Source organism: Muscardinus avellanarius, assembly GCF_963383645.1.
Source record: "Muscardinus avellanarius genome assembly, chromosome: X".
NCBI lineage: Eukaryota > Metazoa > Chordata > Mammalia > Rodentia > Gliridae > Muscardinus > Muscardinus avellanarius.
In genome coordinates, this window is record NC_137792.1 from 64546167 (window position 1) to 64690345 (window position 144179).

Here is a 144179-nt window from a genome sequence, read left to right on the forward strand (position 1 = left end):
TCAAAGTACAAACAACTGATTAGACTACATGGGGAATAGAATCCTGCTCCGAGAAGATGATCACTCCAAAAATGAACGCATAGTTTCTAATTTAGAAAAAAAAATCCAATAGCAGGAATCTGACATTGAAGAAATATGGGCCCATTTTAAGAGAGATAACCTAAGAATAATTGGAATAGAGGAGGGAAAAGAAGGTGAAACCAAAGGGATCAACAATCTCTTCAAGGAAGTAATAGCAGAAAATTTTCCAAACATAGAGCAAGAGGTCAATACACAGGTCCAGGAAACTTATAGAACTCACTTTAGATAGGATTGGAGAAGAGGATCCCCACGCCATATAATTGTCAAAATGACCAATGTGGAAGCCAAGCAGAGAATCTTAAAGGCAACAAAAACAAAGGGCCAAGTGACATTCAGAGGCAAACCAATTAGAATCACTTCAGACTTCCCAAACCAAGTCATGAGAGCTAGAAGGGCTTGGAGTAACATATTCCAAACTCTGAAAGAAAACAACTTCCAGCCAAAAATTTCCTACCCAGCAAAACTTTCTATCAAATTAGATGGAGAAATAAGAAGCTTCCATGACAAACAGAAACTGAAGGAATTTATGTCTTCAAAACCAGTGCTAGAGAAAATACTCAAAGAGTTTAACTACAAAGAAGAAATAGGTAACACACACCAGAACCAGAGAAACAAGATTTTCCACCCAACAGACAACTAAGATTGGTTATCTGTGGAGATTCATTATTTATGTTAGTTTTTACCTATCTCTCAATTGTATTGTTTGCCTTTATTGTTGTTAATTTTTAGGATTTCTAGTTGGAATATTAATATACCATTAGATATAGCATTTGGAAATATTTTATCCCATTCTATCAGTAACTTTTAACTCTGTTTACATTGTCTTTGGATATACAATATTTTTTTTGTTATTTAGGGAGTTTATTTACCCTTTTGTTGCCTGTGCCATTGAAATTATATCCAAGAAATCACTGCCAAATTCAATGTTGTGAGGTTTTATAACCCATATTTTCTTCTAAAAGTTTATAGTATTAAGATATATAATTAGGTCTTTCATCTATTTTGAGTTAATATTTGTATATGTGTTAGGTAAGGGTCCAATTCTATTCTTTTTCATGTAATTATTATTTTTCAACAATATTTAGTTAAAAGATTATTATTTCCTCCACCAAATGTTTGTGGAAACCTTGTCAAAAATAACTTGACAATATATGGAAGAATTTATCTCTAGGCTTTTATTTAACTCAAATGGTTTATATATCTGCCTTTAGAACAGTACTACACTGTTTCAATTATTGTAGCTTCATATGGTTTGAAATCAGAAAATATACATCTTCTAGCTTTGTTCTTCTTCGAGATTGTTTTGGGTATCTAGAGTCCATATTCCATATCAGGATAGATTTTTTCTAAAAAATAAATAAATAAATGTATGATAGTTTCACATAAAAAAAAAGAAAAAATATTCTCTGGTAAGAAAGATAGCAAAAAGAAATATTGAAATGTTATCTTTATGTCATCAAAAGCTTGGTATCAGACAAATGTAAATGTTATGTGAGATTATCAACGTTAATAATGGATAAATCTCTATAAAACTAGATGTCAACCACTAAGCCAAGCATGGGAAGGAGGGATGGGGAGGGAACGGGGTGGGGATCGGTTAGGGGCTAACTGGGCGATGTGTGCATGTATGTCTACAAAAGTATTTTTCTTTATACCATTATGATGTATGAATACAGTGCAACAATAAAAAATAAATTTAAAAAAATCTCTTTAGAGTCAAGGCATTTCCAGTGAATGAACCGGATAAGCTGCAAAAATGTCCTGGAAAATATAGATAATTTTTTATCATTTAAGCAATAATGTAGACAAACAGTGTCAGATTTAAGAAAGGATAATACTTGAAGCTAAAATTCTAGGTTCAAGTCCTTGCTCCTCATGTGCTAGGTTTGTCATCAATGGCAGTCAAGTCTCTGCTCCTAACATAAATAAGATTTAATAATATAACAAAAATGATTCCAAAAATATAATTAAGATTCTCCCAATGAACTAGAGGTATTGATTCCAACACCTGTCTTATCATTCAGAAAATATAATTGTAAAAATCTACCTACCAGATGGATTGTAAAGAATTATACACTCATTAGCCAGGCACCTATAATAACAGTACTTGGAAGGCTGACAGAAAGATTGCAGCTTTGAGGCCAGCATGTAGTAACATAGCAATACACTGTTTCAAAACAGAATAAAAAATAAAGCTGAGGTGTAGCTCAGCAGTAGAATATCCCTGTGTTTAAGCCCCAGTATCAAGAGGAAAACAAAAAAAAAAATATCATATGCTTATAAAAGAGGTCATGATGTGTAATTGTTGAAATTTGTTTATTTTTTTTAAATGTTTTGGGAATAGTAGAATAGTTTTACTTACTTACTTACAGCCATGGGCTGTTTTCTCCCAAAGAATCATCATGCAAATGAAAATTATATATTGAAATCTGAAGTAGAACTTAAGAAAGAAACAGGAAACTCAGCGGAATAGAAATAAGATTGATTTTCAATCAGCACTTGCTTTTTCTCCAGAGATGGCTAAGGCTATATTACTACTTTTCAAAAGTCTCCTGGGAGAAAAATATGTGGAAATTTTTCTGGTTAATCAAAATAGGAGCTTCCAAATCTAGGAGAAAAAAGAAAATTGGAAGTATTTCAAGATGAAGCTAATTGGGCTGCCTGAGTAGACAAAAGTGTAAGTTGAAAGAGGAAGCATCTTTACAATAAGCACAATGTGATTGTGGCTGGCCTTCTGTTATATTAATTATGCTTTTCTGACATATCAGGTGCACTGTCTTTTAAAAAATCTTCTGAAATATGCTTTATTTTTTCTGTTCCATAATGAAAATTGCACACTTTCATTATTAATTCATTTTATTCTCACTGAAAATAAGAGTTAAAAATGCAAGCATAGTGACTGATGGTTCAAAACAGAGAGCAAAATTTTCTTCTTTGTTTCAGCAAATCAAGACTACATTACCAAACAAGTGAGAAAACATATATCCATCTCATTGGCAATAATAGCACATAGACCCAAAGTCCTGCCTTATCAGAAGGATATTCACTTTATATATAAGTTTTTTTAATCTTTTGCATCTTTATTTGAGGTGAGCTATTTTGAATTGACTTAAGTTCAATTCAAATTTGAAATTTAAGCAAGAGATTTACCCTGAGAACTGAGCTTCTATATTATCTCTTACTTATAGATTATCAACTAGATAATATCATACTTTCTAGAGCCTCTTAACATTTTTAACTTAAATCCAGTGAAGTAGTCAACAACAGAAGATACTACTGGTGTAAAAGACTAGTTGCACTAAAATTTATGATGATAGGTCAGATATGTCCACTACTTATCTCAGTTGTATTAATTATTACTTATCAAGAACAATTAAGCTCATTTTTCACTGGACTTTCTTCATATGGTGGGTATTCTTCATTTAGCACTTGCCATTTGCCTAAACCAAAGAACAACATTGCAATAACATATTTCTGAATAAATGAAATCAAAATGATATGGTATAAACTATGACTGAAATGCAGAATCTCCGTTTTAATATAAAGGCAAATAATGTTTTAAAATATAAAAATAGCTGTGCATATTTTTGTTCCTTGAAAATATAGAGAATGGATTTAGTTTATCCTCACAGTGGTTTGTCCAAACATTTATTTGGTATATGTTTAGTGATGATCTTACATGTTTTCATGCAACCACCACAAGTGTTTAAAAAACAAGTTATGTTTTCTGTGTTTACACAGTGTTTTTCACTAGTGCATTGCAATTATGCATTACAGTGAAGTTCAGTGTGATATAATTATGCCTCACAGCTCTTGGTATATTTCCCTCTGAACTCCCCCCTCCTCTCTTCCCACACAAGTTAGTGAGATTTGTAGTAGCCTTCACATATTGCCATAGTATTATTTGAACTGTGTTCTTCTTCAATAATCCTTCTTCCTCTCTCTTAGACCCTTCCATGACCCCTTCAACTACTTTGCAGATCTCTCTCTGAATTAAATCCACTATGTTTCTTTTGTATATCTAGAAATAAAGACTTTTTAAAAAATGATTCTTATATTTTTATTTATCTCATTCAAAGATATGCTCTTTTTCAGTGAGAATTTCAAATCATTTTGATTTTTGGTGGTACTATTTTTGGTGGTACTATGTATAGTGCTAAAAAGAAATCAAAGTTTCAAAGATATATCTGTTTCCAGCTTCACCTATCCCTGTTTGACCCTTTTGATTGTCTTAAATAACATTAAAAAATATCTTTTGTTCCTCTATTTCTCTGTTAGAGACTACTAAAGTTTTCAATGTACGATCTCCAACCTTGTCCTTTCTGTAGTATCACTCTCAACTCATGCTTCTATATTGTTCTCTCAGAAATATACTTCTTTCTTATGTTCCAGACTCATTTCAATCAGCCTTCTGTGAAGATTAGAAATTTTACCTAGGCAGAAAAAGAGAGGTGGCTTCTGGATTAATGAAAATAATATATGACTGCAAAGTCAAAAATATATGAAGTGATAAGAACAAGGCCAAATGATTTTCTGAAGCTAGTAGTAAATAGCAGAAATGATTCAGAAACTAAACTCGGGTAATCAAATATTAGAAGGAATTTCTACTACTTTATTTGCAAAAGTCAAAGAACTGTGTCTGTATTTTTTGTGCCCAGTTTTGGGAATGATAGAAAGTTCTGTGGGTATGAAGTAATTCTTTATAAATACATATTATTAAGTATTATGGGTTTCATAAGTTATTTTTTGTGGTACTGGGGATAAAACCCAGGGGCCTTTCTACCTCCAGACTATACTTCCAGCCCTATATTATACTTTATTTGGAAACAAGGTCTCACTAAGTTACTGAGAGCCTCACTAAGTAGCTAAGGCTGGCTTCAAACCTGTGTCATCCTCCTGTCTCAACCTCCCAAGTGCTGGGATTACAAGTGTGCGCCACCACACCCAGATTTTCATAATTTTAGTACTTGCCAAAATAAATTTACAAACACACACACACACACACACACACACACACACACACACAAACAATTATATATAATTACAGACTTCTTATAGTGGCATGAAATATTTTAGTGTAAAACAACATGAATGAAATGTCATGTACTCATGTTCACTAAGATTTTTATATGCAGTTATTTATTCAGTCTTCATAAGCTTCATGTGGCATAAATACTATGAATATTGCCCTCATTTTACTGATAAAAATATAAAAGGCACATAGATAGTAGTTAATAGAGGGAATAATAGAACTTTGATATTATCTGGCAGGAAAATCTACATAATCAATATACTCTATCATAAGTAAATTTATTAAAATTATGAAAAATAATCCAATAAATTTTTATAAAGCTATGAAATAATGTGACAATGACAAACACTTATTGATCATTTTCTTAGTGCCAAACAAAACAAATTACATGTGGTTTGCCACATGTAAATATTGTTGTATCTACACATCTGATCATGATAGTGACTCTATTAGAGAGGAGCTATTATTTTGCCCATTTGACAGATCCTAAAACTAATACATAGAGAAGTTGTGCAGGGTTATGCCATTATGACAATGGCCTTTTAAAAACATTTTCAAATTATACATAAGGGCATTATAATTAAAATAAAAAATTATCACTGTATTAACATAATTGTATGTTAATACTTATTTATATATTATAGAAATATAATATTGGTTTGATATTAGAAATTAATTTATAAAATATGTTGCACAAATAGGACAATGGAGACAAATATAATTATATTGATAAATAATAAAAGTCATCTTGGCTGGTTCAATAGTTTGGAAATTGTAAATTGTGGGACTATGAACATAGATATGCGTGCATTAGTTTGGTACTTTATGTACACAATGGAATTTTCCTCAGCCATAAAAAAGAACAGATTTATGTCATTTACAGGAAAATGGATATAACTGGAGAACATTATGCTAAGTGAAATTAGTGAGTCACAAAAAGTAAGAAATAGGATGCTCTCCTTAATTTCCTAAAGCTAAGGAGAAAATGGGTCATAGGAGGAATTCTAGATGAAGAAGAAGAATCTACAGATTAGCAAATAAAGTGACCTAGTAATGTACATGATATACATTCAAAAACATATCAGAGTCAATAACTAAGTCAAACAGGAGGAGAGAATGGAGACAAAATTGGCAAAGGGCTAATTGGGTGATGTGTGCATATATGTCTCTACCATATTGTACCCCATTAAGATGTATGACCATAATGCACCAATTAAAATTCTAAAAATAAAGGCATTAAACATTTTATAAAACTAAGAGTAGAGTAAGGTGACTGAAAAAAATAATCATTTTAAAAGACTACATTTGTCTTTTAAACAATAATCAGAGTACCTGCAATGTTGAAATACTAGACACATCTTTATTCAAACTGGAAATAAAACAAGAACACATAATAGAGCTATGTTAGTCCAATTTCCATTGTTTTAATAAAATACTTCAGGTTGAGTATTTTATTTTATAAAGAAGTACATTTAGTTTGCAATTTGGGAAGCTGAGAGTCAAGATCTGATATTGTATTCAGGTTAGCCTCTGGTAAGGACCTTATAGTGGGTGGCATCACATTGGCAGGAGGAAGAACAGCCACAGGATGAGACAGGAAGCCATAGAATGGGCAGAAGCCACTATTACTCTTTTATTGCAATTGCAGAATTAACCAGAGTTCAAAATAAAGCATGCCAATCATGTCCATGAGCAGTGCTGCTGATAACCTTGCACTAAAGTACATACTTTCTAAAGATTCCATCACCTTCCAACATTTTCACCCTGAGGACAAAGATTTTAGTGCTTGAATACTGAGGAGATACATTAAAATATATCAAAGCATGAAAAGAACTAAACTTATTTGGTGTCACTCAGCAAATTAAAGCAAACATATACATAAAATAAATGTAAACTGAGTGTGGTGGCACATACCTATAATCCCTGTACTTGGAAGGTTGAGACAGAAGAATCAGTCTCAACAATTTAGCAAGACTTTCAGCAACTTAGTGAGATTCTGTTTCAAAATAAAAAGTGCTTGGATGTATCTTGGGGGTAGTATGCCCTTGGGTTCAATTTCCAGTACCACAATAAAAAAATGTAATTGTCAGATACCTGTGGGAATATTGTTGTTATTGTTGTTATTAATATTTTTGTAATTAATTAATAATTACCAACAAAAAATTTAAAAAGCCAAAGAATTCTTGATAAAGCATGAGAAATAAGAAATAAACTTTCCACCAAAGCAGCAGTTCTCACACTAGTCTCTAAACCTGAAGCATCAGCATCACCTGAGGTCTATTTGAATGCAAATCCATGGAATCCACCCACATCCATTGATTCAGAGACTCTGAGGTTGAGGCTCAAACATTTGTGTTGTGAGAAAACCAACATATAATTCCTACTCATAGTAATTTCTTCAGAAATACTGATTTTAGAAAATAAAAATAAAGAAAAGTTTTTTCTTCATATAAACAATTAAAAATAGAATGGAAATTATTGCATTCTCAAAGACATAGCAAAGCCAGATTTAACCAAAAGAAAATATAAAGTTTTCAGGCAGCCAAATTCAATTTGAATTTCAAATCAACAATAAATAAATTTATTTTAGTGTATATCCCAAATAAGTATTGCATGAAAAATAAATTATTTTTTGCATTTTTGTAATTCGCATTGAACTAGATACCTTTCATTTTATCTGCCAACCCAAGAAGTAAGAGTAAAAATAATATTTTCATAGTAAACATAACAAGAAATATGTAAGGCCTATCTAAAGAAAACTGTAAACTTTACCCAAGGAAATAAAAATACGCGTATTTGGTCATTATTATGTACTGGGAGATGTTTGAACTATTTTAAATTTTATGTTCAAGCTGGGTACGTTTGTAATCTCAGCATTTGAGAGGCTGACACACAAGGATCATGATTCATGGACAACCTCAGATACTACTTAGTGAGGCCCTTTGCAACTCAGTGAGACCCTGTTTTAAAATAAAGAATTAAATAGGGCTGTGGGTATAGCTTGGAGATAGAATGCCCCTGGGTTCTATCTCTACTGCTGAAAAAAAATTCATTTTCAAACTACATTTACCAACTATTTAATCCCTTGGACAATACTAGAAATTGTGTACAACGTTATAGTTTAGGTTATTTAGTCATAGAGTATTAAAATACCATACAAAAACTAGAGTGTGTTTTAGTACAATTCCCAGTAGTCTGTAGAGTCTGTATTTTCATCTGAATCCTCATAAGCATAATCTTTATTGTCCACATTTCTATCAGTATTCTGATCCATTGAGCCCTCACCAGAATCATTTGTTAAGCCCTGCTTAAAACATTAATAGGCTTAATCTTGTCAAGTCTTCCAAATTTTTCCAAATTCCTTGTGCAAATTAATTTCAAAGACTTCTCCACATCACCTCAAGCTCACAGCAATTGTCCTATTTCTTGCTATCAGCTTTCTGTATCAGGCAGTTTTCCACTAGTATAACAAAATCCCTGAGATAATATACTAATGAAGAGAAAAATATTTATTTTGGTTTACAATTTTGACGGTTTCAGTTCATACCCAGTTGTTTTCATGGCTTTGGACCTGTGGCAAATAATATATCTTGGTGGGTGAACCTGATACAAGAAGCTTGTTGACTTCATATAAAAGTATGAAAGAGAAAGAGAGGAAGGAGTGGGTTTCCATTATCCCCTTCAAGGGTGTATCCACAATGACCTAAATTCTTAGTAGGTCCCACCTCTTACAGGCTCCACCACATTCCAATAGTATTACAAGCTAGAGACTGGCTTTAACATATGACATTTCAAAAGAGGGGAGACAATGTAATTTCCTTTTCTGAAGGAAGCTACCCTGTACACTCCAAGAAGCTCCAAGCTAGAATTGCCACATTCCACATAATAACGTTTGCTGGTAATCTTCTGTCAACCCTTCTCCCTTATCAGGGAGCTCCCTTGGTCAGAGAGCCCTGGTCATATTTGCGAGTGTGCTCTGTCTTTCTGTGCTGCTCTCCCATGCCATGTCTAACAGGGTATCTTCCTCTTCCAGACATTAATATATCCATATATACTTGTTTATTCCTAGTTATGTTATTTTTTCTCTTTCTTTCTTTCTTTCTTTCTTTCTTTCTTTCTTTCTTTCTTTCTTTCTTTCTTCCTTTCTTTCTTTTTTATTTTTCTGTACCAGGGATGGAACCCAGGGGCATACTACCTCCAAGTTATACCCCCAGCTCTATTTTTATTTTTTTATGCTTTATTCTGAAACAAGGTATCACAGAGTTGAAAAGGGCCTAAGTAGCTGAGGCTGTACACAAACCATGATACTCCTGTCTCAGCCTCACAAATGCTGGGGTTACGACCATGTGCCAGCATGTCCGGCTTTGTTCTTTGTGGAGGAGGTGAGTATCAGTTACCTCTATTTAGCCATCTTGAACCTTCTTCCAGGATACTGATTTTAACAGACTTTTCTTTCTCTGAGTGTGTTACCAAATCTCAAATTGACTCTAAGTCCCAAATATTTTTCTTAGCTTCTACTAAATGAATCAGCTGTTGTACAAACATGTGATAGTTGTTTTCTCATTGATAACTTCCATTAATGGTATGAGATGAGACCTCTAATAAGTCATGTTATAGATGAAAAACAAACGAACAAAAAACAGTCTATTTTTTATGTGTATGTATGTATGTGTGTAGTACTATGGATTGAATCCAGAGGCTGTCCCTAAATTATACCCTCAACCCGATTCCGTTTCTTGTTTTTAAAGCAGAGCTTCACTACATTGCTGAGAGTTGCTACTTACTGAGGTTATCTTTGAAGCTTTGATACTCCTGTCTTAGTCTTCCAATTATTGGGATTAGAGATATACCCCATCACACCCAAGTAAAGCATAGTCTTAAGGTGGTCAAATAAATTGTCTAAGTTGTGAGTGACCTAATTGTGATTAAAAACCCAATCTGGTCCTCAGTCTAATTACATTTGGCTCTCAAAACTACATTATCACCACCTCTGGACCAACTCTTATTTTTGTCAGCTGGATAGAAAGGAGAAAAGAAACTGAGGCTGAGATATTATATCGAATTAGTTGTCAAGCACCCTAAAATTAAAGATGAGATTTTTCATTTTTTTGTAAATTTTTATTGGTGCATTGTAGTCATATATCTCAATGGGATTAAAAAAAAAAAAAAAAAAACTTGTGGAGATATACAGGCACACATCACCCAATCAACCCCTACCAAATCCCTAACCCCTTCCCTCTCCCTCCCTCCCACTCATGCTTGGCTTCCTAATTGACTTGCAGAGATCTAATTGAATTGCTGAGATCTCCAGAAGATCAAGTCAGAAATGTAACTGTAGAAATAATACAGGACTTCTGAAAAGAATTTAGAGAGCATCTGAAAGAAATAAAGGTTGCAATCATTGAAGTAAAGGCATCAATTCAAACTAAAAACAATTGATTATACCATATGGAGAATGAAATATAGCTCCTATAGAATGATCACTCCAAAAACAAACGCATAGTTTAAAACTTAGAAAAAAACATTCGACACAAGGAATTGGACATTGAAGATATATGGACCCATATTAAAAGAACTAAACTAAGTATAATTGGCATAGAGGAGGGAAAATAAGATAAAACTGAAGGGATCAATAATCTTTTCCAAGGAGTAATGGCAGAAAAATGTCCAAACATAGAGCATAGAGTAAGAGGTCAGTGCAAAGGTACAGGAAATTTATAGAATCCCCTCTATTTTTAATTATTTTATTTATTTTTAATAAATTTTTATTAGTGCATTGTAGTCATACATCTCAATGGGAAAAACCTTGTGGAGAAATACATGCACACATCACCCAATTATCCCCTACCCAATCTCTAACCCCTTCCTTCCCCCTTTTACCTACCCATGCTTGGCTTCCTGATTGATTTTGATATGTTTAAGTATATCATGTGGTTTAAAAAGATTCCCTTATCCTCACTCTTATCTCCTCAGTTATGTCACTTCATTGGTCCTCTATATGGTCCCTTCTTCATCTAGAGTTGCTCCTGTCACCCATTTCTCCCTAATATTTTGCACATTAAGAAAAGCATCTGATTTCTTATTTTTTGTGACATTTCACTGTAATTGCCATAATTTTGTTCTCTCTTTATAGCTGAGCAAAATTCCATTGTGTACATATCCCATAGTTTTCAAATCCACTCATTTGTTGAAGGACATCTTGGCTGATTCCACAGTTTGACAATAATGAACTGTGCAGCTATGAACATGGTTGTTCATGCATTAGTTCGGTATTTTGGTTTTCATTTTTTTGGTAGATACCCAGGGGTGGTATTGTTTGATCATATGGTAATTTCATTTTTTCTTCTCCTGAGGATATTCTATACTGTTTTTCAAAGTGGTTGCACCAACTTGCAATCCTACCAACAATGTATTAGAGTTTCTATTGCTCCACACTTATACTGACTTACTGAAGTCCTGAAAGCCAGAAGGTGAGTAACACTGACAGGGTGATCCACTCACAACCATTTTTTTTAAAATAGAGGTCACTTGGGTCTGGAAATGTGCTGAGAGATTAGGTGAGGCAGCTGTACCTTCTATTGCTTCCTGTCCACACAGTTGAAGAAACCCGTTGGACTTTTGCTGTGAAGCAGGCTCCAGTTCCAGGCCTGCCTCACAATAGGCTCTGGCCTGGCCTCGCTGGCTCCAGACTCGACCTCACCACCTGGTAGGCCCTGGTTCCTGTCACTGTGAACATGATGTTTACAGAGAAAACAGCACATGTCATTTAGAGGTGAGAGCCCAATTACCTAGCAGCAATGGATTTTATCTCCCCACTGAAAGCAGAGGCTCACAGCCTCACCATGGAGCATGGGATCCGCTGCTCCAAGCACACCCTTACCTGCAGCACAGCGCAGAGGAGCGCAATGACCATGAGCTGAGGTCTCCTGGGACACCCGGTGCAGCAAATTGGCCCAGCAATATGGGTGGGGCTCTCTCTGACTTGCCCTGGACATTTTTCTTATATAACATGTTGTCCAGAATTCCTGTACATGTGTGGAAAGAGCAGTCTACTTTTGGGAGAATGTTTCCACAATTCAAGTTGGATTGGCTTGGATCTGTCTGCCTCTCCAGAATACTGGCCGCTACCGCTAATGCCATCTATCCATACTTTGTGTGCATGTTTCACAGAGAGCTATTAGATCTTTACCTATAGTAAACATAGTAAATATCTGGCAGAGATACTAAGACTTGGTCCTCAAATGAACACGAAAGTAGTTACAGCTGCCTCATTCTCAAGGAGGTGTTATGGAGCTGGAGGTAATTGAAAGGTTTATTTTACCTGTGTTTCTCTTCCTGCTCCCAACTCTTAGTCATAAAACTAGATTCTCAATCTGGAGAATCTTGTATTTCAAACTCTATCTTTCCTACCAAGTGCCAAGGCCACTTAGAAAAGAAAGAATTATGGGTGGCTGGCACCACACAGGGCATTTATATTTGAGGAATAATGCCTTTTCTATCAGATCCTTTGTTAAGGAGGAGTAAAAACACAGGTTTTGTAGCAACTAAGAAAACTTTCCATACAGTCATATAACCTCCTAGATATCATTTGAAGGATCTTCCAGAGATGGTGAGGTAAAGTGACATTCAACTCCTTTTGAATCTACCTAAGTCAGGGCTACAATGCAACTGTCCTCTGAGGAATGACATAATCTGGTAAGAAGAGATTTATTGAGACATAGAAACTGCTGTAATTACAGCAATAACTTTGTCAAGACATTTGGGAAATGAGTACATATTTGCAAAAACACAATAATAGAAAGTTCACGAAAACAATCACCAAAGGATCTTGCAGTAGTGGTCATCATAAACCTGGTGAGATTATTTTGTAGCTTATTTTAATAATGGAAGGAGGAGGTGGGCTGGATTGGTGGAATACAGTGAAATTAGAATATGCAAAAGCCCATATGCAGGAATGACTAAATTGTGTTGTAGATAGTTCCACTCAGAGGAAACCTATTAAGGATTAGAATATAGAGAGTTTTCACAGATTTTATAAATTGTGAAATAAAATTTAAAAATTTTTTTTAATTTGAAACAAGAAAAATGTGTATGTGTAAGAGGTGACAAAGGTTTACTTACAAGGAGCTCAAGCAAAATGAATAAGTGAGAATAAAAATGCCTTCCTGAAAATGCAGCAAGAAACCTGGGCTGATCAGTGTAAAAGATGTGAAGTAGAGAAAATGACAAGAGAGACACTATCGCATGCATTGATAGGATGGAATCTGACCAAAAAAAGTTATCTTGGAATACACAAGTGACTAATAAATATAATAGGATAGAAAATAGGAGCCATTAAAGATTTTTAAAAATGAAAATGTGATGATAGCTGCTTGGATTGAAGAGTGAAAAGCCTCAGGGTATTGTTGTCTCTTACATATATGTTTGTCTGTGTATGGGATATAGTATGATACTTTTATGCATGGATATTTTAATCTAATGATCATATCAGGAGAATTAGTATATTCATCAACTAAAATACTCATCATTTCTTTGTGGTAAAAGCATTTTAATTCCTCTTTTCTGGCCATAGTATGAGTAAAGAGTGTTTTGGAGAGATTAGTCAGTGGGTTCAGAGTTACAATTAAAAGGATTAAGCGTGTGACACAGTAGGTTGACTATAGTATGCAATAATGTAATACATATTTTAAAATTCTTAAGCAATAATGTAAATGTGTTTATCAGCCATGATGTTTCTTTTTAAGAGTATTTTATTGGTAAATAATAATTATACATAATAGTAGTATTCTTTGTAATTCAATTGTATCTGCGCATAGCAAAAATTAGTCTAATTTATTCCCTCTGACTTCCCTCTTCTTTCCTCGCTCCTTCTTCCTAATCCCCCATCCTCTACACTACTGGTATTTCTTCTACTTTTATGATCCATATCTTGCTTTATTTTATCTCATTTGCTTCCATGTATGAGATAAAAATACATCTCTGACTTTCAAAGTCTGGGTCATTTAATTTAGCATGATGTTCTCCAGTTCCATACATTTTTCTGCAACTGACAGTTTTGTTCTTTAGTGTCTGAGTCAAATTACATTGTGTGGATATATCACATGTTTTTATCCATTTATCTGTGGATAGCCATCTAGGTTGCTTCTATAGCTTAGCTATTGTGAATTGCGATATTTGAACATGATTACAAATGTGTCACTACAGAATTCTAAATTTCGTCTTTGGATGTAACACTGAGGAGTAACACTTTTAAATAGTTTCTTCAGATTGTAAACTTAAAAAGTATAAGGTTATCCTGTCACCACTGGACCTTATTTGTAAGCATCTCTCTATAAAGCATTAGGCCTCTTTAAAAAAATATAAGACTATAGTTGAAATAATCTGTGCAATATTTTAGCGATACAAACAAGAATGACATGGACAGAATATGAAAATTAGAAGGCAAAGACTTAACAACTTTATTGTACTATGTGACATGGTAATTTATCTCTGTGATTAAACTTGAATAACCAAGTTCAGAGCTATCAACATTGGATGAAGTTTAGATAAAAAATACAATAAATTGCTCTTACCATATACTTCTCTATCCCAGCTTCCATGGAGTCAGTGTACTTTTAAACATTACTTTCCTTTTAAAGCAACAAAAAGTATCATCTTTTTGTATCATAGATAATGAAGAACAACTTACCAATCTCTGGAGTGAATACAGATGTGTAACAACAGAGCCAAGGGACATGGACTAGATTAGCAAAGTCATTGAGTCCAGAATGGGCATCAGTGGGTAATGTACTCCATGACTTGTCCTTAGATTAACTTAGAAGAGCCAAGCATGGATTTCAGTATGTAAGATTCATCAGAATATGCACATTGATAATAAAGCCAATGTTTTTTCTTCCTGTTTACAATTCTAAGAACAGAAGAAAGTGTGTCAGCGTCATCCAGTCACTTTCAAGCATGACAATTTGCTAAGAGCACTCAAAGGACTCAGAAGAACACAGAAAAATAGGACAAAGGGAAATTGGGCCCAAAGTTCATGAAAAACAAGGCACAACTTGAGATATCCTCTGGAAAAGCACTGAATTTCAATGGTCTATCTTCTTTACCCAATATCTCCAGAGAGGATAGAATGCAAAAATGGACAAAGATTTAGGGCCTGAAAGGGAAGACACAATTTTCTGTCCTTTCTATTTTCAAAAATGTTCTCATCTGTTACAACCTCTCTCTATATATACTGTCTCGCCTTGTCTGAACAATTATATACTCTGAGTTCCTTCCAATACTATCTCTGTTATTCCTAATTCTGATATTCTGTAACACTTTAGTATCCTAATATTTTTTCATATGTTGTCATTAGTTGTGTTTGTAAACATTTTCCTTATTTTCCAAGAAGTTCATGTCTTATTCTTCTGATTTACACACATATAACATGTCAGATACTCTACATAGCATTTTGCAAACACATACTAATAATCACTAGGACCCTCATGGAGTACTGTTCACTACTCTGGTGTAACAGAGTGCCAAAAATGGCATCACCCCAAATTAAAACAATATAAACTCACTTGCTTACAGTTATGAAAGTCAGAAGTCTGAAATGGATCTTATTGCGTGTGAATAAGTGTATCAACTGGACTCCATTCTTTCCTGGCAGCTCTAGGGAATAATCCTTTTTTTTTTTTTCTTTTCCAGGATCTAAAAATTTCTCACATTACTTAGTGGTGCCTTTCTCCACCTCTGTATTTTTCTGAACACAGCCAGGAAAGACAAACCACTTAAAAGAACTAGGGCAGGACTTCCGGGAAGATGGCGACCGAGAAATGGACCAATCTCCATTACCACAAAATCAGCGTCTTTCATAGCCAGAAAACACCATCACCAGAGAAACAAAAAAATCACCAGGCTTCAGAGAGAAAGCGGACTGAGAACAGAGCTCAGAGCCACAGAGGAGATACACTGACCTCATTCCCAAGGACGTGGCAGCAGCGCCATACTGCCGGCAGCAGCGGCGAATTCGCCTGACGGCCACAGCAAGCCGAGGTGAGCCTCTGCAGAACAACCAGGCGGGATTTCTCGCCGCAGGTAAAATCTAAAGCTCCCAGTGGCTGAGCTCAGCACATGCTGCAGGGATACAGAGTGGAAATCAAAACCAAGAAGAAATACACCAGTCTCATGGCCAAGGGCGTAGCAGCGGCGCCATATTGCCACCGGCAGCAGCAGCAGTGAATTCACCGAATCCAGTACAGCTACATCTGCCTACTCAAGAACAGTGAGTCAAATTGCGGGCCATAGAGGAGAAATCCCAGTACTGTACTCACTGGGACTTGACCATAGGAGAACGTGCAACCTGGCACCCCCCACAGTCTAAAGCAGCCTCTATTGACTCTCTGGGTTGGAGACTCTGTGATACAACCCAGTAAAGGAGTAGTGGGGTCTGAGATACTACTGACTCGAGATCCAGAACACCTTAAGTGAAGTCATAGTGACCCAAGGGAAGAACCCAGAGAAGGCACAAACTTCCGAAATCATGGGAAAGAGGAATAATACTGGAGGAATGAATGCCCACAACCCCACATCATCAGAACCCAATAAAACAGAAAATCAGAGATTTCTAGAAGATCAAATCAGGAAAAGAACTGTAGAAATAATAGAGGTGCTTCGAAAAGAAGTCAGAGAGAGCCAAAAAGAGATAAAGGATGCAATTAATGAAGTAAAGGCCTCAATACAAAACACAAACAACCAATTAGACCACATGGAGAACAGAATCTCGCTCTTAGAAGATGATCATTCCAAAAATGAACGCACAGTTTCTAATCTAGGAAAAAATATCCGACAGCAGGAATCTGATATTGAAGAAATATGGGCCCATTTTAAGAGAGCTAACCTAAGAATAATTGGAATAGAGGAGGGAAAAGAAAGTGAAACCAAAGGGATCAACAATCTCTTCAAGGAAGTAATATCAGAAAATTTTCCAAACATAGAGCAAGAGGTTGATACACAGGTCCAGGAAACTTATAGAACTCCTTTTAGACAGGATCGGAGTAGAGGATCCCCACGCCACATAATTGTCAAAATGACCAATGTGGAAGCCAAGCAGAGAATCTTAAAGGCAACAAAAACAAAGGGCCAAGTGACATTCAGAGGCAAACCAATTAGAATCACTTCAGACTTCCCAAACCAAGTCATGAGAGCCAGAAGGGCTTGGAGTAACATATTCCAAACTCTGAAAGAAAACAACTTCCAGCCAAAAATTTTCTACCCAGCAAAACTTTCTATCAAATTAGATGGGGAAATAAGAAACTTCCACGACAAACAGAAACTGAAGGAATTTATGTCTTCAAAACCAGCGCTAGAGAAAATACTCAAAGAGATTAACTACAAAGAAGAAATAGGTAACACACACCAGAACCAGAGAAACAAGATTTTCTATCCAACAGACAACTAAGATTGGTTATCTGTGGAGATTCATTATTTATGTTAGTCTTTTACCTATCTCTAAATTGTATTGTTTTCTTTTATTGTTGCTAATTTTTAGGATTTCTAGTTGGAATATTAATATACCTTCAGATATAGCATTTGGAAATATTTTATCCCATTCTATCAGTAACTTTTAACTCTGTTTACATTGTCTTTGGATATACAATATTTTTTTTTAGGGAGTTTGTATACTCTTCTGTTGCCTGTGCCATTGAAATCATATCCAAGAAATCACTGCCAATTTCAATGTTGTGAGGTTTTATGACCCAGATTTTCTTCTAAAAGTTTATAGTATTAAGATTTATATTTAGGTCTTTTAATAATTTTGAGTTAATATTTGTATATGTGTTAATTAAGGGTCAAATTTTATTCTTTTTCATGTAATTATTATTTTTCAACAATATTTAGTAAAAGATTATTATTTTCTCCACCAAATTTTTGTGGATACCTTGTCAAAAATAACTTGACAATATATGGAAGAATTTAGCTCTAGGCTAAATTTAACTCCAATGGTTTATATATCTGCCTTTAGAATAGTACTACACTGTTTTAATTATTGTAGCTTTATATGGTTTGAAATCAGAAAATATATATCTTCTAGCTTTGTTCTTTTTCAAGATCGTTTTGGTATCTAGAGTCCATATTTCATATTAGGATAGATTTTTTCTGAAAAATAAATATATAAATATATGATAGTTTCACCTAAAATTATTAAAAAAATATTCTCTGGTAAGAAAGAAAGTAAAACGAAATATTGAAATGTTATCTTTAAGTCATCAAAAGCTTGGTATCAGTCAAATGAAACTGTTATGTGAGATTATCAATTTTAATTTTGGATAAGTTCCTATAATACTAGATGTCAACCACTAAGCCAAGCATGGTAGGGTGGAATGGGGAGAGGAAGGGATGGGGATCAGGTGGGAGCTGATTGGGCGATATGTGCATGTATGTCTACAAAAGTTTGTATCCCACTATGATGTATGAATACAGTGCACCAATAAAAAAAAGGTTATAAATCAGGGCCTGGTTTACTAAGCTGGGCCAACATATACCTAAATAAAGGAATAAAGAAATAAAAAAAAAAGAACTAGGGTATTAATTTGGGCCCATTCAAATCATTAGTCTAGTCTCTGGATCTTGTAATGCCCTTAATTTAATCATACCTGCAATGCCTCATCTGCCATGTAAAGTGTTGTAATCATAACCAGTTAGAAATGAAAATATATGAGGAAACAATAAACTCTGCCTGCCCACTATCATTCTTTCCTATTTCCAGCTCTTCTTGCAGTCATAAAACTTATTTTAATTTCTATAAAACTGGTTACTCTAGAATAATCCATAGGATTTGGACTGAGTTCAGCACCAGCTACATTTACTAATTTGGGTAACTAAATTTTCTTAATTCCCAGGTTCATCTATAAAATACTATATTATATGCAGAATAGTACTTCCTTCCAATACCCTAATGATGCCCTGATCTTTAAAGCTTATGAATGGTAAAATCTATAAGGATATAAATGCCCCCAGCAGGGGAAAAAACAGAAATGTAATGGTTTAGGCTCTGTGCTTCTTGAAGTTCTTAGATAATATTCTCAGTTCTCTTGGTCTTGAACACTGCCCTAATACCCTTGTTAGAACCTTGAAGTTGAAGAGAGAAGTCTGGAAAATCCTTGCCTAATAAAGTATTTTTAAATTTTATGTATTATTCTTCACTGTATCTCTCTACTTATTATTCTTCAGGGCCCTTTTACCAGCCAAAATACAAGCTTTTGAGTGTCTTCCTCATAAAAGCTGCAATTAGAATATTTATGTATTTCAGGGCAATAAAGTAATAACAGCATTCATATCTGGAAAACATAATATTTGCCTAATGAAGCCTTGCCTTGCAATCCCTGGGAAGCCTTCTTTGTGTCTTGACAGTTACATTCCGCAGAGGTCAGTCATCATTATAAATTTAAAGTGATTTTTACAAGAACTCAATTAAGAACAAACTCAAAAGAAGTTAGTGCACATGTAATGCATGTATTTACTTGGTTATACAAGAAGCATAACAATAATTAGTGAGGTGTAACTTCGAAAATTTTGGTATTGAATTATTGGTAGCAGCTCAAGCAGCTGAACAAATGTATATAGAAGTTGATTGTGAACTATTTATTTTGAAAATGCACCACAAAACTCCATTTTCATTTTTCATGTAGGGCTTAAATTGTGTAGATTCTTACATCCAAAATATATTCAATAACTTTAACTGAATACCCATGTCGAAACACAGTAGAAGAATTGGTGGAAAAAATGTAGTAAAGTATAGGTTATGAATTTGTTATGTACCTGCACTTGGAGAAATATATTTTCAAAGTAAGTATCTTTTTAAAAGATCTGATTTTCTCATTGTTTCCCATTATAAAATCAATGAAGTATTCAACAAGGAAAAAAAAACAATAAGCAAATTATTTTTTGGTTGTTTTTTAAAATAGTTTTAATTTTAAAAAAGGCAATGTCTTCCCCTCACCCTTCACTTCACTTTTTCTTTTTACAGTATTTTCCGACTTGGCATTACTGCAGTAAAATTTTTTACCATCTCCTCAACCCATTAGCACTTCCACAAAAAAGAGAATAAAGTCCAAAGCAGGCAGTGTTGTATTTTTATTAGCAAGGATAGAAGAAATGTAAATAGTTGATTAGCTAAGTGATTTACTAAAATCAGATGTGTAAATTTTATTTAATCATTGTTCATGTCATTTAAAGAAAAAAACTCTGCAAGATAACATAATACTTTCCATATATAAGAAATTTTATAAAAATTCTTAAATCATTTATCTGCATCTCATTATTTCATATTTTAACTTAATTAATTATATATAATACAGCACTCTCTGTGCAAGAAAGCTGATTTACATTTTTTTAAATATAAAAGCAGAAAAAAATCAAGGGGTTTTCCCTAATATCAATGGCTTGCTGCTTCTTCTTTTTATCTTACCATAGTGATGAAATAAAATGCAGTAGGAGAAGTTAAGATGAAAGAGTCTAACTCTCTATAAAACTAACCCATAAATGAGGATTTGTAATATAAGAAAGACTTTTGGGAACACTTTGTCTCCTAAAGTCTGCCAAAGGGAAATGAAACTTTTGAATATGTGTCCAGCACTTTTCAATTTATAGAAGTATTTTGCTTTGGATAACAACATCTTTTAGAGATTTCGAGAAAATGAAGAGAAGACTCCTGAACCCCTCCTCATTATATGATGCAGTTGTCTCTTATATTTGATTTCTTCTATCCAGGTAGAATAGACTATCATTACATTTGAGAAATAGTTCCCATTTTTACTTTAATATTTTCATGAAGAAGAATCTATAAATAATGTGGTTTCCAGTGGAAGGAGTTGGCAAGTAATCAATATATGTTTTTCCAGATAAATTAGTACATTAGTCTGGGCCCTGGGATAAAAAGTGTAAGTATAGATATGTGTGTGTGTGTATGTGTGTGTGTGTGTGTGTGTGTGTGTGTGTGTGTGTGTGTATGCATATTCATATATATACATATAGATATATATTCATGATTTCTATATTCAATGAACTAAGCTTATGGTGTGGAAATAGACAAGCACAAGTAGTTTTTTAAATAAAGCTAATGCTTTGATAAAGACCTAGAGTAAACTGCCACGGCCTACTTTCCTTGATGTCTGCGTGTGCCTCCATGCATGACTGAGTAGCATCTCAAGGAGAAGCCCCGAGGGAGCATTGCCTCTGGCCAAAGTACTCCCCCACTCTTAGATATTCTTTCATAACTATTATTCTTTTGGTAATGATTCTTTTAACTTTCCACACGAATTGCTCCTGTGATGTAAGATCAGGACTGTGGGAGAAACTGAGTCCGTGGAAAAATTTCTAGTAATTTGTCTAAGCCTCTAAACGCCCTCGGCTTTGCTCAAATGGTAATAAAATCTAGTCAGAATTCAGATACTGTGGAAGCATTACAGCTACCACAATTACAAATGCAGAATTCCTCCCTATCTTTGACCTTCATTATAATTGTTACAATAAAGCTGAGGGCTAGGAGGAATCTTCAGGGCGACACCACCTAGTTAAAATAGTTATGACAAAACAAAAGACATATAATAAAAACTTTATGTTGTTTTTTGGGCCCTGTCTACTAAAATATATTTTAAGTGTTTAATAGGTTGAAGCGTTCAGATAGCAGATGATATTGCAGACAAAATCCAGCAGACATTCATCGAAATCATCACAAATGTACACTGATTTCCCTACGCCAACTACATGTATGAAAGCTGGAATCTCCAACTTCGTCCCCATTTAGTTCAAAGGAGGTTGTTAGATAGAGAAGGACATTGGACTAAGCTCTAGGAATAAAAGGTTCCAAAACGGTTAGAGAAAACTCTTAAAAACTGAATTCTTCAAGTGATTTTGGGTATGACTTTTGTTCCTCTGGAATTTGCCCACTAAAAGCCTCTGCAGCTGCAAGTCCAAGGCAAGGCCAAAGGGGCTGATTTGAAGCACAAGACTCACCTGAAGGGTCAAGTAACTGATTTCAATCACAAAGACCTGTGATGTCACAGGCCTTACTTTTGTCTTGTTTAGGGTTGGTGATTTACATGTATATCTCACTATTGTATTTTGGGTGTTTGCACTTTTCTACTAGGGAATCACGGGGAAATAGGAAAATATAAAAAATCTTGTGTCTAGAATAAAGTGGTCAATTGCACAAGAGGCTTTTGTCCACATCAATCAATTCAGATTTTTTTTTTTCCTGGAGAGGAATTTCCACATTAAGCACTGTGAACAGGAACTTAAAGGAATTTATTTCATAAAAGGGAAAAATATCGCTGCAGATAAGTGGCTGCAGAACTACAAGCGAACCTTTGTCCACCTTTCTGAGATAAATCAGTCCTGAAGGGACTCAGTGGCCATATTCAGTGCTGGATTTATTATTCCTGATTGAGCCAGTCTGTCGCAGTAAACACCTTAGGAGCACAGAAGAGGAATATATATTCTTAGTTTAGACTGAAAGGGAGGTAGTTTCTACATAAACTAAAGTAAAGATTGTTAAGGTGTATTGAAACCTGATATCTTCTCTAGAAACATCTAATTATAATCTTCCTTAGTAAATGGTTGATGGAAATAATTGTAAAAATGAAACTGAGGATATTAATTATATTACTGTTGCTCTTAGTTTACTCCTAAATGTTAATGTTATCAAACCAAACAGGTGTGCCATGTGTATGTTGTGGTTGTTTTGCTTGATGCATGCATATTTTCTGTATTTGTTAGCTCATTGGCTCCAACGTATTTTCTTATCAAATAATGATGATTTTATTAATATATTAACATATACTGATTATTTCACTCATTGGTAAGTTGACCCATACAACTTTATAGCCAAAAACATAGAGGACTGGCTGATTTACACTAACATTATTTTTCTTTTAGTGCTTGTGTTTCTATGACTATATCCTTTGGCTCATGCCTTACAATTCTCCCAACTCATCAGACACTTTTCAGTATTCTTCTCTAGTTCCTTATTTTCTCAAGTGCTGAAAGTTCAAATGCCCCAGAGCTCAGTACTTAATTCTCTTTTCTTTGTTATTTATACTCACAACCATGTAATTTCAGATCCATAGATTCAGCTACCCTTTCTTTCTTCCTGCCTTCCAAATTTGACCTCTATTTTGAACTCTATACTAATAAGCCTACTTGACATTTCTCCTATCCCAAACTGAACTCTCATAACTCCCATTCTTTTTTCAGAACTGCTTCTTCACCTCAGCAAATGAAATCATCCTTTGCCCAGATACTCAGGAAAAATATGTCTACACCCTTAAATTTTTTCCTTACCAGCAGAATCATCATGAGCATAAGCAAATCCTATCATGTTTACCACAAAAGTATGTCCCAAATTACATGATGTTAGCAAAGACTAAAAATTTATTAAAAATTATCATTTCTATAACTACTTCTTTTTTGTACCTCACTGATGGGAGCAAACAAATGGTTTGCCTTAGCTACTGTAATATTCTAAACTGGGCATTTTATAAATGTTAAATCAGTTTTCACTGTCAAGCAATTATAGGCTTTAAAGATAGTATAATTATATGAGTTATTTTGGTTTCTGTTTGAAAGAAACCCAGTATTCATCAATGTGTTATAGACAAATTATGCTATAACCATGCAATGGAACTGGTGTTCCAGTTAATGATGCAAGCAACATCATTTATAAATCTCCTATGCTTACTTATTTTTATGTGGATCATATTGAAAATGACATACATTCAGACTGTTTGGTGCATTCCCCTTAATTATCCTTTCCTCCCTCATAACAATGAGTGTCCAGGTTAACCATGCTACTTTCATACTTTTACACATATTTACCTATGTGAATTTGTTTCTGGGTCTTCTACTTTGCTCCATTGGTCTATGTATATGTTTTTGTGCCAGTACCATGCTGTTTTTATTAAAATGGCTTTGTAGTATAGTTTAAATTCAGGTATTGTAATTCCTCCTGCATGTTTTCTTTGCTGAGAACTACTTTGGCTATTCTGGGCTTTATGTTGTTCCAAATGAACATAAGAACTGATTTTTCTATGTCCTTGAGGAATGATCTTGGTAATTTAATGGGCATTGTATTGAATCTGTAGATCACTTTTGGAAGGATGGCCAATTTGCTGATATTTTTTTCTGCCTACCCATGGCCATGGCAGACCTTTCCATCTTCCAAGATCTTCTTTGATTTCTTTTTTTCAATATTTTATAATTTTCTTTGTAGAAATCTTTTACCTCCTTGGTTAAGTTTATTCCTAAGAATTTTATTTTTTTGTGGGAGTTCCTGAGTGGAAGTGTTTTCTGAATTTCTTTTTCAATGGATTTATGGTTGGTGTACAGAAAACGCTTCTGATTTTTTAAGATTAATTTTGTATCCAGACACTTTGATGAATTTGTTGATCAGTTTTATAAGTCCTTTGGTTGAGTTTGTTGGGTCTTCTTGTATTAGTATCATGTCATCTGCAAATACTATAAGTTTAAGTTCTTCTTTTCCTATTTTTACTCTGATTTCCTTTTCTTGCCTCATTGTTCTGGCTAGGGTCTCAAGAACTATATTGAAGAGAAGTGGTGATAATGGACATCCTTGTATTGTTCCTGGTTTTAGGGGGAATTCTTGAAGTTTTTCCCCATTTAATATAATGTCGGTTGTGGGCTTATTGTAGATTGCCTTTATGATGTAGAGATATGTTCCTTCTATTCCAATTATCTGCAGTGCTTTTATCATAAATGGATGTTGGATTTTATAAAATGCTTTTTCAGCATGTATTGAAATGATTATGTGATTTTTGTCTTAGGTTCTGTTTATATGATGAATTACATGAATTAATTTTTTCTAAGTTGAATCAGCCTTGCATCCCTGGGATGAACCCTATCTGGTCATGATGTATGATTTTCTTTACGTGTTTTTTAATGCGTGTTGCTAGTATTTTATTTATCAGTTTTGGATCCAAATTCATCAAAGATATAGGCCTGTAGTTCTCTTTCCTTGAACTGTCTTTATTTGGTTTTGGTATTAATATGATGTTGGCTTCATAGAATGTATTTTGAAGAGTTCTGTATTTTTCTATTTCATGAAATATGTTGAGGAGTAGTGGCATTAGATCTTCTATAAAGGTTTTATAGAATTCACTTGGGAAACCATCTGTTCCTGGGCTTTTCTTTGATGGTAGGCTCTTTGTTGCTGTTTCAAATCTCTTTGATTGTTACTTCTTGATTTAAATGTTTTAAATCTTCTTGACTCGGTATAGGAGGGTTTTATTTATCTAGAAAGTTGTTAATTTCCTCCAGATTTTCCATTTTGTTGGAGTATAGTTTTTCAAAGTAGTTTCTTACAATTCTCTGAATGTCTACACTGTTAGTAGTAATACCTCCTTTTTCATCTCTTAGCTTCATAATTTGGGGTGATTCTCACTTTACTTAGTTAGGTTGGCTAGTGATTTGTCATTCTTGTTAATTTTTTCAAGAAACCAGCTTTGCTTTTGTTGATTTTTTGTATTGTTTTTTATTCTTTATTTTGATAATTTCTGCTCTGATTTTAATAAACCAGCTGGACTAAAACTGGTCACTTCAGCTCCTTTGCTTTTTCTCCCTGGAGTCTGGTTCTGTGAAGTAAGATGGCATCATCATGGCATCCGCTGTCACTGTGTGCCAATTTCTTTTCTGCTTCTCTCATTGTTCTAGTATTATTTTTTTCCTTTCTTTTGTACTTAGAGCTTTTATTTCACTATTGACAATATTTTCTGTCTCTGTAAGGCATTATTTTTGACACTATGGAGATCGAGTGTCATTAGTACTTGTAGAAGCTGCTTTACTTGGTCGCCATTTTTCCCTCCTGACTCCTGCCCATTTCTTGATTGGGTTATTTTGCTAGTGTAGAGTCTTTTGAGCTCTTTGTATATTCTGGTTAATAGCCCTCTCTCAGAGTGGTGGCTGGTAAATAACTTCTCCTTTTATGTAGGCTTTTTCTTTATGTTCTTGATGGTTTCCTTTAATAAGCAGAAATTTTTTAGTTTGATTCCATCCCACTTGATAATTCTTGCTTTAATTTGCTGTGCTTTGGAAGTCTTGTTGAGAAAGTTACTGCCTGTGCCTATATGTAGGGGGTGTTGAGCCTATTCCCTCTTCTAATAACTTCACAGTCTCTGGTCTAATTTCTAAGTCTTTGATCCATCTTGAGTTGATTTCTGTGCATGGTGAGAGGTAAGGACTTAGTTCTATCTGTCAATAAATGGAGAGCCAATTCTCCCAGCACCATTTGTAGAAAAAGCTGTTTTATCTTCTGAGTATAAGTTTGGTTCCTTTGTCAAAGATCAATTAACTATAGGTGTATGGGTTTTTTTCTGTATCTTCTATTCTCTTCCACTTGTCAATATGCCTGTTGTTGTGCCAATGCCATGCTTTTTTTTTGTACTACTATTGATCTATAGTATAATTTGAAGTCAGAAGTTGTGATGCCTATTGCATGGTTCTTATTACTGATAATTGTTTTGGCTACTTTGGGTCCTTTCTTTCTGCATATAAATCCCATGACAGATTTTTCTAGGTCCATGAAGAATGTCATTGGTGTTTTGATAGGAATTGTATTGAATCCCTAGATCACTTTGCGTAGAATGGCTATTTTGATGATATTTATTCTGCCTATCCAGGAGCAAGGGAAATCTTTCCATCTTCTAAGGTCTTCTTCAATTTCTTTAATGTTTTATAGTTTTCATTGTAGAGGTCTTTTACATCTTTTGTTAGGTGCCAGGAGAGACTTGTATGATGTGATTCAGACCTTGGAAGAAAACAACTTCCAACCAAAACAGCTATATCCACCAACTTTATTCAAAATTCATGGAGAAATTAAAATCTTTCAAGATAAGCAGAATTTCAAAAAATCCATGAATATAAAGCCAACACTAGAGAAAATACTTAAAGAAGTAAATCATAAAGAAGAAAAAAGAAACAAATTTCAGAATCAAAGAGGAGATGAAGTTGATTGGGGGGGGCATCTAAGGAAAAGAAGAAATAACATTATACCAAACAGAAGACAGAACACAAAATGACAGGAAACAAAAAATCATATTTTAATAATAACTCTGAATGTCACCAATCAAAATATATAGACTGGCAATGTGGATTAAAAAACATAATCCAAATATACACTGTTTACAAGAAACTCATGTTGCAAACAAGGACATTTAGAAACTCAAAGTGAAAGGATGGAAAAATATATCATGCTAATGGAAACCAAAAACGTGCATGAGTAGCAATGTTGATACCCAACAAAATAGACTTTAAGGTAAACATATCAGAAGAGACAAAGTAGGACACTTACATTTATTAAAATGAACAATTCACCAAGAAGATATAATGATAGTAAATATTTATGCCTCAAATGTGGGTGTACCCACATTTGTCAAATAAAACCTTCACGACATCCGATCTCAAATAGACCCAAATACAATAATATTGGGAGATTTCAATACACCTCTCATGCTAGTAGATTGATCTTCAAGGCAAAGATGAGTAAAGACTTCAGAACTAAATAAAAATATAAAACAAATGAACTTAATAGACATATACAAAATATTTCAACCAGGAACAGCAAATGAGTTCTTAAAATGGAAAGATGTCCAAGATATTGAAAATAAGAAGACTAAGGCAGTAAAAGTCTAATGTATAGAGGCATCATCTATATATTTGCCAAATTGAAGACAAGCACATGGCTAGAGAGCAACCTAGAGAATCAAGTAGGAAACCCTAAACCATTAAATGTAGGGGGGATTTAGTGTCATTTATATTTACCTACTCTAAAATTTATTTTTATCTCTTATTTCTCTTTTCTCATCACGCTCATCTGTTCACTGTTTCCCCATATGGTCTTTCAGACTTAGATCATTATCCTCAGCCCCTGCATTTTATTTTTTACATCAAATTTCTAAGAATAAGGAAGAGATAGATTCAGGATTTTCCTGTATTGGAATTAATTTTTTTCTGTTGTAGTAGGTCACATCATTGTTCAACATTTGGCTATGTTTCTATCTCTGATCTGATTAGCTGTACCAGAATGTACTCAGAAAATGCAGAGCAGGGCTTTGTATCTAGGATTGCCTTCAGCCAAAATTGAACTGAGTGTTTTCCTTTAAATGCTAAGGCTCAAATGAAATCTAGACATAATACAAAATCATGGCAGTCCCAAAGATTAAGGTAGTGAAACAACAAAGAAGAGAGGGACAATATGGGGAAGTTGTTTTTCAAATTCTTAGCATAGATGTTGTTTTCTCAACAGAGCAAAAACAAAACAAACCGAATAATAATATGTATTTGTATTTGTAAATTATACATCAATACAATAATTATTTGTAATTATACATCAATAATGCTAGAAATACATATGTAGAGAGAGAGAAATAGAAAAATTATTTACTGATATATCTCAGGTATTAAAATACATGTCTTGTTTTCTTCTTTTCTTCCTTCTTTCATTCCTTCCCTCACTCAATTTTTAATAAGTGGCAGCTTTCTCTTGGGTAGTTTTAATAACAAAATACTGGCCCATATGAGAGTAATTAAAAATTTTATTCCCCAAGATCAAAATCCTACTTGCTTTCTAAAACTCAGCTCACTTAACTAGCTTCTGACTCATTAAGAATGATCTACATGCTCTGTAAATGATTTTTTCATATTACTTACTTTCTTCTAATATAAAATATGAAGGATAGCTCACTTACAGAAAAGAAGAAAGACTAATTAAATCATATAGCAATGCTTTGAAGAAGAAAATGGCTGCTAAGTGTTAAAGTTCTAGATAAGGATCCAACAGTTGTGGGGATGAAAAATGATGTGATACTGTGCCAGGAACTGAAGGCACACCATAGTGTTTTAAATTTATAAAAGATATTTGCCTAATTTTCAAATGACACAATTAAAAGCTTGATAGCCTTGAATTTTCAATGAAGTACTACGCTATTATCAAGTATATGACACTTAACATAAATATTGAAATAAATAAATTCAGAATAAATACATGATTTAAGTGGAAAAATGAATGAAGCAAGGATCCCATTATTGTGTTTATTCCAGTGTTCAGAATGAGGGTGAGGTCATTATTTTCTACTTTTCCACCACATGAGTTAGGAGTATTAGAATAAAGGATTTTGGGGAAGATTCTACTATATCAAAGATTCTCCTAGGATATGAAAAATTAGATAAGATGAAGGCTGAAATACTGGAAACACTTATTCAGCAAAACAATACATATTTTATAAATGATATATATTCTGACAAGCAATGAAAAAAATAGGCTGAGGAGTGATATGGTGTAGATTGTTTGCAAATTTATTTGTTTGTTTGCTTACTGTTTACATATTTATCTTAGCCAGCATTAAATTTTATCCCCCAAATAAAGATATATTGAAGCCCTATTTCCCAGTACCTTGGAATGTGACCTTATAAAGACATAGTACTTTGCAAACGATTGATCTAGTTTATATTCGGTTTTCCTATTACAATATGGCAGTGTTCTTATCAAAAGTGAAATTTAGACATTGAAGCAGAAATATACACACAGGAAGCACATCATGCGAACATGAAAGCAAAAATGAGGACAAAACCTCAAGCCAATGAGTACCAAATATTGATAGCCAACCATGAGAAGCTATGGGACAAATAAGGAAGAAATTATCCTTTAGAGTCCTCATAAGGAATCAACCCTTGCTAACACCTTGATTTCAGATGTCTAGTCTTGCAACCTTGGACACAATACATTTTTCTTGTTTTAAGCCATCCCTTTATTTAAGATGCCCTGGGAAAATATTAGGCTAAATATAATAAAATACACAACTAAATATATGTCCATTCTTTTTGTTTTTCTTTCAATTTAATCTGTGCTTACTAGCTTCATGATATAGGAAAAATTTTAACTCTGCTGCTATAGTACAAAATATATCACAGATAATAAATAATGACTGCATTGCTGAATTCCAATAGAACTTTATGGACACTGAAATTTAATTTTATGTAATTTTCAAGTGTATTTAATACTCTTTTTTACATTTTAAACTCTTAAACTTGTAGATTGAATTTGGCTTGTGAGCTATATTTTGCCAACCTCCAGCATAGGAGAAAAGATATAGTATTTATTAGCCAGATATATCCAGATATACTACTTCATCACTTTTTAACTTTTTAATTATTTTATGTATTCTTTATTGGTCTTTGGTTGCTATCCTTGAGAAATAAAAATAGATATGATTTCATTAAGGGACAAATAACAAAGATAAATTATTCCTTAGCAGAACTGGCTTCTGAATTCTTAATTGGTGCATTCTCACATAGCCTTGAATTTAGAAGGGTTCAGGATTTTATACTTTATTTGTGTATTGTAATTATGCATCATAGTAAGAATTCAAGCCCAGTATTGTATCTAATGCTGTACTGTCACTAACTTGAAATTCTTTCTATATTTTTATTTTATACTGGGACCTATGAATTATGTAGATTATTCTGACTCCTAGTATAGATTTAAAACTTCAAAGGAAAAGCTATTTTCATAACTATGCATTATAGTATTATAAAATATAAATTTAAAAATAATCTCTATTTTTGGTTAACGAAGAGCCATGGTTGTTCTGGAAGAGAATAAGAATATTCCTGCCTAGAAAAAAAATTACTGATTACTAGAAAGACTGATATTTTTTAAACAGAAGAGCAGATTGACATTGGAAATAAAGAATAGTACAGTTATTCTGTGTCTCAGGCAAATTAGTAAAAAAAAAAGAGAGAAGGCTTTGGAAACAGTCAATTTATGTGAGGGACCTAGCCACTCTCTTACAATGATGATTTGTGCTATGAAATAACTTTGGAAGCTTGCTGGCTTTGCAGAGATTTGTGAACAGAATGTTAAACAAATCCTTGCAGTTGGGTCGTGTGGCAATCTTTATTTTGAGCAATGACATCAGAACATTTATACAAGCATTTGTTTAAAGAGAAATGCAAAAAGAGGTGCAGTGCAGTGGCTGCTGAACAGTGTAAATCTTACATTGGAAGCTAAATCTAGGACTCTAAGGCTTTCTTGCCAACAGAGCAAAGAGTCTGATTTACTGTTTGTTTCTCTGCCCATTGTATGTGAACAAATTGGAAAACTCAGAGTTTCAAACAGATTAGATGGTCAGCCACTTTTATTTCATTTTTCAGAATTGTTGCTTAGGTAGAGTCAAGCAGTAGGAGAGTCATAAATAAAGCCACAACACATTTTCTTTTAGATCTGAGAGAACACTTTTATAGTTTTCCAGAATGTTTATAGTTATGCCAAATAGCATCTCGAAATCTGTAGCCAGATATAAAGAGTTCCAATTCCAACCTTATAAGCTAAATCCAATTATTCTTAGATACTGAGAGCTTTGAATCAGGCTTATGCAGCAGGCAGTAATGGGTGGCTATTCTCAAAGGTTCTACACTTTAAACAGTCTGCCAATGCTATTATCTTCTCTGGGGACTGGATTTAGCTATTAGTTTGATGTATCTTGTTCAAAAATAAACAAATCATTTAAAAATAAAATATAGCATTTACCAAGAAGTATGTATATGTGATATATATATATATATATATATATATATATATATATAGTGTGTGTGTGTGTGTGTGTGTGTGTGTGTGTGTGTGTGTTGGTCCTCACCTTGAGCAGTTTGCCACCTTTAGTTTTCTAGGTGTCTGGGCTGCCCCTGAGCCACTTCTTCATTTTATTTTTATTAATTCTGGCTGGATTTTTTATCTCCTTGTATCTTTACCAATTCATTGTTAAGTAACCCAGAACGTACATCTTTATATACTTAACTAAAAATGTCGATTCAAAAGTACAAACCATATTAGGCATCAAGTTCAGGAATTCCTGCTTTGTTCTTTCTTGGCCTCTTGAAATTTTGTATTGATACACTTTGTTGATCATTAGCACATCCAGTATGCATTTCTCAGAGATAAGAAGAAAAGGTGAATATCATACTACTCAGTTTGGTTTCTTATTAGTAGCTCTGGCTATAGACTTGGTGGAGAAAATTTTGCAACTAATGGTTAAAATGAGAAAAAATCATCCGTGCTATTCCTGTTCCTAAATCTGAATAGGCAAATATTTGCTAATTTTGTCTTTGCTGAATGGTTTTTTGGAGGGGTTAAATAGTTTGCAAAAAGAGGTGAGAGAGAGAGAGAGAGAGAGAGAGAGAGAGAGAGAGAGAGAGAGAGATCTGCCTTAGATTTCTGCCTTAGATTGTGCCTCTAGTAAAACATTCATCATATATATTTAAATGAACTGGTAAATAAATTATATATATATATATATACATACATACAGAGAGAGAGAGAGAGAGAGAGAGACGGAGAGAGAGAGAATGTGCAGAGATGGCTGCAGTAGCGGCCAGTATTTGGGAGAGGCAGACAGATCCAATCCAGTCCACATTGAACTTGTGAAGAAATCTTCCTGAAAGTGAATTGATCCTACCCAACATTATCAAAAATTCTGGACAACATACTATTTAAGAAAAGTGTTCAAGGCAGATCAATGGTAGCCTGCATCGCTAGGCTGGGCTCTCCATTTTGTGCATCCCATGAGGCCTTGTTGCTCATGACTGCCATGTTCCTCTACACAGCAATGGGGACCATGGTGAGCTTGGAGAAGCAGATCCAAATCTCTGTGGTGAAGCTGTGGACCTCCACCTTTGGAGGGGAGACAAAATTTATTGCTTCTAGGTATTTCGGCTCCCAGCTTTTGCAAAAGACACATACAGTTTTCTTCTACTACAAAAAAAGTTATGGAAGAATAAATAGGAACCTTTGGAGATGCCCTGTCCTCAGTGACTGGGAATGGACCCGGCTGCAAAGTGAGGCCAGAATCAGGGCCAGTGAGGCCAGAACAGAGCCTGCCAAGCCAAAACGTTGGGGCCCGAGGATGCAAGGCCAAGACTGGGGTCTGCCAAGTGGCAAGACCAGTTTCGGTGCCTATGAGGCCGGTGCGAGGTCAGGACCTGGGCCTGCCAAGAGGCAAGGACAGTGACAGGACCTGCAAGGCCAATGCCAGGGCCTGCTGAATGGCAAGGCCACGGCTGGGACCTGCTGCACAGCAAAGGGCCAGAAGGTCCCTGCAACCGTGCAGTCAGGAAACACTTGAAGCTGCCGTTGCCTCACCCCATCTCTCAGCAGATTCTTGATTCAAGTGACCTCTATTAAAAACTGGGTGTGAGTGGATCATCTTGTCAAAGTCACTCACCTTCTGGCAGTCAGGATCTCAGCAAATGGACATCAGTGTAGAAAATAAAAGAAGGACTTTCAAGGAAGATATAAACTGTAATGGATTGGATGTGGAAAAGTAAAAACCCTAATATATTAATGGTGGGATTGCAAATCGATGCAACCACTTTGAAAAACAGTATGGCAGATTCTCAGAAGAATGAAAAGGAACTTACCATATGATCCAGTAAAACCACTTATGGGTAATCTACGTAAAAGTATAAAAACCAACCTATAAAACCAATGCACAAGTATCTATCTTCATAGCTGTACAAGTCATCATTCCCAATTATAGAAAGAGCAATGATGTCCATCAACAGATGAGTGGATTAAAATCTATGGGACATGTACAAAATGGAGAGAATCAACCCAAATTATGAAGATAAGAGATGAAAAAGGAGATATCAAGACTGAGATTGTAGAAATGCAGAAGATTATCAAAAAACTTTGATAAATATATGCCAATAAAATGGAAAATCTGGGGGAAATTGACAACTTTCTAGATAAACACAACCTTTCTAAACTGAGACAAGAAAATAGAGAAAATTTAAACCAACCAATAGCAATGAAAGAATTTGAAACAGCAATAAAATATTACCATCAGAGAAAACTCCAGGACTAGATGGTTTCTCAAGTGATTTTTATAAAACCTTTATAGAAGAGCTAATCCCAATACTCCTCAATCTATTTCATAAAATAGGAAAATAATTGCCAGGTGTGGTGGCACACACTTGTAATCCCTGCACTTGGGAGGTAGAGACAGTAGAACTGCACAGGTTCAAAGCCAGTCTCACTGTCTTAAGAGCCCCTATTCCAAATAAATAAAATATGTCTGATAGTGTAGCCCAGAGGTAGAAGGGTTTCCAGGAACCCCAGTACCAGCAAAAAAAAAAAAAAAAAAAAAAGAAAGAAAGAAAGAAAGAAATAGAAAAGAAAAAAAAGAAAAAGAAAAAAGAATGGGACTCACCCAAATACATTCTATGAAGCCAATATCATATTAATACCAACCAAATAAAAACAGTTCAAGGAAGAAAAACTACAGGCTTATATCTTTGATGAACTTTGATAAAAAACTGCTAAAATATATTAGCAACATGCATTCAAAACCACATCAAGAAAATCATATACCATGACCAGGCAGGGTTCATCCCAGGGATGCAAGGCTGGTTCAACATATGAAAATTAATCCATGTAATTCATTATATGAACAGATCAGAGACAAAAATTACATGATAATTTTAAAAGATGCTGAAAAAGAATTGATAAATTCCAACATCCATTTATGATAAAAGAACTGCAGAGAATTGAAGTAGAAGAAAAATATCTCAATATCATACAGGCAATCTATAATAAGCACACAGCCAACATCATATTTAATGGGGAAAAATTAAAAAATTCCCCCCAAAATAGGAACAAGGACGTCCATTATCACCACTTCTCTTCAATATAGTACTTAGACTCTATCCAGAGCAATAAGGCAAGAAAGGGAAATAAAATGATTTAAAATAGGAAAAGAAGAATTCAAACTTTCACTATTTGCAGATGACATGATACTATACTTAGAAGACCAAAAAAAAAAAAAACCCTCAACCAAAAGTCTTATAGAACTGATCAACAAATTCATCAAATTGTCTGGATACAAAATTAATCTTCAAAAATCAGAAGCTTTTTTGTACAAAAATCATAAATCCACTGAAAAAGAAATTCAGAAAATACTTACACTCAGAATTTCCAAAAAAAATTAAATACCTAGGAATAAACTTAAGCAAGGAGGTAAAATAACTCTACAAAAAAAATGATAAACCACTAAAAAAAGAAATCAAAGAAGATATTAGAAGATGGAAATATCTTCCATATTCATGCATTGGCAGAATATATATCATCAAATGACCATACCTCAAAAAGTTATTTATAGATTCAAAGCAAGGCCTATTAAATTACCAAGATCATTTCTCACAGACATAGAAAAATCAGTCCTTAAGTTCATTTGGAACAACAAAATACCCAGAATAGCCAAAGTAGTTCTCAAAAACAAAAACAATGTAGAAGGAATCACAATACCTGACTTTAAACTATACTACAATGCCATTGTAATAAAAAAGCAAGGTACTAGCACAAAAACAGATATATAGACCAATGGAGCAGAATACAAGTCCCAGAAACAAATCCGCACACTTACACCCAATTGATTTTTGACAAAGGGGCCAAAAACATACACAGGAAATAAGATAGCCTATTCAACAAACAGTGTTTGCAAAACTGGTTAATCATATCATAATCAGAAAAAGTGAAATCAATCACACTTTCTAATCCTGCACAAGAGTCAATTAAAAATGAATCAAAGACTTGGAAATTAGACCAAAGAACTTTAGGCTCCTTGAAGAAGGCATAGGTCCAAACACTGCAAAACATAGGTACAGATAAAGACGTTCTCATCAAGCCCCCAAAGGCACAAGAAACTAAAAGATGAGTCAATACATGGGACTGCATGAAACTAAAGAGTTTCTGTATAGTAAAGCATACTGTCAAGAACCTCAATCAAGAGCCAACAGATTGAGCGATTTTTGCCACCTATTCCTTTGAGAGAGAACTAACATCCAGAATATACAGAGAACTTAAGAAACTCAACAATAAGGAAAAAATAACCCAATCAAAAAATGGGACAACACGCAATGTCCTAACTTATGGATAAAAGGCATTGAAGAAGTAGAGGAACAGACCAAGAATATTTGTAATATCTTCAGAGAATTTTCCAAACATTGACAGGCAGAGACTTGGGCATACATGTACAGGATACATACAGAACACTGTTGAAACAAGATTTAAAAAAGGCCTTCCCACACCACGTAATAATCAAAATAATCAATGTAAAGGCTAAGAAATGTAAATTAAAAGCAGTGAAAACAAAAGAACAGGTGGCATACAGGGACAAAACAATAAAAATCATGCCAGACTTTACAACTCAAATCATGAATGCCAGGAGAGACTGGTATAATATAATCTAGACTCTAGAAGAAAACAACTTCCAACCAAAAGTTCTATATACAGCAAGGTTAATATAGAAAATTGATGGATAAATAAAATTGTTTAAAGATAAGCAGCATTTCAAAAAATTATGAATAAAAAGCCAACACTAGAGAAAATACTTTAAAAATATAAATCATAAAAAGAAGCAAAGTTTAGAACCAGAAAAGAGATGAAGTTGATCAGTGGGGCAACTAAGCAAATTAGAAATAATATTATATCAAACAAAAAATAGAACAAAATGGCAGAAAACAAAAATAATATTTCAGTAATAACCCTGAATGTGAAAGGACTTAACTCACCAGTTAAAAAACAAAAATTGGTAATGTGGATTAAGAAACATTATCTAAATATATGCTGCTTGCAAAAAACTCACTTTACAGCCAAAGAAATTCATAGGCTGAAAGGAGACAAAAATGGGCAGGGGTAGTAATGCTGATATCCAACAAAACATATTTTAAGCTAAAACTCATCAGAAGAAGCAAAGAAGGGCACTTTTTTATTAAAAGGAACAATTTGCCAAGAATATATAATGATGGTAAATGTTTTTCCCCCAAATGTAGGTGCACTCACATTTGAAAAGCAAATCCTTCAGGATATCAGATCTCAAATAGACCAAAATTCAATAATATTGAGAGATTTCAACACACCACTCATGTCACTACATCAATCTTCAAGGCAAAAGATAAGTAAAGACTTTTCAGAATTAAAGAAAACGATAAAACAAATGGATTTAATGGTCATATACAGAATATCTCAACAAGATACAGCAGAATACACATTTTGCTAAGCAGCCCAAGGAACATTATTCAAAATAGAAAGAAAAGACCCAGAATAGACAAAGCAATTCACAGTAATAAGAACCATTCAGGAGGCATCAAAATCCCTGACTTCAAATTATACTACAGAGCAATAGTAGTAAAAACAGCATGATAGTGGCACAACAACAGGCATACAACCAATGGAACAGAATAGAAGATACAGAAACAATTCCAGATGCTTATAATCAATGGATTTTTGACAAAGGAGCCTAATTCATATGCTGAAGAAAGTATAGCCTTTTCAACAAATGGAACTGTGAAAATTGGCTATCCATTTGTAGAAAGATAGAACTAAATCCTTACCTCTCCCCTTGCACAGGAATCAACTCAAGATGGATCAAAGACAGGGAAATTAGATCAGATATTGTGAAGTTATTAGAGGGCGGCATAGACTCAACACTTCAACATGTAGGCACAGGAAGTAACTTTTTCAGCAAGACCTCCAAAGCCCAGAAATTTAAAGCAAAATTAACAAGTGGGAGAGCATCAAACTAAGAAGTTTCTGCTCATCAAAGAAAACCACCAAGAACATAAAGAGAAAGCCTACCAAATGGGAGAAGTTCTTTACCAGCCATCACTGATAGAGGAATAATATTCAGACTATGCAAAGAGTTCAAAACACTCTAAACTAGCAAAACAAAAAAACCAAATAAAGAAATGGGCAAATGAATTGAATAGACACTTCACAAAAGCAAAGATACAAATGACCAATAGATACATAAAAAAATTTCAATATCATCTGCCCTCAGGGAGATGCAAATATAAACTACAATGAGATTCCATCTAACCCAGATCAGAGTGACAAGCATAAAGAAGTCAAATAACAAATGCTGGTGAAGATGCAGGGAAAGAACTCTTTTACACTGTTGGTGGGAGTGCAAACTACTTCAACCTCTATGGAAATCATTGTGGAGATCCCTTAGAAAACTGGGAATGGATCTACCTTATGATACAACTATACCACTCCTGGTATCTTTCCAAAGGGTTCCCAATTCAGAGAACTACAGTAACATATGCATACCCATATTCATAACAGCACAATTTGTAATAGCCAAAATATTAAACCAATCCAGTTCTCCATCAACAGATAAAAGTATTGAAAAATTATAGGAAATGCATACAATGGAATTCTACTCAGCAATAAAGAACAAAATAATGTCATTTGTAAGAAGATGGAAAGGCCTGGAGAACATTATGTTCAGTGAGATCAGCCAAGCACAGAAAGAGTAGGGGCATATATTTTCTCTAATATGCCTAAACTAGGGAGTATTAGGGATACCAGAGGGACTTCAGATAATGAAGGTGAAACCTCAGCAAAGATAGAAAAGAAAGGTAGGACAGGAAGAAGAAGACTGAGGCTGATTAAATGAAGGAGCTACATTCAAATATGTGTATAAGTGTGAATGTAGCAAGGTCAACCTAGACACTCATTTTTCAGAACAAGGAAAGGGAAGCAGTGGGGAGGGCACCAAACATTGTGTGAATGTATGCCATTTCCAATATTACCCACATTAAAAAAGAGAAAATAAAAAGAAAGTATCATTTCATCTGCTGTGTAAAGGAGAGGATGTAAAGCCAGGTGTGCTGGTGCATGCATATAATCCTATATTTGGGAGACTGAGACAGGAAAATAACATGCTTGAGAACAATCTCAGCAAGTAGTGAGATTCTCATCACTCTAGCAAGACCCTGCACCAAAATAAATATAAAATAGGGCAGGAAATATAGCTTGGAGATAGAATTCTCTGAGACTTAATTCTCTGTACGACAAAAAAATAAAAATATATAAGGGGAAGTAAGAATTGAAGTTGAGGGGCCAGGAAAGGGGCTGTTGAAATAAACCAGATTAGAGATAATATTTACAACTTTGACCAAAGTGGCTGTGGCACAAATGGTGACAAATGTCAGGATTTGAAATAAAATTTAGGGTAGGATTTAAGAAATTAGATAAGTCAAGGAAAACTCTTGGATTATGGCCTAAACAACCATATGACGGACATGTAACTTAAATCTCTGAACTTGTTTCTTCATCTGTGAAATGAGGATTACCACCACTACCCCTTAGAGTCATTATTGTTTGTATATTCAACTAATATTAGTTGAAATACTCTTGCATGCAAGGCATTTTGTTCTTCCTTTACTTTTTTTTTTCTACCAATAGGCATTATCTTCATTCTAGATATAAGGAAAGTAATCCCTTTCCAAGGTTTGATATCTCATAGCAAGTCATCAGTAGATGACTCAGCTCTTTTTGCTTCAAAATCATGTCATTTATGTGGTGAACTGAAACTTAGAGTCATGATTCTACCTTAAGCACCTGCATTGTTACAATAGGAACCCTAGTAAAAAGTAAAATTTTTCAAATATTATAGAAAGAAATGGGCTCATTGTTTCTCTTCTAATTTCCACTCTTTCTAGGAGATGATATAGGAGAAAGCCATTCTTGAACTGTGTCCAGGGAACTACCTGGCTTGATATAGTTCATTTGTTTTTATTTTTACTAGTCATAGTAGTAGTAGTAATAGACGATGCTAGATATTAAATCCAAATACATTATACCTTTTAGATACATCCTCAGAACTTTTATTTTTATTTTTTATTTTGATATAGAATCTAAATTGATGAGGCTGACCTAAGTCCTGCAATTATTATATCTCAGTCTACCAATTACATGAGCCACCACATCCTAATTTATTTTATCCTGAATGTTACTTGAGGTGCTAAGTATCTACTTCCTAGAATTACTGTTGCACCTGTAGGAGACCACAACAATTATGAAAAATATATTTTAAATGTGAGGACAACAAACATGCTAAAAATCAAGTAATGTAAAATGTCAAAAAATGTAATTCAGAGGTTTCTCTAAGTATAAACCTTGATGTGGAATTTACAGAAAAAAAAATGTCTGGTAATGTTCAATCAAAAAATTGATCTTCATTTTCAGAGAAGAAGCTTATATTTAGATTTTAAGTTACCCAACCATTTTTCTAGAAATGTATTATAAAATATTTTAGGGCTTTCAGTCTTTTACTATTATTCTAGCTTTTAGAAGATTAAGGGAGATGCTGATAATCTGCACAAGAACCTGATACTACATAAACCTAGGAGAGTACAGAAACTCTTTATGACCACATGTTCCTATGGAAATTATTCACACCATCCTAGTAAACAATCCATATTTTCTTTTTACTGATATCATTCATTGGCAGAGTCTTCCCTTGGTAATATGGTCTTTTGCCTCCCATGAACATTTTAGTTTGCATGTATGTCTGTGTCCTGTTTACTTTCTGTTCTGCTGTGCACTAGTGTGACTGAAGATATAGCTAAGAGTATTTAATAGGTTGTTATTGGCCAAGAATTTTGTTCATTGATTCTGGGTATCAGCATCTGATTTCCTTGTCAGTAAAAGACTATAGATTGTCTGATTCACCTGTTTGATGCACTGAAGAAAAATGAAAGACAAGTAAAATAAAGGGATATCTATTCTTAGAGTAACAGTTTTCAAACTAGTGTTAAAGCTGCCTAAGTCAAGATGTTAAATCCATTAGAACATTTGTTGAAGGTAGCAATTTGTGCTTTTTTTTGTTATCTTTTTTGGGACAATATACTCTTTAGAATGAAGACAACTGATCATTTCAGTGCTGAAATACTTCACAGCAGAAGATTCAACAAGATTGCCTTCTTATTACATTGTGACATTTTTTCTTCTAAAAAGTAAATATTATTATTTAAAAGTCTATTTAGCTGCAGTTTGGAGTTGTGTTAAAGAAACATCCCATATTTAAGTTAAGCCAGTCTTTACAAATTGAATTTTAACTAAAACACCATGAAAATTGGTACAATAAGACATCAAAAAGTCTTTGATAATGGAAAAAAGTTTAATGAAAAATAAAATTTACAAAACAGATGGGTTATATAATGAATTTATATGTTATTTATTATGATCATTGCTAAGAGAAAATTTATATTCCTTAAAACCTTACAAATGTTTTCTGGGATAGGGACTACCTAGTTATATGATGAATTATTAAGTGATTCCAACTTTTGAGTTTGTGCAAATACTTGGCATTTTTATTGTTGTAAAATTTGCCTTAGTTTCTCTGCAGTACCTTTCTAGCTTTCCAACCATTACAAGCCAAAATATTGAGGAAGAAAAAAATCTATGAGTGTCCCAATGACCTCAATAATTCTGTTATGAAGCTTATATCTCATTTCAACATCCCTCAATATAAAGATAAGGAACTGAGGATCAGAGAAGGATGAATTCAGTATGCCACTTTATTCTTATTCCCAACCCTATATAGATCAAATATCTTAGTCTTTCTTGGCCATATCTAGTACACATAAGATAATCAATTGATAGTATTTGTGTTCTTCTAGGATGTGGAAGAGGCAAAAATTCCAATAGTGATATGACAGAGTAATAGTAGAGAAAAAAGCATTTTAAAAATCAGATAATGTAATAATAATTTGCCTAATAGCATTGCCTTATACCATAAATAAAATAGAAAAATATTTTTAAGAATACAATAGTAATAGATATTATTTCTAAAATGTGTAATTAAGTAGGGTACAAAATTATTGAATGATTAAACAATATCAGAAGTTGTATAATTTTAGGCCATGCCCCACAAATGAATCCAAAATTGACTGAAAAATCATTAAGCAAGGCTTAATTGTCATCTCAGCTACTGGTCTTTTCTAAGTAAAAGTAAAATATTTAAAAAATAAAACAATATTTTAAATTCATTAATTAACCCTCATCTTAAAAAGACTGTCCCAATTCTGTAAAGCATTATTTTGCTAGTTTGCCTATTTTTAATACTCCCATAAATCCTATAACATGAATAACCTAAGGACTTGAAATTACATTTCACAAAATAAAAGCACACATAATAAACATATATAACATTTTATTTTAATAGCCTTTGAGAAAAGCAAACTGAAATAAAATAACAATGATAATATTGAAGTAACAGTTTATATCAGTGCACTAAAAATAAAGTGATATTAACTCAGACTCTAGTAGTTACTGCAGAATTGGGTCACTCAGATTTTATTGGTGGGCAGGGAAAATTAATACACCATTTGAGAAACTAATTTGGTGATACATCAAGAACTACACAAAACTTTTATTTGTCCAATAAATTATGGCACTGAAAATCTGTCACAAGAATAATTGAACTGAAAGAACCTATATATTTTAAGGCAATGATACTTAGATAAGGACAGGTTTGCCCTCAGGAGATACTTGACAACATCTGAAAATGTTTTTGTTTGTTACAACTTGACTGTGATTCCTGCTTCTAGTGAATAGAAACTAAGGATGTTGCTAAATATCCCAGAGTGCACAAGACAACTTCTCACAGCAAATAATTGTCAACTCTATTTAAGAAAGCAACAATGTAAAAATAATGTGTAAATAAAATCTTAGATACCCATCTCCCCACAAGGACAGAGATGTTTATGAATGTCAAAGTGCATCAATCCATCCAATAAGATATTATATAGCAAAAACAGGGTCATAGGAGGAATTGAAGATAAGGAAGAAGGAACAATAGATGAGCAAATAAGGTGACCTGACTGAGGGTGTTGGGAAAGAGAAAGGAAAATTTTCTAAAGCACATGAAATAGATTTATAAGGTTATAAGAGCCAATCAGTAAGCCAAACATGAGAAGGAGAGAGGAGGAAATAGAGAGGTGGTAATTGGGGAAGGGTTAAATAAGTGATGTGTGCATGTTATGTATCTACCATCTTGTACTCCATTAAGATGTAGGACTACAATGAATGAATAAAACCGCTTAAAAAAAAGGAAAGACAAAAATGTTAGGGTGTTTTAAATAACTTTAAAACAGAAAATAGAATAGGAAAAATTCCTTAATATGTATGATGTACATTCATAAAGATATCAAAGTGAATCAGTAAGCCAAACTTGAAAAGAAGGGAGGGGGGATGGAATGGGTTGGGAATTGGGGAAGGGCTAAATAAGTAATGTATGCATGCATGTCTCTACCAACTTATAACCCATTAAGATGTAGGACTACAATGCAGCAATAAAAAATTAAAAAATAATCTATCAATTAGTGGAGCAGATTGAACATGAATGGGTATGGAGTAAGAACTAAAAGCTCGTTTTTATATTTTAGACTGGCTAAGAAAAAAAGTCAGTTCTTTATTCATATAATATTATAGATTTTCCCTGGGTGGGGAAAGGGCATCAGACATCTATTCAGGACAAATTCATTAATAACATTTTCTTGCTTATCTTTTATCTTATTAATATGTCTGCTTGAAACAACTGCCAATCAATTGAAGAGTCAATGTACCACATCAAGAAAGACACCTCACAATTCTTTGTAAAAATTTCTGACATAAAATTTATCATCTTGAATTGAAAACTGAAAGAAGCTCACCTCCTTCAGTCTGTTCAAAGTACTAATTAGCAATACCCCCTCCTAAGAAGAATTTAGGGCACTCAATTTCTTATCATCTAGGTCTATATATTTAAAAGTAAAAACACTAAAATTAAAAACTGTTTAGAATAGTGTATGTGTTAGAAAAAATATATGTATAAATTTCCTGTTGTCCTCCCACCAAGCCCCCCCAAATCCTCATCCTCCAAGTCCTTGAGATTAGAATTAGCAATTTTGTATACATTCATAGCATTATTTCTACTATTGCATTCTTTATAATGTCTTTTCCCCTTTCCCTTCCCTAATCATCCTCAGTCATTCCCCCTGAGTCTGTGTTCATCTATCTGGTGTTGCTGTTATTGCCAAATATCTTTCTAGCTTCTATATTTAAGAGATAACATACCTCTACCCATTTTTTGAGAGTGGCTATACTAAGAATATAATATTCTCGAGTTTCATCTATTTTCCTGAAAATGGCATGTTTTTGTCTTCATTTCTGAGTAAAATTCCATTGTGTATATGTACCAATTTTGTGATTCATTAATCTCTGGATGAACACAGGCTGGTTCCATAATTTGGATAGTGTAAATTGTGCTGCTATGGACATGGTCATTCACATGTGAATATAATATTCTGATTTTGTTTCTATTGGAAAGATGACCAGAAGTACTATCACTGGGCCATATGGTAATTCAATTTTTGATCTTTTGAAAAACTCTGCACTGATTTCTAAAGTGGTTTTTAAGTTTACAGTCCCACTAGCAATATAATAGGGTTCCAATTTTACAAAATTCTCACCAGAATTTATTACTGGTTGTGTTCTTGATGACTGCCAACCTAACTGAAGTGAAATGCAATCTCAGTGTAGTTTTTTTTTTTTTTTTTTTTCGGGTCTGGGGATAAAACCCAGAGGCATTTGACCTATGAGCTACACACCCTGCCCATTTTTTAATTCTTTATTTTGAAATTGGGTCTCACTGAGTTGCAGAGGACCTCATTAAGTAGCTGAGGCTGTCCTCAAACTGCAATCCTCCGGTCTCAGCCACTCAAATGCTGGGATTATAAGCGTGTGCCACCATGCCCAGCTCTGTGTAGTTTTAATATGCATTTCCCACATTGGTAAAGATGATGAACACTGTTTTATATATTTATTGGCCATTTGAATTTCTTCTTTTGAAAAGTATCTATTCTGTGTAGTTGCCCATTCTTTAATTGGATTAAAGTCAACTCCAGATGGTTAAAAAAAACCTAGAAATTAAACTAGAAACACTGAAATTGCAAGATAGTAAAGTACCAACACTCCAACATATAGCTATAGGTAGAAACTTCCTCAATAAGACCCCCAAAGCTCAATAAATTAAAATAAGAATTAATAAATGGAATAGAATTATATTAAAAATCTTCTCTGTAGCAAAGAAAACCATCAAGATCCTACAGAAAACATGCAGAATGGGAGATCTCTACCTACCTAGCTGACAAAGGTCTAATATCCAGAATATACAAAGTGCTGCTTCTTTAAATTCTTAAATTGAGCATGGGCATTGGAAAAATGTGGATGTACAGAGTAATTGCCTCAATGTTTCCATATCCTAATTCCTGATCCTCAAATGTGTTGTTACATGTCAAGAAATAAATAAGGTTATAAATCCCAGTCTGTATCTTAATCCACTGAACTTGAAATAAGGAGCTTATATGCATGGCCTAATGTGATCATAGATGAATTTATATGTGGAAAGGGAGACAGAGAGCATATAAAAGATGTAATGGAAGCAAAGGTCCAAGCAATATGATTTCTGGCATTGAAGATAGAAGCGGTCCATGACCCAAGGAATTTTGGCACTGTCAACAAGCTAGATAAGGCAAGGCAATTGGAATTCTCTGTAGAGTCTCCAAAAACAAACAGAACTTTCTGCACCTAATTTTATCCCTCTGAAATCTGTGTTGACCTCCAGAACTATAAAAAATAAATTTGTTGTTTTTAAGACACTAAAATTTTCATAATTTGCTAAGGAACCAATAAGAAACAAACACAAATACTATTTTGTAACTATATGTAAATTTGAATTGCCCATCCCATGTATGTATGTATGTATGTGTGTGCGTGTGTGTGTGTGCATACATGTAGGTGAAGTTTTATCTTCTTTTTCTCATGAAGCACCATAATCTGGGAAAATGTCACCAAGCTGAATAATTTATTTCCCAGTGGCATTTTGCTTGCCCCAGAAGTAAGTGATTTCTCTGGCCTTTTTAATACCCCAAAAACAGAACAAATAAGAATCAACATTTTGAAACTCTCCAATTTGATATAGTGAATTGTATCACTATTTATTTGAAGTCACTTTTGTTTCTCACTTTCTCTCTAGCTTCCATGTTAGAAAAAAGATGTATCCTTTGAGACTGGTTAATTTTATTTAGCAAAATATTCTCTAGTTCTATTTTTTCTACAAATAACATATTTTTGGGAGGTCTGGGGATGGAACCCAGGGACATTTGACCTCCAATCTACACCCCCTGCCCTATTTTTTATTCTTTATTTTGAAACCGGGTCTCACTGAGTTGCAGACGGCCTCACTAAGTAGCTGAGGCTGTCTGCGAACTGAGATCCTCCACATCTCAGCCTCCCGAATGCTGGGATTACAAGCGTGTGCCACCACACCTGGCTCAAATAACATAATTTTATCCTTCTTCCTGACTAAATAAATTTATTTTGTGTGTACATGCCAGTTTCATAATCTTATACCATTAGAATAGTAAAAGGGGATTTGAGGAGGAAGGTGGAGAAGAGAAAATGGAGAATTGACGATGGAAATACTATGAATAATGCTATGCACATACATGAAGCTATTAATACCAATCCAAATAATATGTACAGGAATCCAGAAGAAAACACACAAGGTGATAGGTGTATGTATGTATCTATTACTCTGAACCTTATTATGATCACAATGCACCAATAAAAGTATATTTTTAATAGCTGTGTACTTGGGAAGCTGAAACAGGAGGATCACAGGTTCAATAACAGCCTCAACAACATAGTAAGACTCTTAGTAACCTGGTAATACTCTGTTTTCAAATACACTTATAAAAGAAAAAGCCGGACGTGGTGGCGCAAGCTTGTAATTCCCACGCTTGGGAGGCTGAGACAGGAGGATCACACAGGTTCGAAACCAGCTTCAGCTACTTAGTGAGGCTCTCTTCAACTTAGTGATACCCTGTTTTCAAATAAAATATAAAAAATAGGTCTGGGAGTATAGTTCAGAGGTAGAAAGCCTCTGGGTTTCATCCCCAAGTACAACAACAACAACAACAACAACAACAACAACAACAACAACAGTTTTAAAAAAGGGTTGGGAGTATATTTTAAGTCGGGCATGGTGGTGCACGCTTGTAATTCCCACGCTTGGGAGGCTGAGACAGGAGGATCGCACAGATTTGAAGCCAGCCTCAGCTACTTAGTGAGGTTCTCAGCAACTTAGTGAGGCCCTGTTTCCAAATAAAATATAAAATAGGTCTGGGAGTATAGCCCAGAGGTAGGAAATCTCTAGGTTCTACCCCCAGTACCACCAAAAAATAAAATAAAATAAAAATAAAATAAAAATAAAATAAAATAAAAAGGCTGGGGGTATAGCTTGGAGGTATAATGTAATTGAGTTCAACTCACTTTAACACACAGACACACAATGCAGGATAAGAAAAGTAAATTAATAAACATTAAAAAAAAAAGAGAGAGGTTGGACGTGGTGGCTCACACTTGTAATCTCCGTACATGGAAGGCGGAGACAGGATGATTGCACAGGTTCTAAGCCAGCCGCACTGGCTTAAGAGACCCTGTTTCAAAAAAAAAATAAATAAATAAATATATATATATATATATATATATATATATATATATATATATATATATATATATATAGTCCTGGAAGGTAGAAGGGCTTCCAGGAACCCCAGTGCCACGAAGAAAAAATAGGAAAAAAGGAAAAAGAGCAACTGGTTTGATAGCCAAATTTAAGGACTTGTTTAATTTTGTAATGAAGAATTAAAGGATAAAATTACAGTGTGAATGGAAAATAAATTTTGCATTAAAATGATATATCTGCATTATAATTCTAGCATGAATATTTTGAGTGACCAAAAGCAAATTATTTCAGCTTTCTTGATAAAAATCATGCTGTTTCTTAATAAAAAGTAACTCAATTACTAAAACTTTTTTATGGTATAATCATATTTAATTTTAATAATATATAAAAGGGTGTTCTTCAAAGTAAAACGAGCTTATAGTATGATTCCCTATACACTCTTTCTCAATGTTCATGAAGAACATAGTGAGGATAATATATATAAATATAAATTTTACCAGAGTTTCATAACATTAAACCATTCAGTAGCTTTCTGTCACCTATTTCACCAAGTTTTCAAACTTTTTCATCTTAAGACCCTTTCACACTTTCTTTTTTATTTTTTATTGGTGCATTGTATTAATACATCATGATGGGATAAACTTGTGTAGATATACGTGCACACATTTCCTAGTTAGCCCTTACCCAATCCCCATCCCATTCCCTTCCCATCCCTCCTTCACATGTTTGGCTTAGTGGTTGACATCTATATGTTTGTTTAAGTACATCATGTGCCTTAGAGAGTTTCTTTATTCCTCTCTCCCATCCCCTCACTTAGGTTGCCTTATTTGCTCCTCTATAGGGTCTGCTCTCTTCCTAGAGTTTCTCTTATGACCCATTTCTCCTTAGCTTTCACATATTAGGGAAAGCATCCGATTTCTTACTTTTTATGACTGACTAATCTCACTTAGCATAATGTCCTCCAGTTCCATCCATTTCCCTAAAAATGATGTAATTGTGTTTTTTATGGCTGAGTAAAATTTCATTGTGTAAATATCTCATAGTTTTGTAAAACATTCATCTGTTGATAGACATCTTGGCTGGTTTCATAATTTGTCAATAGTGAATTTCAATAATTATTAAGTATCCAAAACAGTTTTGTCTATGTGGATTGTATCTGTCAATATTTACTAAATTGAGCAGGCATGGTGGCACACACTTGTAATCCCCGCACTTGGGAGGCTGAGACAGGAGGATCACACAGGTTTGAAGCTAGTCTCAGCTACTTAGTGAGGCTCTCAGCAACTTAGTGAGACCCTGTTTCCGAAGAAAGTATAAAATAGGTCTGGGAGTATAGCCTGGAGATAGAAAGCCTCTGGGTTCCACCCCCAGTACCACCAAAACATTATATAATATATATAAAATTGTTAAATAAAGATAACAATAGTAAACCAATTTCAAAAAATATTAAATGCATTTTACTAAAATAACTATATTTACCAAAATAAAGAAAAACAAATGAGAAGAGTGAGACTATTTTAAATTTTTCTACAAATTACTATAATTTCTGGCTTAATAGAGGAGAGCTGGAGTCTAATATCTACTACTACATTCAGTCTCTTTTCAATATTTATCCTTTGGTTGAGGTAAAGAAAAAATTCCAGCCTCCTACATAGTAGTAAGAAAAAGGAATATTTTATTAGTATCTTCAGATAATTTTATTCTTCTTCTTATATATTACACCAAAACTAGACAAATAGTTTCTGAAAGGCTAGATATAATGTAGAATCTGACATTTTATTAGCAAACTTTTGGTATCCTGTTATATTAAAATGTTATTTGCATGTATGAATGTATCACTATGAATCTCACTCTCATGTGTGGTGAGGAAGAAGGGTACACAAAGGAGATGTTGGCAAAAAAAAATAGACCAACTTATGTTGTATGCATATGTAAATATACCACTATACATCTCATTATGATGATAATTACAATGCAACAATAAAAACTTAATGTTAAAAGAGTAAATCATGGACAGTGCAAAAAAATTTCCATATGCCACCAATTGATATTCACATGCACTCTGAATCATTTACAGGGAAATGGATGGAATGGCATGACATTATTCTAAATGAGATTAGTTAGTCACAAAATAAAAGAAATTGGATGCTCTTCCTAATACACAAAAGCTAGGAAGAAAATGGATTATAGGAGGAACTCTAGACAAAAAAATATTTTCTATAGATGAGCAAATATGAGGACCTAACTGAAGGGATGGGAGAAAGGAAGTGGGAAATTCTCTAATACACATAATGTAGTTTAAGAAACATGTCAGTATCAATCACCAAGCCAAACATGAGAAGGAAGGAGGGGGAGGAAATGGGTGGGAACTGGTTAAGGGCCAAATGGCTGATGTTTGCATATATGTCTCTGCCATCTGGCATCTCATTAATATGTATGAATACAATGCATCAATAAAAATTTTTAAAAATAAATAAAATCAACTCAAAATGTTCTGTCTTATACTTGAGTGGATGTTACCCATGAATACTGTTCTCAAAATAAGAATTGGGAACTTTGAAAATGTTTATTCATTAAGTTATGCAGATTTTTCCAGATGTTGGCACATTTTATTATAAGCATCAATAATTTGCATTTGTTAATAGCCTCAACAAATTTATTAGAAAAATATTTAAAATTTGGGAAGTTGTCAAGCTCTCTGTGTTAGATATAAGTTTTCTAAAATTTTAATTTTTACTAAATGTTGAATTTGATCATTTGCAACAAATACTGACAGTTGTTTTACTTGAAGTGATAGACGCACTTCTTTCATTTTTAAGAAAAGATCTGGAAACTTTCTTTCTGAATATCCAGTTTGCCTGTCAGCTATTTTTGAAGCAAAACAATATTTTATGGTAAAAGCAGCTTTTTCAGCTCACAACCCAAACAAACTCATAAGTGTCTTTTTTGAGAGATAACCATCATACTTCAGTTCACAGAAAAGTGATTTATTTGTACTTCCCGGTTCATCACACAGAATGTTAAAAAGATTTGGTCTGGGTTGAGGCAGAATCAAATTAATAATTTTTACTTATTGATAACATCCCTATGTTAAAATGGAATTTCCTTAAACTGCAAGTTCCTGACAGTAGAAAATACAGGATGATCATATGTTTCATAGTACCCTTTGACACTTCAGTGCTATTGTTGATTTGTGATACAGGGGAAGTTTTACTCAAGATTCTTCTTGCACCATAGAATCAGCATAAATGCTAACAGTCAGAAAGGCAAATGTTTGTGTATTAATGTCTGTATAATAAAGGCAAATGTCTATGTATTAATTTGGAAGTATTTATGCCTTGCACATCCCCTGAAGGTATCTTGAGCAATCATCTGTATGTGAGGACCATATTGAGAAATATTATTCTATTAGATAAATTCCAAATTCCTAAGAAGGTCATGCACAGATTTCCAAATTTGATTTTCAACTTTATCTCCAATTTCATTTCTTACCATCTATTACTCATTGCACTTTGTATACACTGCAGAACTGAATCTAGTCCTGAATATATTATACTCATTCCTGTGTATCTACTTTCTATAATATTTTTCATGCAACTTGATGCACTGTGATACATAATACTGTTCTTGCCCTTCTAACTCCAGTTCTAGTCATCTTTTGAGATGTGACATGGATGTCAGTTTCTCCAAAGTGTCCTTTTCAAACTTTACCCACTTAGTTTTTTCTTTTCTGTGCTACCTAGGACCTTTTGAATATCTCCATCAGTCACATATTTATTTTACAATTATCTTTCTGTATCATTCTTCCTCTTCCCCCAGAATGTAAGAGCTTTCTTTGCTTTTGTTGCATGCAGATGGCTGTTCCCTCATATTGTTGCCTGAATGGGCTTTCAATAAACAAAAAATGGATGCAGTAATCAATGTAAACATATTCAACAAGACGAGCTTGGGGAAAAATGAACACCCCCAATTAAATCGTGTTTTTATTTAAATTTTACCATCTGCATCACAAGTGGATATCCGATGTAACACAGCATTCAACTAAGCAACAAAACAATAGTTTCCATTTATTCAACAAATATATCAACTGTCTCCTTTTTTCTTGTATTTATACCTCTTGCTGTAGGAGATTAGAGTCACTGATTAAAACATGATAATGTGTTTCCATGGCTGAAAGTAAATTGGATTCAGAGTCAAATAACTTTTTTTGCCTTTTTTTATTAATTTATTTTTTTAATTGGTGCATTGTAGTCATATATCAATCACAATGGAGTACAAGACTTGAGAGGATATACAAGCACACATCATCCAATTAGCCCTCCTCCAGCCCCCATCCCCTCCCCCTCCCTCCATCCCACGCTTCTTTGGTGATTTACTTTGATACATTTGTTTATGTACCTCCTGCGTTTTAAAGAGGCTCCATCCTCCAGTATTACATACCTTCTGATTGGTCACATTAGTTGCTTCACTATAGGGCCCTTTCTATAGCTCAACCTCTTCCTGTTGCCCTTTTCCTCCTAGTTATTGCTGATTAAGAGAAGCATCTGATTTATATTTTCTGCGATATTTCTCTGTGCATGCTGCGTTGCAAGTACCAATCCCACTCTTGTTGGTCCCAGTAGTGGCCTGGCTACTCAGTGGACTGATCCAGACCTCGCTGGCTCAAGCAGTGGCCTTGCCTCATGGGAGGCCCCAGTTCTGGTCTCGCTGGCCCCTGCACCGGTCTAACCCCTAAGCTGGCTTTGATCCCGGCCTTGGAGGCCGCAGGGGTGAACTTGCCTCACGACAGGCTCCGATGCTGGCCATTCGCCCCTGCACTGGCCTAACCCCTTGGCAGGATTCCAATCCCGACCTCGGAGGCCCCAGCACCAGCCTAGCCTCACGGCAGGCTCCAATGTCGGCCTCGTTGGCCCCAGCACCGGCCTAACCCCTCGGCAGGTTCAGTTCCCGGGTTAGGAGGCCCCAGAACTGGCCATGTCTCATGGCAGGCTCTGATGCCGGCCTCGCTGGCCTCAGCACCGGTCTAGCACTTCGGCAGGTTGTTATCCTGGCCTCGGTTCCCCATTACCGGCCTTGCCTCATGGCAGGCTCTGATGCCAGTCTTGCTGGCCCCAGCACTGGCCTAACCCCTCAGCAGGCTCTTATCCCGGAATCGGAGGTCCTAGTACCGGCCTTGCCTCACAGCAGGGTCTGATGCGGGCCTCGCTGGCCCCAGCACCGGCCTAACCCCTCGGCAGGCTCTTATCCTGGCCTCAGAGGCCCCAGTACCGGCCTTGCCTCAAGGCAGGCTTCAATCCCGGCCTCGGAGGCTTCAGCACCAGCCTTGCCTCATGGCAGGCTCCAGTGCCGGCCTCGCTGGCCCCAGCATCGGCCTCAACCCTCAGCAGGCTCCAATCCCGGCCTCGGAGGCCCCAGCACTGGCCTTGCCTCATGGCAGGCTCCGGTGCCGGCCTCGCTGGTCCCAGCACCGGCCTAACACCTCAGCAGGCTCCAATCCTGGCCTCGGAGGCCCCAGCACCAGCCATGCCTCATGGCAGGCTCCGATGCCAGCCTTGCTGGCCCCAGCACCGGCCTAACCCCTCGGCAGGCTCTTATCCTGGCCTCTAAGGCCCCAGTACCGGCCTTGCCTTATGGTGGGCTCCGATGCCGGCCTTGCTGGCCCCAGTACAAGCCTAACCCCTTGGCCGGCTCCGATACTGGCCTCGGAGGTCCCAGCACAGGCCATGCCTCACGGCAGGCTGCGATGCCGGCCTCACTGGCTCCAGCACTGGCCTAACCCCTCAGCAGGCTCTTATCCTGGCCTCGGAGGCCCCAGTATCGGCCTTGCCTCATGGCAGGATCCGATGCCGGCCTCGCTGGCCCCAGCACCGGCCTAACCCCTCGGCAGGTTCCAATCCCAGCCTCAGAAGCCCCAGTACTGGCCTTGCCTCACAGCAAGCTCCGATGTCGGCCACTGGCCCCGGCGCCTGCCTAACCCCTCAGCAGGTTCCGATCTTAGTCTCTGTGGTTATTATTTCGAAGGTTCCATGTGTATTGTATCAGATCTCTGCCTCCCCTGAGTATTGGCCACTGGCATTGCCACTGCCTCCACCATTTCAAATCCTTCCCAGGCTCTTTTTCCACTCTGAATGTTGTCCAGTGTTCCTAAGCATGCGTGATGGTAGCATTCGACATTTGGTGTAATTTCTCCAAAAAAATAAAGTTGGTAAGATCCGGTTTCTGCTTCTCCTGAATACAAGTCTCCACCACCATCGCGGAGAACTCTTTCAACACCGCATTTCTCCTTGGTCTCCGCTAAACTCTCTCCTTACAGGTGTTGTCTGAGATTCTTAACAATATAGAGAAATAGCAGTCCTCTTTCACAGGGAATGGAAGCCAGGGGCATTTGATCTCCAAGATACACCCCCTGCCCTATTTTGTATTTTTATTGTGAAACAAGGTCTCAAAAAGTTGCAGAGGACCTCACTAAGTAGCTGAGGCTGTCTACAAACAGCAACCCTCTGGTCTCAGCCTCCTGAATGCTATGATTACAAATGTGTGCCACCACATCCAACTCAAACTTAGTAATTTAATGGGTATTACATTGAATCTGTAGATCAATTTTGAAAGTGTGGCCATTTTGATGATATTTATTCTGCCTATCCATGACCATGAAATATCTATCCATCTTCTAATACCTGACTTTAAACTACACTACAATAATATAGTAATAAAAACAGCATGGTACTGGCACAAAAATAGATACATAGACGAAGGGAACAGAATAGAAGGCTCAGAAACAAATCCTCACACATACAGCCAATTGATATTTGACAAAGGGCTCAGAAATATACTCTGGAAAATATGTAGCCTTTTCTGGTGTTCGCAAAACTGTTTAACCATGTGCAGAAAAATGAAAATAAAAACTAATTTATCACCCTACAGAATAGTGAATCCAAGATGGATCACAGACTTGGAAATTAGACCAGAGACCTTGAGGCTGTTTGAAGAGGGTAACATATAGGCACTTCCTGAACAAAACTCCAAAAGCTCAAGAAACTAAAACGTTAATCAATACCTGAGATTACATTAAAATGAAGAGCTTCTGTACACCAAAAAACCTCAACCGAGATCCAATGAAATGGGAGAATATGTTTTTTCTACCTACTCCTCTAATAACTAATATCTAAAATATAAAGAGAACTGAAGAAATTCAGCACTAAGAAAACAAATCACCCACAACTGGTCTGGGTGGTGTACACTTGTAACCCCAGCACTTGGAAGGCTGAGACAGGAGGATTGCACAGGTTCAAAGCCAGCCTCAGGTATTTAGTGAGGCTCTCAGCAACTTATTGCAACCCTGTTTCCAAAAAAAAAGTATATAATAGGCATGAGAGTATAGCCAGGAGATATAAAAGACCCTAGTTTCTACTCCCAGTACCACACACACAAAAAAGAAAATAACCCAGTCAAAAATTGTGCAAGTAAACTAAATGTATACTTCACAAAAGAAGAAATTCAAATGGCCAATAAATGCATAAAAATGTCAACATCATTAGCAATCAGAGAGATGCAAATCAAAACTATCTTGAGATTTCACCTAACTCCAACTAGAATGGCAATCATTCAAAACACAAACAACAAATGCTGGCAAAGATGTGGAGAAATTGAAATTCTAATACATTGTTGGTAGGATTGCAAATTAGTGCAACCACTTTGAAAAACAATATGGAGGAGCCTCAGAAGAATGGGAACAAGTTTACCAAATGATCAAGCAATATCATTTCTTGGTATCTACCCAAAAGAATGGAAACCAAACTACCAACTAATGCATGTGCATCTATATTTATAGTCGCTGCATTCACAATTTCCAAATATGGAACAAGCCAAGATGTTCATCAACAGATGAATGGATTACAAAACAATAGGATATGTACACAATGTAGTTTTACTCAGCCATAAAGAAGAACAAAATTATATCCTTTGAGAAAAAAAATTTATGGAAAATTATGCTAAGTGAGATTTGTCAGTCACAAAAAAGTATGAATCAAATATTCTCTCTACTATGGAGAAGCTAGTGAGAAAATGAGTCAGAGGAGGATCTCTAGATGAAGAAGAAGATAGTATAGATGATCAAATAAGTTTCTCTAACTGAGGGGAATGGAGGTGGGAAGAGGAAGTTTCCTACTGTAAATGATGTATATTAACAAAGAAATCAATGTCAATCACTAAGTCAAGTATGAGAAGGATGGAGGGGTGAGTGAAGGGATTAGAATTGGGTAAGGGCAAACTGGGTGATGCATGTACATATGCCTCTACCATCTTGTATTCCATTAAGATGTACAAACACAATGTACCATAAAAATAAATCATCTCCTGGACCTATTTTTTGTGCTCTATAGTGAAATTTATATGCTAGAGTTTATCTTTTTGAAATACTCATTAATGCTTATTAAATACTTAGAAAATTTTAATAGATGAAATCCCTAACAAAACACTAAAATCCAAGCCTATTCTGATGCAAAGAAGAATTTTCTCCCAATTGTTTCTTTTCTAAGAGAATAAAAAATGACATGTGTATTTCATTTAGCACTCAAAAGACCAGAGCTAACTTGTTTTTTTCCCCTAAGGAGACTTGTCTCATTCTTAGTTTAATTCAGGAAAGCGCTCTAACCAGAGAGTTCATGTCCTCCATAATTCACATATAAAAACCTTCCCCTCAAAATGTGAGTTTTAAGGGTGAAGACAATTGAGGGATGATTAGGTCATGAATTGGATTAGTGTCTCCATATGAAAAACAGTAGAGAGCTTGTTTTCCTCACCTGCCATAGAAGAATACATTCAAAATCTACCAACTATGAATTAGAAAATTGGCCCTCACCAGATACTGAATCTGTATGAAACAGGAACCATCATCTCCATCATGTAGCTAAGGAAAATAAGCCTCAGATGTCTTAAAATTTTTCCAAGGTCACACAAAAATATTAAATGAAAGACTGAATATCAAAAAAGTTATTTGAGATGGGGCCCGGGTCGCGGGACTGTGGGCCCCGGGCCGAACTCCGAGTAGCACGACAGACCCCTAGAGAAACCAGGCCCAGTAAGACGCTGGGTTCTGGGAGGGGGTCGCGCCCGGGGCACGCCAGATGGGGCCCGGGTCGCGGGACTCTGGGCCCCGGGCCAAACTGCTAGTAGCACGCCAGACCCCTGGAGAAACCGGGTCCAGTAAGATGCTGGGTTCTAGGCAGGGATCTCGCTGGTGCCCGGGTCACGGGACCCTGGGCCCCAGGCCGAACTGCGCGTAGCACGTCAGACCCTGGAGAAACCGGGCCCAGTAAGACGCTGGATTCTGGGCGGGGGTCGCGCACGGTGCTCACCAGCCGGGGCCCGGGTCACGGGACCCTGGGCCCCGGGCCGAACTTCGTGTAGCACGCCAGATCCCTGGAGAAACTGGGCCCAGTAAGACGCTGGGTTCTGGGCGGGGGTCTTGCGGGGCGCACACCAGCCGGGGCCTGGGTCTCGGGACCCTGGGCCCCAGGCCGAACTTCATGTAGCATGCCAGACCCCTGGAGAAACCGGGCCCAGTAAGACTCTGGGTTCTGGGCTCAGGTCGCATGTGGGGCACGGCAGCCGGGGCCTGGGTCGCGGGACTCTGCGCCCCGGGCCGAACTGCGAGTAGCACGCCAGACCCCTTGAGAAACCTGGCCCAGAACAGAAAAAAGATAAAGAAAAATATCAGAGAGGAAGTAAGAAAGCTGTTATGGATGCCAGGACACTGGAGATGCAGACAAAACTTATCTAAATGCACTGGAACTTATGGAAAACTTTGCCGTGAAAGAGGATTGCTATTTCTCTATAATGTTAAGAATCTCAGACATCACCTGTAAGGAGAGAGTTTAGCGGAGACCAAGGAGAAATGCAGTGTTGAAAGAGTTCTCCGCGATGGTGGTGGAGACTTGTATTCAGGAGAAGCAGAAACCGGATCCTACCAACTTTATTTTTTTGGAGAAATTACACCAAATGTCGAATGCTACCATCACGCATGCTTAGGAACACTGGACAACATTCAGAGTGGAAAAAGAGCCTGGGAAGGATTTGAAATGGTGGAGGCAGTGGCAATGCCAGTGGCCAATACTCAGGGGAGGCAGAGATCTGATACAATACACATGGAACCTTCGAAATAATAACCACAGAGACTAAGATCGGAACCTGCTGAGGGGTTAGGCGCGCGCCGGGGCCAGTGGCCGACATCGGAGCTTGCTGTGAGGCAAGGCCAGTACTGGGGCTTCTGAGGCCGGGATTGGAACCTGCCGAGGGGTTAGGCCGGTGCTGGGGCCAGCGAGGCCGGCATCGGATCCTGCCATGAGGCAAGGCCGATACTGGGGCCTCCGAGGCCAGGATAAGAGCCTGCTGAGGGGTTAGGCCAGTGCTGGAGCCAGTGAGGCCGGCATCGCAGCCTGCCGTGAGGCATGGCCTGTGCTGGGACCTCCGAGGCCAGTATCGGAGCCGGCCAAGGGGTTAGGCTTGTACTGGGGCCAGCAAGGCCGGCATCGGAGCCCACCATAAGGCAAGGCCGGTACTGGGGCCTTAGAGGCCAGGATAAGAGCCTGCCGAGGGGTTAGGCCAGTGCTGGGGCCAGCAAGGCTGGCATCGGAGCCTGCCGTGAGGCATGGCTGGTGCTGGGGCCTCCGAGGCCAGGATTGGAGCCTGCTGAGGTGTTAGGCCGGTGCTGGGACCAGCGAGGCCGGCACCGGAGCCTGCCATGAGGCAAGGCCAGTGCTGGGGCCTCTGAGGCCGGGATTGGAGCCTGCTGTTCTTTAAGTCTGTGGTGTCTTTACTAACCTTTTGTCTAGAAGATTGTTCTAGCAGTGTGAGAGGTTTGATGAAGTCTTCCAGTATTTTTGTATTGGAATCTATGTGTAATTTAATGTCACAAAGTGTTTATTTTATGAAAGTGGCTGCACCTATACATAGGGTCTAAATATGTACTACTATTATTTCTTCTTGCTGTATTGTTTCTTTTATCAGTAAAGAATGACCTTTTCTCTTCTAATAAGCTCAGGTTTGAAGTCTAATTTTTCTGATACAAAATTGCTACTCCTGCTTGTCTTTGAGTTCTATTGACATGGACCACATTATTCCAACCCTTTGTCTTTAGTTAGTGAGTATCTTTATTGTAAAGTGGGTTTCTTAGAGGGTGCATATAGGGATTCTGGTTTTTCATATTTTTTTGGCAACTTATGTCTTTTTATTGCAGAGTTTACTGCATTTATATTTTGTATGATTATTAAGAGATACATTTTAATTTCTAACCTTTTTCATTTTAATTTTAATGAAATTATTGTTTCAATTTTTATTGTTTGAATTGTTTGTCTGTTATTTGTTTTTAGTACTTATTTCTTAAGTATATTTTCTAGTTATGGTTTAGAAGAAATAAATTATTTTAGCTTTTGTTTGTTATGGAATATTTTTATTTCCCCAGTGAATTTGAATCCTAGTTTTGCTGGGTAGAAAATTTTGAACTGCAAGTTTTTTTTTTTTCTTTCAGAATTTGTATTATTTTGCTCTAGGCCCTCCCGGCTTTCATGATTTAGTTTGGGAAATCTGAAGTAATTGTAATTGCTTTGGCTTTGAATATCACTTGGTCTTTTGCTTTTTTTTTTTTTTTTGTCTTTAAGATTCTCTGCCAGTTTCTATTTTAGTCAGGTTGAGTATAATGTATTCTTGTGTAAAGGGGGTTTTATGAGTTTGTTGTATCTGTTTATTGATATTTTGTCTATGTTTGGAAGTTTTCTAATATTAAATCTTTGAAAATATTGCTGATCCCTTTGGTTTCACCTTATATTCACTTTTCATACCTATTATTCTTAGGTTAGCTCTTTTAAGATGGGTCCATATCTCTGTGATGTTCAATTTCTGCTGTCAATATTTTTTCTAAATTATATACTATATGTTTATATTTGAATTGATCATCTTCTAAGAGTGAGATTCTATTTTCCATTTGGTCTAATATATTGTTTAAAGTTTGTATTGATGCCTTCATTTAAATGAGTTCATCCTTCAATTTCTTCAAAACTTCTTTATATTTTCTGTTCAGGGTATCAAATTTTGTTTATTGATTTTTTTATTTCTTTAAGGTTCTCTCTAATTTTTTTTCAAAATTCCTGTATCGTTTCTACTATTAAATATCTGATTTGTCCTTCCAGTGATCTCTGAAATTCTGTATTTTTAGTTTCTTTATAGTGGGGTTGTGGAAGCTGATTGCTTCCTTGCTATAACTCCTCATGATGTAAGGTTTCCTAATTTTTTTTTTATTTCTTTCTCTTGCTCTGTAGGTTTCAGGTGATATATAAAAAGGCAAGTTTTGTTGTATTCAGTAGTGAAGGTTGAGTGAAGAGGAATATGATGAAATAGTTAATGAAGGAATGGGTAAAATAAAATAATCTGTGAAGGGAGAGAAGCAGCAATTATGAACCCGGCTGACACTTGATCTCCATTACCTCACAAACAGCACTCTATAAAATCCAAAAAAAGTAAAATCAGTAGAGGAATAAAAATCACAAATACAAGGGACAGAGAAAAAGAAGATAAGAAGACCAACCATAGAAGACAAAATAAATCCATCCACCTTGCAGCAGTGGGCACCACACCGGCACAGTCTTGCCTCACAGCACTACACTCCAGACACAAAAAGAAAAACAAGGATCTGAAGTGAGCAACTGCAAATCAATGGGTTGTAATTCACCAGTTCTTCCTGTGCAAAGACCTGCTACAATTCCCAGTGACCTAGCTCACCACACCTGATAGAGGAGAGCTCAACACCAAAAAAGATACCTGATAGCCTTGTGGTCTAGAGCACTGTGTTGGCACCATCATGCCAATGGCAGCAGAGCTCATTATGCCTGCCAAAGATCCAGACTAATGTGCACCAAAACCATAAGTGAAACTGTGGTCCCTGAAGGAGAACATACAGTGTTGTTCTCCTAGGGACTTGTGCAGCCTTGATAAACTCCTTGGGTCTGAGATTTTATAGTTCAAACCAATGAAGTAGTGGTGGCAGAGATTACCACACTTTCCAGAGATTCAGAGTGGTGCTCAATAACACCTTAAGTCAAGTAATGGTTCCCGCAGAAAAATACCCAGCAGGGCGCACCCAGGGACTTGCACAGCCACGATATACTCCCTGGGTCTGAGACTTTCCAATACTACCTGGAGAAAGTGGGAATGGGGTCTGCTGTTGGACATAACAGAGGCTCAGGCAGACTCAGGTTCCAATCAGTGGAAAGTTTGGGGTAAGAACTATGCTTTACACTAGACCCAACGAGTAGGATCACTGGGATAACTAAAGACCTCCTAATTGTGGTGAATGGGGAGAAGTCATACAAGCCCATATCTAGCTGTGGAGAACAAAGACTACTACATTGAGGTAAGTCTCAGAGGCATATGCCACAAATGAAGGCAGGGAGAGACCAATATAGAAGCTAAGGAGAGAATTTTAAAGGCAATAAAAACAAAAGACCAAGTGACATTCAGAGGGAAACCAATTAGAATTACTCCAGACTTCCCAAAGTCATAAAAGACAGGATGGCCTGGAGTAACATATTCCAAACTCTAAAAAAAAAAAAACAACTTGCAGCCAAAAAATTGCCTATCCAGAAAAACCATCTCTCAAATTAGGTACAGAGATAAAAATCTTCCACAAAAAACAGAAGCTGAAGGAGTTTATATCACAAAACCAGTACTAGAGAAAATACTCAAAGAGATGAACTACAAAGAAGAAATAACACACCCCAGAACCAGAGAAACAAGAATTTCCATCCAGCAGACAACTAAGCAAAGAACAAACAGTATTTAAAACAGAAGTAAAATCTTGACATATTAGGAATTAAAAATCATCTCTCAATAATCATACTGAATGTAAATGGCCTCAACTTCCCAATAAAAAACACATAAAGTGGCAAAATGGATTAAAATCCAGAACCCATCTATCTGGTGCTTGCAAGAAATGTACCTTACAAGTAAAATTAGTAAAAATCTAGAGGTAAAGAACTGGAGCAAGGTAACCTATGCCAATGGAACTCAAAGACAAGCAGGAATAGCAACTATAATATCAGATAAGTTATACTTCAAGCCCAAACTTATTAGAAGAGACAAAGAAGGTCACTTTTTATTGGTAAAAGAAACAAGCAAGAGGAAAAAACGATAATCAATATTCATGCCCCAAACAAAGTAAGCTACTTTCATAAAAAAAAACTCTTTGTGACATTAAGTCACATATAAATCCCAATATAATAATACTGGGGGACTTCAACACCATTCTCCCTCAATTACTCTGATCTTCTAGACAAAAGGTCAGTAAAGATGCCTCAGACCTAAAGAATACCATTAATCAAATGGACCTGTTAGATACATATAGAATATTTCACCCAACTATAGCAGAGTTTATATTTTTCTCAGCTGCTCAATAAACCTTCTCCAAAATAGATCACATTCTGTGAAAAAAGTGAGCACTAGCAAATTAAAAAAATTGACATACTTCCATATGTCTTGTCAGACCATAATGAAATGAAAATAGAAATAAACTATAAGAAGACTCAGAAAAACCACATAAAAATGTAGAGACTGAACACCACACTTCTAAATGAATAATGGGTCACAGAAGAAGTAAGGGAAAAGTCAAGACATTTCTAAAAACAAACAGAAATAGAGAAACAAATTATCAAAATCTCTGGGACAGTTTAAAGGGAGTATTAAGAGGAAAAATTATAGAACTGAGTGCTCACGTAAGAAAAACTGAAAATCACCAAATAAATAACATAATGACAAACCTCAAAGATATTGAAAAACAGGAACAATCTAAACCTAAAGCCAGTAGAAGAGAGGAAATTATTAAAATCAGGACAGAAATCAATGAAATAGAGATTACAAAAGGAGTACAAAATAAAGAAAAACCTGAAAGCTGGTTTCTCAAAAAGCTACATAGATAAACCACTAGCCACCTTAACTGAAAAAAGTGAGAATCAACCTAAGTTACAAAGATAAATGATGAAAAAAGAGATATCACTACTGACAATGTAGAAATCCAGAGGATTATTAGAAACTACTTTGAAAAACTCTACTTCAATAAAAAGGAAAATCTGGAGAAAATTGACAACTTTCTAGTGAGAACCTGTTTCCAAATAAAGTATAAAATAAATCTGGGAGTAGAGCCCAGATGTAAAATGCCCCTGTGTTCTACCCCCAGTAACACACACAAAAAAAATTTATTAATAGTTTGGTTTAATACTGCAAGAAAAATCAATAAAATAATAAATATTAGTGACTTGTGCATGATTGTTGCTAAAAAAAAAACTTTGTCATATAGGGGAAGACATGTTAAATAATGTGAATACTAAATTATGTTGCTTTTCCTGTCATTTTTCTGTGGGGAACTTAACAGAAATTCTAGAACTATACACTGTCATTTCTAATGCACTCCTTAAATGTCTTAACTCCTTTCTCATTTTCATCATGTGGATCTTAGTCCTTTTTGCAATCTAGTATTTTCCCATAAGTTAAATTTATCTAGTCATCACTGCATTTCTCAGAGCTCTCTGCATTTATTTAGAACTGATCACCTTGTATTGACATTTGTGACATATGAGGAAGCCAATATTTCAAAGGAAGAGAATGCTGGCTCATTTCTTATGTATTTCTCACTACATACAGAAACAGTGTTGGCATTCTGATGGTTGGTGTCTTCTTGTGTTTCACTTATTTTTTCTTTTCTGGCTATATCTAGTATTTTATTTTTCATCACAGCTTTATGTTATTTTCATATCAGTTATAGATCTTTCTTCTGTTTTTTTGTGATACTGGGATTTGAATCTATGGACATTTTACCTCCATGATACACTCTCAGCCATTCCTCATTTATTTTTATGTGGAAGCAGGTTCTCACTGGGTTGATGATTTTCTCACTACTTGATAAGACTGTTTTCAAACTTATAATCCTCTTGTCTCAGCCTTCTATCTATTGATATTTCAAGTATTTACCACCATATTTGGCTTAAATCTTTTTTTTTTCTTAGAGAAAAATTTTAATAAAACTAAATATTCCCTTTAGAGCTGGGTGTGGTGGTGCATACTTGTAATTTCCACATTTGGGAGGCTGAGACAAAGGGATTGTGGTTCATGGACAGCCTCAGGTATTTAGTGAGGCCCTTTGCAGTGAAACACTTTCAAAATAAATAATAAAAAATGAGGCTGGGGCTGTAGCTCAAAGGTAAAATGCCCCTGGGTTCCAACCCTGGTGCCTAAAAAACAGAACAAATTAAAATAAATATTCTCCTTAGTATTCTTATATCTTCCCTTTATTTTTCCAAAAGCAGACTTTACCATGAAGAATTTGTTGTAAGTATTCTAATGGCATGCATTTTTTTTACATATTTATACATGGAGTTATATCTTCTACCAATAATGCCCAGTGTGTAAAACTATGTATAGTCTCCTCTGAATAAGACAAATAACCTAACATACTTAAAACACTCAATTCTACTTCCCAACTTTCTATTATTTTTCATTTATATCTCTGTATATATATATATATATATATATATATATATATATATATATATTCTGCATTTTAGCACAAAATAGCTATTATATGTTATTAGCTGTTATATGTTACAATTAACAGTAATTGTTAATATGTAACCATCTTATTTTTGTGTTACTCTACCTTACATTCTGCATTTTCCTCAGACTGAAATACTTTCTCCTGTTCTTTCTGTCTCAAATTTTTTTTCTACTCTTCTCCATTAGAGATGGGCCTCCTGCTGGGAATTTTATTGTCCTCTCCATCACAGCTCATTCTCTTATCCTGTGAGTCAGGTTTTTTTTTTTTTTTTTTTTTTTTTGACTGCTGGTAATATAGTTTCCTGTTTTCTATATCCAGTGAGATACATGTTTACAGCCTTACAATACGATTATACTTTTCTTTGGCATTTTTTATGATACTATGCTGATATGAAGGTAGTCAGGATGGTGAGTTTGCATATTTCTGCACCTAGAGTCTAAGAAGTTGCATCCACTACTCCATCACTGATTTGTGGAGATGTGATGTATCTTGTTTTTAAAGACTTATCTGGCTTTATTTATCCATCATTGTTATATTTAGAGACAAGTGGGGCTTTTGTTGAATGTATTAGATAAAGTCACCTTGAATAAAAGTTTTTGGAAGAGTATTTAGCCTCTTCCAAAAAGATCAGTATAGTCAGAAAATGTGTTACTCAAAATTATAGTCACCTGCATTGAGCCCCTTTATAACATCATAAACACTATTGAAAAGTGAAATCATGTTTAAATTTGTTTTTCTAAAGCTAATCGACTATAAGTTAATGATATGATACTATTAGAAAATTAATCCCACTTAAAACTTTCCAAAAACATTGTTTTATTAGAGTCACCTATTTTTAACCCAAAATTCTAACTTTTAAGGAGTGACAGATATTGTGTTCACAATACTCAGCATGTAGCTGAAAAGAACATAATTAGAGAAAAGATAAACAGCACTTGAAAAATTATACTTTGGAAGTTTGTTTGTTTCCAATTCCCAAGGTGCTGTAATAACCTGTAGTCAATTTAAGTTTTATAAGTTTGTTTTCTTTTGTCTCTAAATTTTTAATAGGATTAAATGCCATAAAATATACAACTCTTGCCAACTTAACACCATGTATTACTACAGACTGTAGACAAGGAAATAACTGACCACCTAAGACACTGACTAAAGTAAGTTAGGGTAGTAAAGCTACAATATCACATAAAAGCAAAGTCATAAAATATATTTATAATGTTCAAGGTAGAAAAGTTTGAATGAGATGGGACATACAAAAAAATATGGTTGAAGTTTCAGCCTTACTTTAAATTCTGGATATTGTTTTGGGAAAGTCAACATGCTCCTTTGACCCATATTCATAAAGGAATGATAGTGAAAGTCACTCCAAAAGTTTTGAATGAGAAATGCAGAATATGACTAAAGCTCCTGGAACAGTGAACATTCAGTTACACAGAGAGTCAAAATGGTTCCAGAAAGATTTTAGTTTCCAGCACATATGTCAGTGTCTCCTAAATAGTAGAGGACTAAAAAAATCATTAAGAAACAAGTGAAACTATAAGATATTATCACCACTTCATTAATGTGTGCCAGATCAAGTACTCAAATCTAGGTTTCTTGTCTCCTAGACTAGTAAGTTGTATATAAAACCATTGAGCTATATTTGTTGCTCTGAAATTTAGACAGCTACTGAATGTGAGATTGAGTTTTGAATCATTTACACAAACTATATATATATATTTTTTTTCCCAACACTGGCTATTTAGTCCAGGGCCTTATGCATACTAGGCAAGTTCTCTACCACTGAGATACTCCTGACAAAGGTATGCATACTATGCAAGTTCTCTACCACTGAGATACTCCTGACAGAGGAAAAAAATCCTTATTAGACTGAAAGAGGGAACCTAAGTGAAAGAGATGGGAGGGGATAAGCAGATTTATTTCACAAGAGAAACACTTCAATGGTGGTGATGTACATGTACAAACTTATCACTGTTTCCAACATGGAAAGGTAGGGGGAAAGAAAGAGGAAGTGGGGTGGCACCTGGGGGAGAGTTCCATGACTGCTGTATGCATATATACATTTATGATGTATGTCAGAGCAAGAGGGAGAGAGAGAGAGAGAGAGAGAGAGAGAGAGAGAGAGAGAGAGAGAGAGAGAGATTTTATCTGTCCAATTGAGACAGTTAGCAGCTATTTTTTCTAAGCATAAAGGCAGAGGGTGGAGTATGAAATTACTTCATCAATATCATGAACAAATTTTCTTTATAAATACTTAGTGATATACAGTATAAATAGAGTAGGAATGCCCATCAGTTCTAAGATCTGAAGTGTATTAGAAAGCTTTATACACATGTGTATAAAAAATTGAGCATTATTTACTTAGCACAGATATCCTACATATGTGCCTGTGACCTGGTATACCACTTCTTTGTCTGTGGTTTATGATCATGTCTCCAGTAAGCCTGCAGAAACACAGACTGGACCCAGAGAATAAAATAAAGAAAAGAAGCCTGGTTGGATTCTCATGGTTTCTGTCTCAACTACTATTTCTTGTAGAGTTTTTATACTCTCCATCATCTTTTGTGGTTCTCCATATTGAAAGATTTGGTAGGATGTATTTTTTATTGTATAATAAATAACACTTCTGTTTGAGATCTTTTCTCTGTCTTTCATGTTTTGGGGTCTGGTTCATCAATCATAAATATTTTTAGTCTTTACTTTTCTGATAAATCTTAATTCACATTATAAACATTTTTTTCTGAACCCCAGAACCATAAAATAAAAAGAACAAAAATTCTTAAGGCTGATGTCTCTACCATAAAATCTAAAAAGACACACTTAAACATAAATTATTAAAGAGATAGCTTATTATACAACTATAAAGGAGAAAATGGAGGGATAAAGAAAAATAAACTAGAACAAGTAATACAATGTATATGGAATGCTCTCCCAAAATATCTCTATAAACCCATCCCCTACCTTCAATAATTATCAGTATACTGCTTTATTTAATTTATAAATCTGTGGACTCTATGTACTCTACCTGATTATGTTTTTGTTATTTTCTATGTAAAATTTACATATATTAAAATGTACACATGTAACTGAAAATTTATTTCAACTGGTTACAATTATGTATATGCACATTTCATACTGTACATAAAATGTTCATCTCATCCAAACTGTCATATGTCCTTTTCTAATCAATTCACTCAAGATAAACTACATAGCCAGGTGTGGTGGCCCACACTTGTAATCCCAGCATTCGGGAGGCTGAGACCTGAGGATCACGGTTCGTGGACAGCCTCAGCTAATTAGTAAGGCCCTCTAAAACTCAGTGAGACCCGGTTTCATAATAAAGAATATTTTTTTTTTAAAAAGGGCAGGGGGGTTTGCTCGGAGGTTGAATGCCCCTGAGTTCAATCCCGAGACCTGAAAAAAAAAAAAAAAGATAAACTACATCTTTGAATCTTTTGTCTGAGAATGTACTTTCTTCTTCTAGTATTTTGAATAATTTTATTTACTTTTTTTGTAGTTAGACTTTTCCACTTACTATTACAAATTTGATATTCATTCATGTTGTTGGTGGAAAGAGTAGTCCGTTGCTCTTTATTGTTAAGTTCTATTCTATTATATTCATATTTATGCATTGTTTATTCATTCTCTGTTAATAAATATTTGAATTGTTTTTCAGTTTGTGGCTACTGTTAATAAAATTCAATATTTTTTTTCAAAAATTTCTGCTCAATATTTTTATTTCTCCTAAACATAGTAAAATTTCTAAACACATAAGCAAAACATTTTCTTAAGTGGTTTAATAATTTTACATTCCCACTAACACTGTAAAAACTTTTTAATTATTCTACAATCTTGGCAGTATTAGGTACTGATATATTTCAAATTCAGATCATTCTACTAAGGACATAGTAGTACTTTGTAATTGTCATTGCTGTAATCTGAGAGCATATACTTAAAATATAAGGAATAAAACTTGGAAACTAAATTGAAATATTTTTGAGGAAGGATTGAAGGTTTACAATCCCATTAGTGATTTCAATATATATACTGAAAACTTGTTATACTACTAATGATATTGAGCAGTTTTTCATCTGCTTATCTAATATTTTCATATCATCATTTATGTAGTACCTTTTTAAAATATTTTGCTTATACACCTAGTTTTTTTTACTTTAATTGAGTGTTTATTTTTTATTATTTTATTGATTCATTTTTAGACATATATCTTGTCTACACGATGGTAGAACCATACATGCACACATTACTCATTTATCTCTTATTTATTTAGTTTTTAGGTTTTTACACATAATCTAAATACAGGATCTTTGTCAATTTTGATTTATGAATATTTTCTCCCAGTCTGTGGCCTGTCCTTTTATTTTCATCATATCTTGTTGGCTAGAAGTTTTAAATTTTGAAAGGATCAATTAATATTTTTTCTTTCCTGTGCTTATAGATTTATTTAATCATTATCACAACTCTGTTATTTACAGCATGAATACATTTCTGTATTTTTTGTTCTGAAAACTTTATAAGGTTAGTTTTTACTATTCAATATAGAACCATATGGGATTAATTGTGCCATATGGTGGGCATCAAGTATGAATTTCTAAAGCATAGATATAAAGTGTTATTTTAGTATCATTTATTAAAATTGCTTTTCTTTCTGTGTCAAATTGTTTTAATGTCCTGCCCAAAATCAACATACATGTGGGCCTATTTCCTTTCTCTGTGTTCTATTGCATTGCATTTACAGCATTGCATATTATAATTCTTATCTTGAAATGTACACATGTAACATATAGATTAAGACTTAAATTTCAATATCGAAGTTCTATCATTTTATTGTATGGATAATTAAATCTAGAATCATTCTAACTCCAACTATAGTCTTAGCTTTTTATTATATTTTATTTTAAAAAAGAGTCTTGGTAGGCTTTTGAGAATCTTAATAATTTGCTGAAGCTGGTATAGAACCTATGATACTCCTGTCTCAGCATCCTAAGTAGTGGAACTGCAGGCATGCACCATTATTTTTGGATAATTTCCTAGGTTTGTTGTTTTAAATATATTTTTGAATATTATTGTGAATTTTACAATATTTTCAGTTCAATTTTTGAAAAAGAACTGATGAGAATACAATCTAAGTGTTGTTTCTGAGTTTAGGATAAATGTATAAATCATCATTGATTTTGGTGTTAGTTTTTTATGCATGGTCTTTATCTGATTGAGGTAATTCTATTTTGTTTTTTTGTATCCTATATGTATAATTAATATATGTTAACAAACTTAAGTACTAAAAATAAAGTACTACCCTTGCTTTCCCAACCCCAGAAGCATCCCCAGCCCCCAGTCGTTACTATTTCACTTTCAGGTTGACATATGACATATATTATGTAATATATGTATGTGTAAACTACATTTAATTTATCATTTCATGGATATATGGGCCCTTTCCCCTATTTCACAATTATGAATAGTGCTTTTATAAATATTCGCATCCAAATCTTTTTTTTTTTTTTTTGTGACACTGGGGTTCCTGGAAGCCCTTGTACCTCTGGGTTACACTCCCAGACCTATTTCTTTTTACATTTTTATTTGGAAACAGGGTCTCTTAAGCCAGCATGGCTGGCTTCAAACCTGTGTGATCCTCCTGTCTCTGCCTCCCAAGCACGGGGATTATAAGCATGCGCCACCACGCCCGGCTCCACATCCAAATTTTTATGTGGATATGTTTTAAATTTTCTTCAGCATGTGCCTAGGAAAGAATTGCTAAGTTGCATGAGAACTTTGTTATTTAGCATATGGTAGATTGTTACCTAAAGAAGCTGCATTATTTTATGTTCCCATTAACATTGTATGAAACTTTCAATGACTCTATATCTTTGCAAACACTTATTATTATCTATATATTAACTTTTAACCATAATTTGTAAAGTGAAATCTATTATTGTTTTACTTTGCATTTATCTATTAATGCTGCTTGTGAGAGTACTATGAGGACCAGCCCCCTCCCCTATTGAATTAAGATATTAGGATACGAAATTAAGTTAGAGTAAACTTGCAAGTTCTTGCTTCTGTAAACCTGCTTGCTCATTGCCTACTTGTTTTGATGTTAGGAGTTGTTTTTGAAGTTTAAAATGTTTTTGAAGTGTTTTGTGTAAAAATATTTTTCTTGGAAGTAAGTTCCTGCCTGTCACACCCTTATCTATAAGAAAACACCTGGCTTTTACAGCCATGCCGGAAGGTCCACTTAGTGACCAGGCATGTACCTTGTACAAGGGAGATAACTGCTCTTTGGAAGGCTGTAACATAGGGAATTGACTTTTAAATCTATTTGCTGTGATCCATATGTGTAATGTGCTTTCTTTAAAATCATTGGCTGTACCTGTTTACTTTTTTATTCTACTGTCTGTATCCTACCTTTTGGTGGGCTATGATGTATGTTAACGCCCCTTCTGGGGCTATAAATGTAAAGCCTAAAATGTGCCAGGGGTCTTGCTCTGACCACTTGTCTGCATGCATGTGAAGGAGGCTTGATTCTGGCATGCCAGTTCCTGCTGCGCTGCAATAAACTGCCTGTGATTTGCATCCTCTGGTGAGTTCTCTGTTATTTGGGGTGGGGGCATCTCTCGGACCCTAACACTGCTGAGTATCTTTTCATATGTTTCTTACTCACTTATGTACATTCTTGGTAGAAATGTGTAAATAATTTCCCAACATTTTAATTAGATCTTTGTCTAAATAAAAGTTATTTTTTTCTATTTTTGACATTAAAACCTTATCTAATATAATATTAGAATTTTCTTCTGGGTGTGATGGCTCACATAATCCTTGCATTCTGGAGGCTAAGACCAAAGGATCATGGTTAGCAGACAGCCTCAGCCTCAGTTGCAGAGGCTCTCTGCAACTTAGTGAGACCCTGTTTCAAAGTAAAGAATAAAGAAACAGGCAGGGGGTGTATCTTGGAGGCAGATTGCCCCTGAGTTCCATCCTCAGACCTGCAAAAACAATTTCTCAAATTTTATGAATTCTTAAATTTTTGATACTATATTTTTATTTTTGAATGTGCATTGTAGTCATACATCTTAATGGAATACAAGATGGTAGACGTATACATGCATACATCACTCATCTAGCCCTTACCCAATTCTCACCCCAATCCCTCTCCTCTCTCCTTCTTATGTTTGTATTAGTGATTGACTTTGATATGTTTGTAAGTGTAAATCATATACATTAGAAAATTTCCCTCTTCCCTTCCTAATCCCCCCAGTTAAGTCGTCTTAATTGCTTATTTATGTTTTTTTTCCCCCCCTCTGGACCAGAGTTACTCCTATGATCCATTTTCTCCCTACCTTCCACATATTAGGGAGACCATTCAATTTTTTTTTTTACTTTTTGTAACTGACTGGTCTCACTTAGCATAATGTTCTCCAGTTTCACCCATTTTTCCATAAATAATGTAATTTTGTTATTTTTATGTCTGAGTCAAATTTCATTGTGTACATATCAAATAGTTCTGTAATCCATCTGTTGATAAACATTTTGGCTGGTTCTGAAGTTTAAAAATTGTAAATCATGTGGCTATGAACATAGTAATCATGCATTCATTTGTTAATTTGATTTCCCTTCTTTGGGTATAAACGCAGAAATTGTATTGCTGGATCATCGGTATGTTCATTCCTATTCTTCTGAGGATCTTTGATATTGTTTTCCAAAGTAGTTGCACTAATTTGCAATCCCACCATCAAAAAGTCATAGTAGAAAAAACTGCATGGTGCTGATTCAAAAACAGACAAATAGACCAATGAAGAAGAATAGAAGGCTCAGAAAAAATCTGTATGCTTAAGGCAGACTTATTTTTTTACAAATGTGCCAAAAACAAACATTGGAAAAAAGATAGATGCTTAATCAAATGATTTTGGCAAAACTATTTAATCATATGAAAAATAAAATGGAAATGAACCTCACTTTCTTATCCTGCATAAGATTCAATTGAAAATGAATCAAAGACTTGAATTTAGATCAGAGACCTGTATCTCCTTGAAGAAGGCATAGGTCCAACATTTAAGTACAAAGGCACAAGTAAAAACTTTTAAATAAAACCTGAGTCACAGAAAATGAAAGGCGGATCAATACATGAAACTGAAATAAACTGAAGAGTTTCTGTACAGCAAATAAAACTATCAAGAACCTAAACTGGTAACCAACAGAATGGAATAAAAATCGCCAACTATTTCTTTGATAGAGAACTAATATCTAAAATATACAGAGAACCCAAGAACTTCACAGATAAGAAAACAAATAACCCAAATCAAAAAATGGACATAATGGTGCATGCCTGTGATCATAATTCTTTTTTTTTTTAATTTTGGTGGTACTGGGGTTCCTGGAAGCCCTTCTGCCTCTGGGCTACACTCCCAGACCTGTTTTATATCTTTATTTGGAAACAGGGTCTCTTAAGCTTAGAACCTTCCCGATCCTTCTGTCTCCATCCCCCAAGTGTGGGGATTACAAGCATGTGCCACCACATCTGGCTAATCATTATTCTTGAGAGGCTGAGATGAAAGGATGGCAGATTTGAGGATAGGTTCAGCAAGTAGTGAGACTTTCATCAACCTGGTATGACCCTGTTTCAAAATAAGAAATAAAATTAGGCTTGGGTTGTACCTCTATTGTAGGAGGCATTTTGTTTCAACCCCTAGGACACCCCCACACACAGATTGGCACGTGAACTAAATAGACACTTCATAAAAGGAGAAATTTAAATGACCAATAAATGTATAAAAATGTTCAATATCATTAGCAATCAGAGAGCAGCAAATCAAAACTACCTTGAGATGTCACCTAAATCCAACTAGAATTATACTAGTTTTAATTCACCAAAGTTTAATTTTTCTGAAGTCTACTTTATTTGTATCATCATCATGGGTCACAAATGCTTGTTTCTTTTTTGCATATCTAGTAATTACTATGATGTCCTAGACATTTTGGTTTATATATCATAAAAATTGGAGATCTGTTATATATTTTAGTGTAGTTACTGAGGGTTGAACCCAGGGTCATTCAACGGCTAAGCTACACCCTAAGCCTCATTTTATTTTATTACGGGGTCCCACTAGTTTGATGAGAAACTCACCACATGCTGATGCTGTTCCTAAATCTGCAATCCTCTTGTCTCATACTCCAAAGTACTGAGATTACAAGCATATGCCATCCTACAGTACTTTGTTGTCTTCTTTTGAAAGAATGTTGCTTTTCATTGTTGTTGTTTTTGTTGTTGTTGTTGCCTATTCAGGCAGTTGAATTGCTGACTGAAAAGTTGCATCTTCCTGGACATTAATTTTATAGTTTGTTTAGGTTAGAATGTGAAAATAGAAGTTTTTAACCAAGCCATTTTTATGTTCTCAAACTCCAAGCTTTATCAATGTTACAGAAAACTTATGGGTTTTGTTTTGTTTTGCTTATGTTGCCAACAACAGATTTGTGAGGTTCTTGAAGCTTTCCCTATGCATACACAGTTTAGGGTACAAATAAGTATTTGAGACAATGGTCAGTTTGGCTTCCTTTCTTATGACCTATCCCTCCATTATTTCTATTAATTTTCTCAGTTTACATGATTTATTTGCTGACATTTCAAGCCAGTCATATGATAGCTTTTTGTTTATGAATCTTCTATGCAGACTGAAGAATGCCATAATGGAAAAAGTCCCAGAATCCTTAATTTTACTCAGTGCACCCTCCTTTTATCGAAGTTTGAATCTCCTCCAGTATTTCTCTGCTTTTGGTCTTACTCTAGTGACTTAATGTCATACTATTCTTAAATATTTGTCAAACATTTAAGTATTCTCTTCTGAAACAAGCTATAATGGCATTACCAGAAACAGAATTGCAGATACATATGTTTAAATGAAAATTTAAACCTATGTCCTGTGAAACTTTCATTTAAAAAGCTTACCTGAACTTAGTTTTATTATCATGATGTGTAATATACTAGGAGCAATGTGAACAATCATTATAAAATGTGTAAATTTATTTTGGCAGGATGGTTTCAAAAAGTTAATTAGACATATACATCAGACAGAATTATTATAAAAATATAATAAGTTCAATTAAGCATCTAAATTATACATTTAATAGTTCTAAATTGTACAAATTGAATTGCATATATTTTCATTTGAAAAATGTGTAATGTAGGATAAATATTTCACTTATGTGTAGTCTCAACTCTATTGTTTTGCTATAGAAATGGCAATGCATTCATTTATCAATGTATATTTGCTGAACCTGCAATATATGGAAATTTTAAACTTTCCTGTCTCAAATCCTCAGTGCTGAAATTTAGGAAGTTCTTTATTTATTCAAAAGGCACATCACATGGAGGCCTAGGGTTGGCATATGTTTTGATTGTTCAGGGAGCTACTGCTCAGAAGATTGAGGTTCTTACTTTGGTTTTATTCATTTGATAAATTCTATGTAACTCACTATCCTTAATTTTTCTCTTTGATATTCAAATCAGAGTAGGATCAAAATTTTTACTTTCCTGAGGACAGAGATATAAAAAGCATAAACCTTATATAAAATCTTTACTGCCACTTAACCATTAATGTAATCTTTAAATTCATTTTTGCCTTCAAATTTAATTATACTTTATAGATAACGGACACATATACTCACTTACACTTTTTAGGAGTAAGGTCTCATCTCAAGGGTAAAGTTACACTTGTTCCAACTATTTCATAAATAATTACAGTATTACTTATGTAATAGTTTAAATTTAGAATGCCCCCATAGCTTCTATGAAAACAAGGTAGAAACATTAGAAGAAGGGCTTGGTTGCCAATTAGGATTCCTCAGGGCATAACTTTGGGTATGATATAAAATATCTTTTTCCTTGATTGCTCTTTCTGCTTCTGGTCTCCATGATGTGAGAGCAGAGCCATACTCTCTTCCTCCCTCCACTTCCCATAACAATGACCTGAGATCTACAAACTCTGGCCTCACATGGGCTAAACCCAGAATCTCCAAAAACCTGGGAACAACAACAACAACAAAAAAAAAACTTTCTCTAAGTTATGTGCTTAGTCATTTTGGATTATAACAGTAAAAATGTTTGCTGAAATAACATATCAAGTTTTTATTTTAATTGTTTTAAAAATAGAAATGGAAGCAGAGCATGGTGGAACATGTCTGTAATCCCAATATTTGGGAGACTGAGACAGGAGAATCATATGCTCAAAGCCAGCCTCAGAAACTTAGCAAGGCCCTCTACAACTATATGAGACCTTGTTTCCAAATAAAAATAAAATAAATTTTCCTGGGGGTGAAGGTCAGAGTTAGAATACCCTTGTGTTCATTTCTCAGCACCCCCCAAAATAGAAATCTGAAGATGATTCCATTGTGTATTAATATATATTTATTGCTGTTACTGAATTGCCTGTGCTCTGGCATCTTCTTCAAGGAGATGTAGAATATTTGAAATAGCAAATATCCCCTTCTCAAATTCAAAATGCAAAAGTAAATAAATAAAACTACATGGTCTTGCAGGCAAATTCTAAGCTCCTACATTCATAAAGGGTATCCTTAATGTTATTCTCAGACCCATTTTATTACAGTTAAAAGCCACATCTCTTCCCTCGTACTTTGATTTGATTGTAAGTTATGTTTCCACATCTAAGGTCAGCCACAACTTCTTCAATGCAGTGAGTTATTTTTTTCAATCAATGTTCATTTTCACTTTAGTCACTTCAGATAATTTGGTTAAACATGTTGTTCATTTTAGCCAGGTGTGGTGGCACATGCTTGTAACCCCAGCATTTGGGAGGCTGAGACAAGAGGGTTTGGGTTTGCGAACAGCCTCAGCTACTGAGTAAGGCCCTTTGCAACTCAGTGAGACACTGTTTCAAAATTAAAAAAAAAATAGGGCTGGGTGTGTAGCTCAGAGGTAGAATGCCCCTGGGTTCCCTCCCCAGTACTGCAAAAAAAATTAAATTAAAAAATGTTGTTTATTTCTCACTCATTATTTATTTTCCTTGATAAACAGAAAGCTTTGGAACTCAGTTTTAGTTTATGTAGTATAAAAGTAAGCTATTTTTTGATATGCCATTTTAATCATCAGTTCACTAATTTATGGATATTTTGGTTGCTTCTAGAGTTTGACAATTACAAATAATGGTTGTGAACTTTTCTGTACATGTTTATGTTTTAACGTATGTTTTGAACTTAGAATTTAAATTTCTAACTACTAATATGTTGTAATAGTTTAGAATGTCCCCTAAATAGAGTTAATGTGTTACTGTTCTGATTTAATATGATTAACTAATGATGAATTTAATATCATCAGAACATAAATTTAGTATAATGGATATACTGGATGATAGCTATACAGGTGAGCTTTTGCTGGAGGATGTAGGTTCCTATGACTGTGGCCATAGGTACTATGCTTATGTCTTTGAATTTCCTTGCTTGCTTGCCTGCTCTCTTGCTTCTCTGCCTCCCACCATCATACCCTGAAATCTACTGATGTCTCTTTAACTTCAATTGAATCCTTGAAATTTCCAGGATTCTCTATATATTGTATAGACAGTTGTTTTGATTTATAGAAGGGATAATACAGATTGAAATGTGTGATAACTATGCTGAATGCTAAAAAAACTGAAAATTTTATTTTCAAAGTGGCTACACCATTTTATATTCCCACTGGCAAGGTATAATAGTTCTAAATTCTTTACATATTTCCCAACACTTATTGCTGCTTTTTATTATAGCCATCTTATTGGGAATGAAGTTATATGACATTATGGCTTTGATTTGAATTTTTCTGTCTAATTGTATAGAGTATTTCTTTATAATTTCATTGGATATTTGATTATATAATCAAATATAGAAAATTGTTTATTCATATATTTTGCCCAATTTATAAATTGAGTTATTCATCTTTTTCTTATTGAGACATAATGGCTTTGTATGTCTGGATACTGAACTCTTGAGATAAATTATTTCCATATGCTTTATTTATTGTTTAGTTTTTCATTTCTTGGTAATGTTCTTTATCTTAAAATATTTTCATATAATGAACAATGAGAATTTTCTTTCTCTACCTACTTATACTGTTGTAGCAAAATATTAAAAAAAATCAGTGCATAATGCAAGGCCATAGAATTATAAATTATTTTATAAATATTTTATAATTTAAGCTTTATCACTTAAGAATTTTTTTTTCTATTTTAAGCAAGTTTAAGTATGCACATAGAGTGTGGTATTGGTACTTTCATTCTATAGAGTGTATATTTCTCTCAACACCATTTTCTTTCATCAATCTTTGTACCTTATAAATAAATGATGGACCATTAAGTCATGTATTATTTCTGGAATCTCAATTGTTTTATTGATTTGTATAATTGCTTTTATATATGGTTAATGTTATTTATTATTGCAACCTTGTAGTTTATTTTTACATCGATAAGTGTAATTCTTACTTTTCTCATTTGTCAAAATTGTTTTGCTCATTCAGGCTCACTTGCATTTCCTCATAAATATGAGGATAATACATAAAATTCTGAAAAATTTCTAGCGACCATTTTGATAGAGTTTGCATGGAATAGTTTGCATTTTGATAGAGGTTGCATTAAATTTGTAGATATTTGGAAGCATTATCATTTAAACAATATTGATTTTTTCCAATCTATAAGTATTTGATACCTTGCAATATGTTTATGAATTCTTTTCAACTCTTTAAAAGTAATTACCTTTTATGGTTTTCCATAAAGAACCATGCATGACTTTCACTAAATTTGCTCATAATTTTTTTATTATTTTAGTTGTTTTGGGAAACAAATTGTCTTTTATTAATATTTAGTTTTTCATTTTATTTTATATCAAAACCACTTTCTTAGATTATTATTTGTTTACAAAACTCACTCTTTTTTAGTTACTACTTAAACTTCCATCATTCATATGCCTATATTTATACCGTATTCAAGTTGTTTTATTAATTTTATATTTGTAATATATATTGCTAGTTAATAAAATAAAATCAATTTATTAATAACTGTATAAAATTTTAACCTGTTTTTCATTCTAGTATAAATTTGATAGGTTATTATAAAATTTTTAAATAAAATTTTATGTAATTTATGAATGAAAAGTTTTGCTTCTTTCCAGTCTAGATACCTCTGATTTTTTTCTTTCCCTAATTGTCCTATCTAGAACATTTAATACAGTGTTCAGTAGAACTGATGACAATGGACATTATTCTGTGTTTTTCAAAGTTGGGGGAAATATTCAGTTATTTATCATTAGGCTTCTTAATTTTAGGATTTTAGACATGCCTTTTGTCATGCTAAAATTTTTCCTTCTATTTCTACTCTGTTTAGATTTTTTAATAATAAATAATATATTGAATTTAATCAAATATATTATACAATAATTAAGATTATTTTGTGCTTTTAAATGTATTTTCCTCCCCCTAAAACAAGTTTTCTTCTAATATTTATACCAAGGACATCATAAATATTGTGGGGTCCCTTGGGTAATATTGTGAAAACTTCCTTCAGATCTCTGACATGTCTTATTTTCCCCTAACAAGAACTGTATTACCACTCTTCTAATGATCTGAAGATAACTGTATTGGTCTAAGAACACTGTCTCTCTGAGACTTCAGATAATAAAGGCAGAGGGAGGATTTCCTTGCATGACATCAATGTATGGTTCCTACAAGGTGTTGCTATTGTGAGTGGATCTCTGCGATATGTTATCTATCTGTGATGAGTGTCAGTGTCTAGTGCACTGGAGACCTAAGGGTAAAGCCAATTCATGGGACACAGGGGATGCAGGTTTCATGTACACTGAATGTTTTATTGAAAGAGCAATCAGACTTTTATAGAGAAAGCTTCTATGGGATCTATAGACAAATTAACTATTTTAGACATTACAAGGTTATCTTAAAGCAACAATGGATGTGTGTGAATAAAGCCAAAGGACGAGTCTCAAAGCAAATTTTTGTTTTACAATTAGAAGCAAAGAACACCTGTGACTGCTCATAACATCTCAAGCTGTTTATCATACCAATAAGTTTTCTGAGAGATGTCTATGCTGGGAAGGACATTTAGAGAGAGGGCCGGAGCTGCTTCTGACCTTGAAGGCAACTTGGCAAGACTCATAGCTCACTGATTAGAGGAAGTATGCTTGCCTCCCAGCCTGGCATTCCAAGCTGCTTCTCAGGAGCCAGAGTTGCTTCATTAAACCTTCAAGCAAGAGCCTGCATCTCAGTCCTCTCACATATTCCCTCCTTTTTTTATTTTTTGAAAAAGAAGAGCAGTCCATAGCATATTCGAATGTTGGCTATAAGTTTTAAGAATGAGCAAATATATGAGAACAAAGACCAAAACTATTCCTACAATAACTACTCTAGTTCTAATACTAGTGTGAGTAAAAGATTGTAACATGCCTTTAGGGTCTAAGCCATTTATCTGCTAAAATGGTAGCAATGTCAGAAGCATCAGAGGATGGAAATTGTTTAGCAAAACTATCATATATCTGATATTTTAACATTTCAATGTCCTTTTTGACAGAATTGTTTTCATATAAATACGAACTAATCTTATTCCATAATTTTCTTTCCCAACCATAATACAATTTGTTTTCATACAGTTATTTCATTTTGTAAACGAACATCAACATTAGCCTGTTGTGCCCACAATTTATGAGAATCTTTATGCCAATCTTCTATAAGTTGTTTTGTCTGAATGGATTGATGACGGGCAGTTCCTGAAACTGATGCAAAGTGGCTACTGTAATTAGACTGAGAATTGTAGCTATTACAACTCCTAAAAAGCATTTTGTTCTTTTTAGTAACTTAGAGAAAAACTCATAACACTTGATCAAAAGGATTTTGGGACCAACTTCTTTCTAGCCTTACAGGCAACCAAATATGTTTGTTGTTGTAAAATCATTATAAATGCAGTTTGATCATTAAAACTTATAGAATTATTAAAGCAACTAAATAGCTGACAAGTAACACAGGTAACTCCATTAGTAAAATCAAAATTTTCAACCAGAAAAACATAAGAGGAATACATGTAGTAGCATTATATGTACAGAATAAAGAAAATTATAAGTAGCTGAAAAGGAGTAAGTGCCATAAAAAGAAACATTATATAGTCCAACAGGTTTGAGAGTGGCAGGAATCTTCCAAATATGACTTTGAATTGTTGATAATATTTATGTCAGGGCCAGGCGATTATCAGCTACTCCACTGTCTCCCCAGGCCATCAGATGAGGTCCCGAGATGGTCTCATTCTTGGGTTGAATCATCCTAGTAATATTAAATCACAGGCAGTAATATCCCATTCTGAACATGTGTTTATAAGTTGTCCAAAAGGGTCCCAATTAATCTATGTAACATTTAACCCTGTTTTTTGTATAAGTTTTTAAAATTTTCCCAAGCAATTTTTCCTCACAAATGGGGTATATTTTAAATTAATATTAGAAAAATATTGATATTTGGGTAATGAAATATCAATATTATCAGTTATATTAGCCCAATTTATTTATAGAAACTTAATAATTCTTGGCACGTTTCTGAAAGTCAGCAAAATTCTTAATAAAACAGTCTATTGGGGTTGAGGGAGAAGATGATCCTTGTCCCATTTTTGACACAGGCAACACGAACCAAGGAAGCAAAAGAAGACAAAATTAACATACAAACCAGACACACACAAAAAAAAACAGACAAAATTTTAGAACCACTCTAGCCGGCGTCCTGGCAGAGGGCATGGACTGGGAAGTTCGCGGCGTCCTGCCTTCCTCAAGTCCCCAGAAGGAACGTTCCCCAAAACAAATACCAAGTTGACAGGCCTGTCTTACCTAATGAGATCGATCCTTAGTGCACAAAGTGACTTTTTGAATGGCTGAAGGCAAATTTTTAATTTGGAGAGACCTCTACTGATCAGTCCCCTTTGGAACCCGGGACGGGGACCACGGGAGGTCTCTTGGTGAGAAATCTCGCTGGGGCCTCCAAATCTTGTGGGACACATCCACGAGAGAGTCACCACGAGCCAATATTAAGTTTATAGAGAGTTTATTATAGACTTGAGTCCGGTCTCTCAGCTCAACAGAAACAGCTGTGAAATCCTCAGAATGACATTACAAGTTAAACATCTATTACCAGGAAGCCAATGGTAACTGGCTTAGCCTGAAGAAAACAAAGTGTGTTAATCTTTAATAACAATTTTGAAATTTCCAACAAACTAAAACCTTTAAAAATTTAAGCCACATGAACTAATATGCAATAAGAATAAACTTTTATACATAGGACAAACAACCAAAGATTAAGTTTATGTTAGCCTTGCTAAGTGAGACAAAGCATACTCTCTATGATTATTTAAATGTCTGAAACCCTGCCCTGAAGTTAAAAAAAATCATTTCCTGTTCTTGGAGTCCCTGCTTTCATGGCTATGCCTTTGCTTTCTCAACTCTTGCTAGGGCTGGACTCCGGCAATGGCTGTCAATGGCAATTCAGGATCATCCCCAGGGCCATCATATCTTCTTTGTACTCCCATCCTTGTCACCTGGTCAGGGTTTGATTTTCCTCCCTGGTGTCCAAAGTTGGCGACCATCCTGAAAAGAGACAAGAATATACCCTTTCCCAGAGACTAACAGCTCCGCTTGTTTCCAAGTCTCATCCACTTGATCTTTTGCTCATACAGGGGTTGGCTGTGTCATGGCTTTATCTGGGGAAAACTGTTTTTCTGCTCTGGACAAAATGTCTTCCTGTGGTAAATTTAGGAAATTTAATACAAATAATGCTCGATGTAAAATCATATGAGGGCTTTTGTAATTGTGTAAAATAATCTCCCTATTTCACCTTTTTAATTTTTTTAATTTGAAGCTTTAATACCCTGGCCCCGCTCAATAATGGCCTGTCCTTGTGGATTATATTCAATACCTGTAATGTGATCAATAGAATATTCTTTATAAAATTGTTGAAAAGCATGAGATTTATATGCAGGGCCATTATCTGTTTTTAGTTGTGAAGGCAAACCCATAACAGAGAATACTTCTATTAAATGTGTAATAACCTGTTTTGTTTTTCTCCTTTAAGATCAGCTGCCCATATAAATGAGGAATAGGTATCAACAGTGCCATGAACATAGGCTTCTGAGCCAGAATCAGGTATATGGGTCACATACATTTGCCATAACTCATTTTGAGATAGTCCTTTATGATTTGTTCCTGATGTTCCCAATCCGAGATGTAGGGCATTTATATGTAATTTAACACGTTCTTCTTCTGCTGAAGCGAAACAAACAAGTTTATTAACTTTTTGGGTTTTAATAGTTAAATACCTAGGAAGTCTAGTATGAGAACAAAGATGAGTAATGAATACACAGCCTTGTCTATTTCTAAGCAATTGTTGAATTTTTGTAAATAGTGAAAAAATGTTATTTTTAGTATTTTTGATAACAGCAGTGAGAATTGATTGTACTATTCCAACTACATAAGCAGAATCTGCAACTATATTTATATCTTGAGGATAATCTTGTAATACTCTTAAAACTGCAAAAAGTTTATTTTGTTGAACTGAATTGAAAGAGGTTGCTTTAACCCAATATTTACTGCCTATCCAATAGGCACTTTTAGTTTTAGACCCATCTGTAAAAATTGTAGGAGCCTTACTTAATGGCTTGGTTGCTATAATATCAGAAACAACAAACTGTTGTTTTATGAAACAATCCCATAATTTTTCTTTAGGCAAAGAATATTTTATATCTCCTGAAAATCCAGCCAAAGCTATTTGCATCTCATCTACTATATTAATTAAAAAAGTCTACTTGTTTGTTATAAAGAAAACATATATATGAACAATCATAACCACTAAGAGTTACAGCACGCTGTCTGCCTGTTTGAATGAGCATGGCAATCATCTGAGGATAAGTAGTAATAGTACTGCTAAATGAGTGTTTAGTATAAAGCCATTCTAAAGGTTCCATTTTTTAGCTAAAAAAGCAGTAGGATACATAAAGGAAAACATTAGTATTAATTCAATAGGCTCATTTTCATAAGCTCGAGACAGAAAAGCATGTTTAATTCACTCCTCTACTATTTGTAATTTCTTTTTTGCCTCCTCAGTTAGCATATGGGGGTTGTTTATATTAGAATCACCTTGGAGAATAGAAAACAAATTATGTATTTGTTATGTAGGAATTTCTAAATTAGGCCTCATCCAATTAATATCTCCAAGAAGTTTTTGAAAGTCATTTAATGTTTTTAAATGGTCTCGTCTTAGTGATATTTTTTGTGGACGCATTCGAGTCCTATCTATTACATACCCTAAGTAGTTTATAACTTGTTGCTTTGCGATTTTTTCAGGAGCTATTAAAAGACTAAAAGGTGCAAAATGAGCTGGTAATATTTGTAGGATTTGTTTTAACTCTATGTTATCTTGGCCAGCAAACAATATACCATATATATATATATATATATATATATATATATATATATATATATATATATATGTGTGTGTGTGTGTGTGTGTGTGTGTGTGTGTGTGTGTTATAATGTCGTGTAGCTCCATTTAGTAATTCTTTGACATAATGAGAATGTGGCCCATATAACGTTACTGCCTTTTTTTTAAGCGACCCATTAAATCCACGTCTAGTTCCTCGTATCAAAAACAAACATATCATCATCCTCTGTAGAATCACTAAAATCACTGTCTAAATTTATACTTTTAGATCCTAAATCTATAGAATGTAGAGTTTTTTATTTCCTATGTTTTACTGGAAAAGCAGTTAATGGAGGTGCAGTAGGCTGTATGGTTTTTACTTTCATTTTTGTATCGCACTGTTGCCCTTCCTTTTTTAACTGTAATTTTTGTATTTGAGCTTTTAGCATGTTTAATTCTTCTTTAAAATCAATTCCATTATTTGAGGTTTCCTTTTTAGTCATAATAGCCTCAGGAGTGTCATATTCATTGTTGCAGGGGATAGGTTGGGGGGGGGGAGGTGTGTGGTGTGAAATAATCCCCCCACCACCCCCAGACACACAGAGACAAACAGAAAAACCGTGGATTCTTGTCCTAAGCTAAGAATAAGTATTCATTGCTTGGACAGCTGCTGCAGATTTAAAGAAGTTTATTAAAAAGATAGAAATATAGAGATAGTTAAAGCCCTGTGCTGGAGCAGACACAGGGGGGCAATTCGAACGAAAATGCCAACAAATTCCAGTTTCCTGAATTTTTATATTGTCTAAGTCCAGCAGGTCCCTTTGATTTTTGGAGATCATGTTACACCTTATCGCCAGCCCCGGCTCTGCTTCTGTTATCTCTCCAGCCGAATTTATGGCCTGAGAGGGAGGCATCTCTGTCTCCAGACACAGGCTTTTACCTTTCGTCTTCTCCCCCAAACTGTGTTAAATTGTTCTTAGGAATGCAAGGACATGTTAGCTTAACCCTGGCTTTCTTAGTAAAGAAGACATATTTTAAGATTGGACATCTTTCCCAGTATTGACACATTAATACTTTTTAAACTCTCTTCCCAATACCAGTACATTCATGAATACTCTTATCATGATCCCTTAAAATATCTCTTTTAACTTCTTCCTCTATCTATAACTTTTGTACAGATGGAGTAGCCTCCTTTTTCCAATGATATATTTTTCTCTCTTCTAACATAACTTTGAACAAAGCATATACCAAAGACCAAATAGATAAAAATTGAACAGGTATATGTTCCCCTTGCCTAACGGCCTTTTCTATATTAACTTTATTTCTCTCCCAGGTTTCTATGTTTAGTGTTCCTTCTTCTGGAAACTATGGGTTATAATTTTCTATTACTTCTTTACACATTTCAAGATCAGAAGTAGAAACTGGAGCTCCATAAGATTTAAGAAGTTGTTGTAAGATAGAAACATAAGAAGTAGATTTAGCTTGTCCCATCACCCTGTAATAGTACTTACTTACCTCCAGCTTTCCTGAAACACCCTTTTCTTAGGTCTCTGTTCGAAGGTGCCACCTGTCAGTGTCTAGTGCACTGGAGACCTAAGGGTATAGCTGATTCACAGGACACAGGGGATGCAGGTTTCATGTACACTGCATGTTTTATTGAAAGAGCAATCAGACTTTTATAGAGAAAGCTTCTATGGGATCTATAGACAAATTAACTATTTTAGACATTACAAGGTTATCTTAAAGCAACAATGGATGTGTGTGAGTAAAGCCAAAGGACGAGTCTCAAAGCAAATTTTTGTTTTACAATTAGAAGCAAAGAACACCTGTGACTGCTCATAACATCTCAAGCTGTTTATCATACCAATAAGTTTTCTGAGAGATGTCTATGCTGGGAAGGACATTTAGAGAGAGGGCCGGAGCTGCTTCTGACCTTGAAGGCAACTCGGCAAGACTGATTAGAGGAAGTATGCTTGCCTCCCAGCCTGGCATTCCAAGCTGCTTCTCAGGAGCCGGAGTTGCTTCATTAACTCTTCAAGCAGGAGCCTGCATCTCAGTCCTCTCACAATGAGAAATGATGAAACATCCCATTGTTCCTTGTGTGGATCTTCACCTGCTATTTGTCGGGTCCTGAGACTCCTCCCTTCACTCATTCAAATACATAGGCCTCAGAAGATGCCTCAATTTTCTCAAACTCTCAAAATATAAATCAAGATGCACCACATCCAATGACACTAAATGGAGTCATTGTCTGGAATGAGAACAGGGTTATAGCAGGTCAAGGGCAAACTTCAGAGGGCAGAAGTTTTGCTCAGTTCCTCTGCAGAGTCCCATTTTGAGGTCTATGATTGCTAATTTTTTTTAAAAATGTATAAACTTTCAGGTGAGAAACTAAAAAGTAAATTGAATCTAGAAAAAGAACAATGAATACAGTATCGATAAGAGTTAAAATAAATGGAATTAAAATTAGAATTACTATGTGGCTCAGTTTTATCAGCCACAAGCTTCCTCATCTCTACCACAAGGTAAGTTACCACCAAGTCTTTCTCATTTATCTTAAATCTCCACAAGAAGAAACAGCTTCTGCCCAGGCAGCAAACTTCATAACATAGCACTACACATGCCTTTCCCATTCCACAATTTCTAACTTCTAAAAAATTGATAGAATTTTCTATTTCTTACTATTCCAGCCCACAACTTCAGGTAAGTACCTTGACATTTTTCTTTGTTTTGTTTCCATATTTTGAAAATCTCCATATGTATTCAATAAATACTTCCTGAATAAAAATACAATGAAAAAAGAATAAAGTAACCAAAGTACGAGAAGATAACATATGCTGATTCAATATCTGGCATCTGATTTCTTCCTAGGCCTTTCATCTCCATGAAAGAATATTAAAACATTACAAACATGCTGCTGAATTTAGAATTTCCATGGAAAACTACCACTGAGAAGGTTTTTATGAAAATCTCATCTCTAGGCTAATACAGCTTCTTGGATACAGGAATGCTGTCAACAGCATGCCATATGATGATTCTTTTTTTGCAACCTACACATCCTGTTAGCAAGGAAGAATGCCATCTTCATGGGTTATTCATTCATCCAGCATGTCTGCACATTGTTCCAGTCTTCTCTCTCATCATTGTCTGGTGAAAATGCAGGCCAGCCACATGAAAATTACCCTTTAGGTATTTTAGAATCCAAGGGAGATAGCCTGAGGTGAGGATACCATTTCTATCATTCTTCAAGGCATGTACACCCCAGGCCATACCTTCTCTAATTCCCCCTCCTTGAGCCACACACATCCTTTGTATGTCAAATGCTGTTTCTTGTTGTCTCAACTGAGGGTCCAATGGGGCGCGAGTTTGCTCGCGGTCGATGGTCTCAGTAAAGGTGGGGAAGGATAGAGTGATTTTCTACAGATTCTTATCTGTAGTGGTTCTTTCCTAGGAAAATAATCCTATGATCGGCGCTTTTAAAAAGAACCTGACATGGATCGATGCTTCTTGTGCAATCGAACACTTTATTTTGGACACATGATTTTTTATATATTCCCCTCTCCCAGTGAATTTCTAGTAAAAAGAAGTGCAAAACACCCAAGGTACAAAAGAGAGATACACATGCAAATTACCAACCCTGAACAAGACAAAAGTAAGGCCTGGGATATTCCAGGTCTTTGTGATTGAAATCAGTCCCATTATCTCAGGTGGGCCTTGTGCTCCAGAGCCAAGGCCCTTTTGGCCTTGCAGCTGCAGAGGCTTCTATTTGGCTAAAAGTCACACCCAAAATCCCTTGAAGAATTTAGTTTTTAAGATCACTCGAAGAATCCAGTTTTTAAGAGTTTTCTTTAACCCTTTCGGAGCTCTCATTCCTAGGGCTTAGTCCAATGTCCTCCTTTATATATAATGGGGGACGTAGTCCGAGATTCCAGCTTTCATATAGTTATCGTAAGGTAAATCCGTGTTCCTTTATGATGATTTAAGGAATTTCGATGAATGTCTGCTGGATTTTGTCTGCAATACTATCCGCTGTCTGAAAAGTTAAACAAACTCATGACACAGTTTAGCAGGTAAACACCAAAAAATAACATGAAGTCTTTAGATTTAGTTGTCAGATATATTTCTCTAGCAGCTGAGCATTTTCCTTCTTTTAATAATCCATATTCCTATCACTAACCCTCTGCAACTTTCTTTTCTTTTCTGATTACCCTAATTCTCTCTTTCCCATTCGGGCCAATTTTAGGATAAGCTCTTCTTCATACAAAAATACTTTCTCATTCTCACCATATTCTCTTTCTTTCACCTTTACACATCTATTTTATCTGTCCTTTGTTTTGACATAGCTATTTTTAAACAGGTGGTGTCACTGTATTGAAGGTCGAAGGTGGACTGGAATGCTGCTTCTAATTACCATTTGAACAAGGCTCATCTAATTACCATTTGAGCAAGGCTGAAAGTTTACTGGAAGGACATGGATTCAATTTTCACTCGCAGTCCTGATCTTTTTTCCACCGGAGCAATTTCATGTGGAAAGTTAAAAGAATCATTACTAAAAGAATAATAGTTATGAAAGAATATCTAAGAGTGGAGGAGTTTTTTGGCCAGAGACGATGCCCTCTCTCGGGGCTAATTGCCGATGACTACATGGATTCTCACACATGTAGATGCTGAGATGGAGTGGGCAGCAAAGTCTTGGCAACTCACCCCATTTCTTCCCATGGCCACAGCCTCTGTGGGGGAGGTACATCATAGAGATGAATGATATCATCACCAGCAGGCATTAAGACAACTCCAGGACTGGAACACTGGCCAGTGTTTCCTGGTCCAATAGAGTGGTCAAGAGATGTGTCCTACCCAGAATGATGTGAGAGACCCAGCTGTGATATTCCTGGAAGAATTTGGGGTTAGGTGTGAAGGAAAGACATGGTATCTGGAATGCTATAGTACACTCTTTCAACAAGCCTGCCTGCTCAGTCCACATTGAAGCTTCTGGGTCACACCAATGATTCTGGCATTACCAAAACCTATTCATATGAGGTGTTCTAGAATATCATTATAGCCTCCATTCAACATCTGATTTTCCCAGCCAAGTCCCACAAAAGAAATTCTAGTTTTCTTAGGCCACAAACTGCCTCATATGAAATAATTTATATCTTGTTACTCCAAGTTGTGTTCTCATCACTTTGTCCCTTCATTATACTTGTTCATGTCTCAGGGGACATTTTGCCATCTCATTTATCACCCTTATTAGTGCTTCTAGGCTTTAGTATTCTTTTTTTTTTTTTAACAATTTTTTTTTATTGAACATAAATAGTATACATTTACACTATATTTGGTGCCCTCTCCCCCCCGCCCCCGTTTTCTCCCCCCCCCACCAATGGTTGGCCAGGTTAACCATGTCTTATTCATAATTTTACACATGTTCAGGTGAAGATGCTCCTTAATCAAGATCGGCCTTTCTCCTCTCCTATCTTTCCATTAAAACTTAGCTAGTATTTCCCCTCTAATATCTGGGGTCCTACTGGTATCCTTTGTGTTTTCTAGTTTGGGCATATTAGAGGAAACATGTGTATCTTCTCCTTCTGTGCTTGGCTGATCTCACTTAACATGATGCTTTCCAGGGCTTTCCATCTTCTTGCAAATGATAAAATTTTGTTCTTCTTTATGGCTGAATATAATTCCATTGTGTGTATTTCCCTCAGTTTTGCTATCCATTCATCTGTTGATGGTGATCTGGGTTGGATCCATATTTTGGCTATTACAAATTGTGCTGCTATGAACATAGGTATGCATATGTTGCTGTATTTCTCTGAATTCAACTAAAAAGTTTCTTCTCATCAAAGGAAACTATCAATAACCTAAAGAGGAAGCCTACAGAATGGGAAAGGATCTTTACCAGCCACCATTCTGATAGGGGGCTAATATCCAGAGTATACAAAGAGCTCAAAAGGCTCTACACCAACAAAACAAACAACCCAATCAAGAAATGGGCAAATGAACTAAATAGACACTTCACAAAAGAAGAGATACAAAGGGCTAATAGATACATGAAAAGATGTTCTTCATCACTGGCCATCAGGGAGGTGCAAATCAAAACTACACTGAGATTCCATCTAACCCCAGTGAGAGTAGCAAGCATAAAGAAATCAAACAACAACAAATGCTGGCGAGGATGTGGGGAAAGAGGAACTCTTTTACACTGTTGGTGGGAGTGCAAACTAGTTCAGCCACTATGGAGATCTGTGTGGAGATTCCTAAGAAAGGTGGGAATAGATCCACCATATGATCCAGCTATACCACTCCTGGGTATCTTTCCAAAAGGGTTGAATTCAGAGGCTTTAGTATTCTATAGGTAGGAGTGTTTTGTGTTTATCCTGGATACCCACTAACAACATAGGACCCTAAAGAGTACATGCTCAATTCATATCTAGAAAATAGAGTCAGTGAGAAGGGGCTTTCATTTATTAAGAGCTTTTAAAATGTCTCCTACTTTCTTGAGTAAATCAAGCAAATCCAGGCTTAAATTTTTAATTTTCCAGAACAACAGACTGAAAGTGATTAGTGAACCCAAGTATAAAATATCCTTTATATTTTTGCTGTATTATTGATTCCCTCTATGTTACTTCTAAGAACTTTTATATTTCTGAATAAATTCTTATTTCAATGTTATTTTTGTTAGAGCAGAATACACAAAAATATAGGATTTGTTTTGAAAATTTACCAAAACTCTTAAGTATTAAAAATGAAAAACTTCAAAAGTATGTGACTAATGTCAATAGAATCTTAGATTTTCTTTCTTTTCTTTCTTTTTTTTTGTTGCAGTTCTAGGAGTGGAACCCAGGGACATTCACCTCTGAGCTACACCCCCTGCCCTATTTTTTATTCTTTTTATTTCAAAACCAGGTCTCACTGAGTTGCAGAGGGCCTCACTAAGTAGCTGAGGCTGTCTGTGAACTATTATTTTCCAGTCTCAGCCTCCCAAATGCTGGGATTACAAGCGTGTGCCACCATGCCTGGCTTAGAATCTAAGATTTCCATAGTAATTAGGTCTTCTATTAAAATATTTTAATACTACAATAATATTCTACTCCAGTTTTCTCATATAAAACATAAACACAAATCTGTCACTAGCTGTGTTCTCTTCAGCCTAACACTAGCCCTCTGCTTAGCATTGAAACTGCACTCTTCAAAAACAGAGTGAGGGCCAGGCATGGTGGTGCACGATTGTAATCTCCGCACTTGGGATGCAGAGACAGGAGGATCGCGCAGGTTCGAAGCCAGCCTTTCTGGCTTAAGAGACCCTGTTTCCAAATAAAATTATAAAAAATAGGTCTGGGAATGTAGCCCAGAGGTAGAAGGGCTCCCAGGAACTCCAGTACCACAAAAAAAAAAGAAAAGAAAAGAGTGAGGAATCTGTCTCATTCTTGACTTGTGAAAAGAGAAGCCATTGATCACTGCTGTGTAAATGCTCAAGGCAGTGATACTATGGACAATTTCTGGCTTGGGCTGTCTCTCCCTCACCTTTCAAAGCCTCCTCATACCAGCCAAATTTTTGGTGAAGGTCACTTTCTTTGACTTTCACCAAAATTTTTTAGAACTTTCATCTTGGTGATTTCAGTATGGGCTCTTGGACCCCACAGGAATTCGTAGCATAAAGGATCACTTTTGGGACTCTGGCAGTACTCCAGGTAATTTTTCTGAACCAGATCTCTGGTAATGAACTTTCTGTGGTTCTCATAGGTGAACTGTTCTATCCCATTATGCAATCCCATCATATTCAGAAAATTTCAGAGAGGCACAGTTCCCCTCTATGAATATCACACCCAGAATAACTATCAGAAATCCAGGTTTAGGCATGATGTGGTTGTCACTCAGTATCTCATCATAGGTGAGATCCAGTGAGTTAACAATGACATAAGACTGGTTGGCAGGGCCTCCTTACTTTATGTCAAAGCCAAAAATCCCTTCCAAGTACTTGGAAAGTTTCTTGAAGATGATGGAGAATCGGTCTGGTTCTTGTACTTTTTGGTGAGGTGACACCCTTGAGAATTTTCATATATGTGATGGGGTCTTTCCATCGATACTTAAGGATCAATACATACACCAAGTCAGACATCATGTCATCTAGTGGGTCTCTGAGAAAAGATTCATTGTCTGCTGAAGAAAATAAATGAACTCCCTGAACCCCCTCCTTTTCTAAACTCCCCTCCTCTTCTTGTATACTGGTATTTTTATCTACCATGCCCCGTAAATTGAGGGAGAAGCAGAAGCTCTGACTCTGTGGAGAGGTCTGGGGAGTACTCAGTATTCTAATAGAATCCTAGTCCTTCTCTAGGGTTTGTGAAATCAGAGAATAGGAAAAGAATGGGCAGAAGGAGGAGAAAAAGAAGGGGGGGAAGGGTAAAAAACAAATGAAGGAAGGGAAGGAGAAGTTTAACGAAGCAGACAAATGGAATGTGTCTTTCCTTCCTTCTCCCCCTCTTCTTTTGTAGGTATGGGAACCTGAGCAAATACCAAGTCCTGTGTTCTCAGCTGGGTCCTAGAAGTCTTGCACAAGGGAGAGTCATATATACTTTGGATAACAAGGCATGATAAAACCCATAATTCCATTACTTGTGAGGCTGAGACATGAGGATAGTAGGTTCAAAATCAGCCTCAGAAACTTCAGAAGACTCTCAGCAGTCTTTTGAGATCCTATTTGAACACAAAAATATGAAGATGGCTAAAGGGGTAGCTTGGAGGTACAACATTCCTGGGTTCAATCCCAATACCAAAAATCTCACCTATGATGACTCTGACAAAGGCTAAATTGAAGGCACTCTTTAGCAAATGTCCTAGGGCATCAAAGTCTTCCTTTGTCTTTGTGCAAGTTGGTCTGTGTCATAGGAAACTGTAGGAGAATAGGAGAAAGTTCTCAAAAGTAGAGCCTGCTAGCAAAGCACAAGGCTCTGGGATTGAATGCTACAGAGTTTCCTCTGACTTGGAAGCATAAAGTTCTTTGGTATGCACTCAGGATGTGCACCTCACCTGGACTCCTGGCACTGCCTGTGCTTCCTCTATCCTGTGAGCCAAGAGGACTGTTTCATACCAAAATTTTTACCCCAGTTTATAGAGTGGCTGCTACAGTTATTGAGGCAGGACCTTACAGTGGAAAATGTAAGCACTGCCCATAATTTCAAGGGTGGGAGGAGCAGTTAGGCCAAGATTTCCATTTTCCTGAGATCTCAAAGAACGGAAAAATATGTGCCTTCTTGGACTTCTTCAGGTTTAACTGCAAAATACGGTTTCTCTAAGTTTCCTCTGCAGCAAAGGAAGGGCCAGTCACATTTTTTTAAATCAAGGTTTACTTTTTAATGCCTTGCTGATCCTGGGTTATTTCCTACTGCTGACCTGAGGCTATACTCCACAGAGTATCAACAATCATAGTCTAGGCTTCCAGAATGAAAGCAGAGTGAGGCTGCATTCTATGACCATCCATCCTTCTCAAGATGTTTATTTTTATTCCCATCAGGGTGTGATAGTTCTATTATTAATTGTGAGTCCCTAGGGATAAGACTTCCAGCTCCAGAAAATCCATAAAGAAGAAATATGGGTTTGGATGCTTAACATCCCTGTCTGGCCTTTAGCTGAATTGTAGGGGCAAAATAAGGCTGGTCAGTTTTTTTATGATTACTAACGAATTTTTTGAGATGTCACCATTTGTTCTTGTTCTTAGCAGTTTAGAAAAACAACAAGAAATACACTGCCACAAGCTTAAGAAAGGTTTTATTATTACAATGGTAGAAAGAAGGGACTGAAAAATCAAAGAACTACACTAAAGGAATGCAGTGGAATGCCTTGAAAGTAAGACACTGAGGTTTCTGAACACAAAATATTTTTATAATAATTATCTCTTTTTTTTCTATTCTGCTTACCCAGTAATCCTCTTTTCTCACCTAAAGCATTGTGTAGTCCCACCAGTTCTTTCTGCTGTGTAAGACTTTTATCTTAGCTTTCTTTGTTACCCTCACAGGAACAGAAAGGTCTGACATCACAGATCAAAATGTGTTACTTGGTTAGCAAGGTCAGGAGGCTATCTGGTATATGCCTTCTTTGTTTTTTGGTTTCATTGTTATCCTTAAAATTTAAAGCATGTGTTGTCCACCTGTATTCTTGGTGAGTTTTCAGCTTTTCCTTATCTCTGTTGGATAGATGTTATTATGTTGAAAACTTGTTTTATAATGAAGAAAGGAGAGACACAAAATTATAGTCTTTTAAATTATAGAGATTTTGGCTATACATTTTTCTTTTGCAGGTTTGGTGATGGATCCCAGGGCATTCTACCTCTGAGCTACATACCCTGCCCTATTTTTCATTCCTTATTTTGAAACCTGGTATCACTGAGTTGCAGAGGGCCTCACTTAGTAGCTGAGGCTGTCCACGAACCGTGATTCTCTGATCTCAGCCTTTCAAATGCTGGGTTTACAAGCATCCACCACCACGCTGGGCTTGGGCTATAAATATTTTGTTATTAGTAATTAATATTGAGTTTTGTGTTATTAATATTAATATTGAGTTAGCATAGCTTGCTTTTTAATATTTTAACTTTAGTTTAAACTATTGTGAGAATCTGTGTAATTATTTTTCTAAGTGTAAGTATTTGTGTTATAACATTCAGTGTTCAGCTGAGCTAACAAGCCAACTTTTATTTATTTTTTTCCTTTTAACAATTTTTATTGAATATAAATAGTATACATTAAAACTATATTTGGTGCCCTCTCCCCTGCCCCCATTTTCCCTTCCCCTCTCCCACCAATGGTTGTCCAGGTTAACCATGTCATATTCATAATTTTACACATGTTCAGATGTAGACCTTCATTAATCAAGATAAGCCTTCCTCCTCTCCTATCTTTCCATTCAAACTTTGCTGATATTTCCCCTCCATTATCTGGAGTTTCACTGGTATCCTCTGTGTTTCCTAGTTTGGGCATATTAGAGGAAACATATGTACCTTCTCCTTCTGTGCTTGGCTGATCTCACTTAACATAATGTTCTCCAGGGCTTTCCATCTTCTTGCAAATGATATAATTTTGTTCTTCTTTATGGCTGAATAGAATTCCATTGTGTGTACTTCCAAAAGTTTTGCTATCCTTTCATTTGTTGATGGAGATCTGGGTTGGTTCCATACTTTGGCTATTATAAATTGTGCTGCAATGAACATAGGTATGCATATGTTGCTGTATTTCTCTGAATTCAACCCTTTTGGAAAGATACCCAGGAGTGTTTAGAGCTGGATCATATGATGGATCTATTCCCACCTTTCTTAGGAATCTCCACACAGATCTCCATAGTGGTTGAACTAGTTTGCATTCCCACCAACAGTGTAAAAGAGTTCCTCTTTCCCCACATCCTCGCCAGCATTTGTTGTTATTTGATTTCTTTATGCTTGCCACTCTGACTGGGGTTAGATGGAATCTCAGTGTAGTTTTGATTTGCACCTCCCTGATGGCCAGTGATGAAGAACATCTTTTCATGTATCTATTGGCCCTTTGTATCTCTTCTTTTGTGAAGTATCTATTTAGCTCATTTGCCCATTTCTTGATTGGGTTGTTTGTTTTGCTAGTGTAGAGTCTTTTGAGCTCTTTGTATATTCTGGATATTAGCACCCTATCAGAATGGTGGCTGGTAAAGATCCTTTCCCATTCTGTAGGCTTCCTCTTCCAGTTATTGATAATTTCCTTTGATGAGAAGAAACGTTTTAGTTTGATGCTATCCCACTTGTTTATTCTTGCTTTAATTTCCTGAGCTTTGGAGGTTTTGTTGAAAAAGTTACTGCCTGTGCCAATATGTTGTAGTGTTGAACCTTTGCTCTCCTCTACTAACTTCACAGTCTCAGGTCTAATTTCTAAGTCTTTGATCCATCTTGAGTTTCTTCCTGTGTTTGGTGAGATATAGGGGTTTAGATTCATCTTTATACAAATGGATAGCCAGTTTTCCCAGCACCACTTAACAAGCCAACTTTTAGCTTTCCAAGATCAAACCTGGCTGTAGCTTAGAGACAGAGAAAATAATTTTATTGTTCTTCCTAAGTATAAAATCACATTCTAAATAGCAATTGATAAAACCCTTATTAACAATCAATACAGGCTTAATCCCCATCACTACCCATGAACTCTGAATGGGCCTAGAAACCCCCTTCCTTGTTGCTATCATTGGCCAGGCACCCTGATATAAAGGTTTATTCTCCTCAGATTCCCAAAATAGAGGACAGGAATGCTACATCTAGCCTCTTCTGCCTGGGGTGTATGAGAGCTCTAGAATGGTTAGGTAGATAGTTATTAGCAGATAGGATAGATAAGAATTGGGCCTGAAGTAGAGGCATCAAAAGCCCCACACACACAAATGGGAAGTGGCAGAGACAAGGCAGACTCACTACAATACATGCAGAATACTAAAGTGTGGTAAAAAGAGAGAGAGAGAGAGAGAGAGAGAGAGAGAGAGAGAGAGAGAGAGAGAGAGAGAGTAACCTTTCCAAATGCCTATGCATTAGACAGAAATGTTTCCATGCTTAGAAAATGTAACATGTGAAAGACTCCAGGCTGCTCTTTTACTCCAGAGAATGGACCTCTCCAGATCCTCCCTCTAGAGTGTAAAGCCTTTGTCTAATACCATTTTTTATCCTGAAAAATGGCTTGGCTCATTCCAGATGCTTTTCTCTAGAACATAACAGTCTCCCCTCCCCTTCACCATGACCTTTCTCACAGGTTACCATCACTTTTCTGAATAAAATTCTCATATTACCCATTTGTGAGTGTCTGTATGTATGAACATTTCTATGAAGAGTAGAAACAATTGAGATGCTGTGGAATAACGAATATTGGAAAAAAATCTTTTATCCATTGACAGATGGAGCAGGGTAAGGATAGAACTTTATCTGCTGTTAAAACTTCCTCAGTATCCTCAAATTGAAGTTTAGCCCAACATGATATTCTACTCTCTCTGGCTCACCTCCTTACTATTTCTGAAATTAAACTCAAAGAACAACATACTGCAGACTCTATCTGGTAATATACCCAGAAATTTGGTTAGAATCCTATATGAATCACATTTCTAGCAAGCTACCATCCTCACTGAGGTTCCTAGTAACATCTATCTGTTTTCTGTTTTTAGGTTTTTACCTTTTTTATAATTTCAAATAAATCACATTATACAATACTGTCTTCAAAATGGCTGTATATTTATTTCAACCAGCAACAAATGAGAATATATTACTTTTTAAATTTTAATTTATGCATTGTTTCATACATCTTAATGAAGTACAAGATGTTGGAGACATACATGCACACATCACCAATTAGCTTTTACCCATTTTCTCCCCCTCCCTTCTTCTCCTGTTTTGCTAAGTGATTGACATTTATATGTTTGTTAATGTACATCATAAACATTAGAGAATTTTCCTCTTCCTCCCTCCAATCCCCTCAATTAGGTTACTGTACTTGCTCATCTATAGTATCTACTTCTTCATTTCGAGTTCCTCCTATAACTCAATTTCTCCCTAGCTTTCGCATATTAGGGAGAGCATCTGATTTCTTATTTTTTGTGACAGACTTATCTCACTTAGCTTAATGTTCTTCAGTTCCATCCATTTCCCTGTAAATTACATAACTGTGTTTTTCTTTATTGCTGAGTAAAACTCCATTGTGTATATATCTGATAGCATTTTAATCCATTAATCTGTTGATGGACATCTTGGATGGTTCCATAGTTTGGCAATAGTCAATTGTGTAGCTATGAACATAGATATGCATGCATAAGTTTGGTAATTTGGTTTCCATTCTTTTGGGTAGATACTCAGAAGTGGAATTGCTGAATCTTATGGTAAATTTGTTCCCACGCTTCTGAAAATTTTACATGCTCTTTTCCAAAGTGGTTGCAAAAATTTGCAATCCCACCAACAATGTATCTGAGTTCCCACTCCTCCAAATCCTTGCCAGCATTTGTTGTTGTTTGCGTTTTGAATGATTGCAGTTCGAGTCAGAGTTAGGTAAAATCTCAGATTAGTTTTGATTTGTATCTCTCTGATTGCTAAAGATGTTGAGCAATTTTCATTCATCTATTGGCCATCTTAATTTCTTCTGTAGTTCAGTATCTATTTTTTTACTTGCCCATTTTATGATTTGTTTATTTGTTTTCTTGGTGCTGAGTTTCTTGAGTTCTCTGTATAGTCTAGATATTAGTCCTCGATCAAAGGAGTAGGTGGCAAAAATCTTCTTCCATTCTGTTGGCTCTCAGTTGAGGTTTTTTGATAGTTTCCTTAGATGTACAGAAGCTCTTCCATTTCATTCAATCCCATTTACTGATCTGTCTTTTAGTTTCTTGTGCCTTTGGGGTTTTGTTAAGAAATTTTTACCTGTGCCTATTTGTTGCAATGTTGGACCTATGCCATCTTCAAAGAGCCTCAAAGTCTCTGGTCTAATTTCTAATCCTTGATCCATCTTAATTGACTCTTGTGCAGGGTGAGAAAGTAGGGTTTATTCCCATTTTTCTGCATATGGTTAATCAGTTTTGATTAACCATATGCATAAATAACCATTTATTGAAGAGGCTATCTTTTTTTCACTATACATTTTTGGTCCCTTTATTGAGGTATGTTCCTTCTATTCAGATTATCTGCAGTGCTTTTAGCAAAAATGGATCTTGGATTTTGTCAAATGTGTTTTCAGGATCTATATAAATTATTATATAATTTTTGTCTTTGGTTGAGTTTATATAATGAATTACATGAATTGAGTTTTGTATGTCGAAACAATCTTAGATCCCAGAGGTGAACCGTACATCGTCATGGTGTATGATTTTCTTGATGTAGTTTTGAATGCGTGTTGCTAGTGTTTTATTTAGCAGTTTTGCATCTAAGTTCACCAATTATATAAGCCCATAGTTTCTTTTTTTTCCCTTGAGATGTCTTTATTTGCTTTCAGTATTAATGTGATGTTGGCTTCATATAATGTATTTGGGAGAGTCCCGTTTCTTTCTATTTCATAAAATAAGTAGGAGTATTTGGATTAGCTCTTCTATAAAGGTTTTAAAAAATTCAATTGGGAATCATTGCTGCTTCGATCTCTTTGATCGCTATTGGTTGGTTTACATTTTTTATATAATTTTACTTAATTTAGGTTGGCTGTATTTATCTAGGAAGATGTCATTTTCTCCAAATTTGTTGAAGTATAGTTTTTTAAAGTAGCTTCTGATAATCCTCTAAATTTCTCCACTTTTGGTGGTCATTTTGTTTTTCATCTCTTATTTTTATAATTTTATTTGATTTGTTTTTAAGTTGGCTAGTGGTATAAATAGCTTGTTTTTTTTAGAAATCAATTCTTGGTTTTGTTGATTTTCTATATATTTTTTTAATTTTCTACCTCATTGATTTCTGCTCTGATTTTAATAATTTATGTCTTTTACAGAAATTGTAATTAGACTATTCCTGATTTTGAAGAGTTTTGAGGTATGTTATTAGGTTATTCATTTAGTGGTTTTATGTTATTTTTATGTGGTCACTCAGTGTTATAAATTTTCCTCTTAATACTGCCTTCAAGGTGTCCTAAATGGTTGTAAATGGTGTATCTATATTTTTGTTTCTAGAAACTAAATGAGAGATAAAAATCACCAGGCTTCCATAAGAAAACCAATGGATAGGAAGTGATGGAGAGGAGGTTGTTGCTATTTGCCTGCTTGTATTTTGCTAGAGTAGGAGAGAAAATAAAGTTTTACAGATTGCTTATTATATATAGCCACCTTCATAAAAATTTCCCCTCATTTCAATTAAGGTGAAATAAAATGAGCTTCCTGTTATCTTAACTCATAAACATGCATGTATTTGAGCAAATCATTGGATTGTTAAATTTCATAAACTGTTTTTAGCCTGGGACAGGACTGAGTCTTCATTTGCTGAAGAATCATTAGGTAATCTATCATACTTGTGAATGCGGATTCTTTATCTTAAAAGAATAAGTTGAATATATTTTGACATTAATGATGACAAGAAGCTGGAAAGTGATTTTTATTTTTTTTCTATTAAGGAATAGTTTCATAAAATATTCAATGTATACAATTTCCTGAAAAATATGAAATATTTAAATATACAAAGTATAGCTATTACTCAAAATTTATAATTAGTACTCTTCCTAGAATTAATTCATGAAAAGTAATACTGTTTCCATTCACAAAAGTCTCTAAGTATTAATTCTTTCATTGACTATACACTAATTTAATATATATATATATATATATATATATATATATATATATATGTTTGTGTGTGTGTGTGTGTGTGTGTGTGTGTATAATGTTAAAAACCTATGGTTTTAGGTGTTTCTAGGTGTTCAAGATACATTCATTAAAAAAACTCCTGGGGGGAAGGTTGACAGATAAACTAAAAATAATTATTTTTAGACTTCGTTTAATTCTCCAAAATCCATGTAATTGGGAACACTTTGGAGTATTATTGTTTTTTTATTCTCTTATTTGTGACTTTAATACTTTTATATAAACATTTTTTTTTAAATAGAACTACAAGATACATTGAGAGAAAAGGCAGATAGCACATTCAAGTTATTCACTGATAATATCAATGTGGTTCTCAAACCTCAGAGACACCATCTGGATCAATAAGGGTATCACTCAATATTCAGCAGAGTACTCTAGAGAGGCTCAATTTCAGATTGTGGTATAGTTGAACATTGGACCTGGCTATTGGTCCATATTTTATGAGATGTATTCCTGTGGCCTTGTGATCTTTGAAGACTGATGAATCCATTTTTCTTATTTGGCTTTTTTTATTCAGAAATTAGAAGAGGAAAAAATGAAACCCCAGTGGTATATATACTATGATACTATGTAATGGAACACATCTTTGTGGAGGAGTTGAGTTAGCTAAAGAGAGTTCAACAGGACCAAAAGTTAGGCAAATTTATTGGAACATAATTTAGAAATATGTGTATTATGAAAACAGAGAGAAAGAAAAAGTGACAGAGTTGAGAGTGGGGGTTGGTTCCAGGTAGGATGTTAAGAAAGGCTTCTCTGAATACATGACATTAAATAAGACACTTGATGGAAGTAGAGAGGAGTGTCCTACGCATTTTAGAAGAAGAGTATTTTAGGCAGAGAAAACAGCAAAAACAAAAACCTGAGGCAGCAACAAGCCTAATCATCTGAGAAGCTGTTCAGTCTATGATTAAAATAGGAAAAGGGGGCACTGCCAAGGATTTAAGAGGTGGACAAAAACCAGAAGAAGCAGGATCTAGTAGGATGTGAAAGTGTAGACTGTATTCCATCTAGTAGTGGAAAGTGCTAAGATCCTCAGAAAGGGAAACGAAGAGATTCCTAATACTTTTCACTAGATCATGTTGTATAAGCATTACTATAAAATCACTTGGCACCAAAATTTGAAGTCAGGGCTTTCTTTCTCTGAGCTACATTCCAAGCTCTTTAACTTTATTTAATTTTTTTATTGCTGCATTGTAGTCATACATCTTAATGGAGTGCGAAATGGTGGAGGCATACATGCACACTTCACCCAATAAGCCCTTACTCAATTTACTCCACATTTTCACTCCTCCCTTCTTCTAATGTTTGCTTAAAGATTGACTTCTATATGATTGCTAACGTACATTATGAACATTAGAAAATTTCCCTCTTCTTCCCTTCCATTCCCTCAGTTAGATCACCTTATTTGCTCATCTATGGTTTCTCCTTCTTTGTCTAGAGTACCTCCTATGACCCATTTTCTCCTTACATTCCACAGGGAGAGCATCCAATTAATCTCACTTAGCATAATGTTCTCTGGTTCCATCAATTTTTTGTAAATGACATAATTTTGTATTACTTTATGGCTGAGTAAAATTTCATTGTGTATATATCCCATAGTATGTAATCCATTCTTCTGTTGATGGAAATCTTGGCTGGTTCCATAGTTTGTGAATTGTGCATCTATGAACATAGATACACATACATTAGTTAGGTATTTTGGTTTTCATTGTTTTGGATAGATACCCAGAAGTGGTATTGCTAGATTATAAAGATCTGAAAATTAAACCAAACACTTGAATCTCCTTGAAGAGAGCATGGGTCCAACACTCCAACACATAGGCACAGGTAAAAAACATTCTCAACAAAGCCCCAAAGGCACAAGAGACTAAAAGATGGATCAATATGTGGAATTGCATAAAACTGAAGAGCTTCTGTATGGCAAAGAAAACTATCAAGAACCTCAACTGAGAGCCAACAGAATGGGAGATTTTTACCATCTACTCCTTTGATAGAGTACTAATACCTAGACTATACAGAGAACTTAAGAAACACAGCACTAAGAAAATACATAACCCAATCAAAAAATGGGCAAGTGAGCTAAATAGACACTTCACAAAAAGAAATTCAAATGTCCAATATATGCATGAAAATACTCAACATCATTGACAATCAGAGAGATGCAAATCAAAATTACCCTGAGATTTTACCTAACTTCAACTAGAATGGCAATCATTCAAAACACAAACAACAACAACAAATCATGGTGAGGATGTGGAGAAGTGAAAACTAATACATTGTTGGTGGGACTGCAAATTAGTACAACCACTTTGAAAAACTGTATGAAGGATTCTCAGAAGAATGGGAACAAACTTATCATATGATACAGCAATACCACTTCTGGGTCTCTACTAAAAAGAATGGAAATCAAGCTCTTTTGTTGTTGTTGTTTGGTTTTGAAACACAGTCATGCTAGGTTGCTGAGAGTCTTGCTAAGTTTCTGAGACTGGTCCTGAACCTGTGATTCTCTTCTCTCCGCCTCCAAAATACTGGGATTACAGGCATGCAGCATTGTGCTTGTTTCTACCTTAATAATTTTCTTGATGAATAACTGAGATGTGATATCATCATGTTGTTAGGATATGAGGTCTTTAGCTTCATATATCTAAACATACAATTCTGAGAAGGGTTTTGAAAAATTCCTTCAGAGCACCATGGCCAAGAAAAGACTACTAATGCCTTAATCTACTCAGCACATAGAACTGGCCAGAAATTGAGGCCCTCTCTTTCTATATAAATTTAGGCATGCTATTTAACCATTATTTGCTTTGTTTACTTCATATATTTAAAAGACACTTGTCATAATATTATTTACCTCTTGGATTTGTTCAAAGTTTTACAATAGGCATTCATTAAGTGTTTCACATGTACAAAATGCTGATGAGTTGTTGTTATCCTTTTTCTTTACTACTTATGATAGAGCAGTGGTTCTCAAACGTTGTTCCCTAGACCACTGGCTTGCTTCAGATTGACTTTGGATGTTTACCTGTTCTATCTCTAAATTCTCAATCCAGATTTTAATTTAAAGTAAGTGTTTAATCTTTTGTAAAGCCATAATGATGAGTAGACTCCCTGCTATTTTCAATGCTCTGGGAAACATTGACTAATTATCACTACAAATTTTATTATGGGCCCATTTTTCATTAACAAAGAGGTACTCTTAGAATCTGTTCTTTTAGTTCCAAGTGTTTACCAAATTATCAACATGGACCAGAGAAGAGCCTGGGGCGTACAGATGGAAGATGTACAGATATACAGAGTTTGAAGGACCCAGGGAATCTAGAAGATTGAGTAGAATTGTAAAATTAATTAACAAAAAGTAGCTTTAGCTGATCATGATGGTGCATGCCTCTAAGCCAGTACTTAGAAGGCTGAGACAGGAAAATAGAAGATTTGAGGTCAGCTTCATCATTTTAATGAGATCCTCAGCAACTTAGCAAGATAAAGAATTAAAATTTAAAAAGGACCCAAGGTATACCTCAAAGATAAAATGCCACTGGCTTCAATCCTCAGAGACACAAAGAGAAAAAGAGAGAGAGAGAGAGACAGAGACAGAGACAGAGAGACAGAAACAGAAGAAAAAAAGGAAAAAGAAAAATAATTTATTTGCTTATCTCACAAACTCGCACCTGTATGCGGCCACTTATATATAAACAAATCATGTTCTGGAGGCCAAATTTTTATGAATACCTAGTTTTGAAAGCCCAGACTTTTCACAACTACATTCTAATATGTTCATTACTTAGCCCCAAAAGTTATTGGTAAACTTGTATAATTTAAACAAAGTTTTCGGCTCTATGATTTCCTAAAGTTGTATGTAAAATCTGGAGAATGAAACACTTGTATAAAGAGGCCTTCCATTCTGGTAAGAGCATGGATATCACGTGACAACTTGAGTACTGATAACCCAAAATGTTCAAGATTGCCATTTAGATACACTCTCTAAAGATATATAAATCCAAGTTTGCACATGGTCAGTATCTTTGTATTTTTGGTTCCTAAACTCCCCCCTTTCTAACAAAGACATAAATAGTAAGAGTAAAACTGTAGAATGATTTTATTTTAAAACTTCTTACCTAATTGAAGATATTCAGCAGATACAGAATTAAAGTATATAAAAGATTTTGTTTCAAATACACTACATTTTTTATCAATAAAATTTTGTAAGTTATAGTGAAAACACTTTGAAATGTTATTGAAAGAACTTCTAAATTATGCAGCAATAATTTACCTCAACTGTCATGTTAATCTCTCTTTGGGTAATTCAACTCCCTCACAAAGATGTGCTCCATTACATAAGTATCACAGTGAATCTAACACTGGAGCTTCATTTTTCACTGCTAATTTCTGAAAAACCAAAGTCAACTAACTAAAAGGGATTCATCAAGCCAAAAAGACCACAAAGTCTCAGTCATACATCTTAAAATATCTGGGCCAATTGACAGGTCTGACGTCCATCTATATCATTCTAAATGACCCAAGTCTCTCGAGAGTGCTATGCTGAATACTGATCAAAACCATTCTTAGTTCAGAAGGTATCTGAGGTTTGAGAGCCACTCTTTGATATTGCCAGTAGCTGACTTGGACATATTGTCTGCCTTTCCTTTCAATGTATCTTATAGTTTTATTTACAAAAAAAAATGTCTATACAGAACTTCTGGGAAGATGGCCACTGAGGGAAGCAGCACATATCAGTCCTGCTGACAACTGAACTCTATCAACATGAAAACAGCACCTTGACAAAAAAGAAAAAAAAAACAGTATTAATTAAAAAAAAAACAGCATCAAAATTTGAAAGGTGGCAGAAACAAGGCTAGAAAGCAGATCCGAGAGCAGAGAAGTACCCTTCCCATCCCCAACAGTTACAGTCTCAGGTGCTGCAGTGGTGCCATCTTGCCTCACTACATTAAAAATGCCAGAGACCCCTAGCATAAAAGCAAATTACTTGAAACAATGTAAGCAGCTGCAGCTATCTGAAATTGTAAGCAGTTTGCTCCTCTTGCCTGGACCCAGCAATGACTTTCAGCACTGGTGACCAAGCTCAATGTGCCCTTCATTTATTCAGAATGGCACTCTACAACAACCTAAGTGAACCAGCCATCCCTGCAGGAGACCTTCTAGCATGGCTGCAGAAATTGCACAGGAAGCTATAGACTTAGGACCTGAGACTTTGTAATTCACTCTGGTGAAGGTGGGGTTTGAGTCTGCTAACTGACCAGAAGAGGAGCAAATTAATCAGACAGCCCCATGAGTCAATCAGGCAAAAAGACCTACAGTCCCCAGGGTTTAGATACTTAGTAGAACCTCTGAAAATCACCACAAATCACCCAATCTTGGTGACCAGGGACAAGTCAGACCAACCCAGCCTTGGCTATAGAGAATTCGAACTCCTACTTATATACTGGGTCCAGTTTCACTGGAACCCACAGCCTACTCATGCAGGCAGGAAGATACTTGGGCTCAGCATTGGTGGAAAGCATGAAGAACCGAGATTAACACTAAACCCAGCCTTATTGATACTGGACACCTGCATAGACTGAGAGAGTTTCAGAGACAGGTCCTTTACGAGAGCTCAGAGATCAAGCCTTGTGTCAGAAAAGGTGCTGATAGCATTCAACACTTGCACAGAAAGGGACACTAGGCCAGTACCCCAATAATTGAAGAAAATCAAAAAGTGGGGCTGTAAATGAAATCATTACTATAGGTTACAGACCAAATAAGAATGCTTGGAACATGCTCTCAAACCTATTATAGCTGAAAGAATTTAGGCAAACCCAGGAGGACTACTAATGCCCAAACTGCTCAGTATTCATATATTTGTAGGGTTGTATTATTTTTGTTTTTTGTTTTGTTTTGTTTTGTTTTATGTGTGTGCTTGTTTGCTTTTTTCATATCCCAATCTAAAGCTACTTTCCTTCTATGTATCTAATCTATTTTCTTTGTCCCTTTTCTTTTTGGTCTTTTCTCTGTCTTTTATTAAATCCACTCCAAATTACTACACTAAATACAAACACCCACAAATATATCAAAGTCAATCACTAACAAAACATAAGAGGAGTGAGGGAATTGGCTGGGAATTGTGGAAGGCCTAAATGAGTGATAAGTGCCTATATGCCTCTATCATCTTGTACTTTATAAAGATGTATGATACCATGAACCAATAAAAAAATTAAAAATTAATTGGTAAATAATGCTCTACATTGGTTACTAGAATTTTACTACATATCCACTGTCTCTAATATTTACTACACATTACTTTACAAAATCATATATTAATTATTTTTCATTTTATTTGCAACATTACCCTATTCTGGCATTTACTATTTTATAAATTTCCTCCTCACTTAACCTTCACCATTGAATACAATAAAACATTCTTGTGTATATACCAGCTGACAGTTACAGATTGAAAGAAAAATACTAAAATTGAAAAGATACAAACTTAAGATATCTTAAATCCCGAGAAGGAGGAATATCAAGAAACCAATGTACTCCCATAACCCCACAGTAACAGAACCCAATAACACAAAATTGCAAAGTTTGACAGAAGTACAAATTAGAAATTGAATAATACAGTATTGTTAAAAATAATTCAGAGAGAACCTGAAAGAAATAAAAGAACAAAAAACAAAAAACTTGACACCCTGAACAGGAATCAGAAAGAATCTCTGAAGAAAGTGAAGGATGTAATCATTGAATTGAAGGTATAAATACAAACTCCAAACAATAGACAGACTACATGGAAAATAGAATCTTGCTCTTAGAAGATGATCATTCCAAAAATTAACACATAATATATAATTTGAAAAAACCAAGTGACAACATGAGTTGGACATTGTAGAGATTTGGGCCCATCTCATTATAGTTCTGGAAGATATAAGAAAATATATATGTAAAAATAATAGTTTTCTGTGATTTTTTTAAGTCAAATATTTAATTAAAATTTTTAGTAAAACTAATGGACCAATTCATATGTGAATGTGAATAATTAATATCTACTTACCAGAATGTTCTAGAAACAAGAAATATCAACTGAGAAATATTAAACCCCATATCAATAATATGAAATCCATTTCATCTTCATGAAACTCAGTTTCTACATCTCAAAAAAAAAAAAAAAATATATATATATATATATATATATATTAATGAGTAAAATACATTTACACATATGAACCTCTCTGTCATTTGTATATTGTTGTATATTGTTGAATTATTGGATAGTCAATTACAGAATGTGGATTTTATAGTATTAAATAGATTGCCAGTTGGCAAATCTCTGTATATGCTCCTGAGAGTAAAAACACACAAAAGTTTAATATCCCTCAATATGTTATTCTGAAAATATGACATTTTGTTCTTGAATGTTTGAAAAGTCCATGTGTGGAGAAGACATAAAATATATCTATTAATTACTTTTACCTGAAGACATAAACTCCTTTAATATGTTTTACAATATTCTGTATGATCATCCCCTAACTTTTTATTTTTATAATATTTTTGTTCATTGTAGTCTCACAACATAATGTGATAATGACAGTGAAATACATGCATATAACACTGGGTATGCTTTTCCCTTGCTTCCTCTCCATTACCACCTTCACCATATAAAATATTGAAATTGACACTCATATTCTCACATATATATACATAATGTCAGTAGAAATGTTTGCTTTTTATCTTTACTTCTTTTATATTTGGTACTGAGAAGTAAACCCAGAGATATATTATTATTCTACCTCTCAGTTGCATCTCCAAACTTTTCTACCTATATCTATCTACCTATTTATCTACTTATCATCTATCTATTTATCTTTATTTTAAGACAGGGTCTCAATTGCTGAGGTCTTTTCTAAATCGTTGAGGTTGGTCTCAAACCTATGATCCTCCTAGCTCTGTCTTCCACATACTAGAATTACAGGTATGTATCACCAGACTCAGTGTGCTTACCTTTTTGGGTGCATATCCTTCTTATATTTATCTTTTTTATTGGTGCATTGTAGTCAGACATCTTAATGGAGTACAAGATGGTAGAGGCATACATGCAAACATCACTCATTTAGCCCTTATTCTTATCTCTTACCATGATCTTATTTTTGATATTTTTAATTATTCAGAAGATACCAACTCTTTCTCAATTTAGACTTCTTTATATACATAATCTAAATGAAACCTTCTTCAAGTAGGTTGTTTTTTATGTAATAAGAGTTCATGTCTCGTGTATGTGTGTATGTGTGTGTGTGCACGCACATTATTGGGGATTAAACCAAGGAACATTCTAAGTCTGATCTACAGTCCTAAGTCCTTTTTCATTTTTAATTTTGAAATAGGGTTTCACTAAGTTGCTGAGAGTCTTGCTATATTACTGAGACTAGGCTTAAAACTGTGTTGTTTTTCGATAATTAATTATGAAATCAATAAGTTAATAAATCAAGTGTCTTATAGAAAGCCTATTTAAAGCCACAATCCCTTTTTATGTAAGGCCCATACATGTACAAACTCTAAGTCAAGTACATCCTTATTGTGACACAGGAATGTGGTATTACTGTTGGGGCCCTCATTGAACAACTATAAATTAATCTTGCAGTTACTTAAACTAAGTACACCAGTGTCTCACCCAGTATTCTCACTGCTATAATCCAAAATATTTGACCACACAATTTGGATAAAGAAAGATTTATCTGCTTAAATTTTTTTGAAGAACTTGGTTCTCAGTTTATGTAAGACCAGGTTCTCAAGCTCAGGGCATAGTGGCAAGAAGCAGAAAGAAAGGGAGCACAAAAAAGGCCTCTAGTCCTCACATCATGGAGGCCAGAAACAAGAGAGTGCAAAGAGACAAAAGAATCATATACAATCCCCAAAGCCACACCCCCAAAGACTCAACTTTTCCAGGCACACACAAATGGCCCAGGTTATCACCCAGATAAACCCATTACAATAAATTTATCTACTGATGAGATTACAGCTATCATGGCTTAACTATATCAGCCCTGAAAATTAATTAATTAACTTTTTAGAAGACAGACATTTCATATCTAACTATAACAGCAGGTGAATAAATTGATTAACTTATATTTTTGCAAATAACATAAAGAGTTGTACAGCTCAAATCATATATTTACCTCATTTATTTACCTCTCCTAGTCACTTGCCTCTGAAAACCATCATCTAAACATGAAAAAAATACTAACATGAGCTGGGCCTGTTGGCACATGCTTGTAGTAGCAGCATTTGGGAGGCTGAGACAGGAGGATGTGATTTGTGGACTGCCTCAGCTATTTAGTGAGGCCATTTGCAACTCAGTGAGATACTGTTTCAAAATAAAGAATAAAAAATGAGGCTGGGAGTGTCGTTCAGAGGTAAAATATCCCTGTGTTCCATACCCAGTGCTGCAAAAAAAAAAAATAATAACTTGAATGATATTTTCTCTCTGCTTCTTATTTCTTCTACAACACTTTTTTTAAATGTGTCTCTTAATAGTCTGATTCCTCATACACAAAGCCCAGAAACTTGTCTTAAAAAACCGTAAATCTGCTGGGTGTGGTGGTGCATGCTTGTAATCCCAGTGCTTCAGAGGCTGAAACAGGAGGATTGCACATGTTCAAAGCCAGGCTCAGCTACTTAGTGAGGCTCTCAGCAACTTAGTGAGACTCTGTTTCCAAATGAAATATAAAATAGGTCTGGGAGTATAGCCTAGAGTTAGAAAAGCCCCTGAGTTCAACCCCCAGTACCACACACACACACACACACACACACACACACACACAAGAGTCTTACAAGAGAAAGAAATATTTTTAAAAAGACAGTTTTATTTAGGAAGTGAAACAGTTGTCCCTGCAAAATAAACCCAAAACTAAATATGTAGATAAGAGACACCATTAAAAGGTTACCAGAATCTGACTTATAGGTGAAAGACAGAAAACGGAAAATGTGCCAAATTTTTTTTTCTCAAGATGTTTAGAATCTCCACAAATAGTGGGTGGAAGTTGGTTTTCAATAAATATTTAAATCAAAGAACTTTGCTCTAAAGATTTTAGTGTTTAGGAACTCTATGCCATAAGTTTATCGAAACAAATATATAACATCATTCAGTGTTTGTGGAAGAGTCTGTAATGCAATGGGAATTGACATAAATTTTGGAGTTAGAACAGAATCCTACCTTTGTCATTTATTATGTTAGAAAACATGGGCAATAAATTTAAACATTTTTTCCCTTTTCTTAAAAATGTTATTATATCATATACCTCAAGGGTTTTCTTTAGGATTATGAATAATAAACAAACATCTGAATAGACTTATAGTATATAAAGATATTTAGTCATTAAAAATCCCTTGAGGAATGCCGGGCCTGGTGGTACACTCTTGTAATCCCCACACTTGGGAGGCAGAGACAGCAGGATTGCACAGGTTCGAAGCCAGCTGCACTGGCTTAAGAGACACTGTTTCCAAAAATAAAACAGTATAAAATAGGTCTGGGAGTATAGCCCGGAGGTAGAAGTGCATCCAGGAACCCCAGTAACACACACACACACAAAAAAAAAAATCCCTTGAGGATAATATCAGGTTCTGATATTCTCATTGGTAAATTGTACTGAATTTTTGTTGTTGTTGTTGTTGTTGTTGTTTTTGTTGTTGTACTGGGGATTGAAGCCAGAGGCATTGTAACACTGAGCAACACACACAGCCCTAATTTTATTATTCTTTATTTTGAAACAGTTGTCACTATGTTAAAGAGGGCCTCACTAGGTAGCTGAGGCTGTCAGAGAACCCATGCTACTCCTGTCACAGTCTTCCAAGTACTGGATTACAAGCACGTACCATCATGCTTGTCTGTGAATTGTACTAGATTTTAAAATAAGAATTTTAGAAAATCATCTAAAAGGTAGAAGATGAATTTATGACAAATTCTATGGAGGTAGATTTGCCCTGATACCAAAACCAGACACAGTGATTACATAAAATAAAATATATAGGCCTATAGTTTATATCCATATACATATTCATAAACATAAGCTTAAAATACTAGCAAACTAAATTCAGCAATATCAAATTAATAGTACTCAATGAACAAGTGGAATTTATTTCTGGAAATCAAGTTTGGCTTAACCTTCAAATTTATTAGAGTAATATATCAAAATCACTAAGCAAATAATGAAAACACATTATCACCTCAATAGATAATAAAATATTTTATCAAATATAACACCCTTTCATGATTAAAAAATTAAAATCCAAGGAATTGAAAGAAACTTCTTTTCACAGTGTGTCTTAGAAATGTAAAAACCTTTCAAGTAACAGTATATTCTAGTGATAATATTCAAATGTGTCTCCCTGATATTATCCCTAGAATATATTGTTACTTGAAAGGTACTATTAATTTGATATTGCTGAATTTAGTTTGCATGTTTTTAAAAACTGTTATTGAGTAAGCAGTGTAAATCTGAATCTAAAAAAGGACCAAGAAACTATCAAATAAGAGATTGAAAATGGAATTATTATTGCTGGAAGTTATTTGTCTTCTCTGTATATCAGCATCTAGTGTTATGTCTGAATTAATAAGCTTTTAACATACATTAGACACAGAGGTGCTTTGAAAGTGTTTGCTGATTTAGTTTTCACCCATCCCTATGCTATGTATAACTATATATATAATTGGATATGTATATATGTATGCGTGTATCTATCTATCTATCTATCTATCTATCTATCTATCACATTCTGTCAACTTTATAAAATGAGAATCTGAAATACAGAAAAATTTCCTAGTCATATAGCTAGTTAATGGCTAGCTATACATAGATTTGATCATACATAGAGTTGATCACCAATGCTTTCTCAGCTAAATATTTCTTACTTTCAGAGTATTTTCTCTCCTCATAAAAAATTACAAATTAAGTAACTCTGACATGGTAGCTAGTCCCATTAGTGTCTCAAAATAACAACTGTAACACAGTAAGTTAACGAAAATTATGTATCAAGCATATTTTTTTGTATCTGTGGTACTGAAGATGAAAACCTTGAGTGTTCTACCTCTGGGCTACACACGCAGCCTTATGTTATTCTTATATTTTGAAACAGGATCGCACTAAATTTTGGAGGGCCTCACTACATTACTGTGGCTGGCCATGATCTGTGATTCTCCTGTCTCAGTCGGCTAAGCATGGATTACAGGAGTGACCCACCATGTCCAGCTTAATTTATGAATTTGTATTTAAAAGTTAGCTGAGTAGGTGTGTTTTCACCTATCACTAGAGACTATATTATGATGTGAGATTATAATGCACCAATAAAAGTATAAAAATAAAATATAAACAAAAATTTTAGCTTAGAGCAACTGGAAGTCAGTAGAAATATACACTAAGATGTATTCTGCCTCAAGTATAGTCTTGAGTCACTGGGATGAACCCAGACTGATGTATGATTTTCATGATGTGTTTTTTTTTTTTTTTGGGGGGGGGTACTGGCGATGTAATCCAGGGGCATTCTACCTCTTAGTGTCACTCCTCAGCCCTATTTTTTATTCTTTATTTTGAAACAGGGTATCAGTGAGTTGCGGAGGGCCTCACTAAGTATCTGAGGCTGTCCACAAAACCACAATCCTGTCTCAGCCTCCCAGATGCTAGGATTACAAGCATGCATCACCACGCCCGGCTTCATGATGTGGTTTTAAATGTATGTTACTAGTATTTTGTTTAGCAGTTTTGCTCTTAAGTTCCCTGACAATATAACCCTGTAGTTTGATTTTCTTGAACTGTTTTTATTTGGTTCTGGTATTAATGTGATGTTGGCTTTGTAGAATGTATTTTGAAGAGTCCAGATTTTTTTCTACTTCACAAAATAGATTAAGGAGTGTTGAGATTAGCTCTTCTATGAAGATTTTATAAAAATTCACTTGAGGAACCATTTGTTCCTGGGCTTTTGTTTGATTGTAGGCTCTTTATTTGCTGTTTTAATCTCTTTGATTGCTACTGATTGGTGTAAATTTTTCAAATGTTTTTGGTGCAGATTAGGAGGGTTGTACTGTTCAAGAAAGGTGTTGATTACTCCAGATTTCTTGTTTGGTTTGAGAATAGTTTTTCAAAGTAGTTTCTGATACTCCTCTGGATTTTTACATTGTGGGTGGTAATATCTCCTTTTTCATCACTTATTTTTGTATTTGGTAGTGATTCTCATTTGTTACGTTGGCTAGAGGTTCATCTATCTTGTTCATTTTTTTGAGAAATGAAAATTTGTTTTTGTTGATGTTATGTATTGTTTTACTTTCCTCTACTTAGTTGATTTCTGCTCTGATTTTAATAATTTTCTGTCTTCTACTGGTTATAGTTATAGTAATAAAAACAGCATAGTACTGGCACAAAAATAGATACATAGGACACTGGAACAGAATAGAAAACTCAGAAACAAATCCACACACTTAAAGCCAATTGATTTTTCACAAAAGGACTAAAAATATACAATGGAAAAAAGATATCCTTTTTAATGAATGTTGTTGGCAAAACTAGTTAACCCAATACAGAAAAACAAAAATAAACCACACTTTCTGGTCCTGCATAAGAATAAATTAAAGTTGGATAAAAGACTTAGAAATCAGACCAGAGAATATGTAGCATGGTATACACAGATACTTGTGCAGTCACAAAAAAAAAAAAAAAAAAAAAAAAAAACACCTTTCTGGGTTTGAGACTTTGTGGTTCAATTCAGCAAAAGTGGGGCCTGAGTCTGCTGATGAACATAGCAAAGACTCAGACAGACTCAGTCTCTGCATCAGTAAAAAACATGGAGGGAGACCTACGCTTAACACTAGATCCAACTAGTAGGATCCCCAGCATCAGCACAGACCACTCAATCATGGTGAATGGGGAAAAGTCAGACCAGACCAGCACTAGCTGGGGAGAACAGAGACTCTTACATTGAGTTTGGTCTGAGAGGCATCTGCCACCTATGAAAGCAGGGAGAGACCCAGGCTCCACATCTGTGGAAAGCATGTAGGATGGCTTACTTTTAACACTAGATCCAGCCCCATAGATACTGGCCATCTCCATAGATGGATAAAGATTCATAGAAACAGGTTTTCACCAGGAAAGGTGCTGCTGGTACCTGGCGGCTGCACAGAGAGATTGCAGAAGCTCTGTCAGCTGAATATTCATATATTTGTAGGGTTGCATTAATTTGTTTTTATTGTTTTGGCTTTCTTTTCCTGGTTTATTTTTTTGGTGAGTATATTCTTGTTTTTTTGCTCTCTTTCCAACCTCTCTCCCAAGATTATTTCCTTATATAAAATATTCACTTCTCTCCATAACTTTTCTTTTCTCTTTTTTCTCTTTTATGTCTTGTATTAAATTTACTTCATATCACTATACTAAATACTCTACATTAGTTACTAAAATACTACATCTATTCATTATATTTAAACTTTATTATATACTATATTACCAAACTCATATTCTCATTCTCTGTGATCATATCTGGGAGTTTATCCTATTCTTGCATTTACAATTTCACCTTTCTTTTCAATCAACCTTCACTGTTGAATAAAAAACAACTTGTCCTTGGATATACTAGCTGACACCTAGAGACTGAGAGAAATCTATCAGAATCAACAGATACAAACTTCTGAAATCATGAGAAGGAGGAATAAAGAGAAGCAATGAGCTCCCACAACACCACAATAACAGAACTTGACAACACATAATTGCAGAGATTGCCAGAAGGTAAAAGCAGGAATGAAACTTTACAAATAATACAGGACTCCCTAAAATAATTTAGAGAGCCTGAAAGAAATAAAGGACATAATCATTGAATGGAAGGCATCAAATATGAACAATTGATTAGACCCCATGGAGAATAGAATCTCACTACTAAAAGATGATCAATTCAAAAACAAATGTATAGTTTAAAAAAACTATATTTAGAAAAATCAATTTGACAGCATGAATTAGACATTGAAGAAATATGGACCCATTGTAAAAGAGCTAACCTAAAAAAAATTGGCAGAAAATAGTGAATGGAAAGTGAAACCAAAGGAATCAACAATCTTTTCAAAGAAGTAATATAAAAAAATCCAGACATAGAACAAGAGGTTAATACACAAGTAAAGGAAATTTATAAACCTCCTTAGACAAGATCAGAGAAAAGGTTCACCATGCCATATAATAGTCAAACTGACCAATGTAGAAACCAAGGAAAGACTCTTAAAGGCAACAAAAACAAATGGCCAAGTGACATTCAGAGGGAAATCAATTAGCATCACTTCAGACTTTCTCTCTCAAATTAGCAGAGAAAATTCTTCCATGATAAACTGAAGCTAAGGAATTTGGTTTTCAAACCAGCACTAGAGAAAGTACTCAAAGAGATTACTACAAAAAATAAATAAGTAATACATGCCAGAACCAGATAAACAAGAATTTTTATCCAGCAAACAACTAAGCAAAGGAAGAACAAACACTACCTCAAACAGAAGCTAAAACTTAATATTTTAGAAAATAAAAATCATCTCTCAGTAATCACACTGAACATAAATGGCCTCAAATCCCCAATAAAAAGATATACGGTGTCAAAATGGATTAAAAACCAGAATCAATCTATCTTCTTCCTGAAAGAAACACACCTTACAAGTAAATATAGTCACAAACTTAAGGTAAAGGGCTGGAGCTAGGTAAGCCATGCCAACAGAACTAAAAGAAAAGCAGGAGTAGCAAATATGATATAAAATAAGTTAGACTTCAAGCTTAACCTTACTAGAAGAGAAAAAGTAGGTCATTTTTCACTGGTAAAAGGAATAATCCAAAAAGAGGAAATAACAATAGTCAACATTTATTCCCCAAACATAGGTGAAGCTACTTTCATAAAATAAGCTCTTTGTGACATTAATTCACACATAAGTCGCAATACAATAATACTGGGAGACTTCAACATCCATCTCAGATTGCTAGACCAATCTTCTGGACAAAGTTAGTAATGATGCCTCAGACCTAAAAAACATCATCAACCAAATTGACCTATTAGACACATATAGAATATTCTACCCAACTACAGCAGAATATACATTTTTCTCAGCTGCTCACAGAACTTTCTCCAAAATAGATTACATCCTTTATCACAAAGTGAGCACTAGCAAGTTCAAAAAGTGTGACACACTTCCCTGTGTATTTTCAGATTGTAATTGAAGAAAACTAGAAATCAATTCTAAAAAGACCCAGAGAAACTACACACACATGGGGAGACTGCACATCACATTGCTGAATGAAGAATTCATCATAGAAATAAGAGGTGAAATCAAAAAATTTTTAGAAGCAAACAAAAATAGAGCTACAACATAGCAAAACCTCTGAGACACTTTAAAGTAAGTATTAAGAGGAAATTTCAAGGCCGGGCATGGTGGTGCACACTTGTAATACCATAATTTGGGAGTCTGAGACAGGTGAATTGCCATTTGCAGCCAGCCTCAGATATTTAGTGAGGCCCTGTGCAACTCAGTGAGACCCTGTTTCAAAATAAAGAATAAAGATAGGACTGGGGACATAAAACCTTTATAAAAAAAGCTAATCCCAATACTTCTCAATCTATTTTGTAAAACTGAAAGAAATGAGGCTTTCCCAAATATATTATATGAAGCTGACAACACATTTAACAAAACCAAATAAAGACAGCTCAAGGAAGGAAAACTACAGGCCTATATCTTTGATGAATTGGAAGCAAACTGCTAAACAAAATACTAGAAAAATGCATCATTAACCACAGTAAGAAAATCATACACCGTGACCAAGTAGGGTTTATCCCAAGGCTGGTTCAATATACAAATACAAACACATGTAATCCATTGAAAAAACAGAACCAAAAACAAAAATCATATGATCATTTCAATAGATGCTGAAAAAGCATTAGTTACAATTCAAAACACATTTATACTAAAAGTATTGCAGAGAATCATAATAGACTGAACATACCTCAACATTATAAAGGCAATCTACAATAGGCCCACAATGAACATCATATTAAACAGAGAAAAAAATTAAGAATTTTCCATGAAAAATGGGACAAGACGAGGATGTCCAATATCACTTCTTTTAAATATACTACTTGAGACTCTAGCCAGCACAATAAGGCAAGAAAAGAAAGTCAAAGGAATACAAATAGAAAAAAAGAACTGAAATATTCACTATTTGCAGATGACATGATACAATACATTGAAGACTCAACAAACTCAACTAAAAGGCTTATAGAACTGTTTGACAAATTTAGCAGTATGGCATATTCTCAGAAGAATGGGAATGAATTTACCATATGATAGAGCAATACCACTTCTGGTTATATATCCAAAAAATAGGAAACCAAACTACCAAACTAATGTATACAGATCTATGTTTATACCTGCACAATTCACCATTGCCAAAGTATGGAACCAGCCAAGATGTCCATCAACATATGAATGGATTACAAATATATGGGATATGTACACAATGGAATTTTACTCAGACATAAAGAAAAAACACAATTACATCATTTACAGTGAAATGAATGTAAATGGAGGATGTTATGCTAAGTGAGATTAGTCAGTCACAAAAAGTAAGAAATCAGATGCATTTCCTAATATGCAAAAGCTAAGGAGGAAATAGTTTATAGTAGAAACTCTAGACAAAGAAGGAGATTCTATAGATAAGCAAATAAGGCGACCTGACTGAAGGGATTGGAGGGGGGAAGAAGAAAATTCTCTAATGCACATGATGTATTTTAACAATCATATCAATGTCAATTACCAAGCTAAACATGAGGAGGATGGGAGCTGGAATGGGGTGAGAATTGGGTAAAGGCTAATTGGGTGATATGTCTCCACCATCTTGTATCCCATTAAGATATATGACTACAATGCACCAATAAAAATTAAAAAATAAAAAACAAATTCAGCAATGTGACTGAATAGAAAATTAATCTTAAGAAATCAGAAGATTTTCTGTATATGAGCCATAAATATACTAAAAAGAAATCCAGAAAACATTTTCACTCAGGATATCCCCCAAAATTAATATAATTATGAATAAACTTAGCCAAGGAGGTAAAATAACTCTATGCAAAATTATAAAACAAATAATAAAAGAAATTGAAGGAGACCCAAGAAGAAAAGACCTTCCATGTTCATGAACAGGGAGAATTAAAATCATCAAAATGGTCATACTTCCAGCCAGGCGTGGTGGCACACACTTGTAATTCTAGCATTTGGGAGGCTGAGAAAGAAGAATTGCAGTTTGAGGACAGCCTCAGCTACTTAGTGAGGGTCTTTGCAAGTCAGTAAAACCTTGTTTCAAAATAAAGAATAAAAAATAGGGTTAGTGGTGTAACTCAGTGGTAGAATGCCCCTGAGTACAATCCCCAGTGCCACACACAAAAAAAAATGGCCATACTTCCAAAAGTGATCTACAGTTTCAAATATAATATCTGTTAAATTACCATGGTCATTCTTACAGACATAGAAAAATAAGTCCTTAAATTCACTTGTAACAACAAATTGATATTGGGGACAGGATAAATTTTTGTCATGGAAGGTTTTACTTTGCACCATAGGATGCTTAAAAGCCTTCCAGCTTCTACTCAGAGGCAACTAACATCCACTGATGCACCTCTTTAGGAAAAATAACAATGATTCTATAAATTGCTAAATTTTCCCTCAATTGCAAAATCCTCCATGTTGAGAAACACTATAAAAACAGCTATTTAAGCCGGGAGTGGTGGCGCACGCTTGTAATCCCCGCGCTTGGGAGGCAGAGAAAGGAGGATCGTGCAGGTTCGAAGCCAGCCGCGCGCTGGCTTAGGAGACCCTGTTTCCAAATAAAATTGTAAAAATAGGCCTGGGAATGTAGCCCGGAGGTAGAAGGGCTTCCAGGAACCCCAGTACCACCAGTAAATAAATAAATAAATAAATTAATTAATTAATTAATTAATACAGCTATTTATGTTTTAAGGGGTACAAATATAATGTTCTTAAAATTCTAGCATTAACTTTGATGCATTAGAAATGCATATAAGCTATTTAATTTTACAAAGTAAAATGTACAGAATATTTAATGAATAAATACTTGTTTTTTTCAATAATGGATATGTTTTTGGTGGTTCTGGGAATAAAACCTAGGGGCATTCTACTTCCATGCAACACATCCAGCCTTTTTATTTTATTTTTTATTTTGAAACAGGAACTCACTAAGTTTCTGAAGTTCTGATGAAGTTACTAAGGCTGGCTAAGAACCTATGATTCTCCTATGTCAGACTACTAAGTACTGAAATTAAAGGTAGTCACCACCCTGCCCAGTTATAATGAATACACTTTATCACACACATAAAAAGAAACAGCCTCTACCCTGTAATTAGAGAAAGATTATTAATTTATCTTCATAATAAAATGGTTTATAAAGCACATATTTTCAAAATATAAGCTGAAGGGCCATACCTACTTGAGGAACTCACATCTGAGCTCTTCAGAAGAAATAAACATTGTGGCTTCATCTACAGTAGCAATATTCTCCAATCATTCCATCAAGCTCTAAGCCTGGCAAACTCACTAGGCAAATGGGTATGAAAGTCCACATTAAAAATTAAGCCATTTATCTAGCTTTATCACCATGAATCAGTAGCAAAATCAATACTCTAGGTATCATTAAATAATTTATATTCAGCAAGTCACTGGGTTATAAAGAAGGACTCAGGAAGGGGGTGACAAATATAGCTACCCAATATCTCTAAAAATGATTAATCTATTACTAATTGTCAAGATCTGGGAAGATACATAATCTTGCCAGAAGAATAATGGATTGTAGGTGCATATCCGTAGATACTCATTACACATTTTATCCAAAGTAGAGTTCTAATTAGCCTAACAACATAAGGGTTTTCAGAGGGCTATTTTAAGGAAGGAAAGAGAGCTACCAGAGACATGGAGCAGTGAAGACTATCCAGACTCAAGGGGAGTTATAATCACTTATTTTCAGTGAACTACTTCTGCTGCATAGTGACTGTGGCTGGCTTTATCTCTGATGAATAACATTATTCCTAACATATTTACCAGTTCTATGAGAAAAAGTGAAATATAAAATGCCAGTTCACTGAACTTCAGGACACTATCCTATTCATATATAAAGCTGAAGAGTCATGTGGAGCTGTCAAAGAATTCTATAAAGATTTGTAACAAGTTTTCACAAACAAGCCATCCATAAGCCAGATATTTAGCATTTTAATTATGTGGTAACCCACTTAAAATAATTGTCCTTACTTTTTGTATAATAAAAATAATGATAGGAGGTGGGCATGGTGGCACATGCTTGTATTCACAGTGCTTGGGAAGCTGAGTCAGGAGGATCACACAGGTTCAAAACCAGCCTCAGCTACTTAGTGAGGCTCTCAGCAATGTAGTGAGACCCTGTTTCCAAATAAAAGATAAAATAGGTATGGGAGTATAGCCTGGAGATAGAAATACCTTTTGTTCCATCCTCAGTACCAAACACACACACACACACACACACAAAAAAAAAAAATAATAATAATAATAGGAGTATGTGCTTAGGGTGATATTGGGGTACAGAAGAGGAAAATCTGGGCAGCAAGAAATAAGGAGAAAGCCCACTAGGTTATGGACTCAGGGGGCAGAGACTATCTTATTTCCCTCTTGTTACCTGGTATAGGGTCTGATACCATGTAGGCAGTTGTTAAGTGATGGATGAACTATCTAAATGAGTTATGGTTTCTGTCTAGGTCCTCTGTCCCATGGAAGACTTACATTTTACATATGCATTTTATATCTCAATTTGAAAACTCAGAGAAACAAGAAAGCAAGTTTCATCATTTTTTACAGTTTGTCTTCCCAGATCTTTTTTACATCATTTTTTACATTTTTACATTTTTTACAGTTTCATCATATTCTACTAAGTTGGCAAAAGCCAATTCAGAGATCTCTATTACCTTTTCAGTTTTTAAAGTTAACGATTGTGTATTTGCTTCTCAGGATGTTTTAATAATCATTTTTATTTCATCTTCGAGATAGTTCACACTCTATCCTTTGGGTATAACACAGTCATTCACAGTGCCCACCTTTATTGCCCTTTCATTCCAAGGAATTCTCTTTTCAGCTTCTGAGGCAAACTGAAATCATATTGCCACCGTGTGCTATTTATTTTCAAATACTAAAAATTCCCTGAGGTATTTGAGGCATTGCTTTCTCCTCATTGGCTGCACAAGTTCAACCATAGTGACTATGTCTGACTTGTCTTGCCTTTTTTCTAAGCTGAGAATTTTGTTTCTGGATTTGAGAGCACAAATATTTGTAATTATTCATTAGGAATCTTCCAAACATTTTAGACTATGTCTTGCTTATTTTCCATTTCTCCAACATGAAGAAATTTCTGCTTTTTCTCTTTCTTTTAGCTCTTGGAAATTTCTTCCATGACCCCCTATGCACACTAGGCCTTGAAAGGCTTAGCTCACTAGATGAGTACAAGAACTGACATGTATCTGTTCCAAGCAATAAACAATACTTTTAGCTTTAATTCTCTAACTTCTACCAAAATAATGTCATTCTCATTTTATAATTGAGTAATGCTCAACTTGAAGAGATTATGCATCTTTTCCAATAAAATATTCTAAAGTTGTTCTAGCTTCTCACAACTGGGATGATGTTTGGTGCTATTGGCATCTAGTGAGTAGAGACTCAGAATGTTGCTAAATATACTAAATTTCACAGGATATTGCCCCCAATGAAAGAATTGTTTATCCCTAAATGGCAATAGTAGCAAAGGTGGCTCATTCTTCACTAGTCACTCCTTAACAGCTTAATATTAGCTCAATCCTTAATTTGCTACCCAAAGGAATTGTGGATGTTTTCCACTATAACACATTATACACACACACACACACACACACACACACACACACATGTTTTGGCAAATCAACAACTAATTTTCACTAACAATGGGCAGCAAAGTAAAAAATCTAAGGAGATTTATTTATAAATTTATTTTGTGTCAGGTCTTGTACTTAATACTTAAAATTTATACAGTCATCTTTAATCCTTGTGCAAAACAAGTGTGTCTAGTACTTACAATGTCTATCTTAATTTTAGAAAGTTAAAAATTAAAATAGTCTGAGGAAAAGTTAAAATATTTCCAGACTATAGCAAACAAAAATGAAATAGCAGATTTCAGGCATGGTGGCACATTCCTGTAATCCCAGTACCTGGGAATATGAGACAAGAAGATCGCAGGTTCAACCCCAGCCTCAGTAACCTAACAGAACACTCAGCAACCTACAAGGACCCTGTTTTAAAATAAAAATAAAAACAGCTGGGGTGTAACTTGGAATTAGAGCACTTCTTTTTTAATTCCCACTTCCGCACACACAAAATTAAAGAAGAAAACTTTCTATCAAACTATATGACACTAGAACTAATCTTGCCCCAGTCTCAAAAAGGAGATTTTCTGATTTGTAGATCTTTTACCCTAAAGAATTATCTGTTATAGAGATGTTTATTTAGTCTAGTGGAATTTTGAGTATAGAAGTTTGATATCCAACAGAGAATGCTGTATAGTTTTATTGTTGTCATTGTTTCCTGTAAACTCTTCAATTCAGTGAATAAGATTTGAGCTTTTCTTGGAATTTAAGCAGAAATAGTGTAGGCTTGTCAAACTTTTCATCCTATGACTGACCAAAAGAAAAATGAATAATTAATCAATTCTTAAGATTTGAAAAAAAAATGTGTTTCCCTTCATGCACTTCTGGTATGACTAAGATATAACATAATTTGGTCTAGGTTGAAAGAACCCAGAATCAATGTATGACCCCAATCAACACTTTTTTACATATTCTCCAGCTTAGAGAAGCAAATAAATTAGGCTTGAGCAAACTTGGATAAATGTGGATAAATCTACAATACAATGTGTAGATCTCATTTTTCTACTTCAAGTGATCAGCTCTGCAGAGCTAAACATTGAAGAGTGAAAAGTCATAAAGCCTATGTTATTGCTTACCTACCTACCTAGAAACCCATAGTTTCTCTTTATTCTTTCAAGTAGAATTTCAAAAAGAAATAGGAATTCAGAACTAGAATAACACACAGATTTCTACACAGAAAAATTACATAGATTCACACAGAACAAAACTCTCTCAATCCTTTATTTTTTCACTAAAGTGATTTTCTCCTTTTGAGAGGGAATAAATTGAAACACAGAAAAGTTATTCTCCAACAACAGATAAGAATATGTTACCAATCCTAAACAGGCAGAATTTGAGACCTGTGTATGGATGACAATAAAATCAAACACACCTGCAATTAAGAGGGAAAAAATCCCTGACTACAAGTGTGCACAGCTCCAGATAACTGTTCACTGCTCCGCGAGATTTTTCCATAAAAGTACTGAATTTTGCCAAAACTACAAACAATAAAGCCACACCTGTTCACTGCATGTTCCAGTGCACTGGTTCACAAAGTTACATCAGCGGATCACTTTTAGAGGGTGAGATAAAAAGATTTTGAAACTCCAAACTGAAGATTCATTTATGGCACTTTACACATCTATGTTTGAGAACATTGTTCAAAGAAGAGAGTTGGATCAAATCAAAAATTGCTATATTAACCATAAAATATATCAAAGTTAATTATTCGTTCACATTATTTTGGAGTTAACACAATTTCAATCCAAAATAAACAAAAAGTAAATTAACAACACAAGACCTATATGTAAAATGAATTATAATAGAAGTAGAAAGAAAAATGGAATAAAACAGATAAATAAAAAGTTAAATAACATTTTGCCCACTTCTTTAGTAGTGCTAAGTAGTCATACATAATATTTAACAGGCAGTTAAATTTAATTCTAAAATCAACTATAAGCAAAAAGAAAAATTATGCACCCTCTAAAAACTTGAGTCAGTGACATAAACTAAAGGGTAGGAAACATTAAAACAACATAACAAATAAAGGACAGAGATATGCACATATATGTTTTCATATATATATATATGTATGTTATGTGTATGATATATGTTTATTCATATGTATATGTGCGTATGTGTGTAAAATGTGTATATATATGTGTGTATGTATATATATATATATATATATATATATATATATATATGTGAAAAAAAATATATATATATGAAAATAGAACTAACATTAGGATCACTGGTTGAGAATTAAGACAATTAGCTGTGGAACCGTGACCTAGAAGATGTAGAATTGTAATCAGAATTATAATAATTTCTTCATTTTGATATATTATGATTTTGGCCTTCCAAATCAGTTAAGAGATTTTTGGACTTTTGTTTGTTTTTTATTTTGGTACTGGGTATTGAAACCAAGGGCATTCTACCTCTGAGCTACAATTCCATTTCTTTTAATTTTGAAAGACAGTCTCACTAAGTTGCTAAGCCTGGCCTCAAACCTGTAATTCTATTTAAGCCTCTCAAATATTTAGCTTACAGGCAAGTAACAACACTTGAAATTTTAAAATTGTTTTGAATGTATAGTTACCAAGAAATAATTATGTGGCCTTGGCCCAATGTTTGATTCCTCCCAACTTCAGTTTTTTAATCTAAAAATTAAGAATAAAAATTGTGTATGCCTCTTACTGATGATTTGAGTGTTGGATGAGTTTATATCTGCAAGTTCCTAAAATATACAAAGACTAAAGAAAAAATTGAAGAAAACCTTAGAAGATGAAACATTCCATCATGTTATTGGGTATACAGAATAAATATATTCAAAATGGTCATATTAGCATTGAGTTTCTTGAGTTCTCTCTATATTCTAGATATTAGTCCTCTATCAGATGAATACTTGGCATTTTATCTCCCATTGTGTTGACCCTTTGTTGAGAGCCTTGATAGTTTCCTTTACTGTACAGAAACTATTTAGTTTCATGCAATCCCATGTATTGATCCTCCTTTTATTTTTTTGTGCCTTTGCTGTATTGCTGAGAAAGTTTTTACCTGTGGTTAAGTGTTGAAGTGTTGTACTCATGCCTTCTTGAAGGAGCTGCAAGATATCTGGTCATATTTCCAAATCTTTGATTCATCCAGATTTGACTCTTGTGCAGGAGAAAAAAGTGGAGTTCATGTCCAGTTTTCTGAATATGTTTAACCAGTTTTTCCAACACCATTTGTTGAAGAGGTTATTTTATTTTCAGTGTATGTTTTTCACCCCTTTTTCAAAAATTAATTGGCTATAAGAGTGTACATTTGTTTCTGAGTCTTCTGCTTCATTGGCTTGTGTCTGTTTTTTTGCCAATACCATGCTGTTTTAAATTACTATAACTTTGTAGTATAGTTTGAATTCAGTTACTGTGATGCCTTCTGCATGGATTTTGTTGATGAGAACTGCTTTGATTATTCTGGTGTTTTTATTGTTCCAAATAAATTTAAGGACTGAGTTTTTTATGTCTGTGAGGAATGACCTTAGTAGTTTGATGATTATTGCATTGAATCTATAGATAACTTTTGGAAGATAGCCACTTTGATGATAATTATTCTGCCTTTCCAAGAACATAGAAAATCATTCCATCTTCTAAGATCTTCTTGAATTTTTCCTCAATCTTTTACAATTTTCTTTGTAGAGGTATTTCATCTCTTTGTTAGATTTATTCCTAAGTATTTCTTTTTTTTTGTGGGATGTCCTGAGTGAAAGTGTTTTCTGTACTTCTTTTTCAGTGGATTTATGGTTATCATACAAGAAAGCTTCTGATTTTTTAAGATTGATTTTCTATCACGACACTTTGCTGAAATTGTTGTTCAATTCCTTGAGCCTTTTGGTTGAATTTATTGGTATAATATCATGCCATCTGCAAATAGAGAAAATTTTAGTTCTTTTCATATCTGTACTCCTTTGATTTACTTCTCTTGCCTTATTGTGCTAGCTAGAGTCTCAAGTAACATATTAAAAAGAAATAGTTATAATAGAGATACTTGTCTTTTTTTCTGTTCATAGTCACACATTTTGCAATTGCTAAATTGCCAAACTATGGAGCCAACTGAATTATCCATCAACAGATGAATGAATTACAAACTATTAGATATGCACACAAAGAAATTTTACTCAGCCATAGAGAAGAACAAAATTACATCATTCATATGGAAATGGATGGAACTGAAGAACATTATGCTAAGTGAGATTATCAGGCACAAAAAATAAAAAAGAAAGAAAGAAAATGCTCTTCCTAATATGCAGAAGTTAGGGAGAAAAAAAGTCATAGAAGAAACTAGACAAGAAAGAAGAAGCCATAGATGAGCAAATAAGGTGATCAATTAGAGGAGGATGAGAAAAGAAAAGGGAAACTCTAATGTACATTCACAAACACATCAAAGTCAATTACTAAGCTAAACATGAGGATGGAGGGGAAAGGAATAGGGTTGGAATTGGGGAAGGTCTGAATAAGTGATATGTACATATATGCTTCTACCATCTTGTATTCTATTAAGATGTATGACTAAAATGCAGCAATAAAAAATTAAAAAAGAAAATGGTAAAAGTGGCCACATTACCAAAAGCAAACTATATATTCAATGAAATCCTTACCAAAATACTAATGTCATTCTCCAAATGCTATAAAATAGTTCTAATATTCATATGTAATGACCAGAAAAGTCAAAAACATATCCTAAGGAAAAAGAACTATGCTAGAGACATCACAGTACTGATTTCAAATTATATTACAAAGTAAAAAAAAAAAGCATGGTACTGGAACAAGAAAAAAACACACAGACAATGGGAATAGAAAGAGGATATATATAGACAAATCTTCCTACTGATAGCAATGAGGATTTTTGACAAAGTACCCAAAAATATACATTAAGGAAAAATCACTTTGAATAAATGGTGCTGGGGAAATTGGCATCCATACATAGAAGATTGAAATTAGATCCTTATCTCTCATCCTGAAAAAAATATCAGCTTAAGAGAGATCAAAGACCTAGAAATCAATCCACAAACTTTGCAATTGTTAGAAGTAAACAGGATCAACTCTTCAAATTAAAGACATTTGAAATAAAACTGAGAATCAATATATTTAGATGACATCAAATAAAGAAGCTTTTAATAGCAATGAAAACAATCAGGATGTATGAATATAGTGCACCAATAAAAAATTAAAAAAATAATAAAAAACAATCAAGATTCTAAAGAGATTCAAAATGGAAGAATATCTTTATCATCTATTCCCTAAATAGAGGAATAATATGTACCACATATAAATACTCAAAACACTTCTAAAAAAGAACCCAAACAGAAACCAGCAATGAAATTGAATAGACACTTTAAAAAACAAGAGATACAATGGCCAAAAAATATATGAAAAAACCTTCAAAATCATTAACAATCAAGGAAGTGCAAATTAAAATTACACTGAGATTTCATCTAACACCATGTAGAATGACAATCGTCAATAACACAAAGATAAATGCTATTTTAGGAACAGGAAAAACATATGGTGGGATTGAAAATTAGTACAGCTTCTATGGAGATGAATACAGAATTACCTCAAAAGACTAGGGGTTGAAGCATCATACCACCTAGTTGTACCACTCTTAATATCATTCCAAAATAACTAATGTCAGAATATTATAGTGATACACATAGATCCATGAATTTACATGTTAACAGAAGCACAATTCACAGTAACCAAAGTATAGAACCAACCTAGGTTTCTGTCAATAGATGAATTAGGATAAAAAAATGTGACATATTCACACTATGGAATTTAACTCAGCTAAAAGGAGAACAAAATTCTATCAGTTGCAAGGAAATTGATAGAAATAGAGAATATTATGCTAAGTGAGATTAGCCAGTCTCAAAAAGTCAAGGGGCAAAGGTTTTCTTTAATATATGGAACCTAGAGAGAAAATAGAAAAGAAAAAAAAGAATGTTTAGATAACTGAGAAGTGAGACCAATAGCATAGTGAAAGGAAATTGTGGGAGAGAGTTGAGGTAGTAAAGAAAGAGGAATGATGAAGAAAACAATTCAAATAATGATATGTCCCTATATGAAAGTAAGGCTATCAATATAATATGTACATGGGAAAAACATGGGGCGTGCAAAAGGAAATAAAACAAGTGATGTATACATATATGCTTGTATTATTTTGAATCTCAGTATGATGTATAAATTACAAAGTACAAATAAAGCCGGGCGTGGTGGCGCACGCTTGCAATCCCCGCACTTAGGAGGTGGAGACAGGAGGATCGCGCAGGTTCGAGGACAGCCGCCCTGGTGTAAGAGACCCTGTTTCAAAAATATAAAATAGGTCTGGGAGTGTAGCCCGGAGGTAGAAGGGCTTCCAGAAACCCCAGTACCACCAAAAATAAAAAAGTACAAATAAAAGTTTGTATATATATATATATATATATATATATATATATATATATAGTCCTATATATGTATACACATAAACACATACAGAAACATGCACACAACCATTTCAAAAGACACGAGTATTATAGTTATTATTTCTTAGAAAATGATTTAAAGAAACTCTTGTAAATCCAAATAATAATTACAATGTTTAAATTGAGTGTGCATTTTAAAATAAAAAACTAATACCTAGCAAAATCAAATTTTAGTTGACATATTTGCTGCTACTCAGATGTGAATCAAAATATAAATAGGCTCTATAAATCAGAAATTAATGAAGCAAGATGATTAATATGAACAAATATGTAAGCCCAATCAGTCCCCAATTTAATTAAAGATTTATTTAAATAAAATAATAATAATTACCAAAAATGTTCTATTTATGCAATTGAGCACAAACTTCTAAAGTAAAATGACTAGAAACACAGAATGTAAAAATACTTGGCAAAATTTTAACAAATAATATAAATTGAAACAAAAATAGGAATTCATTTAAGACAGGGTCCATAAATTGCAACCTTTACACCCCTTAGTATAATTTCCACATAGCCAAGTTGAGTTGCAAAGGAATCTGGGCCATATAATCTTTGTAGCTTTGCCCCCAGATCAAGTGTCCTAGTAATAAGGAAGTGATTTCTAGATAAGTTTTGTGTCTCTTGACAGAGGATCACTGCCATTATGAACAAAGCAAGAGTGCAAAAACTAGTACTTCAGCTTCTTGTGAAAGTATCAATGTATTCTCAGTAAAGAGAGATAATAATAGAAATACATATCAAGTGAAGAAATGTCAGCATTAACGAATGAGAAAAGTAGTCAAATAATTTAGTAACCATAATTTTCTCTAATTAAATTATATCTTCTTAAGAACTATAACAAAAAAGCACATTTACATAGCAATAGCAAACACCACCACCAATAATAATAATTAATATAATTTTTAGAAATAATTCTAATATTAAATTGGGCAGGTATAATATGAAGTAATTACTATGAGTATCTCCATGTTAAAACCAAAGTAATACTTTAGAAAAAGCAATTTAGTCATGTTTCTTGCTTAATACTTTCTGCGTATTGCAGTTATATATACAAATTTCTTCCCATGACTCCAGCCTCTTTTACTTCATGTCTGATAATTCATTTTTTAAAGTTGCTTCTGCAGCACAAGTTGATCACACTACCCTCATTTATGTATCTGAATATATCAAGGTAATTCTTTCCTTGAGACATTTGTCCTAGCTATTCCCTCTTTCAGGAAGATTCTTAATTAATATTTTCTCATCACCAACTCTACTCTGCCATATTCTTTCTACCAAGTCATTCTTGATCACATTCTTAATTGACAATGTCAAATGAAAAGACTGTTACATCACATAAATTGGAATATTTTCAATATTATATTGAATGTCATTGTCTTATATATTAGATAATAATACATAATTTTATTGTATAATAGCATGTATTATGCAGAAAATGTTAGATCATATTAATAATATAGTATAAAATACTGATGTAGTCATAGAAGCATACTAGGTAATAGCAAATATTCTTTGACTGCACAAAATAGAGAAAGAAAGATTTATTTCCTCAGAGGTATTTTGGAGATTTTAGGTTTAAGTACATGTGAAGCTGGAGTACTGAGCTCAGGGCATGACGGCAGAAAACAGAGAAAAGGAAAGAGCAATGACTCTGCTCTCACATCATGGAGGCTGGAAATAGAACAAGCAAAGGGATTCAAAGATAAATGCACAGTCCTAAAACCACACACCCAGGGTAGAACCTTCTCCAGCCACACCCCATCTACCTAGGTTACCTTCTAGTAAATCCATCACAATGAACTTGCCTGTTGATTAGATTATATCAACTCTGAACATTAATAAATGAGCTTTTCAGGGGACATCCTATATTTCTGTGTACAAATAGAGACAAGTCTGAATTATTTATGCAAATAAATTAAACTAGAAATATCTTAAACAAAAATAAATTTTATGAGCTCATGTTCTCAAAATATGTGAAAGTAATTTTGTCATCTAATGATATGTGGTTATTCTATAAAAATTGATTAGGTACATAATTATGCATCTTTGAGTTTCTGAGGTTACAGCAATGAAAATGTTGGTTAAATCATTCTGAAATATCTGACATTCTGGAAAAGTTAAAACATAAATATCAAAACAAAGCCGGGCCTGGTGGCACATGCTTGTAATCCCCACACTTGGGAGACAGAGACAGGAGGATCATGCAGGTTTGGCTTAAGAGACACTGTTTCCAAATAAAAATATAAAAATAGTCTGGGAGTGTAGCCCAGAGGTAGAAGGGCTTCAAGAAACCCCAGTACCACCAAATTTTATACACACACACACACACATAACTTCAATATAGCTAGATTCATTTCAGATTTTGATAAGCAGTGAAGATTGTTTGGGTTTAGTGATCTGGAAAGTTCTTTTATTAAGGGAGATAATTTTAGTTGAGGATTGAATGACAAGACAGCAGACAACTCTACAATGACATAGGAGAACTCCAAGGTTGATAAACACTAAGGACAAAGAAACTGTAATGAAATGTGTGGTTATAGTGATAGAAAGGAGAGTGATTAAATAGACAGGGAGATCAAAAGAAAATAATAACCAGATAACAAAATGTCTAAAGGATGGGAGTAGAGAAGGAGAGGAGAATAAAATTTAGATCTCCCTTTTGCTAAATCAAATGTTTCATATGGTTGCCTATGTGGGAAAGGTAGACTATGCCTGAAATTAATGTTCTTTAGGCTTTCAAAAATGACTCTCATGCTATATTTTTATTCTCTGTTATACATTTAATTTATTCAGTTTTTTTTTCAGTGCCTCATATCAATCCTTTGAGGTCACTATTATACCCAATTTGAAAAATATCTATGTTTTCTGTTATTGTTGCAAAGAGATACCACAAAAATATCACTATTAAAACACAAATGTATTATATTTTATTTCTGGAGTTTACAAATTTGAAATGGATCTCATTAGGCTAAAATCAAGGTGTCAGAAGAGTTGTTCCCTTTCTGGAACCCTCTGAAGGAGAATGTATTTTTTCTTGTAGAGACTGCATGCATTCCTTGGCATGAGGCCCTGAATCACTGTAACCTGTTCTTTCATTCTCTTTCTCTGATTCTGGTTCACCTAACTCCCTCCTGACATGAACTACTATGATTATATTAGGCCCATGCAGATAATCCAGAATACATTTTCCTTCTCAAGATCCTTAATTTGCTCACACATATTAAATTTCTTTCACCATATAATGTAATATCTTTACAGGTTCCAGGGAATAGAGAATGGACATATTTGAGAACCATTATTCAGCCTACCACAAAAACTGGCATTGGCAACAAGATTCCACAAACCTCACATAGTTATGAATAGACAGGGCCTTTCCCAGATATAGACATGGTCCTTAGTAATTTAGTGGTAAATTATTGTAAAGGACATTTTTAATTAATTGCAGATAAACTTGGTTTACCAAGATTAAATGACGCCAAATTTAGCCTGTGTGCTTAGGCTATGTGAAAACACAGCTTAATGTTTACAAACTATATAACTAATAAATTGTATTTTGATAACTAGTTCTAGTATTTATTAGATATGTGACTTTGGACAATATACTTTCCCACTCAGTATCTCAGTTTCCTCATCTGCCAAATGAGAAAATAGCAATGCCTCTCTCTCAAAGATAATCAGATAGATGTAATGAGATATGCCTATGTAACATTAATCAGCAGATACATGTTAAAAAACTGCAGCAATTTTTATTAGAATTTATATTTTACTTAGTTTCACAATTAAAATATTGTCAGTGTTCACTTTCCATTAATAATTATAATTTATTGTTTCACTTTCAAGAAAAGAGTAAGAGACAAGATGGTATGCAGTTATAATAAATACATTCTTTTAGCTTAATTTTACTGATAGTCTTCTCATTTTTGTAGCTTAAATAATCACCTCATTAACAAACAATTTATCAGTCTTGTATAATTCTTGCAAAAAAAGATACTATCATGAGGTTGTTTTTGTGCAACAGAAATATAATCAACAGTTCTTAATTACTTGGTCTCATATTACTTATTATTCTTCAAATATGTAAGGGAAATTTCCCAGACTATGCAACAATTCACATATTAACACTAAGCTTTGCTAATTAGTGGATTTTAAAGTGTCTTCTTAGAGGTCAGAATCATTTTCTTACTTTAGTGCTCTCTCTTTTTAAAGCTCTGTACATACTTGTTTTTGTCAAGAGCTAAAAGGACAATGATTGAAGCCTCTTTGTTCTCTTTGTAGTGAATTGTCAAAAAGTAGTTATATTCAAAGATATGTTTAATCACATTTTATAATTAAAGTAGCTCAAAGTAGGAAAACAAAAAATAACTACTCTGTAAAGTGTATTAAGGTTCCATCTGTCTTTTTTTAGTATACGACTTTCAAGAGGACTATGATGTTTATGGTCACAATCAATCAATTTTCTCAAAGCAATGCAAAACTCACACAACACACTTGTGTTTCCCTACTCCTCCTGGATAGTGTCTTCCATTTTCTCTTTTTAATTGTTATATTCATTTTCTGGATCTACTTTGCCATACTGATATTGATTGTATTTTGAGATGATTTTTACTGTAGTAGAAGCTGTAAAGAAAACTTTTAGATCAGTGGAATCTTGTTTTATTCTCTTCGTGACACCTAGGACTTCACATTCAATTGCCTTGGGCCATTTCTACCCCTTCTAAATATCAACTATTTATATAATTTTGTTTTTCAGAATTCATATCCTTGACTTTGACTCCAGATTACATTTAACTATGTATATTTTTTAGTCTTTTAGCATGTCTTCTAGATTTCTGAGTCATACCTTATCTCAAATGTTGTCTCTGATAGGATGTTCTCCTGGTGTTCTGACTTGCCTGTATACTAAATTATCTTTTACACAAAAACTCGTGTTTTTCTTCTACATCTGTATTTCCTTTGAATTTGAATACCTATGTTCACCAGAGTTCCTAATTCAGTGTTCAGTCATAGAGTGGTCTGGCAATCATAGATGCTTAGTCATAAACACACTAGCTGTAGTTTAAATGGCTCAACTGAAATGATAAATGAAAATATACTCTACAGTTGTCTGTTTGATATACTCACATTCCCTTACCTCTCTGACCTACTTATATCTTTTTTTTTTTTTTTTTTTTTTTTTTTTGCAGGTCAGGAATGAAATCCAGGGGCATTCAACCTCTGAGCTACACCCCCTGCCCTAATTTTTTATTGTTTATTTTGAAACAGTATCTCACTAAGTTGTGAAAACCCAGGGGCATTCAACCTCTGAGCTACACCCCCTGCCCTACATTTTTATTCCTTATTTTGAAACAGGGTCTCAATAAGTAGCTGAGACTGTCCACAAACCACGATACTCTGGTCTCAGCCTCCTAAATGCTGGGAATACAAGCTTGTGTCACCACACCCAGGTCTGTTTTCCTGTTTATTGATTCACTTTTACTCCCACAGAAATATAAAATCCTAATACTAATTTTTAATAAATTTGTTTCTTTTATTGTTGTATTCACAATTGCTGTTTTTTAAAATAAATATATGTTGAATGCAAAGTAAATTGATGAATGATCCAGGTAAATTATAATTTATAGCTCAGTTTAAAATTTAAAAAGTTTCTTTTATCTTTTTATTAATTCTACTTAAGGCTCTAATTTCTTTATTTTAAATCCTAAAAATATTGGGTTACCTGAATTTTTTCTTTAACTCTTCTCAAAAGTGAATACGAATCTGTATGCCATGGTGCACTTCTGTAAATCCAGTGCTTAGGAAGCTGAGACGGGAAGATCACAGGATTAAAGACAGCCTGAGCAAATTAGTGAGATGCTGTTTCAACATTAGTAAAAATAAAAGTCTGGTTATATAGCTCAAAGGTAGAATACCTCTGGCTTAAATACTCAGTAGAAAGTAAATAAAATAAAATAAAATAAAATAATCTGAAATTATAACTTTTGCTTCTCATTGCTGTAAGTGGTCTAATATTTTGCTTTTGTTTTATTTTATTTGGCATGTGAAAAGTTGGTAATTTTATGATCTGACTCAATTTTTAAAAAATAAAAAAATTCAATCTCTCAGATAGCTAAAATATCCAATATTACTCTAGCTTTATAAAAATATAGATAGCATAATAACTATATGGAAATATAGTAAAATTTTAATAGTGGTTAACTCTGAGGGATGGATTATGGGTAATTTTTATTTTATTTTTTATATTTTAATGTGCAATGTTAGTATTTCTTTAAAACTGTGTTTTATGAAAATTGAAGATTTTTCAGAATCCAGAGTTTAAAAATTGTAAAGACATTATAAAAACATGTAATAAATATTTTAACTCAAGAATTACTTTATAATTCCATCTTATTTTTGAAAATCGAACATATAATCATGCCTGGCTATTTTCTTTCAATCTTACTATACCTCCAAATTGAGTCTGATTCTTCTATGCCCTGCTTAATTATATAGAGTCTTAGAGTTCATTGTTCTCCTGTTGTTAGAAGAGTATATGCTGACTTGAGAACATAAAAGTGATTGATGATCTTCAAAATATTTTCTGCCAAAATGAAAAAAGAGACTTTCTCACTATATATAAGCACTGTTGAAAAGTTAACAAAGACATGTTGCTGCCAAAACCAGAGTGAGGTTAACAGCAGCTTGCAAATGATATTTTGAGAGAGGGGCCATAATTGAAGTAATTTTTCAGTGCTCTTACATAGGGTCACTCACAGTCCATTCTTTTAATTTTAATACATCTTTTCCACTTCATATGCCCATCACAACCTATTTAATAATATACCATTTGCATGGTTCTTGGTTCTTATCGATGAGAATTGCTTAGGGTTTTCTGGGGCTTCTGTTTTTTCATATAAAACTTAGGACTGATATTTCTAGGTTTGAGAAGTATTGTAGAGGCTTTTGACATTCTTGGTTAGATTTATGCCAAAATATTTTATTGTTTTTGAGAATATTATGAATGGAATTATTTTATGGATATGCTTTTAGCTTTATTCATATTTGGCACATAGAAAAGATACTAATTTTTTAGATTGATTTTTATATCTTGCTACTTTGCTGAATTTATCAATCAGCTCCCGAAGTCATTTGGTTGAGTTTTTTGGGGGGAGTATTCTAAGTATAGGATCATGTCAACTGCCTATCATCTGAGGCATGTATGCCTCTATAATTCTGCACCAATTAAGATGAATGATTACAATGCACCAATAAATTAAAAGTAGAAAACTGCATACTCGTATTTCTATGAAATTAAATAGATATCATATTAGTAGACTGATCATGAAGTTCAACAGGAAATTATTTTAAATAACTTTAACCAATGACAGTGCAAACAATACACAAACAAGGTGGGAAATTCTTATCTTTGACTGTTAGTTGTAAAACAGATCATAGGAAAATTACCAGAAACTGCTAGATATCTGAGGAATGATTTTTTTTTTTATGCTACAATCCATGTCTCCTTAGAGGCTGCTTGCAAGAACAATGTGTTTTGGCAAATGCAAATGTATCATTTTGTTCATTATACTTCTATGGCCGAAGGAGTCCAGAAGAAGATACTTTATTCCACTTTTTCTAAAAAAATAAATCCTTGGAGTTCTTCTGTCTTCCAATCTATTTTTCCACTTATATTTTCTGTTATTCCATCCTTTCTGTCTAAGACCTTTTTTTCAAACACTGTAGCACTACCAAATTCCTTAGATAGGTTAATCATTACAATAGTAGTACTAACTATGATGGAATTTAGTAGTGGAGTCACGTTTACTTTTAGACAGAATGCTTGTATATAAGCACCAAGAGTTAAGTCAAAAGGTGTTTACCAAGTCTTGAGTGTTGTATTCTGTATAGTTAAATTGTGTTAACTAAAATTAAATGTTCAAAGATCACAGTGTTTTAACACTACATGCTAATTTGAACATCGGAGGGTTATATTTTTAATGTAGTGTTGGGATAAAATCCACTGTCTTGCCAATGATAGGTAAGAACTCTAATGCTGAAACTCATATTCCCAGAGCAGATTTATATATAATTTACATCCATTACATGTAACAGAAAATCTTGCTACTACAAACCTGGCACAGAGTATCATTTGGTCTTAGAAACCATATAGAAAAATGTTTTATTCTAATATCACTTGTAATTTTGCTGAAATTATCTATATTGAAGTTCTGCACTGGAAATCACTTTTTTTCTCATATTAGAAACCCATAAGAAACCAGGAAATAGTACTCTTTTCCCATCCAAACCACTTCTCTTTTGTCATTTTAGCTCACAAGCTTATTGAATATGGCTTCTTTTAATACTGACGCAACCAATATACTACTAAGAAAGTCACATCAAATGAGGAATTAAACTGATTGTCAGACATGTTGATTACTAAAAGAACTTAAAGAAGCTAGTGAAAATTAAATTCACAAAGGATACATTACCAAAAGTATAACTGTGAGATTTTATGCTAAAATACATGAAAAACAATGCCTTTGAATTCAAATGTTCTTGTGGGTTTATATTCACCTGTTTGCTATAAGAAAGCGAACAATCTCAGCCACTCAAGTGGCTAAGGCAGGAGAATCTTAAGTTTGAGCAAGTCTGGACAATTTAATGAGTCCCTGGTTCAAAGTAAGAGAACAAATAACTAAAAATGGAAGGGGATATAATTCACTGGAAGAATACTTCTGGGATCAATCCCCAGTACCCTGGGAATTGGGGGAGAAAGTATACAAAATATCAACCTATAAATGTTTCTCATTTTGCTGAGCAAGAGGAAATATTTTTGTTGGGTAATAGAGGTTGTTTATAAGTTGCAAAGTATAAACCTACACACTCAAAGACTTATTGGTATTAATAGAAAGGACTCTGCTTCTCGTCCTTTAAAAAAGTCCAGGTTAACAGGGCAGATGAAACAAAATATTCAAGTCTCTGCTGCATTTTCACTTTAACAAGCTGTGGACTATGTCACACACCTAGTAAATATGCTAAGAACTAATATATTTAGGCACTTGTGGATATGTTAGTGAACCCTGGGTATGCATGTATCTACAAGTCTGACCACTGGGCATTTGCCACAGCATCTTAAACTTGAAGTCTTCTGTGGTTAGATCTCCAAAAATGTCTCATACTCACTTGGACTACTCACTTGGACTGATTTTGTCTACCAAGAACTACCCAGAATATGCTGAGTGATCGCACCTTATCACTGAGGTCTTCTATGATCATAAGATTTTTAAAAAATGAGGAGTCAGATGCCAGGCATGGAAGGCAGAGACAGGAGGATCGCTCAGGTTCAAAGCCAGATGCACTGGATTAAAAGACCCTGTTTCCAAATAAAAGAGTATAAAATAGGTCTGGGAGTGTAGCCCAGAGGTAGAAGGGCTTCCAGGAACCCCAGTACCACCAAAAAAAAAAAAAATTAAGAGGAGTCATTACTGTCTATTTTGTGGAATAAAAATTTTCTTAGTATCAAGAATATATATGTAAATTATACATATATTATATATTATATATGCATATATAATACATATATAAAGAAATTATATATGTTTATATAATGCATAAATATGGAGAGAGAGGAGAGAATATATGTATATATACATATATACATATACACTATACATAGAGAGGAGATAGTATATGTATATACATATATATAATATATATATATATATATTTATATAAATATCCAATAAATATATACATATTTGTATATATACATATACAATTTATATATATGATATATGTATATTATGTATGATATATATATACATATATAATGCATATAGATAATATATTATATATGTATATCTAACATGTACATATAATGTATATTATATATTATATGTGTATATATAATACATATATAAATAAAGAGAGATAAAATTAATTTGTCTGGGGGCAGTCATATTAAGTTTTGAATCATAGCTCTGCTTCAGATCTTAGATAATTAAAGAGCTTTGAAATTTAAACCTTGCAGAATTTCAGAGCTTCAGATGCTTCAAATTTTTCTTGATGATTCACTAGCACATTTTGTTTTTTTCTCATTTTTGCTACAAATGGTATTTCTTATGATATCATTGGCTGTAATATTCATTAATTCAAAAACATTTACTGAGTGCCTACATTGTTGTTTAGGGTTGTTTGAGGGATTAAATAAGTATGTTATGCAAGTGTATTTACATATCAGCTATATCATACATAGTAACCCATTGATACATGGTGACTTTTATCATCATTATTATTTTCTTCCTCATTGTCATCACCTTTGCTGAGATATCAAAGAAAAAAACAAAAGGAGCAACTAGAACCTAGGGATGACTTTCAGTGATAGGTGTTCTTCTCATTTTAGAGGAGCTTAGATTGATCTTCAGTGTGTGAGAGAGAGGGGGGGAATCTTGTACTGTGCGCTATATATAGAACTTACCAATAGAGAACCAGAAAGACATGAAAAGTTATGTTATAAATTAAAGTGAATTTTGTTTAGTGAGATATCTTTTTCCATACATGGCTATAAGCATAAGCAACTTTGTAGGTAATATTTTCTTTTAAACAAACATGAGAGATTCTAATACAGTTAATTGAAACATAATTTTTGAGATTTATATTTTAGTGCTAGAAGCTGTTGGAAACCCATGTTTGATGACAGCACCACTGTGAGCCACATAAGCACTATCATTTGGTTTATTCAAAAACTATCCATTAAAGCCCTGGTCAATTTAAAATTCCCCCTTACTCTTAATGTCTTTGTAATAACAATAAGCATCCTGACACATTACTAAGATCATTATTCAAGTGCAAGTACCTTCAATTTGTTTCCATGTTTGTAAAATAATCAATATGTGAAAAAAGTTTATCTTGCTTCTTTAAGCTCAGAAGACATGTTTTTCTGTTACTAAAAACTCCACTCTCTATTTAACCAATAAACATTATGACTTTTACTTTATAATTTGTATACTTTTAAGAAACAAAGGAATTGAAATGATCTTTAAAATATCTGGCACACTTGGTGAGACTTGAAACTAACATAGGCACTATGAAGATCAGTTGAAGTTTTCTCAAAAAATTGGTGATTGAACTACCATATGATTCAGAGGTGGCACAGTCCTGGACACCTTCCCAATGAAAATGAAATCAATATTATAATTATACATGTATATCCATGTTCATAGCACAATTTTCAGTAGCTAAATTACAGAACCTTCCCAGGGGTCTGTCAAGAGATGAATGGATCAGAAAATTTTAATATATACACACAATTAAATTTTACTCAGCCATGAAGAAGAACAAAATCACACAATTTTCAGGAAAATAGATTGATCTCAGGAATATTATGCTAAGTAAGTATAGCCCGTCCTAAAGAATGTGTAGATGTATGTTCTATCTTATATGTAAAAGCTAGGAGCAATTTGGATATAAAGAAAACATTAGAAAGATGAGCAGAGACTCTTCCAAGGAAGAGACTGAGGATTAGGGAAGGGAGGAGAGGAGACAAAGTCATAAAGAATGCACAGTAGAAATAGTGTCACGCACGTATACAAAACTGCCAATTTCAATCTCAAAAACTTGCAGAGTAAGGAGGAACCCAGTGGAGAAGGCAGCAAGAGTGTGTTCATGCATTTTCCTGATACTCTATATTCCAATATGATGTAACATTACAATATACCAAATAAAAAATATTCTGGAATACACATGCACACATATCATTAAGAGGTAAATTAGAATAATGTATACTAACTACACTAAAAGCACTTTTAATGGATATCTGGGAAGAAAGAAAAGCCATAGGAAAGCCTGAGTTATAAAATTGTGAGGAAGGAAAGTAGAGATGGTAATAAAAATAAGGAAAACTTAGACACATATACAAATTTATTATGTCATTGACCCTCGAGTTTAAAAGTCCAAATAATGCTTAACTGGGTTCTATGTTCAGTGTTTCACCAAAGCTGGAATCAAGGTGTGGTCTGAGGCTGCAAATTGATTCAATTTTGACAGAATTTAATATCTTCTGGACTGAAGTCCTGGTTTATTGTTGGCTGTTGAAGAAGGACCACTCCCAAGAAGCTGCTTTGTTTATGTTCATTTTCAAGTCTACAGCATAGACTTCTTTCATGTTGCATTAACTTGAGTCTCTGATTTCTTCCCCCTCTGACCTATAGACCAAGATTTAGGATTTCATCAAGTTATGCCAAGCCCAAAATGATACTATGCCATTGTCCACCCCTAGCAAGAGTCGAGGTTCATATGTTGGTGAGAGGGGAGTCAAGGTCGAATGAGAGAAGATGCTGTCTCGTGAGACCAGGTTTAAGATTCTCCATTTTATTCAGGATTTGTTACAAATTTTATATTTTCTTTTTCGGCAGAAAAGCAAGGCATAGTCATGACAGCAGGAACTCCAAGGATAGGAAAAGTTTTTTACAGACTTCAGGGCAGGGTGCCAGACTTTTAAATAGTCATAGAAAGTATGCTTTGTCTCACTTCGCAAGGCCAACTTGAACTTAATATTATATACTGGCCCAAACTAAGGTCAGTTTGAACTTAATCTTTAGCCCAAACTTTATCCTTGGGGAAAAATCTTTGCTGCCTTAGTCTCTCACAAGCCACTGCCCATCAGTTTTAGATATAATGCTTATACATAAAATTTCCAATTTTACATATTGATCCAAATAATCCTAAAATAATTTTTTTAAAGAAGGAAATGCTAAACATACATCATGGGGGATCTACGCATTTGTGGGTCCCCTGATTGAGCTTTCTCAAGATCTGCATGAGATGCATACAATATAATTTTGTAATTCATACCCAGATATATTATAATAAAATGGTTGCTATGTTGCAACAAATTAACATATCCATCTATATAGTTACTCATTACCCTTGTTTCCCAGGCAAGAACATCTAAAATTTATTCATTTAGAAACAATGATTAATGACTTTAATTATATCTGCAAAATCTCTTCATAACAAGCTATTGTATGACAATAATTCGGAGAAGGTATTTCAGGGGCCAGGAATGTTGGGTGACCATCAGAATTCTGCTTGCTAAAATACACAGATCAACCATTTCTGATCGTAATGATTTTCAGTTATTTCTTATAAAATCTTATAAGATTTATAATTTCTTATAAAATTTTCTGAAATATTCCTTTTTTTGGGAAAACTATGTCAGACATAATTTTAGACATAGAAATGGTTCTAATCTTTATGCATACAAGAAAAAGAAATGAGTGGAAATATGTACATCTTCGGAAGTACACTGTTGTTCCTTAGACCATTTCTCCTCATGACTCATTTCTGATTCACTATGAACAGTTGATTTTGAAAGTATACATTTAATTTACAAGATTGACTATATATATATATATATATATATATATATATATATATATATCCACCCCCAAAACTTACTTTACTTGTCTCACGAGCAGCAAAAATGGTAAATATATGTGGAAAAATCAGTCTAAAGTCTTCTCTGTGATATGGACTTTTAAATGTTAATGCAAATATTACATAAGCAAGTATGAAACTTATAGCTCCCATAACTAAGTGTGATGCTTAATTTTTGTTGGTTGGTTGGTTAATACTGGAGATTGAACCCAGGGATTCTACCTCAGAGCTAAACTCCCAGACCCATTTTATTTTTACTTCCAACCAGGATCTCACTAAATTTCTGAGATCCCTGCTGAACTGCTGAGGCTGTTCTCAGGCCTGCCATCCTCCTGTCTTAACCTCTCAAGTACTGGAATTACAGGTGTGTGCCCCTCCAGTCAATTATTATGCCTAACCCAACAAAAATAATGTCATCTACATGTATTCTGTAATATGTCCCTATCCTCAAATAAACCCAGAAATACCATGAAAATAAATAAATGCTTTTATCGCCTGTCTTAATAATGAAGATAAATTACACAGTCTGACCAACCAAATTGACATCAATCACAAAAGTTAACAATCAGATAAAGAACACTATATTCTATAAACTTTCACATGTAGAAATAGTTACTATGTCATCAAATATATTGTATTTTTTGTGGTGGTACTGGGGTTCCTGGAAACCCTTCTATCTTGGGGAGCTACACTCCCAGACCTATTTTATATTTTTATTTGGAAATGGGGTCTTTTAAGCCAGCAAGGATGGCTTCACACCTACATGATCCTCCTGTCTCTGCCTCCCAAGCGCGGGAATTATAAGCGTGCCCCAACACACTCGGCTTTATAATTATTTTTTAAAGTCTCTAGTGCTTATGCTAATATATTCTCTATAACGAACAAAATATTAAAAGCAAAGTATTATTAATACAAATATATTGTTCTACTTATATCCTAAAGAGAAAATAGAAATTGTCTTTACTCAGAATTTAGTTTTTAAACATACCTGTAACTGTTTCTATGAGCACTGGTACTAAATAGAGTATTGCCCTCAGTGGAGGGCAAATTGAGGTTTTATATTCTTATAAATACAAACCTTAAAAAATGATAACACAGATACTATTGTCAAAAATAGAGAAGAAAAAAAGCAAAAATAAAACAATAGATCTGGAATTTTAAAAGAATACACTTGACTTAAGTCAGTGATCTTTTTATGTAGAAAAGGATAAAGCTTTGGTAATTCACTCAATTTGAGACTCATGAACATCTATCTTGCCTACTTTGACAGATTTATGAGGATAAAATCAAAATGATGTGAAAGTTATCGATAATAACTCAAGGTTTTTAACATGTATCATTACTAAAATATAATAACAAATTATTTTTGCTTAATTCAAATGGTATGTTGTAACCAACTACATTTATTTATTTATTTTATTTTTTTATTTTTTAAAAATACTTTTTATCTTAACAATAATAAGCCTTCCAATTCATAACTATTAAACATTTTTCCATTCTTTTGAGTCATTTTTAGTTTCTTCCAACAGTGTTTTTTAGTTTTATAGTTTAAGTTTTGTATTTATTTTTATTTTTAGGCAAATATTTTATTTTATTTTTTGCCTATTTATTTATTTATTTTTATTATTTATTTTATTTTTATTGGTGCATTGTAATCATACATCATATTGGAATACAAGACTTAAGAGGATATACAAGCACACATCCAATTAGCCCTCATCCAAACCCCATCCCATTCCCTTCCCCTCCCTCAATCCCATGCTTGATTTGTGATTTTCTTTGGTACATTTGTTTACGTACCTCCTGAGTTTTAAAGAGGTTCCATTCTCCCCCATCCCATACCCTCTGATTGGTCACCTTAATTGCTTCCCTATAGGGTCCTTTCTATAACTCGACCTCCTCCTGTTATCCCATTGCTCCTAGTTATTGCTAATTAGGGGAAGCATCTGGTTTTTATTTTCTGTGATATTTCTCTGTGCATGCCGCATTGCAAGTTCCGATCCCACTCTTGACGGCCCCAGTAGTGGTCTGGCCACCCGGAAGACTCTGATCTTGATGTCGCTGGCTCCAGCACCGAGCTTGCCTCATGGGAGGCCCCAATTCTGGCCTCACTGGCCCCCACACCGGCCATACCCCTTGGTGGGCTCCAATCCGGGCCTCGGAGGCTCCAGCACTGGCCTTGCCTCATGGCAGGCTCCAATCCTGGCCCCGCTGGCCCCAACACCAGCTTTACCCCTCAGCAGGCTCTAATCCAGGCCTCGGAGGCCCCAGCTCCAGCCTTGCCTCACAGCAGCCTATAATCCCAGACTCACTGGCCCCAGCACCGGCCTAACACCTCAGCAGGCCCCGATCCCAGCCTTGGAGGCCCCAGCACCAGCCTTGCTTTATGGCAGGCTCCGATCCCGACCTCGCTGGCCCCGGCAATGGCCTAACCCCTTCGCATGCTTGGATCC